This window comes from Nuphar pumila, chromosome 6 (assembly GCF_984573655.1).
Source record: "Nuphar pumila chromosome 6, dmNupPumi1.hap1.1, whole genome shotgun sequence".
Classification (NCBI taxonomy): Eukaryota; Viridiplantae; Streptophyta; class Magnoliopsida; order Nymphaeales; family Nymphaeaceae; genus Nuphar; species Nuphar pumila.
In genome coordinates this window covers 119193392-119337570 of record NC_143254.1, presented here as the reverse complement: position 1 = coordinate 119337570, position 144179 = coordinate 119193392, and the positions used below count along the sequence as shown (strand labels likewise).

General features: G+C 37.2%; 2 protein-coding genes, 2 non-coding genes and 1 pseudogene across 7 annotated transcripts; 1 reads left to right on the top strand and 4 right to left on the bottom strand.

Moving 5' to 3' along the window:
- Positions 1-34177: 34177 nt before the first annotated feature.
- LOC149835917 (protein SMALL AUXIN UP-REGULATED RNA 51 pseudogene) lies at positions 34178-35014 on the bottom strand (annotated as a pseudogene).
- Positions 35015-68062: 33048 nt separating this feature from the next.
- On the bottom strand, positions 68063-92077 carry LOC149835916 (DNA-directed RNA polymerase). Of its 3 annotated transcripts, XR_016432378.1 has the most exons (7): positions 91664-92077; positions 90187-90341; positions 75255-75367; positions 75069-75151; positions 72000-72086; positions 71711-71910; positions 68063-68484 (listed from the first exon to the last, which is right to left on the bottom strand). XR_016432378.1 is itself a non-coding variant. In XM_090008849.1 (6 exons), the coding sequence occupies exons 1-6, from the start codon at positions 91771-91773 to the stop codon at positions 71781-71783; spliced, it is 678 nt and encodes a 225-aa protein (XP_089864975.1). In that variant the 5' UTR covers positions 91774-92077; the 3' UTR covers positions 71462-71780. The 3 variants fall into 3 exon arrangements, 2 of the variants coding, with proteins under 2 accessions (XP_089864975.1, XP_089864976.1); XM_090008849.1 differs by lacking the exon at positions 68063-68484 and having other exon boundaries at positions 71462-71910; XM_090008850.1 differs by lacking the exons at positions 68063-68484; positions 72000-72086 and having other exon boundaries at positions 71462-71910.
- An 18340-nt stretch (positions 92078-110417) lies between these two features.
- LOC149835915 (putative ribosome-binding factor A, chloroplastic) lies at positions 110418-129867 on the top strand. Of its 2 annotated transcripts, XM_090010710.1 has the most exons (4): positions 110418-110808; positions 110929-111102; positions 129128-129341; positions 129496-129867. In XM_090010710.1, the coding sequence occupies exons 1-3, from the start codon at positions 110452-110454 to the stop codon at positions 129278-129280; spliced, it is 684 nt and encodes a 227-aa protein (XP_089866836.1). In that variant the 5' UTR covers positions 110418-110451; the 3' UTR covers positions 129281-129341; positions 129496-129867. The 2 variants fall into 2 exon arrangements, with proteins under 2 accessions (XP_089866836.1, XP_089866835.1); XM_090010709.1 differs by lacking the exons at positions 129128-129341; positions 129496-129867 and having other exon boundaries at positions 110929-113561.
- Positions 129868-141850: 11983 nt separating this feature from the next.
- On the bottom strand, positions 141851-141941 carry LOC149835914 (small nucleolar RNA snoR1). Its single transcript, XR_016432901.1, has one exon. It is a non-coding gene; the product is annotated as a small nucleolar RNA snoR1 (small nucleolar RNA).
- A 110-nt stretch (positions 141942-142051) lies between these two features.
- Positions 142052-142146, bottom strand: LOC149835913 (small nucleolar RNA snoR1). Its single transcript, XR_016432902.1, has one exon. It is a non-coding gene; the product is annotated as a small nucleolar RNA snoR1 (small nucleolar RNA).
- Between the last annotated feature and the right edge of the window lie 2033 nt (positions 142147-144179).

Below are 144179 nucleotides of genomic sequence, written 5' to 3'. Positions count from 1 at the left end.
ATGCCTCAACATGATTTTGACGGAAATGCATCATTGAAAATGATTAGAAAAAACAAAGAAAGGGATTTGACAAAGGTTTCTTTAGACTTGTCAACAAAGATAACATGCTCTTATAACAAAGATGATAGTTGGGACCCTGTGAGAAGAAAATATTTTTGATATTTTTTTGGTTATTTAGTTTTTTGAATTTTTTTTATTTTTTTTTAAATTTTTCAAAAAAGATTATATACAAAGTGAAGGTTTTGAAGGCTTACCTGGGAATGTGCAATGATGACCCATTCAGAAGGTCCAAATTATATAATGCTAAATAAATAAATAAACACCAAGTCTACCTAGAGTATCTACCTATAAGGCAAGAAAAATAAAAACAAAAACACTATGGTCTTTTTTTGCAAGAAAAACAATTTTCATAAAAAATTAAATTCCTAATTAGATCATATATGAATCCAAAAGAAGCCTTCACCCAAAAGATTTCTCAGAATCCACACATAGCACACAAACAAACAAAACTAGAAATGGACAATGGGTAATGGAATCATGAGATTTTGGGACTCGAAAATGCAAATATGATTCAAAACTTGAGTTTTTGCCAGAATTTTCTAAAATCCAATATTTGGGCCTAACTTTTTCACAGATTTTGAGCCTCGAAAATAGAAGATTACAAAATAACTTAAAAAAGAACAGAGAAACTAGACAAAAGACCTTTCTAATGATGTCTGATTTGCTAGAAAATGATAAACACTAAAATACATCCCCAACAACATTCCTAAAACAAGAGAAAAAATAGGCATTATAGAACCTATTTTGACTATTTGTTGCTATTTTTTGGCCACGTATGCTAGAAATATAGAAAAACAACAAAAATATCATAAACAGATTGGGAAGTTAGATTTCTAACTCCACCATTATCACCCCCATCTGATGAAGGGTTAGAGAAAAATGACCTCTGAAAGATAGATAATTCGATTGTCATTATCTACAGAATAGATTTTTTTTTGATGTTTGAAATCCATAAACGAGCATGTTAAAGGGGTTTTTGGTTCTGACACAAAACAAGAAACTTTTAGGTTCGTGTCTCAACTTTCCAACTAATATAAAAAACATGATTTTCGATGTCATAGTGCCAAGACACGACCCAAAAAACAAAGATTGTTCTGCAGAAAACAGTTAGAAGAATAATTGTTTTCTCTGTTCCCTTGCATTTTTGGAGACTTTAGAATCAGAATCCAAACTCGCGCGAATACGAGAACGATAGATCTGAACATTTTTTTTTAATAAGTCCTAGAATGCAAAAATATGACCTGCGAACAAGGAGATATAACTCTTTTAACATGATAAAAAACAAGATTTTGGATATGAGGTTTATCCAATATCCAGAAACTAAATGAAATATTAACCTTGCATCACTAATTTTCTAAAAGCATCGATTTTAGAGTCTAGATAAATGATCCCACTATGATTTTCATTCTGTGGAACCCAATTTTTTTAAAACAAAAAAGAAAGGTTTTCACAAGAAAATATTTAGAAAAGGTATTAAAAAATCGGATCTGAATTTGAGAGTTGTAGGGTCCATTATGCAAGATTGCATGCCTTTCATTCTCTATTGAGTAGAGATCAACCACACTAGGATCTTGAAATCTTCATTTGTGAGTCTTCAACTTGCGAGTGTACGTACCTCGTACATGGATCCTAAAAAAGGACAAGTTTGATGGTGTAAGCCACTAAGGTTCGAAAAAAAGAAACAAAACACGATATACCACAGTTATACAATTCCAACTTATAAGAATAAAATAAATTAACGAAATAAACAATAAATTGCACTAAATCTCACTTCAGACTTAGGTAAACTTTCTACATTGCTAAGGAGAGGGAGCATGGACAACACTTCGGTTAGGCGCAGACTTTGAAAAAGGGATGAGATAAGGGATTTGAGACCTATGCTAGGCTAGGTAAGCTCAACTAGGCTAGGTGGGCTAAGTCTAGTTATGTAAAGATTTCAACAAGGTAAGGGTGTAGCCAGAACTTTAATTCCAAATGTTGGAGTAGGAAGTGACTCTTTATTTATAGTTTTTTCTGGCAGATGTAGACACATTTTTTGAATGTCTAGGATCTACATTTTTGTATCCATCCAAAGTTGACATGCAAGGCTCCTATTGGTTGGTTCTTTTGATAGCTCAGTGTGATTGGTTCGAGTGACTCTAAGGGTGAGATTAGTCAAGTGATTTAGGGCTTGAGAATATTCCTATCTCAATTTGAAAATGGATGAAGATAAACATTTGGGTGGTTTATCCAATTGGTACACTTCTTGAGATTGGCGGCAAGTACTGACAATAAATATTGTTGACGACAAACACTGAGTGTTGTTAGAAGAAGAAACTGATGATACTTTATGTGGTTGGCAAGCTCTTGATGGCAAATCATGTAATATCGTGTATTTTCACACTTAGTCAAATTGGAGATTTTCAAAATTTGGCTAAGTATAAAAAAAAAATTGGTAGATTCTCAATTTTAGGCTGATGCTTTTGAGTCTGGGCTTGGCCCAGGTCTCATCAGCAAGGCCTAAATGAGCCACTTAAAATGTGAGAAAAAGTTTTATTTTCAACATTTAAATTTTAGCAAAATTCAGGTTATTTTTTGGATGAATTTTTTAGACAAAATTCAAGTTATATATTGTTGGAAGCGTCTCAAAATTTTCAACGTAACGGTATTTTACTTTTTCAAATTCAGGCTACGGTTGGCCCAAAAATCATGTTTTTCCAAAAAAGGACCGCCTCGATGGGCTGGGTCCGAATTTGGTTCAGATTAAATCCAATGGATTTGATCCAAAATAATATGGATTTGGACTCTATCCAAGACCCATATTAATCTGGATTTGATCCAGCCCTAGACCCATTTGGATTTTCGGAGATGGATTTGGATATTAGATACGGTTCCAGATCCAAATCCATGTCCAATGAACTTTAAATTCAGTAGATACCTTTAAATTGAAGTTAATTAGTGTTAAGAAGTCTCCCAAGTTAATATGGCAACCTTTGGAAGCTTATGTATATTTATTTATTATTTAATGTTTAATAATTAATTAATTAATTTTATTTAATTCTGAAATTTTATTTTGGTATTTGTTTAGGACTCTTAGTAGAGTCCTTAAACACATATAGAAGAGCTAAGAAGGTTTTAGAAAGTCTATTTAAAATGAAAACTTTGAAAAAGTAACACTTAGAGTTTGAAAATTTTTGGAAACTAGAGAAGAAAGAGTCCAATATGGGGAAAGTTCCCTCTTTCCAGCCCATCTAGAAGGGGTTGGAGAAGGGGGGGGGTCACCCCCTTATATATATATATATATATATATATATATATATATATATATATATATATATATATATATATATATATATATATATATATATCAAAGAGAGAGAGAGAGAGAGGGAAAAGGGAGAAATAAAAAGAGAAAGGGAGAAAAAGGAGGAAGGGGAGAAGAAGGCTATCTTCTCTAGCCATCCATGTTTTTCACCATCCAACCTTATTTTTCTTTGATCAACATTCATGGTACGGGTTGAATTTCTATGCAATATTTTGATGAAAATCCATGGAAAAAGGGTAAATCAAGGGGTTTACTTTAAAATACATGGATGAGGATTTATGGATCCTCTTTCGTGGATGTATTTTTTTTTATCCATTGTTTCAAAAATAAATTTTTGTATATGCTTATTTCTATGGTAAAACAGAATTTTGATTCATAACAGAAGTGCTTATTTCGAGCTTGTCCTTTGATGAATATCGATTTTTCATGGATGGTCCATGATATGGACTGTTAGATGCATGTAAGCATGTGAAAGAATATTTTGTGCATGCATCTTTGTAACTGATCAGTCTGGTACATGCATTATCTAATTAAAAATATGCATGCATGTCATCATTGGGTTAGGAATAGATGCAAATCTTAAACATGTTTATATTCTTGAGAGTGATTATGCATATGAATGCATACGTAAAGTATGAATCTATAAATGCATGCAAAACTGAGCAAAACCATGTATCTGTGTGCATATTTGAACAATGCAATTTCTCATGCATGTAGCCTAAATTTGAATATGCATGTGTAGGCATCACTGAACCTGAATATGTCTATCTTTACATGTTAAATACCTATTATGTTTTTTTGTTCTTTTTTCAAAACCTATATATATATAACAAGGGGCTTTTGGGGCTGGTCTGGTCGGCTGACCAGTCGAGCTCTGCTCGGCTGGCTAGACTTGGCCACGGCTGACAGGTCTGGTCTGCCAGGTCTGCCGAGCCCAGTCGAGCGGGCTCGGCTGGGTCGATTTAAAAAAATAATAATAATAATATATAAATTTTTTGTTTAGGCTTGCTAGGCTGACTAGCAGCCCAGCCGAGTGGCATTCGATTGGCTGCCAGGTCCTGGCAGGGTGCCCACAGGCCGGTCAGGGCCTGTGTAGCAACTGCCAGGCCCAGCCGACTGAGTCGACTGGGATGGAGCCGAGCCCTAGCTGATTGGGTCGGCTGGGTGTTGATTTTATAAAAAAATAAAAAAGAATTTATAAAAAAAGGGGAGTTGGAGAGTTTGAAATCTGGAAATTTTTAAGTATGAATGTTAGTTCATGATCATGCATGTCCTTATAATGCTTCAAGATAGATAGTGACTTACACCATGTATAATGTTCATGCTTACACATAGTTTGACATGGTGTATTGTATGTTTAACTAAGCATGCACTAAATTTCTTGAATTATGCCTATTTGCTATGACATGCTTAATTAATATCTTGTTACAAAGTTTGTTGCAAGTGCATGTGCATATATGAGATAGATGTGTTTTGCATATAAGTAATTGCATGAGTGTTCACATGTTTGATTAAAATGATTCATGAATGAAAGTATGCATTTGACATAAATATATGTATTGAATGAAAGCATGCATTTAACATAAATGTGTGAACTCATGCACATGCATACGAATATTGTTGTTTCATACACATATCTAAACTGACATATATAAATGTGCATTGAGAAGCATTTGAAAGGAATGCATAGTGGCATGCTATTCATGATTTTTGTATAAGAATGCATCGATGATCAAAATGGATCATCGTAGGTCGTGTGAACCTTGAGCATGCATTGCTCTTTATTTTAGTTGTTCTATGCATTGCAAAATATCAATTGTGATATTATTGTTCTTATTGCATTGTTATATGTTGTCACGGACTGTGGTCCCGTGAAGAGCTTTGTATGTTGATTTGCGAGCTTGTGTTATTAATTCTGCATATTGAATTACAAATTAAAGAAGATGAATTAATAACAATATAAAAGAAATTAAAGAACAGTGTAATCTACGTTTCCTTGATGTCCCTTCTATAGTATGAGAATCTTAGACATTGCAGTTTTGGAGAACCGTGAGGATACTAAAACTCCATATGCGTTGTTGTTGCCCCTGAACCCGATATTGAGGTTCTTCTCCTAGCCACAGTTTTATGAAGAGTTCGCTACTTTACCTGAGGGTAGTGTGTAGACACAATTATTGTTTTGGTATACTAAGAGAGTGAGACTTGTGGATTTGGATGTCCCTTGTGTCCCGACATTTGATTTGGATGTCTAATATTTCGAAAGATGTTTTGGTCGAGTCCTAAGTTTGAAACCAGTAATAAAATACAAATTGTGTATTAAGTTACAACTGAGAACCTAACTTAACCTTAGAAAATTTTTCCCGTTTGGAGTATCCATCAGAATTATTTTGAAGAGTAATAAAAAAATTGATGGTTTCCTAAATCACCTATTTTAGTGCTACAAGTGCATGGCAATATTGTTATATCAACTTCAAAAAAAAACTTGGGTGCCAGAAATTTTTGACAGCTGATGTTCTGTCATTATATATCTCAACTCCAATGCTAGTCATGCCAAAATATTCTACTGACCATAGATTAAGTAGTCGGCATCTATTGCTACATGGTATGAGTTTTGTCACTCTTGTTGTAACTGAAAACATTCTCTGCATGCAACTTTGTACTTCATATAGGTGATCATTCATGAAAGTAGGCCAATGTTTCATGATTTTTGAGCATTATTCCTACCACTTGATGCTTTATAGAACCAAGATGATATTGGCTCTCAGTTAATAGTTGCTATTGGCTGATATTGTGTATAACGTCAGTGTTTTTAACACCCTTTCATGGTCAATCACACAAGTTAGCTGTCAAAATGTTCAACTCTATGTAGATTAGTTCAAAAGAGGCCAATACTAGCATGGAATTTTTCATGCACTTGACTTGTTTCAGAACTGTTTATTATGACTACTTTCCATAAACTGCCATGTTATCCAAGGTCTTTTATCATGCTAAGTTATGACAGGCTTACCTTCCGCTTTCTAGTAGGTTGTGCCTGGAGATGATGATGGATATTCCAACTTCCCTTCATGGTTTTCATTTATTACTCTTCATGCCACCCTGTCAGGGAAACTGACATGTGGGATGTATCTTAGCATAGGTCTGCACATGAGCAAGCTCGAACTTAGCATGGACTGGGGACTGTCCCAGCCGACTGTGTCAGTTGGGTCACATGTTAAAAAAAAAAATTGATGCTTAAGTAATATGTTATTTCAAGTGTGTTTCAAGTGCATGTGCATGCATAAAGTGAATGTGTTTAGTTATGTAATTGATTTCCAGATTTGTTATTCAATTTGGGCTTGGCTTTATGTATGAAAAAAAGAACGATTTTTTTTTTGTGATTGCACATTAGTATGTCATGCTTAATCGGAGTGTTAATACACAATTGTTCTTATGTGCACGTGCATTCATGAAATCGATGTGTTTTGCATGTAAGTAATTGCATGAATGTTTACATATTTTAATTGAAAAGATTCATGAATGAAAACACACATTTGACATAAAACATGTGAACTGAATGGAAGCGTACACTTGGCGTGGTTGTGTAAGCTCATGCACATGCATATGAATATTATTATTTCATGCACATCTTTAAATTGGCATAAATAAATATGCATTGAGAAGCATTTAAAAAGGAATGCATAGTGGCATGATATTGATGATTTTTGCATATGAATGCATTGTCAATCAAATGGATCATCCTGGGCTATGTGAGCTTCAAGAATGTGTTGCTCTTGTTTTAGTTGTTCTATGCATTAAAAAAATCGAATGTAACATTATAGTTTTTATTGAACTATTCCATGATGCCACGGGCTGTGGTCCCGTGAAGAGCTTGTCATGTTGATTTGCAAGCTTATGTTATTAATTCTGTATGTTGATTTACAAATGTAAAAGAGATGAATTAATAACAAGATAAAAGAAAGTAAAGAACAGTAAAATTTATGTTTCTTTGATGTCTCTTCTTTAGTGTGGAAATCTTGAATATTACGGTTTTGAGAAAACCGTGAGGATACTAAAACTCTGTGTGCGTTGTTGTTGTCTCTAAACCCGATATTGAGGTTATTCTCCTGACCACGGTTTTAGGGAGAGTCTGTCACTTTGCCTGAGGGTGGTGTGTAGACACAGTTGTTGTTTTGGTATACCAAAAAAGTGGCGCCAGTGGATACTGATTTCCATGGTGTCCCTGACATTAGATGTTGATTTCTAATGTTTCGATGGATGGTGTTGTTTCCTGATATCGATCGAGGGCTAAGTTTGAAACCCAGTAATAAAATACAAATTATGTGCTAAGTTACTCTTGGAACCTAACATGACCTCAGAGATTTTACCCGTTTTGAGTATCCGTGGGCAATGGTAATAAAAAGTGGAACTTAAATGTGTGTGTTTCCTAATAGGGACATGCATATGAAAGAAAACTTGATTAAAAGTAATAAATTATGCATGCATTGCATTGAAATTATGCATATTCTTGCTATGCATTAGATCATGCATATTTTACTTATTTTCTTAATTGTGATATATTGATGAATGCATGATAGTGTTCCTTAATGCATGTTAAATGTCTTTAATGCTTAAATTGTAATGTTTGTTGTTATTAAATGTTTCCTCATGCTTAATAAATGTTCCATATTGCATGAATAATTATTTGAATTATAAATGTGTTATATTTATGTCCCTCTAAAATATTGCATGAATCTTATTTATGTTCTTTTTACTTATTTGATTCATTAGGGGGATCTGTACGCAGAATTCTTCGGATTCTGACACTCTACTTTTTATGCTTTTCGCAGCCTTAAATGCCTAGTAGGGTGACCTGCTTCTGAGAAGAGTCATGAGGGGACCACACGACTACATGGTAGATTCTTTGGACGGCGTGACTCTTTCCTTTTGATTTCTTTACTTTTAATTAATTATGTTTCAGACTCTTTACAGTTGAATAAATGAAGTCTGGTTTGATTTTGGTTTGGTATGAAAGATGAGTATAAGATCTCTTGTGGTGGTAGTTGTGTTTAGTTGTAAAGGCTCCGGGTCTCTGGGATTGTTTCCGCACTTGTTAAAAAAAATCCACACTTTTTAAAGGGTATGAGTTGGGGTCGTTACATAAAAACAATATAGATGTTTTTTTATAAAATACTATCTAAGAACCATAAAGATCTACATATATATATATATATATATGATCACACTAAACAAGAGATTTTTCTCGTAATGTAACATTCTTCGATAAGCATGATGTAGAATATCTATACGCAATAGAGAAATCACAAAAGATAAACTCATTTTTTATACAACACCAAGTCATGCTTATGTCATTCAATAAAGTCTTCTTTAGGCATATACCAAAAAGAAATCTTAATACAACACGTGTCATTTAAAAATAATCTTTACTTAATAGAGTAATATTGCTCAATATATATAAAATTACATATTAAAAAATAGATCACGATAAAAGATCATTCATGATCATATCATAATATATTAAAAATTCTAAAGATAGTCCATACATATGTTAAGAAATATGAATTTTAGTATTTTGCAAAGACACATAATATTTTAAGAAGCCACATATTCAACTCGAGTGAATAACTACAAAGGTGTTTTCTAAGGAACACACTCACAATACCCATAAAGGAATCCAAAAAGAGGTGTTCTAAAAGAACACAATCACAAATCCCACAAAGGAGATACACAATAAGACATAAAACAAAAATATTTTTTTATTCAAATGAAATGAGTTGTGTAAAAACATATATATCTTTGCAAAATATAGTTTTCCACTATACATATCCGTAATCTAAGACATATCAAAACACAACAATTTTGACATACTTCAAAAAAAAATTTATTTTTAACGTAACTCCTTTTAAAACTTACCATACATATAAAACACAAGAAGCCAAACATACACACCAGATTGTGAAATCCTTTCCAAGACCCTGATGCCTCGCTCTGATACCATGTCACGAAACAGTGCGGATTCCAATACACTCCATAATAATCTCCAAGACTCAAAACATTATACATTTGAACAACAAACTTGATAATTAAAGGATATACATCAAAAATGTAAATAAATAACTTTATTCATAATGGACATGAAAAGAAATACAAAATAAAATTATATTCAGGCCTCACTACAATACTTAAAGAATAATAATACACAACCCTAATACTACCCATCACTCTCACAACCTTACACATACACACACCCTTTATTTATAGAGAAGAAAGGAAGGAAGAAGTAATAGAGATGAGGAGAGGAAATTCTCTCAATAGCCAAAAAGGAGAAGCCTCTCAATGGCTAGAGTTCTAGCCGTTGGGAGATAGTCAAACAAGTTTGACTAGGTCCCAATGGCTAGAATTTCTAGCCGTTGGGACTAAGTCAACTTGTTTGACTTAGTCCTCAATATATATGTGAACATATACGTATATACTATATTATATACATAAGCATGTATACATACAAATAACAATATACATATATTCGTATATATATACAAAAGGATAATTTAATCTTAAGAGGCAGGCCACCCAGAAGTTTGAGTTGCAACACTTAATAATGCTCAACTAATACATACATATATATATATATATATAAAGGCGCATAACTGTTGAGCTAGAAATCATAAGTTGAAGCTTTATCAACTCAATCTGATATATGTGTTCAGCATGGTTTGTTCGCTAAGGATCAAACTTTTGATCATGTTATTCTAATCTAAAAATACAATTTTTTGAGTAATAAAATTTTAGTGCATTGTAGTCCATTGAGTTTTGAAGCCCTTAAAAAGACCTGCTTACATGTCACAATCACATGATTAAAAACTTATTTTCTACTAAACAAACTTCATAGATCACATTCATAAGGTCCGATGTACAAAAAAGATCTAAAAAGTACGAAAAAAGGTGATTTATACTCAACAGTTGTGTGCCTTCAAAAGCACCAAATACTAACAGGCCCCCTCAACACACACACACACACACAGTGAGAAAGAGAATATTTGATCTTAATAAAGGCATGGAACTGATGAGTACAAAATACCATTTTTTTATATTGTTTTGATCTTTTCGTAGACCAAACACTACATATGTAATCTACATGGTTTGTTTAGTAGGAAATGGGTTTTGAATCATATGACCGTGGCATGTAAGCAGCATTTTTAAGGGCTTCAAAATTAACAGCCTACAATGTACTAAAATTTTATGACAAAGAATTGTACTCTTACATCAAGAAAACATGATCAGAGGTTTGATTCTTAGTTAAAAAGCTACCTTGAACACATCCGTGTGGTTAGACTTGGTTGATATGGCTCACACCTATGATTTCTTGTCAATAGTTATGTACCTTCACATATATATATATATATATATATATATATCAGTTTGTATGATAACCATTTAAATCATACAATGAAAAAGGAGCAACTCTCCAATTCAATCATGTTAAGTGTTACAAATTAAAGTACAGAGACGAGGGAACAGACCCAGGTTTTCACACAACGTTCTGCTGCCTGCTTTGCCCATTTAGGACCTTGTGTGGATATCAGTTCAATTACAAGACAAGGAAAAGTTATGCAATTTCTTCGAACAACCCGTTTCTATAGCACACCTTCCAGTCTGAATCCTCAACTCCTAGATCTTCTTGTGGTTCATTCAATAATTCAAAAGACCCGAATCCACCACTGAGTTGAAGGAATTTCTCATCATGCAACACTGGGCTGCCTAAATTTGTATCGGGATCAAAATCAAATACTGGAGTGGATTGGCAACGTTCTTCTTGGTAATGAACCTTGTCTTCTGCTTTTAGCTTCCAGTCACTTATATCAAGATCATCCATTTCAAACATTCTGCTAACTAGACCATCTCTCCATGAGATCCTCATCTGCGAAATGTTATCAAATGTGGGACTCAACAATTCATTCCCTTGTTTGTGCAACCCCTTCAATCTCATTGCATCAAAATCAGATAATGGGTCCCAAAAGTCTGTGCCATTAGCAGAATTATAAGGTGTGGCAGGACAGTAGAACTGAAAATCAAATCCTGGCAAAGGTAAAAATGCAGATCGATCGTGGGTCTCCCGCAAGGTCTGAAGAACTTCATCCATCGAATTAAGCTCAAAGGAACAATGGTTTGAATCTGAAGAGGGTGTGCACATAACATTCGGATTGTGCAAAGATCCATTTGAAACTGGAGAACTTGCCAGTGAAGGTTCAGAAATATTCAGGCAGGAAAGAAGCTTCTTAGGTTCAGAAGCCGGTGTTTCTGGCACAACAAAGCTTCCTTCTTTGCAGTTTCTTGCATCAAGTTTAGTGAACATGTTTCTAGTGGGGCTGCGATTTTGATGACCACCTGATTTTGATATATCCAGGCAGAGAAAATCCCTAGATTCACAAGATGGTGTTTCTTGTGTGACTAACAATGCTTCTCTGCTGTGTCCCACATCAAATATAGTGTAGCCGCTAATTGTGACACCGTGATTGTGATGATCAGTGTTGCCAGCTGATTCTGATCTCTCCAGGGAGTTAAGAAGCTTCTTAGATTCAGAAATTGATGTCCCCTGCGACGTTGGTGATGCTTCTTCATAGTGTTTACCCTCAAATTTAAGGCAACCATTTCGAGTATCGACATGATTTTGATGTTCTTTGCTACCATTTGACTCTGATCCACTTCCACATGAATCGGGCAGTGCAAATCTCAATGAGGATGAGACTTTTGAACTAGACTGAAAATGGTAACGAGCATATGCTGATTCATCATCACAGTCATGCCCATGTGAAGCTTCTGATTGTGACTGACTCGATTTAATCTCGGAACAATTGGTTGAAACTTCATATCGATCAGATTGAGCACTAGTCTGGGAACTCAATTCCCAATCCAAAATCCCATCTTTCACCCTAAAACAAGATGAAGAGCTACCCCATTTATGCTGGAACCCAAGTTCAACTTCATCACTTGGGGAATAGCCCAACCCTGCAAAAGCAAAAGACCCACATTTGGGGCTCCCGGAATTGCAACAATGGTTGCAAGTAGCACCTTGGCATGTGAAATCTCCACCATGACTACAATTTCCCTCTCTAAACTGTAAACTTTCCCCTGTTGTTAGTCCATCCCTATGAAAAGCAAAAGATGAATTTTTAGGTGTTCCATCAAAATAATTATCTGTTTTACAACTGTGTGCAGTACCTCCGTCATCACATTTATTCTCGAACCCCACTTTAATTTCGTCCCCAGGAGCATCATGCAAACCATTTTTAGCGATTTCTTCAGCTTCACAACCAGAGTTGTGACAGTGGACAACTTCATTCTGACCACACAAGCTGCTATCCTTGTCTTCAAAGCCTATTCTTGTGTCATTCCTAGGAGAAGCTGATGACCCATTTCTTGAATCTGCATCAACTTCGTTATAGTGGTCATCAACACTTTGACCACCCAATCCCCACCCAAATTTCCCGAACCTACCATCAAATCCTAGCTCAAATCCTTCCCTAGATGAACAGTTTGCAGATGTAAATAACCCATTTTGGGCGTCTCCTTTTGCTTCACCAGGGGATGCCAGCCACTGGACCGACGCCTCGGCCGGCATGGGAACAAAAGCAGATGCGCTGGCCTTGCAATCAATCTCCAGCCCTAGGTTCACATCTCTCTCCCCTGCAGTGAGGATCCCTCTGGGCCTACACTTCCTCCTATCATTGACACTCGAGATGACGTGCCCGGCGGCAAAGCAAGTTGTTCCATCCTTCACGATCTCAGATCCACAATGTATCTCTGGTGAAATAGATGCCTGAACAGGAGGAGTCCCCTGTTCATCGACTCTACCAGGCGACGAAACAGCACAATTCCGATTGGAAGAACTCGAAGGGCAAGGATGCGTACCGGTTTCTGAAGGCCTTAATGGAATCCCTGCGCTCTTTGTCTCCCGCAAGGATTGGTTATTCCTACCATTTCGAAACTGCGGAGCTCGGGATTTGTATCGGGAGCGAGATGACGAGGACGACGACTGGTGGTGGGGTTTGGGAGTCTTTTTGGGTATGCTCGTGGAGGCAGAATTGGAGAGGAGGAAGCGGAAGCATCCCTTCTGGGCTGGCGGGGCGTCGGACGATGTGGAGGCGGAGTTGCGATCGGAGAGAGGTTTCCTCCTGGTGGGCTTCGCGGCTGTCTTGGGCAGAGTGTGGGGTGAGCTTCTGGTTTGCTTTGGCCCTCTGTTCATGCTTCTTCTTCTTCTTCTTTCTACCTCTCTGAGTCTAATAAGAGAGAGGTGAGTGAGAGTCTTCTTCTTCTTCTCTGTGAGCTGCGGATATGCTTTGGCTCTCGATTTTCCCTTTCATTTTAAAACAACAGAAGAGGGAAGATTTGAACTCGGATACAATTACAAAAATGCACCTACAATATCCGTCAAAAGACAAAAAAGTGTGTTTTCTTTTCTTTTCTTTTCTTTTCTTTTCTTATTAAAAGCATAGTTTTTTTTTTTTAAAGCAAGCTGAGGTTAAGCAGACCCCACCAGTTACTATTCAACGTACCATTGGGTTTTGAACCTGTAACCTCTCACCACAAGGAGACGTGCACTGACAACTCCTACCAACCACGTGAAACCCCGTTGGTCAAGCTAGGGGCATAGTTATCAATCCTTGAAATGGAAAAAAATTATTAAATATTGAATACCTTATTTGAAAGATTTCACATTTTTACCAATAGTGCATGTCACCTTGTCGTGGGACATAGTAGGTTCAAAACCCAATGGTGTAGTTGTATAACTGGTAAGGATCTACCTAACCCCAGCTTGCCTTTCAAAAAAAAAAAAGTTTCACATTCCTAAAAGCAGCTGAAAAAGAGGGGATAAAAAATGAATCTAAAAAAATCAGCAAACAATGCATACAGGTTTAATTTTATAAAACAGGGTAAAAACTGAACATATACATGAGAACTTTCCTACGAAAAACAAGTTAGGATATAGGAACAGTGAGACTCAAATTCAAGAATCATTATGATCTGAACCCAAGATCTGACCCAATTGGATGGGTAATTGAGTTTTTTCTAGAAAATATTTTGTTTAAATATAAATTTTTGTGTTCCAAACGCTTCACTCAAAAGAACACATTTTTTTTTGCCAATCTTTTTGTAAAAGATGGAGTTTTACTAGGTTTTTTCATTTTCAAAGTTTTATTGAAAGGAACGTGTTCTAAACGGATATTTTCTAACTATGGCTAGGGTGATTCAAACTCAAATCCCATGATTGAAATAGTGCAAACTGCAATCTTATTTGGCCTGTCACTTGAGTTATCAGAACCTTATTACAAATGAATTGAATTCCTGCTAATTCCTTTCTTTTCTAAAAAAACACTTCGTTTCTTGGTGTCAAAAAATGGGATGGTACAAAGGTTGAGAATCTATTCCCTTTTTCTCCCCCAACTGGCCTTGGAGATTTGTAATGCTTACTCTCAAACTGTTTGTTTATACGGTGGTGATATTCTTTGTTTCGCTCTGTAAACGGGTCACATTCTGTTCAAATGTGGGGTTGAACTTGATCTGATCAGATTTGGAGTCAAACTCAAATGCAGATGGGAAAAATGAACACCAAATCAGATCCAATTAGCTTAAATAGCTAACTGGATACAGCTTTTACAAGTATTTGGATTTGGATTTAGATGTAATACTTAATCAGAATTTGAATATTAAACAGATATTGTTTATTCTATCGAATCCGACTCAACGGATTTGGATTTGGTTAGATATCTGACCTGAATACGAACGGCTGACACCCCTACACCAAGTATTAGGGATGGTAAACAAACTGAACAGAGGGTCTTCAATCTCAGCTCATCTCTTGTATGAGTGGAGCCAAGCTTGAGCTCATGAAGAGCCTGACCTTAACGAGTTGATCACGCGCTATATATAGAGAGAGAAAGCAAGAGAGAGAGTTAAAAATAATAGAATTTGGACTATAAACCTACTAAGCCAAGCTTGACCCGGTGCATTTATAAAATAAATAATTGTTTCAAACTTTGTAAGCAATAGCATTTGATCTCTACACACTTATTATTTGCAAGCCACACTTCAACAATCTACAATCTATGATAATATATATATATATATATATATATATATATATATATATATATATATATATATATATATATATATATATATATATATATATATATATATATATATATATATATATATATATATATATATATATATATATATATATTTATTTATTTATTTTAAATTAACGAGCCTATTTCATTAGTTCTAACGAGTTCTTCACAAAACGAACATGAGCCGAGTGTTGACTGGCCCATCTCGTCTCCCAGCCCTGCCAACTACATCACACTTTTAGAATTTCTAAAATCTTGAAGGTAATAAAGTCATTTTATGGCCCCACGATTAGAACTTTAGATAATTGCTCTCTCTCTCTCTCGCATTTTTTTTTTATTTTGGATTTAATCCTGCTGAAACTTTCCAACTTGTATTGCTTGATTTTATCTTTTTTGGCTACTTCTAATTAGTCAATTAGTTATAGAATGTATTTTGGTCTTTGCAATATTCATTTGGGTAGCAATAGTGAACCCTAAATCTCCAATTTCCATCTCTCCAAAGCCATGAATCACCTTTCATCTTATGGAGATTGGGAACAAGAATCCCACATTTTTGTTTCAAGTGTACAAAGAAGAAATTCAGTCACTTGATTCTTTCCGTCCATGTTGGTTTGGTCCCTAGGGATGGCAGTGGACCGGGGGGGGAAATGGGGCTTCGCCCCATTTGGACCGAGGATGGAGTACATGAAACGGGGATGGAGGCGGGGATGAAGGTTTAAATCAAAACGCGTGCAGGGATGGACTTAGGCTTTCCCCTGCCCCGCCCCGTCCCTGTCCCAATTCCCTCCCCGCCCCACCCTGTTCCTGTCCCGATTCCCAACCCACCCCACCCTGTCCCCAATCTGCCCCGTCCCCAATCCTTCTAAGGAATGACAATGCACTGAGGGGAAACGGGGCCCCACCCCGCCTCGCCCCGTTTGGACCGGGGATGGAAGACATGAGACGGAGATAGAGGCGGGGATGGAGGTTAAAATCCAAACCCATGCTCGGATGGAGGTCTGGATTTTGAGACGGGGCATGAGTGGAGACCTTGTTCCCCGTCCCCGCGATATTTTGCTGTTTTTAACTTTTGTCACTGTGGTGACAAGTAGCTAAAATACAGCTGCTCTTAGGGTTGGTTCATTTTCATTGCTTCCTCGACTCAAAGTGGTTATAGAGTATGGAGCCTTTTGGTGGCCAGTCTCTAAGCATCATTAATTTTAATGGTTGTTTCATATTTAATCATTTATAGTTGCACTGCATTGATTTCTGTTGAGATCGCTCTCTTTTACAAGTTGATGAAATTTGCATATCAGCTGGTTCTCTAGAGGAAGTATGGATGGCTCCACACATTAGGAAGGATGGATCATGTAGAAGATACTAACATTGCAGCTTGTTGTTTTCATTATTTTGCATTATCGATGAGTCTATCTTGAATTATATTCTTCATTCTGCACTGTATAAAAATAGCAAATCAAGGTACCACTCTCATGACCAAAGCCTCAACGAGACAAGCATTAGTACGTAAAAATGCAAAGCATAACTAGAAAAACGCCCAAGAGATTGTAATTTGTGATCAACAAAAGATTGCAAACAACAAAATCATTTAACTAAATCATCGCAAGCGTGTATAAATGGTGTTAATATACTTAATATCAACTAGCTGAGTGCACCCAATTCCATCCCCCATGCATAGTGACAAACGTTTTTTTTTTGGCAAAATCTCATTTTTCAAAAACTCCAAGAAATTGAAATTTTTTCATATATCTTGTGTTTTTTGGCAAAATCTTGGCAATAAAAAAATTAATTAAAAAATACTTTTTATAAGAAAATATTAATAAAACTTATTTTAAAATAAAAATACATGGTTTTTTTCACGATAAATAGCCGTTTAAAACTTAAATATCGCTTTTAAATCATGGTATTTATGATTTTTCATAAAATCTCACAATATTTTGAAAATCTCTTGAGAAATTGCTATTTTAAACTTTCAGGCAATTTCTCGCAAAATTCTCATAAATCTCGCGATATTTGTCACTATGCCCCCATGTTCTCCTTATGCCTTTCCTCCTTCACCAATGCCACCATTGTCTTTCTCTTATTCTTTTCCTTCCTCCACCACATCTTTCCCACCTTCTTCCGCCCTTCCAACTCAATCTTTCCCCCATAAATCTAGCAGCACAAGGCTCCGCCGCCGGCCATAACATGATTGGTCACTGGACGTTGATCAAGGATGGCTGACAGGAGCCTGGTCGCTGCCTCTCTCCTCACTTTCCTTCTTCATCGTCCATTCTTTCTTCTTACTTCCCTTCTCCACTGGCCGGCGGCAACCCCGTCAGCTGGTAACCACCGGATACCCACGACTAGCCGCAGGTGGTTCCTGAAGTTGGGTAGTGGAGGGTGGGTATCAAAACCCTAACCTCCACCACCACACTCACCCTCATCCCAATGTGAGTGGGAATGGGTGTGAGCAAACCGGTTCGTCTCATTTAACCCTCCTTTCGCACACTATTTAGTAGGGATGGCAGTGGGGCGGGGCGGGGCGGTGGATAAGGTATCCACCCCCGCCCCGCCTCAAGATTTTATCCTCCATCCCCGTTTCATGTCCGAGGCGGGGCGGGGCAGGGATATTGCGGGGAAAAGTGGTTGGGGCGGGGATGAGGCGGGGACGGGGCAGGGAAAAGTGGACATCCATCCCCGCCTCCACCCCCGGACGGGGATGGATTTTAACCTTCGTCCCCGGTCCAAACGGGGCGAAGCGGGGCAGGGCCCCGCTTTCCCCGGTCCACTGCCATCCCTACTATTTAGGGATGGCACTGGATCGGGGCGGGGTACAAGGTCTCCACCCCCGGCCTGTCTCAAAATACTACCCACCATCCCCGCCTTCATCCCCACACGGGTTTTAATTTTAACCTCCATCTCCAATCCAAACAGGGCGAGGTGGGGCGGGGCCGTTTCCCCTTGGTCCACTGTCATTTCTAAAGAAGGACCAGGGACAGGACAGGTCAAGGCAGGGCAGGGGCAAGGCAGGGATCGAGGATGGGGCAGGTCTGGGGAAAGTGTAAGTCCATTTTCGCCTCCATCCCTGCACGGGTTTTGATTTTAACCTCCATCCCTGTTTCATGTCCTCCATCCCCGGTTCAAATGGGACAAGGCAGGGCGGGGCTCCGTTTCCTCCCAGTCCACTGCCATCCCTAACACTATTACCTTCATGAACACCTTCTGGAGACCCGGTTCCTAGCCCCTTCTTACTCTTTTACCTCTAGGTTAGACTCAAATCCGACCTTAAACACTGTTTTGCATCCAAATCAACCCCAAAACCTACCTACACATATCCAATATGCCTCAAGTCCACAATAACCCAAATCCTTATCAAAACCAATCAGATCGTATTCCCACCCATTCTTATGCCATCAATTTGGGTTTTCCGGAGTTCACAGGAAAATCTGATGTAAATACCTTGTTTGGTTGGATCCAAAAATTGAAAAACATATTTGAGCAACATCTTATCTCCAACCATCGTCAAGTCATTATGAAGGTGAAGCACAAGCAAGAATTTGAACATGGGATGTGTTCAATGAAGAACAAGTTTGTTGATGATGCATTTATGCTCATATTTCCAAGCTTATCCCAATCAAATTAGATGTGTACCTTGCAAAAATCTAACCCAAGAATACCTCATTTGGAACCTTTACCAAATCCTATTAGATGCCAAAATCCAAATGAAACAGATTTGGATGCCAAACCACACTTGAACCTCAAAATAGACCCCATTTAAACCAAAAACCCACTCAAGCCTTGTGGATTCTCAATTCTAAAACCTGAACCAGTTGGACCTCTATTAACAGTATTGTGAGAGGCGTACGCCTCAGTACTTGAAGCGTACGCCTCACAGGTGAGGCGCACGCTCAAGGTACTGAGGCGCACCCTCAGTACCTGAAGCGTTCTGGAATTGCTTTGAATACATAATTATCTAAAATAATTTCAAATATAACACTGTTTGGATTGCCCTCACTATGATTTCAGCTAAATGTTTGATGCAAGTTTCAATAGCATTAATAGCTCCCGATTAATTGCGTGGTGGTAAACCACTAAAAATCTTGCATTAGTATAACTAACTTAAATTTACATATACCTGTATATAAGTAAAAGATGTGAGTAAAAGTGCATTGCTGAAAAACTATAGTTTCATGATAGTTCTATTGCATGTATGCATTTGATATGTCCAAGAAAAAAATATTTATATGCATCACTAAATTTTTTTTTGTTTAGGCCGTTTTTGATGGAAACAAATTCAAGGTTATAATTTAAAAAAATTGGGAGCTATTTACTTTTCAAGTCCTTCAAAAACCTTATATTTACTAAATCAACCATCAAACAAACTCATATATGTATATAACAAACTCATATATGTATATTTATATTAAAAAACCATTTACCAGTGCTATTTTATTAATATTATATATTTTATTATTTTGATCATGAAGCTTACGCTTCCACGCCTCGAGGCTTACGCATCGCTTCATAACATGCTCAACGCCTCGCTTCGCCTCATCGCATTTAACAACCTTGTCTATTAAAACCTATCCCAAAACCAATCCTATACCTAAACCCAAAAGAACATGTAGACCCAAATGAACTTTTCTAGTTTGACCCAAATCTTAGCTGAAGATCCATTTGCCACCATCTTAAATCAACCACCAATGGATAGGTCCTACTCTTCAAACTTGTGGCTACTATGGATAAAATCTCACCACTAGCGGGTCCTCCAGATTTACACTTGGTGGGTCCACATGTGCGTGAAATTGCATGCACTAGATCAGTGGTTTGTAACAGTTGCACATTACTGGAAGAAGCAAAAACGAGCCAAACTCGAGGAGAGTCTTATCCAACTTAGAGACAATGATGCAGGGTTGAAGCAGGGTGCACCCGGGTTCAGGATCCATTTATGGGTCCATTTTGTGTTTGGATTCTTGTTTTAGGACCAAGAATAAAGTTATGGCGATCTATTTTGGATACATACTAGATTAGGGTTTTTTTTAGTTTCCTATAAATATTCATTGTAGAGGGTTTTATTTTCAAAGAGATGAATGAATGAGTTTGAGTATTTTCTCTAATTTCTGATTATTTTCTATTAGATTTCTAGTTTCTCATAGCCTAGTGTAGCAGTAGTTTGTAGGCCATAGATTTTCTTGCCAATTCGACAACTTATTTGCTTCAATCTAAGAGTTAATGCACACATTTAGTAATTATTTTGTTTGTCATATACTTCTTACAGACAAAAACAAGAGGGTATCGGTGCATCTTTTCAGATAACCTATGGTAAATTTCTTAAAGGTTGCTTTCCCCCCTCTGCTATATGAATTTAGTACACTGAATCCTTTTTATGAAGCATGCATCATGATATTTAAGATATTGTCTAATAGCCGAGTGATGTGCAAAAATTGGCTATGTCAACTTGAATTACAGGTCATGCACACCATTACAGAGAATCCGACCGTAAGACCCAAACCAAGAAGTCAGTCGTGACTTTCGGCATAGGATTACATCATTTTAGGGTAGCATTTCCATATATTTCTTTAACTTGACAAAGAGTGGTGTAGTCGTAGAAGACCTCTTCTTTTTCCATGTTTCATGGCTATGGAGAGAGTTTGCTTTAGGGTTATTTTCAGAGGGATACCTAAAGTATGACAAGTGTGTGTTGAGCCACCGCAATTTTCAATATAATCCCCTACTTCTTAAAGAAGGTACTTAGATAATCACCTTAGTTTTTTTTTTCTTTCCTCGGAGAAACCGCTTAATGCACAGAGACCTAGCCGCGTTGTTTGAGTCTGCGGTACTACGGTCTCTGTTCATGTCAGCGTAAAACTCCAAAGGCTACGTCAACTTGAATTACAAGTCATGCACACCATTACAGAGAATCCGACCGTAGGACCCAAACCAAGAAGTCAGTCATGACTTTTGGCATAGGATTACATCATTTTAGGGTAGTATTTCCATTAGGGGTGGCAATTTCTGACACGACCTGCCAACCCGCCTCTTAGGCGGGTTCGGGTTGGGCTTAAGCCAACCCGTTTAATAAACGGGTCGACCTGTGTAACCCGTTTATTAAACAGGTTGGGTTCGGGTTGGGGGTATGCCAACCCGCCAACCCGGCTGACCCGTTTAATAAACGGGTTAGGCGGGTGGGTCAACCCGCCAACCCGCCAACCCGCCAACCCGTCAACCCGCCAACCTGCCTACCTGCCAACCCGATCCGTCAACCCGCCAACCCGACCCGCCAACCTGAAAACCCGTTTACCCGACCCAACCCATTTAGTAAATGGGTTGGCGGGTCGTGTCGGGTTACCCGTTTATTAAACGGGTCGGGTTCGTGTTTGCCACAACCGACCCGTTTAATAAACGGGTCGGGTTCGGGTTGAGGTATGCTGACACGCCAACCCGCCAACCCGACCCGATTGCCACCCCTAATTTCCATATATTCCTTTAACTTGACAAAGAGTCGTCGTAGAAGACATCTTCTTTTTCCATGTTTCATGGCTACAGAGAGAGTTTCTTTAAAGTTATTTTAAGAGGGATGCCTAAAGTATGACAAGTGAGTGTTGAGCCACCTCAATTTTCAATATAATCCCCTACTTCTTAAAGAAGGTACTTAGATAATCACCTTAGTTTTTTTTTTCCTCAGAGAAACTGCTTCATGCACAGAGACCTAGCCGCACTGTTTGAGTCTGCAGTACTGCGGTCTCTGTTCATGTCGGCGTAAAACTCCAAAGGCTATGTCAACTTGAATTACAAGTCACGCACACCATTACAGAGAATCCGACCGTAGGACCCAAACCAAGAAGTCAGTCATGACTTTTGGCATAGGATTACATCATTTTAGGGTAGCATTTCCATATATTCCTTTACCTTGACAAAGAGTCATCGTAGAAGACCTCTTCTTTTTCCATGTTTCATGGCTACGGAGAGAGTTTGCTTTAAAGTTATTTTAAGAGGGATGCCTAAAGTATGACAAGTGAGTGTTGAGCCACCTCAATTTTCAATATAATCCCCTAATTAAAGAAGGTACTTAGATAATCACCTTAGTTTTTTTTTTCTTTCCTCGGAGAAACCTCTTCATGCACAGAGACCTAGTCGTGTTGTTTGAGTCTGCGGTACTACGGTCTCTGTTCATGTCGGCATAAAACTCCAAAGGCTACGTCAACTTGAATTACAAGTCATGCACACCATTACAGAGAATCCGATCGTAGGACCCAAACCAAGAAGTCAGTCATGACTTTTGGCATAGGATTACATCATTTTAGGGTAGTATTTACATATATTCCTTTAACTTGACAAAGAGTCGTCGTAAAAGACCTCTTCTTTTTTCCATGTTTCATGGCTACGGAGAGAGTTTGCTTTAGGGTTATTTTCAGAGGGATGCCTAAAGTATGACAAGTGTGTGTTGAGCCACCTGAAATTTCAATATAATCCCCTACTTCTTAAAGAAGGTACTTAGATAATCACCTTAGTTTTTTTTTTTCCTCGGAGAAACCGCTTCATGCACAGACACCCAGCCGCATTGTTTGAGTCTGCGGTACTGCGGTCTCTGTTCATGTCGGTGTAAAACTCCAAAGGCTATGTCAACTTGAATTACAAGTCATGCACACCATTACAGAGAATCCGACCGTAGGACCCAAACCAAGAAGTCAGTCATGAATTTTGGCATAGGATTACATCATTTTAGGGTAGTATTTCCATATATTCATTTACCTTGACAAAGAGTCGGCGTAGAAGACCTCTTCTTTTTCTATGTTTCATGGCTATGGAGAGAGTTTGCTTTAGGGCTATTTTAAGAGGGATGCCTAAAGTATGACAAGTGAGTGTTGAGCCACCTCAATTTTCAATATAATCCCCTACTTAAAGAAGGTACTTAGATAATCACCTTAGTTTTCTTTTTCTTTCCTCAGAGAAACCGCTTCATGCATAGAGACCTAGTCGCGTTGTTTGAGTCTGTGGTACTACGGTCTCTGTTCATGTCGGCATAAAACTCCAAAGGCTATGTCAACTTGAATTACAAGTCATGCACACCATTACAGAGAATCTGACTGTAGGACCCAAACCAAGAAGTCAGTCATGACTTTTGGCATAGGATTACATCATTTTACGGTAGTATTTCCATATATTCCTTTAACTTGACAAAGAGTCGTCGTAGAAGACCTCTTCTTTTTCCATGTTTCATGGCTATGGAGAGAGTTTGCTTTAGGGTTATTTTCAGAGGGATGCCTAAAGTATGACAAGTGTGTGTTGAGCCACCTCAATTTTCAATATAATCCCCTACTTCTTAAAGAAGGTACTTAGATAATCACCTTAGTTTTTTTTTTCCTCGGAGAAACCGCTTCATGCACAGAGACCTAGCCGCACTGTTTGAGTCTGTGGTACTGCGGTCTCTGTTCATGTCAGCGTAAAACTCCAAAGGCTACGTCAACTTGAATTACAAGTCATGCACACCATTACAGAGAATCCGATCGTAGGACCCAAACCAAGAAGTCAGTCATGAATTTTGGCATAAGATTACATCATTTTAGGGTAGTATTTCCATATATTCCTTTAACTTGACAAAGAGTCGTCGTAGAAGACCTCTTTTTTTTCCATGTTTCATGGCTATGAGGAGAGCTTGCTTTAGGGTTATTTTCAGAGGGATGCCTAAAGTATGACAAGTGTGTGTTGAGCCACCTCAATTTTCAATATAATCCCCTACTTCTTAAAGAAGGTACTTAGATAATCACCTTAGTTTTTTTTTCCTCGGAGAAACCGCTTCATGCACAGAGACCTAGCCGCGTTGTTTGAGTCTGCGGTACTACGGTCTCTGTTCATGTGAGTGTAAAACTCCAAAGGCTATGTCAACTTGAATTACAAGTCATGCACACCATTACAGAGAATTTGACAGTAGGACCCAAACCAAGAAGTCAGTCATGACTTTTGGGATAGGATTACATCATTTTAGGGTAGTATTTTCATATATTCCTTTAACTTGACAAAGAGTCGTCGTAGAAGACCTCTTCTTTTTCCATGTTTCATGGCTATGGAGAGAGTTTGCTTTAGGGTTATTTTCAGAGGGATGCCTAAAGTATGACAAGTGTATGTTGAGCCACCGCAATTTTCAATATAATCCCCTACTTCTTAAAGAAGGTACTTAGATAATCACCTTAGTTTTTTTTTTCTTTCCTCGGAGAAACCGCTTAATGCACAGAGACCTAGCCGCGTTGTTTGAGTCTGCGGTACTACGGTCTCTGTTCATGTCAGCGTAAAACTCCAAAGGCTACGTCAACTTGAATTACAAGTCATGCACACCATTACAGAGAATCCGACCGCAAGACCCAAACCAAGAAGTCAGTCATGACTTTTGGCATAGGATTACATCATTTTAGGGTAGTATTTTCATATATTCCTTTAACTTGACAAAGAGTCGTCGTAGAAGACCTCTTCTTTTTCCATGTTTCATGGCTATGGAGAGTTTGCTTTAGGGTTATTTTCAGAGGGATGCCTAAAGTTTGACAAGTGTGTGTTGAGCCACCTCAATTTTCAATATAATCCCCTACTTCTTAAAGAAGGTACTTAGATAATCACCTTAGTTTTTTTTTTCTTTCCTCGGAGAAACCGCTTAATGCACAGAGACCTAGCCGCGCTGTTTGAGTCTGCGGTACTATGGTCTTTGTTCATGTCAGTGTAAAACTCCAAAGGCTTATCCCTCAACCCTAAAGAGTCGCCAAGCTTCGTCTTAATCAGAGAGTGACACCGGCCCATGGGATTTGAACCTAGACTGCCCGCCAAACTGTCTAGGTCCCATCCCACTACACCACACCCCTTGGGTCTAATCACGTTAGTTACTTTTTATATCACCTACCTAAGCGCTTTTTTTTCTCAAAAAGTAGGCATTTATCATAAATATTTGAAAATCGAGGAGGCTGATTGTCTTGAATATTTGAAATTTTGAGGCAGCAAGACGTAAACTCAACATACATAAAGCACCTATATGTAAATTACCCAATGAAACATTATTCCATGGAAGTCTTCTGTCTCATATCACTGTCATCCCATGCTGTTATTCTACCCTGTTTATCACATCTTCCAAAGCTTCACAAACCTCCAAGTGGCTGACCTGTGAGTCCTATGTAAGGCCAAAACTATGATGGACAGACAGCCCAAGACAAGTATTTTCAATAAGAGTGGCTTTGAACCACAATCACTCATATTGTGTATCAAGGCCAAATAATGGGATAACAGTCAATATGTATTGGTTACAATGTCCTACATAAGAATCTTGGCAAGTCTATTGGAAAATTCTTTCTGTCACAACACTATTAGGTTGGAAGACTAAAAGGTTGTACCCAGTATTCTTAAGAGGTACAATGGGGACATGGACACTATAGGTAAGCCTCTAGAATATTCAAATTATGAACGTATATCTAAAATAATAAAATTTTCTCCTGAATATGGATCTTGAATTGAATCCAAATATCAAAACATACAACAACGTATATAAAATAACTACGCAACAACTTTTTTGATATGCCGATGTATGAATATTTGTCTAAATTTTTTTCTCTAAATATAGATGTCAAATTGAATCCAAATACCAAAACATGCAAAAACTCATGTAAAACAACAACGCATGATCAACTTCATACAAAAACTTATGCAAAACCTTAAAAAATATCAGATTGAACAAACCCTTACCCTGAAATCAGATTATGGTTGAAACAATCAGATTGAACAAACCGAGAGAGAGAGAGAGAGAGAGATTTCACACTCGCAGAAGATTAATGGAGAGGGCAGAGAGAGTGTCGTCAGAGGTCCTTCGCTCATCAAGGGGCATCGATCGCAATAGACAATCGTAACAGGGGATCAGTTACAGGGTGGAGGTGAGAGAGGCAGCAAGAGAGGGGTGTCCCTCGTCATAGGATGGCAAGGGGAGCACCAAGGTCGGGATGAGAGAGGCAGAGTTTGTTTTTTTTTTTTTTTTTGTTCACTCCATCTCCGTTCTCACCATAAAATTACACTGAAATTTGAATGCAGCGGATGGCATTTTGCACGTCCGCCACATCCATTATTTGTTACAAAATGTGTAACAAATGTTCATTCATCCTACACGATGCTTGGGACGAGCCATCAATTGTGCCCTAGGAGTGCAAAAGGATTGGATTTGGGTTCGATCTTACCAGATCTAAATTTAAACAGCTGATCCAATTGACAAATCATATCACAATGAATTAAGGTCTAATCTGAATCCAAAAAGCATATGGAAATACCAGATCCAGGACAAAAATTTATTTACATGTAAAAAAATATTCTATAGGATTAGATTTTGATAGAGATAAGACTTAAAGTACCCATCTGAATCTAAAAGGTAGTCAAATTTTACAAAGCCCAATCTAATCCTAAAGCCATAAATCACTACAAGAAAAATGCTAATTTGCGACGGATATTTGCGACGGATTTTTTTCGTCGCAAAGTTGCGACGGATTAGCGGGAGAAAAATATTTGTCGCTAACATTCGAAATATTTGCAAAAGTAGCGACGAAAATATTTCTCTCGCTAAATCCGTTGCTACGTAGCGATGAATTAGCAACAAAAATTTTCCGTCGCCGAAACACTACAAAAATACTAATTAGCGACAGAATTAGCGAGAAAATTTTTCCGTTGCTAATCCGTCGCTATTTAGCGAAGGATTAGCAACGGAAAAAATCCCTCGCTAATTCCGTCGCTAATTTTTTATTTAAACCATCCCGCCTGAGGCGCGAAATTTTCCCTCCCTTCGTCCTCCCCCCCCCCCCCGTTTGATTTATACCGCCCTTCCTCTGACCACGCGTAGCGGCCCTCTGAGCGTCCTCCTCCTCCCGCTACCTCTCCCCTGCACCGTCCTCTTCCTCCCGGTGGTGCCCCTCGCCGGTCTCCACCGCCCGTCCTACCTCTCCCTCGCCTGAGGCTCTCCGAGCGTGACTGGCGTCGGCCCCCGGACCGTCCTCCTCCTCCCGCTACCTCTCCTCTGCGTGCCATCCTCCTCCTCCCGGCGGTGCCCCTCGTCGGTCGCCACCGCCCGTCTTGCCTCTCCCTCACCTGAGGCCCCCAGACTCTCCTCCTCCTCCCGCTACCTCTCCCCTGCGTCGTCCTCTTCCTATCGGTGGTGCCCCTCGCCGGTCTCCTCCTCCTCACGCTACCTCTCCCCTGCGCCATCCTCCTCCTCCCGGCGGTGTCCCTCGCCGGTCTCCACCGCCCGTCCTGCTTCTTCTTCGCCTGAGGTCGTCCGCCGTGATTGGCTCGCTGCAGGAGAGCATCTCGACGCCGGAACCCGCCTGTGCAAAAAAATTTGCTTCCTGCCGAAAAACGCGCTGGCAGAGAGCAATTTTTTTTATTTTTTTTTAAATTTAACGACGGATTAGCGACGGATATTATCCATCGCTAATTTAAAATAGCGAAGGACTCGCGATGGATCATGTCCGTCGCTAATCCGTCGCAAATTAGCGACGACAATAGCGACGGATAAGTTCTGTCACTACTTAGCGTCGAAAAATTCGCGATGAAAGTTATTCATCGCTAATCCGACGCTAATCTGTTGCTAAACCGTTTAGCGATGGATTAGCATCGGATTAGCGACGGATTTAGGTCGTCGCTAATCCACAGGTTTCTTGTAGTGAATAACATGTCGAACTGAGTTTTGATTCATTTTAAAAATATCAGTTATGTTTGTAACTATGGCCGTGACAGTTGGTTACCCTCTCTTATTTAGCATGTACCCATTATTCTCTTTTTATATATATAAATGAAATATGCTAAACTTGATTTTGCATGGATCAGCTCTTGAAGTGTTCAATTCTGACACATGGGTGAGCTTTTATAAGGTTAAAAAACCAACCGTCCAAAGTCTTTGTAAAATTTCAAGACTCCAAATATCATTTTTTTTATCGAAAATACATGATCCTGGTGTGGATTCCTCATAAATCGACCATGCCCAACACATTTATTGAGTCAAAACTGCGAAAAAAATATCAAAGAGCAGAAAAACTCATTTAGCACATATCATTTAGCATATTTCATTTATCACATACCCATTTCTCTCTCTCTCTCTCTCTCTCTCTCTCTCTCTCTCTCTCTCTATATATATATATATATATATATATATATATATATATATATATAGATGCTTAAGGTTTTTGTGTCTACTGCATGCCTACCGAGTTTTGGAAAGATTGTTTCTATTTTTTTCTAAAATCTGACCATATAAGTGTGATCTACATGCTTGATTTTGTAAGAATCTACCACTACAAGAAAAATGTTAATTAGCGACGGAAATTTGCGACGGATTTTTTCTGTCGCAAATTAGCGACAGATTAGCTAGAGAAAACTTTTTGAATGAATCTGTCGCTAATTAGCGACGGATTAGCGATGAAAGTTGTTTCATCGCTATTCCGTCGCTAATTAGCGACGAATTAACGACAACAATTATTTCGTCGCTAATTCTCAATACAAGAAAAACATTTTAGCGAGGGAATTTTTTCGTCGCTAATTAGCGACGGAATTTTTCCGTCGCTAATTTTCGATTTAAACCGAGCGCGAAATTTTCCCTCTCTCTCCGTTCGAAATTTAAATCGATCGCGCTCGATTTAAACCGAGCGACGTCGGAGAACGCGTTGGAGAGCATGTACATGAGAGTGGAGGACGGCGACGTCGGAGGACAGTCGGCGATCGCTGGAGGACATCGGCGCCGATTCACGAAGGACGACAACGCTGATTCACGGAGGACGGCGACGTCGGAGGACAGCGACGCCGGAGGACGGTCGACAATCGCTGGATGATGTCGGCGCCGGTTCACGGAGGACAACAACATCGGTTCACGGAGGACGGTGACGGCGGAGGACGGTCGACGATCGCTGGAGGACGTCGGCGCCGGTTCACGGAGGACGATGACGCTGGTCCACGGAGGATGACGGCGACGCCGGTTCACGAAAGATGACGGTGTCAGTTCATGGAGGACGGCGACGTCGGAGAGCACCGGTTCATGGAGGACGGCGACACCGGTTCGCGATGAGGCAGAGCGATCGTTCTGTGCATGCAATGCCTGTCGGGTGCGGTATAAGTCCGGCTTAGTGCTGCCGGAATACCGCCCGACAAGGATCAATTTTTTTTTTATTTTTTTTTTAAATTTAGCGACAGATTAGCGACGGATAATATCCGTCGCTAATCTGTCACAAATTAGCGACAGAATTAACGACAGATAATTTTTTCCGCTAATTAGCGAGCAAAAATTCGCGATGGCCTCTATTCATCGCTAATCCGTCGCTAAACAGTTTAGCGACGACTTAGCGATGGATAGAGGCCATCGTTAATCCACGGTTTTCTTGTAGTGTACTTTTGGATAGTTTGGTTTTTATAAGATTCAAAAATCAGTGGTCTATAATTTTAAAAAATCATCTTTTTCCTCAAAAAAATATAATCCAAGTGTGATTTCTTAGCAAATCAATCATATAGTATTTGTAGAGTTAGATTTTTGAAAAACAACCTGAAATCCCCTATCCAAGCTCAGTAGAAACGCAGTAAGCATAAAAAGGACTATATGACTCTTTTTAGGTCATCAAGACTTTTGAACTCTTTCACACATTTTTAAAGTCTAATAGGCTGATAGCTAAGTTGGAGTTGGCCCCTTGATCAATATTCTTCCTTCTGTTGTATGTTTAACCCCATTTGGTCAAAAACATGTTAGCATACTTAGGCTTCAACATGATTGGCAACTATTCTATCCAAGGTTGTAAGTATTGTATCGTTCCCCATATTGATCAGGATTAAAATAAGATACATATATTGTATTGTATCATAAAAGAACATAACTTTTTAATAAAAAATTAAAAAATTAACAAAAAATTAAAAAAATCATAACACATGAAACAACCATGCAACTAATAACTGACAATGTAAATAAAAAGCAACTAAGTCATACTAAAATGTCTTAAGTTATAATTAAACTATTGAGAGTTTATGACAACTAAAAAGTAAAAGCATCTTATCTGCTAATCTTTATTTTTTAAGTTTAAATTATAAAGATCCTATTTTTTATAAGCTAAGAATTAGGATAAAAAATTCTCATTGTTTCATCTAATTATCGTACCACCACTTCTACAGAATCTAGAACAATGGTTGGAAGTCCTTTTGCATTTTTGCAACCTTTTTCTTCTTTTAAATGCTTCTAGTTTAACTATAACATCAACATGAAAAGTATTATGAATAGATTAAGAATCACATGAACTTATTTTTTGACAAAAATATGCAATATGTTGCTTAAATCTATGTATCTCACTTTTAATAATAGCACCACAAAATACACATCTCAATGATGATCTTGGTCATTATACATCATGTATGTATGCTTATATAATATCACTATGCGGGATCATTTTTGAGACATGAATACGAAGATGACATCGAAAGATCTAAAATAAAACATAACCAATTAACCACTAAATAAAACTATAGTCATACATATAAATATTCAACAACAGGTTTACATACACATAACAAGCTTAAGTCTTAGCAATACGAATGTTGACAACTGCGACATTCGCCTTCTCAACTAAATGTTAAAAAGTCATAACATAAATGTCGGGTTGCTCTTCAAGAACTGTCTTAAGAGGAAAAAAGCTCCTAATAGAGTTTCTAACTCTATCTCTCTCAAAAAGCTCCATCATCTTCCTCTTCTTTTTGTGATGGCAACATCACTACTATTAGTACTAGCCACATTTTCTCAAAAAAAAAACTCAATAAGATGCAAATAATAAAGATTTTTTACATTAACCCACTTCCTTGGATGAAAAAAGGGTGAAAATGCACTTTTACTTAAAAAAATCGCAAAACCTCTCTTCCTTACGCACTGATTGGATCTCACGGCTCCTAGGATGCATGGGTTCCCCTCTAACGACCTTTACACAAACAAGGAATCGACCCTTAAGAGGACTTTAAAACTCAAAACTATAAAATGATGATTCAAACCCTTTTTAAGTGTACTGAGCCTGTATCATATGATACAAGTCGTATCATATCTTATTGTATGATATAGGCCTATGTCGAATGATATAGATAACACACTTGTATCACAATACGAGTGTGCATCGTATTGTTTTTCTTCATAATAATGATACAAGTCGCATTGTATCATACCATATTGTGCTGCATCATATGATATGATACTATAAGAATAACCTTGATTCTATCCAACTCATGAGGTCATTAAAGAGCCGATTCTTAGCACACTAACCTAAGAATTCTGTCACAAATATCTGCGTTATTTTGAAAATATCATGCAATAAAAATCATATTTAAAAAAAATTCTGTGTTTTTATCATGATACTTATGTGGTAGATCATTTTATATATATATTTATTATTATACTGTTCTTTAAAGTTCTGCATATGGTTTTAATATTTTCAATTTTTATATACTGACTATTTTCCAAGAATTAGATTTGTGACTTTGCCTAAGAATGCTTCATGAGGGCAAAGAACAAAATGGGCAAAGGAGAAAATGTTGGAGTGGTCAAATGAGATCGCTGAATGGTTAGGTTACGCATCATAACCGAGAGGTCTAAGGTTCAAATCCCAAGGGGTTATCTCCCATCTTGCCTATTTATAAGAAAAGAAAACATGCACATTATTGGATCTTAGAGTTGGATCTGGATACAGAAATGTTTCATCAGACCCTTATCCAATTCAGCCAATCACCCTTATCCAATATTGTTCTACATATAGTCATGTATGGGATGGTAATTAGATTCATATAAGAAAAATCCTAAATTTCATTTCTAGAGACATAAATTTCAATAAGAACTACATGTACCAGACCCGGACCATACCCTATAAAACTATATTTTTTATCATTTTTACATTGAAAATTTATGGGTCTTAATCGGAACAGGTCGGATTGGGTCTGGTATAAAATTTCACAAACTATTGGGTTCATGTATTAATCGGACCTTCGGGTCTGGACCCGGGTCTTAATCTACTTTTCTTATTTATCACTATACCCGAACCCTATAGGGTTTAGTTCGGGTCCGGTCTGGGTAAACTACCCGTTGACACCCTTATTCAGGATACACAGCCCGGTTGAGCCCCACATTTTCCCACCCACCATGGGGTTTTTGTGTGAAATTTTATTCACAGCTCCCCTTGGGGAAGATTTTTTTTTCTAGGGAAAAGGAGTTCGGTGGATTCTCGTGGGGCGTGCCTTTCACGCAAAAGGCACTTTCTGAACAGGCCCTTAGAAGAAGAAAAAAATCACGAGTGAAACAGAACAGATATTTGATTAAAATGACCACGATGCCCCTCATGCATGTGACATGCCGTTAAACTAGCTTGATTCTCACGGCATTCCATGTGAAGACTGAAGGAATCACAAGATTAGAAGCACGGCATGTGGAAATTTCAGACTTTTTTCTTGTTTTTTTTTTTTTCATCTTCTTCTGTGGTTTCATGCAGTCTTTGAACCCCATTTTTTTGGCCTTTTAAATGGGAAACCCTTTTTTCAACATTTTTAATCAAATACAGTGTTATCCTTCCAAATTCAGACCCTGATTGGGCTTTACTACATCAGATTTAGTTTGGATCCCAATTTGGATTGAGATTAGCTGCACAATTTTCAATTTCTCACTTCAGTCTACCATGATTCAGCATTTATTTATCAACGATATTTTGCAAAATATAGCAATCTTATTGTGACATTTTGCAGATCCAGGAGTTTGCTTAAAGGGGGGCCAAAAAAATTTATAATAAAACTAAAATATATCTAAATTTTTTCTTAAAGGAGAGCAAAAAAATTTTATAATAAAATAAAATATAAAGGGGGCATATAAATTTTTATAATAAAATAATACAAATTTTCAAGACCTTAAAAGGGGTACAAAAAATTATAATAAAAAAATATATAAAACTAATATATATCCAAGATTTTGCTTAAAGGGAGGCAAAAAAAATTATAATAAAATAAAATATAAAACTAAAATATAAAAGGGCCAATATAAATTTTTATAATAAAATAATGAAAATTTTCAAAACTTTAGACGGGGCTCGAGCCCCTCCTCGCCCCTCTGGATCCGTCCTTGATCATCATCAAATATTTTCTCGACTATATGGAATCAGCTTTGCGAATCCTACTTCTCCACTCTTTCTTAGTTAGAGCTGCAAGGAAATGTCTTAAACATCGATGCAAGTTTGAAAATATCGTGATATTTTCAAAATGATGCTCATCTTCAAAATATCACAATATTAACCCCACATTTGCGAGATACAAATAGCCTTGTTTTATGCTTTCATACTTTGATATTTTCTCAATATATAAAAAAGTATGAAGCTTGAAATTTATAGCGAGAATTTCCCTCTTGCGAGAAAACCCCAATACCGATGTGTGACATTGGTTCCAACTTCCGCGTAGATCATGAGAACGAAGCTTCTTATAAGACAATTGAACAATGGTAAAATAACAATTTAGGGTACCGGAAAAAATCCTCTATTAATACGAAATTTGGAGTGATTATGAGGTCATTTTCTCTCGGTTAATACATCAATACAATTAAGCAGAAATTATATATAAAAAAAAAGAAAATAAATCAACGGGATGGGAGGTCGAAATCCCGTCATCCAAATACATGACCATCAACACCATCACCATCCTCGTTATCATAACCAAAATAACCCTAATGACTCACTCTGATGTTCGAGCCCTCCGTACGGACGAACACAGCCAGCCCCGTTCTGGACTCTTTATTCCCAAACTACCCTTCCGGTTCACAGGAAACGAAGTCCCGACCTCCGTGCTGAGCATCCTCCGGCGAGAAAACTCCTGCGCCTGAGATGGTGGAATTCTGCAGGAAAGGAAGGGAGATTCTCGTCATTTTCTGTGGAAGGCTGGAGCGTCTCCGTACTCGAGTAGGAAGGGCCGAAACGGATCCGGATCCGGACCCGTCCCACTAGACGACGGATCTCTCGGCGACGCCGTTGAGGAGAGGCCGCGACTCCGCCCAGAACCTCGAGTCGGAGCAGCGGCGCTGCAGCTCGTCTGTGGCGCAGATGGCGGAGGGGCGGTGGCGAGAGCCGCACGCCCAGGCGGAGGCGTCGCCGATGAGGCGGAGGATCTCCACGAAAATGAGCTCGTCGCAGGGGATGGCGATCGGGCCGGCGTGGTCGTAGCCGTACTCCTCCTCGGCCTGGACTAGGAGCGGCCGGAACGCTGGCGAGTTGAGGTAGCTCGCCCGGACGATGAACCTCCGTCGGCTCTTCCCGACGTACACCGCCAGATGGCCCGCGGGAACGTCGGCCGGAACGCCGCCGCCGGTGGCGCGGGAGAGGCGCGCGGCGGCCGCTGCCTTCTTCCGCCACTTCTGCAGCATCTGCCGGATCCGCACTATGTGCCGGATCAAGTTGGCATTGTTCACGCCGGACATTATTTTTCCGGTCGCCGGAGAACTAAGAGGACGTGGAGAGATCGGAAAAAGAAGGCGGAGAGCTTGAAGGTTTTTAGTTTCGACTGTGTGGAAAAGGCGGTAAGGGTTTATTATATAAAGGGACGGATAGTAAAACGCCACTAGATTCGTTGTAAATTACGTGTATACTATTACTGTTTGTCCGGTCTTGGAATGTGTTCTACGTTGGGGAAGGGAACGCGAAGTTTTAGTTTGGCGAAAATACCCTTATAAATTGTCGAAAGTCCGAGTTGAATTTGACGAAAAATACCCTTAACAATTATATATTGACAACATTGAGAATGGACCCAGATGACTGCATGGTTCCTGCCCTTTGGTCCTGGTCCGTGGTAACACTCGGACCGAGTTTTGTAGTACCTTGTTTGGTTTAGCAAGTCGGGGTTGGCTCCGTCAGCACTCTCTGGCGGGATCCATCGATCATTCAATCTTTATCCAATTGCCCTACTACACTGGTTTTATTTAGGGCATGTTTGGAAGCAAAGAAAATTTTCTGTAGAAAAAGAAAATTTTGCCTATTAGAAGCTTTGATATGATAACTTTTTCAAATGAGTAGCATGAGAAAAATGTTGTAGACAAATGTGAGAAAAATGAGAGAGAAAGAGTAAGATCTCAAAATGGTGGTCTTGGGACTAAGATGAAGATTGAGGAAGTTCTTCAAACAGCACATAAAATGAGATGTGTTGTGGGTGAATAGTCGCCCTTATGCAAAATGAATTTTTGATAGGAAAAATCCCTGATCCCCCCTCTAGGTGGAGGAATTTTTTTTTCAAAAATTAATATTTTTATAAAAACTTTCTTTCAAAAATTTTCTCCTTTTTGAAATCGTAGAAAAAGTTATAATTTTTTTCTTTTCTACTTTTATTTTTTCTACCATTTTCTTACTTCCAAATAGTCATTGAGAGAGAGAGAGGGAAATGTAGATAGTTTTTTTACCTATCCTTCAGTTTTCTTTTATTGGTAATTTTTTTTGACATAAGAACAAAAAACCATAATTTTGATTAAAAAAATGGTCAAAATTTGTTTATAATCACATGATAGAAAAAAATGGTCAAACCGAGTTTTTACTTTCAGAACCTTTTGGGGGTCCACCAGGGGGCCAAGGTGTGGACAAGGCTAAAGACATGACTTTTCTAATGGTTGACAAGTCAAAAATCTAAAATGTCTGTTAAGAGCAAGAGAAGTCGGGCATATGTCAAGACAGAAAGACATGATAATTAAGATTGGGATCCACCTAGGGGGGCTATGATGCTCGAGAGTCCTAGGGGACGTCTCCTATTTCTAGAAGATTAATTAAAATTAATTAGATTTAATTAAGTTACCTAATTTGTGTGACCCTTCTTAAAATTGCATGAAAAAAATGAGCCATTTTTTTTTCTTTTAAATAGATAAGCATATAGTGAAAAATCAAATATTTATTTATTTTTAATATTTTCTCAACTATTTTTGTAAATGTTTTCCGGTACTACTAAGGACGACCAAATATTTTTACAAAAAAATTCATTACATTCATGTATTCATCACTGATTACAAAATTCAGGGGGTGGATCCAACCTATGCTCGTATACTCGGCCCTCTAACCCTCTGAAATTCAATTTCTAGACTTGTAATCAGACTCTAAGTTGCATTTGTTTATTTTTCATAACCTTAAAACAAAATCTGCAATTACATGATTAACTTGAAAAGTCTTGTTTTCACTCTTTGACATTCTTAGTCTTCCAATGCCCTACTTTATTGTTCTATGACCTAGAATAGTCTATCATAATCCAAACACATGTTCTTAGGTAACCAACAAGTTTTTGGCTCAGGTACTCGGCCCTTTAACCCTTTGGTATTCATTTTTTAAACATGTAACCAGACCTTAGATTGCATTTGTTTGTTTTTCTATAACCTTAGAACAAAATCTGCAACAAACTAATTAACTTGAAATGCCTTGTTTTCACTGTTTGACCTTCTTAGCCTTTCAATAACCTATTTTATTATTCTATGACCTATAACATCCCATCATAATCCTGCCACATATCCTTAAGTGATCAACAAGCTATTAATTCAAGCCATATAAGATCTAAATTGAAACCCTCTCCTGATTGGCCTTTGAGTCTATTTTTAGCCTATCTGATTTACTCAAGTTCAATCATCTCGTTTCTATCAAACTCATATTAGAGTACATATTTGTTGTTATCCTAGGACTCCCTATCTAAGATATGAACCTTCAAAACTAGGTCTTAAGGAGGGTCTAACATCACTTCTATAAAAATAGATTTATATAAAAAAATAAAAAAAAATTATAACAAAAAAAAGGAGCAATGCATGACACATCCTTCCGGAATTAAAATTAGTATAGACACAATCAAAACCAAAACCGACTACTCAATTAATTGAATTAATTAAGCGGTGATATGAAAGCCATGCAATGATAACCTTTAGCGGTGGTTTGAATCGCTACTAAAAAAATTTTCCTTTTTCTTTTTATTGTTTTTTTTAAGATTTGATGTTGTACATTGCCCTGCAAAAATTTATACATGAATGTAACAAGATCCATTTTGCATTAACCGATTCTTTAATTCAGATTGAAAATGCAATGGTATTCAATCAATTATCAAATTGACTGCATTTGGTTTATGAGTACTCGCCATGATCATGGTTTAAATAGTTCGATTTTTATGACCTCATGAAAAATGTAGGTTTTAGTTTACTAGTGAAACACTTAATTACATCAATGTAACCATTTAATCATTTCCATTAACGATCACAAACTTGTCATGCCAAACATGATTTGTATTCCCAAACGATAACAAGAATTATGAAAATTTCATCCTCAATGTGATTGGTATGGCATCTAGAAAGAATAGTAAAATATCATAAATTTTCTCATTTAATATTTTCTTCTTTAAGGACAAATTAACACACACACACACACACACACACACACACATATATATATATATATATATATATATATATATATATATATATTGAGAGAGAGAGAGAAAGAGGCATTTATGAAACGTTTGTGAAATAGTTCAAGAAAGTGCCATCTCATTTCCTTAATTCTTCTTCCTTTGTCATTATTCACTTATATATATATATAGGGAGAGAGAGAGAGAGAACATATTAGGCCTCATTTCTCGTTTTGCCCTATTCTGCCCCATGTTTTTAAAGTGTTTTATGATAGATTTGAACGGTTAGATGTGTTTATCATGCTCAATTTAGTGAGAATCAACTCTTGGATCATGGTTTTTTTTTTCAAAAAAATGTGTTTTTATGAGAAAAAAACTAGTACCTTCATAGCCATTCATTTTGGATCACCAGAAAAACCTGTACAGATTTCAGTGATCCAAAAGTCGGCTTCCACTAAAAACAACTATAGATCACATCTATGGTATTAGATGTGAGAAAAAATACCAAAAAACAGATTTTGAGAGGGCAAAATGGGGTAAAACTAATGGGCAGGTACAAAACTAATGAATAGAAATCACTCTTTTCTTTAAAAAAATTCGATTTTTTTTGTAGATCAAAATGTTATAGATGCAATCTACATGGTTTATTAAAACTATTGAAAACTTGATCCTTAGCAAACAAACCATGTTGAACCCATATGTGTGGTTAGATTGAGCCCATATAACTTTCAAGTATGATTTCTAGCTCATTAGTTTATCGGACCTTTGTTAGTAGTCAATATATATATATATATATATAAAGTTAATGTTAGGTACCCTCACGGGGTAATTAAGGAACCTCTTAGTAAAAAGCTAAAATATTTTTATTTTATTTATTTTTTTGCACATCCTCTAGACATGATCTAGATGTTTGGGTTATTAGAAATCTATGTCCAAATCATGTTATTAGTATAAAAAGATTTTGTAAGAGTTGGAAAAATAACCCGTACAATGTACCAAATCTTTATAGTCATCATAAAATTTTATTTTTACGTTAAAAAAATACTTTCCAAGAGTCGTTTTCTACTATTTTGACTATGTTAACATGTTCATAGGACTACAACTGATCAAAACAGCCTCCCGCTGTGAGTTCTTATTAAGGGATTCTTTATCATGAAGGTTACCAAATACTATAAGAGAGAGAGAGAGGGGGGTTGTTGAGAGATGCTTCTAATAAATAAATATTATTTGTTATTTGTTTGTTTACGAAATAAAGATAAAGAAAATTTTTGTAGGTGGAAAAGAGAATAGTAAGAATCATTTAATGTGATTACGAACCCATGTGCTTTCTGTACTTGAGATGGCTTTGTTTATTATATTTACTTTTGGCATTTATCTTACCTCCATTAAGTAAGTCATGTGGGTCAATGACCAACCATTCTTCATGACGCAACTGCCCCCCTCCTCTTCCTTGAAACCGGGTCGGATCTTATGCTCAGGTTGGGATCCATTTTATATCCTGTGCAAGATCTCATATCTAACCAAAGCCATAAACACCCTGTTTATGGTAATCATTATTTATTCCATGTATAGTTTGTTGAGAATATTTGCCTCTGATATGTAAATACAGTTGGAAAATGACAAATTGCTCGTGGTTCATACTCTTAAAGAGCTTGTTCGAATTAACAAAGTGCTTGGCTAGGCTCATATAGGCTCGTTAACTTAATAAACATGTTTTACATATATTTTATGAAATAACATATAAATGGTTAATGAAGTGTTTGACTTACAAGCAATGAGCATAGAATTCAAATCCTATTGCTTAATGTCTTGAAATTTTGTAAATGAGTCCCTTCGAGCTTGGCTCAGTAGGTTTAGCATCCAGATTCTAATATTTTCAACTTTGAAAATTGTAATTTTTTTGTAAACAAGCCAACTCGAACTCAGCTCGTTCAGATCATGCTCGTCATGAGCTCGGCTTAAATGCCCTCTTTTCTTCTAGCAGATGCAAATTGAGTTGCATATGAGACTAATTTAAACCTAAACCAAATTATAATAATCTGCATATGAACCATATTCGCATCGAGATATGGTCTCGTACTGCTTGATTAACACAATGCAGATTTTTTTTCTTTTTTTTTTCTTTTTCTTTTTCTTTTTATGACGAGCAACCCTCGCCGAAGGAAGAAAAACTCCAGGTCCACCCTGCCTTACGTGGCTCACCTCTCAAAGCTATTGACACACCCATGCACCAGTGAGGTTTGATCAGGTACCTTCATCTCAGCACCCTCACAGCCACAATGCAGATTAGCAACACAGATTCCAATGAGATGAGTTGCATATGCTAATTATATAATCTGCATTCAACAGCACTAACTTCAATAATCTACTGCAATTAAATATATAAATTGAAGTAAAAGTTAATCTAATTTGAACAAAGAGCAGAGTTATACTGAATATATTAAGGTTTCAGACTGTAACTCTAGAATATCTGCAAATCAGGTGCTGGTTGGGAATCGGTTTATTTTTTTTACTTTTTGCTTAAGTGGCAGCTTTCAAGATTGAAATAGCATGAGAAAATGAACCAAATGGGATTGTATTTTGTCATTACATGAGATATGTGTGCGTGTGAGTATATATTTATAGAGAACCGAACATATTAGGCTTTACTTTTGGTTCTGCCCCATAGTTTTGAAGTGTTTTATGATAGATATGAACCATTAGATGTGTTTAGCATGCTCTATTTAGTAGGAATTGACTCTTGGATAGGGATGGCAGTGAGGCTGGGCGGGGCGGGGGACAAGGTCTCTACCACCGCGGGGATGGATTTTATCCTCTACCCCCTCCTTCATCCCCGTTTCATGTCCTCCATCCCCGGTTCAAACGGGGATGAGGCGAGGCGGGGCGGGGATATTGTGGTGAAAAGTGGTCAGGGTGGGGTTGGGGTGGGGATAAGGCGGGGATCGTGGTGGGGACGGGGCGGGCGGGGAAAAGTGCACGTCCATCCCCGCCTCCACCCCCGGACGGGAATGGATTTTAACCTTCGTCCCCGCCTCCATCCCCGTTTCATACCCTTCATCCCCGGTCCAAACGGGGCGAGGGGGGGCGGGGCCCCGCTTTCCCCCGGTCCACTGCCATCCCTACTCTTGGATCATGTTTTTTAGATGAAAAAACATGATTTTATGAGACAGGTCATAACCTGTATACAAGTCAGATTTCAGTGATTCAAAAGACGGTTCCAAGTAAACAAAACCAATAGATCACATTATGAAGTTAGATGTGAGAAAAAAAAAAACTAAAAAAAGACCTTTTTGAGCGGGCAAAACTAGAAGAGAGCCCATTACTTATATCCATAGGAAGTGCATAGGTCACATCTGTAATGTTAGAATTTCAAAAAAAAAAAACCAAAAATCTGATAATATTTTTTATTGGGTAGGTTTTCATTCTTTTATATATATATATAGTGGTTCTTACCATGGTACGTACTCTTTCACAAATGATAGATCTAGCAGTATAAATATGTTTAGTTTGGCTTATTATTTACTGTGTTAAAAGGATTTTATCATGTCAAATACAGTACAAGATTCATTTTTGAGATGGTGAAAAATAAAGAGCTCACAATTCATGAAAGTAAGGATGGTTTAGAAATGACATATAACATAGTAATTGAGCAGCTTTAACACATGAAAATAGTAATTAGAACATGTTAAACATCATTCAAAGGTTAGATTTTTGCTTTTGGACCCCCTATCTATATAAATAAAGTGTGTACCTATATCTCAGGGAGTAGGCTAAAATGGTCCCGTGTCACGCATGGCATTAGCAGACACGAGATCTGACACAGTTATGGCCACGGCACAAGGCTGATGCATGGTTGACCAGGTCGGACTCGGTCAACCACGTGTCGGAGCTTCGAGGGTCAATTTTGATCATTTTTTAGGGTGGGAGGGAATTAAAAAAAGAATAGAAAATGGGGCTTTCAACTGAAAACCCCATTGGTGGAGTCCCGATCTGGTGCAATATGATTGCACAAATATTTGTGCATTAAGCACCTGATTAACCTCCATTAGGCCTTTGGGGTCCACAACTGATAGGTCCTGTCTCAAGATGGAGGGTAATCAGGTGCTTAATGCACAAATATTTGTACAATCATATTGTCTCTTGACCTCTCCTCTGCTTTCGACCTCTCTGCAGCCCTCCGGCCAGCACCACGGCATCCTGATAATATAGGTGCACAATTCGGCCATTAGCAGCTGTACTGCAGGTTCCTCTCTCTCTTGGGATGACTGGTTGCTCCAAGCATTAGGTTAGAATAGTCTTTCTCAATCTCACTAACTCTCTCTTATCAGGATTGAAAAATGGGAGGAGGTTGGTTCGTTTAAAAAAAAAAAACTTAGTTTTCTATGTTTTGATGGGGATTTTTGGGGGGTTTTAGTTGTTTAGTTTAGAAGCTTAATGAAGGATTCTGATATGCTTCATATCATGGGTTTGTTTGAAGCATTATGATATTTTTACTTGTTAGTCGCTGCCAATTGATGATTAAGAAGAAAAATTTAGAATCTTTGGCATAGTTTGTAAACTTTATACACCCATGTCTTGTTTTGGAATTTTTTTCTCGAATCCGTGTCGCATATCCATATCCTCTCCAGTGTCTTTGTGACATAGGTGTGTGTGCCATCATAAGTCATAGTGGTAAGTTGGTAACTACCACCATTGGAAATCAAAAAGAAAAAATGTACCACCATAGAAGCACCCGTTGTACTTGTATATGTCATCATTGAAATATATTAAAACTACGAGTGAGGAAAACTTAGAGAACAGGTGAATATAAACTTTTGCGTTTTGAAATCACCACCGTCCGTAACGTTTATCACCACCGTTCATTGTGAAACTTAGTGGGACCCATCAAAAGTGCTGATATCATTATTACAAAAAAAAATGAAGGCCATGGACGGTGGTGATTTCAAACACAAAAAGTTTATATTTTGCCAACTAATTGAACCTCCGAGAACTTTATATATATATATATATAGAGAGAGAGAGAGAGAGAGATGACCAAATAAGAAAATTTGCATCATCTAAATGCTGACTTTTTTATTTTTAATCTAATCATGCGAATGTGATCAATAGGGTTGTTTTGTGAGAACCAGCTTGGGGATAACTCTACATTTGGGCAAGTTTTTTAAGGACTTCAAACAGTTTGCGATGTTTCAAGTCAATTGTAAATCACATTCATAAGGTCCAATCCACAAAAATAATAATAATAAATATAAAAAGAAGGTGATTTATAATCAGTTGTTTGGTGATTGATATAGCACCAAATATTAACCTATATATATTATGTCATTAACTACAAAATGCCTCTCTTTTTATTTTTTTATTTTTTGGTTTACTAACTTTACAGATGTTATACGGGTTTGAATGCAAAACGTAATTCCAAACCTGGATCCATTTATTAATCGGACTTAGATTTGGCAAACAAATTAACCCACTTAATGGACTCCGGATTCAGGGCAGGCATCAGGTTGCACTGAAATATGAGGAATAAAATATAAGAACCAGAAATATGGGCATTTCCAGCACTTTTTGCAAATCCAACCATGTGGATGTGCTTGGCATGGTGAATTTGCTAGGAATCAACCATTGTATTATTATGTATTTTCGATGAAAAATGTGATTTTTGAATGCTTGAATATTTATGAAGATTATGAACTATTGATTTTAAAACCTTAAAAAAACATGTTTATGCATCAAAATCGGATGATTCAAGAGTGGGTTCTTATAAATCCAAGCATGTAGATCACATTTGTGCTGTTAGATCTAAGAGAAAAAGACAAAAAAATCATGAAAATAGCTGTTCACAATTACTTCTCATATTTTCAGTTCTAATATTCTAATGATTATATATATATAAAGTGGTGGGTGCTTCAACATTAGGTATTTGACACTAGGGGTGGCAATTTCTGACACGACCCGCCAACCCGCCTCTTAGGTGGGTTCGGGTTGGGCTTAAGCCAACCCGTTTAATAAACGGGTCGACCCGCGTAACCCGTTTATTAAACAGGTCGGGTTCGGGTTGGGGGTATGCCAACCCGGCTGACCCGTTTAATAAACGGGTTAGGCGGGTGGGTCAACCCGCCAACTCGCCAACCCGTCTGCCCGACCCGTCAACCCGCCAACCCGACCCGTCAACCCGCCTACCTGCCAACCCGATCCGTCAACCGCCAACCCGACCCGCCAATCTGACCCGCGAACCTGAAAACCCGTTTACCCGACCCAACCCAACCCATTTATTAAATGGGTTGGCGGGTCGTGTCGGGTTACCCGTTTATTAAACAGGTCAGGTTCGTGTTTGCCACAGCTGACCCGTTTAATAAACGGGTCGGGTTCGGGTTGAGGTATGCTGACACGCCAACCCGCCAACCCGACCCGATTGCCACCCCTATTTGACACATACATGAACATGTTGTTCGTCCTTCGCGCGTTTGATGAACGGCCAGCATAAAAAAACATCAAAATTGAGTTTTTTCGCCCAAACAAGTAATAACAGTGACAAAAATCATCGCTATTGACCTTTAGCAATGATTTTTGTCGCCACTATTGACCTTTAACAGTGATTTTTGTCGCCACTATTAATTTTTAGCGATGACTTTTTTCACCGTTATTGCTCATTTGGCAGAAAAACTTATTTTTGATGTTGATCCTCCATCAAGCACAATGAACGGCCAACATGTTCAAGTATTTATCAAGACCTAATGTTCAAGCACTTGCGCACTACTCGTACCTACTCCCACCTAATAGAAGCTTTAGATTGCAAACTTTTTTAGTTGACAGGACCCATAGATATGATCTATAAACAATATTCAATAGAAAACAAGTTTTGGATCATGTGAATATAGCATATATGTATATTTCAATGTATCAAAATTTCATGACTTAAAAAATAATCTTACTTTTTATTTCAAAAAACATGATTCCTATCAAATAAACTATGTTGATTACATAAGGTTTAATTGAAAAGATACAACCTCCAACCATGAACCATGACTTTTGTGAAAGTATGTACTCCCAAAGCACCGTAGCATTACTCTGTGTATAGTGAAGTGGCACACTTAGAGTGAGAACATGCCTTCAACCTTTACCCTTACTAGGGCATAATTGAGTCCCCATATCTAAACCCCACTCCTCATCAGTAGTCACCTCATGAGAGTAGACTGCATCAATAGCACATTTTCAAGCCCACACCCTCTCTTGTAACAATGATTTCTGAGCACATGATCTGATGTTAGTTGATTATTATATGAAAAATAATTGAGGCTTATGATGTCAAACTGTGGCCTAAGCGTATTATTGGTCTATTCGGATATGAGAAATCCCAAAGTTCAAGTATTTTATTCCGGATTGAATAACCGTACTTGACTAATCTTGATGTTCATTAAAAAGAAATATGTATATCACTTCATCATCATACTAACAACCATCGATGGCATTTCGAAAATTTAGTGATTTTATGGCTATATTTTTTTCTTATCAACGTGATATGAACAGATTTTTTATTTTCTTATTATATTTTTTATTTTCTTATTATATTTTTTACTTATAAATTCTCCAATATTTTCCCAAGAAAAACAAAATTTCTTTGAAAATATTGTGAGACTTAGATTTGTGACTATATATGGGCTTTCTCTCCCATGTGCGAATTGACAAGATTTATTGGAAGGCTAAAACTCTAAAGAAAGAATAAAAGTGAAACTGGGGAAAAAATAAATAAATAAAAAATAAACCTAGGGAAAGGTACTGACTGGGCTCACAAGTTGGTCTCATTTTTTTTATACTAATAAATAATTGAGCAAGTGGGAGTGTCTGCAAGAAAACTGCCAAAATTTCAACACCTCCGGACGGTTTTGTGGTACTGAGGATATTCTTGCTTGTTCATTTGTTTATGTATGTTTGCAATCATCAAGCCTCAACCGTCCAAAATCATAATTTTAAAAAATTTTAAAAAAAATGTGTGGATCATGTTTCAACGAATAAATATATGTATGAAAACAACAGATGAAGATTCTCATCCTTTTCTATGTACCAAAAATAGATACAACAACAACTACTACAACTGCGCCTTCATCCCAAAACAATTAGAGTCGGCGATATGAACCAACAAAGAAAATCATTCTGGGTCTTCCACATGAATCCTTCTCCTCCATTCATTTCTATCCAATGCCATGTCCTCGGTGAGGTTCAAAGCATTCATATCCTTGCCTATCACCTCCATCCATGTCTTCCTAGGCCTACCCCGACCTCTTTTAACTAATATATTTTCCCATTTTTTCATCCTTCTAACTGGAGCATCATTAGGCCTGCGTCGAATATGTACCAAAAATAGATAAGAAATTAAAATGTTGGCCTTGGTTGTAAAGAGTTACCCAATCAATAAAAGCCTATGAAAAACTTTTCTAGGAAAGATTTTCATCATCACCCTTTCTCCAATTTGCTCAAAGCCTAGAAGAAATTGACGTGGGCTGCATGTGGGTGTTTTTACTTGTCCCAATATATGATTCACTCTGATATCATTTTTACTTGTCCCAATATATGATCCATATCCCATGACCCGAACCCGGTAACAGAAACTGTCAGGGGTGGCACTCAGCCATTTTTCAGAAAACTAGAAGCCTTCTTACACGCCCCACAATTGAAAATAGTTGCATCTTTCCATGTGAGGTTGGCAAAGGAAGAGTCAACAGAAGTAGAACGTGGGTGTCTTTATGATAAAGGTAGGAATCCAGATGGATCGGATATTTACGATTCTGCCATCCAATTTTTTTTTATTATTATTATTATTATTATTATTATTTTATTCGTGGCGTGACCAACTGCAACTGCACCAAGTCTTCACTTATTATTTGCAGTAAGAACACCGCATGAATAAATAAAAATGAGAATAAAATAAAGGAAAACAATCATTGGATCGTTGGTGAGGGGGGGGGGGTCCATATCTTCGGTGATTTTTTTTTTTTCTTCTCTTTTGGTGATCCTTGCATTAAAGGCGTTTGATGTAGTTTGTTTAGTCATGGAAAACCAATCCTCACCGCATCGTTAACAGAGATAAGGAGTAAGTCACATGGATATGAATCTGGATACGGATATACCGTGGATATGTAACATAGACTCAAAGGTTTTGGGATATCAGGACGAAAGTCGCAGTGTATCCTGTTTGGAAACTAGTCTCACAAACCATGAACCGAAGTACCAAATGTTTAAGAAATTCATCTCAATTACTTGGGAAACATGTACCCTCTTATATAGAAACACATTTTTATTACATTACAAATGAGCATCAAGTTTGTTTCTATCAGTATTTTTGCATGACCCCCATCAGTTAAAAAGTCGTACGGTTGCGTTTTGAACTTGTATCGTCTCAACACAAGGTGTTTTGAACTAACTGTTCCTACCAGATGTGAGGAAACCCTCCCTCCCCCAGGTTGGTCAAGGTTTTTTTTTTAATAAATATTCAAAAACAATAAAAAAAAAAACATCTCCATTGGGGGCGGTCCAATGAGATAGCTGAATGATTAGGCCACACTGTTATAACCGAGAGTTCCTACGTTCGAATCCCATTGGAGAAGTCAAATGAGATAGCTCTCCCCAGCTCGCCTATCAAAACACAAAAAAAAACTCATATATTAGTTGAGGCCATGAAATTAACACCTGGCATTGAATGATGCACATATCATTCCTCTTTTTTTTTGCCTTTTTAGTTTTTGAGATGCACAAGAGCATCAAATTAATTATTTATTGCATTGGAAAAGTTGCGTCGAATTAGGGGTGGCAATTGGGTCGGGTTGACGGGTCAAAATACCTCAACACAAATACGACCCATTTATTAAACAGGTCGGATGCAGCAAACACGAACACGACTCATTTATTAAACAGGTTGGATGCGGCAAACACGCACACGACTCATTTATTAAACGGGTAACCTGACCCGACACGGTTAACCCGTTTAATAAATGAGTCGGGTCGACACAACACGATTACATGACATGACGACCCGTTTATTAAACGGGTCGACCCGATAACATAGACATGATAACCGACCCGAGTAACCCGCAACCTGATAACATAGACAAGAACTTGTTTATTAAACGGGTTGCGGGTTGATGGGTTCATGTAAACGGGTTGACCCGTCAGCCTAACCCGTTTATTAAACAGGTCAAACGGGTTGGCATACCCCTAACACGAACATGACCCGTTTAATAAACGGGTTAGGCGGGTCGACCCGTTTACGACACTAACCCATTTAAGCCAAACCCTAACCCGGCTAAGAAGCGGGTTGGCGGGTCGGGTCAGATTTTGCCACCCCTACCTCGAATGCACATGTTCGCAGTTATTTTAAAAGTTCATTGGAATGAACGATAGCATCAAGCCATCCATACTGGATGAGCCCTTTTTTTTATTTTGAATCGCTTTAAGTTAAAACCCTAAAATCCCTGCTCTCTAATGTTAACAATTGTGCCTCGAAACCTGATCCTTGATTAAGATAGTGCAACCCAACTGATCCATCTATCATGTGCTACCCCTAGTTTTTTTGCCTATTCCAGCATAAACTATCAATAGTAACCCACAGCTTTCTTTTTGAGTTTCTTTTTGTTTTTGTCCTCCCTATTTTGTCTCATAAGCTCATTTAATTTTCACATAATTATCCTTTTTTTTCCATAATTATATATGACTTTGGAATTTGGTAAGAAAGGATTTTTCATTCCAATATTCAATGGAAAGATGAATCTAAGAAACGGTTCTTTATGCTTCTCCATTTTAGGTTGTGGCACATTATTTGATACACTGTACAAGTAGAGTTAGCCCTCAACCTGACTATCCAGTAGAAAGGAAAAGTCTGTGACTTTTGTTTCACCCCGAAACGCGGGAAAGAGGCTCACGTTCATAAGAAACAGGGCCTCTTTCCCATGGAGTGTGAGACTAATGACCCCATGGGTTGCCTACATATGTTTTTGATACAAAACACTGTTTCATATGAAAATGGGCTAGAAACCAAACGGTGTTTCTCGAGACTTAGCTTTCCTGCTATGGGCAAGCACAAGCTTTTAAAGATTTGAAAGTCAGGAGTTCGAAATCTTGTGCTTGCCTGGTAGGGCAGAAAAGAGTAGGACGTTGGAATTGTATCTCAAAATTATGCATTAATTGAGATTACTCTTGATGTTTGACTTGTCTTTGACCAGGCCACCTATGGTCATGCTTGATTTGACTTTGACTTTTTAAATTAGTTGGAGGTATTGATTAATGACTGTTAGGGTCTTGGCACTTAATTGAGTTGGTTGTAAGCCACTAGCTATTATGACATGATTGTTGAACATTTATTCACCTAAGTTTATATATACTCAGAATCCTTTGTGATTTAGATATTTTTATCATTCTCTTGTATCTCATCCCTCATTTTTCCTATCTAAATCATACTGTGGTGCCTTCATAATGCAAGTTGGGGTCGTGTTTAACGCGAGAAGACGTGGCTTAGTTGTAAGTTGCAGTCAAGTTTATTGCACCGAGAATTTGATCATAGAAGAGCAATTGTTGCTTTAAAGTGAGAGCTCATATGTGTGCCTCCAAGCAATTTCTCTATTTCTTATTTGATTGATTATATGTTTTAGCTAATTTTTCTAACATAGGATAATAGCTAGATCATGTTGATCCAAACCAAGATCAAATATTTGGAGTGGGAATGAGCCTAGATCTGATGGAGTAGAGCTAAATCTAAAGCCTAAAATTTATATTATAATACTTAATCCAATAAGAAGAAAGACGAAAATAAGGGTTTACATGTACATAGTATAATGTCCAAGGTTTTAAAACTCAGTGACTCATCACTCGGCTCATCCTTGAGTGACTCGTGACTCCAATGGATCATGTTAAATTTATATTTTATATAAAATATATACATATATGTATATATTATGATTATTATTTATATTTTATAGTATTTTACCAATATATTATATATAATATACATTATATAATATTTTTTATAATATATTTACAAATATAACCATATTTATATATATATATATATAGTATACATAATATTTATATTATATTTTATATAATATATGTAATTATATATATATATATGCATGACTCGCCAATGACTCGAAAGAGTTTTGTTAAAGCCAAGTTCAACCTAGTTTTTGACCTGGTGACTTGGTGACCTGGACCGAGTCACCAGGTCAACCCGACGAGTTTTAAAACTATGATAATGTCATATATTCAATCTAGATCCAAACATAGATCCAAGAAAATTATTGATCTCAATCTAGACTTGTACAATAAATACCGATCACCAAATGAAAAACTTAGATCAAGAAAATAAATCAGTTAAATTGAAATAAAATAAATGCACTGAACCATTTTGACAGAGCTAACAAGGGCCTCCATTGCCATCTAACCAGTCATTGCTCTCTTTTTTTTTTTGGATAATCCAAGTGAAAGTCCCCCTCACCAGCCACACATTGGTTGGCGTCTGTTTGGTAAAATAAAACCCTTGTGAGTACACCCAGCTTGACCTTGTGGCAAGGGATGCCACCTGTGGGTTTCGAACGTGTGAAAAGATTGCTTGTTAATTCTTTACAACAATGAAGCCCTTAATTTGGAGCAACATCATCCTATCAAATATCATTTATCACAAAGCAAGTTACAACATTCTTTTCTTCCTAGTAGGACCGAGCCCTGCCGGACCTGAGACACATTAAGGCTCAACAAGCCTGACCCAGGCCCAGCCTTTGACTAGTTCGAGCTGGGTTTAGGTCAGGTCAGGTTAGATTCAGCTCATTAAGACCTAAAGATTATCGGACTATATATATCACAGGGATAGTCCGGTTTAGTCCCAGATTGTATCCCCTTCTACACTATTATTAGTGAGAAACTTCACAAAAATGGTGTGTCACGTGTCCTTTTAGGTGTGCCCATGTGACAGTAATCAGGTCAAACTAGGACGAGCCTTACCTAGAGCTCTGTCATTTACCAATCGGGCCGGGTTAAACTAGAGACCTATCAGACTTTGTCAGACTTGAGAACTATTGGGCTTCGGGCTGCAGACGGCGTCGGGTACCAACCTCATATCCATCCTTAAGGTACCGTGTGAATAGGGGTGTCAACCCGCCTGGTTTACCCGGACCCGACCCGAACCAAACCCTATAGGGTCCGGGTATGGTGATAAATAAGATCTGGGTTTGGACCCAAAGGTCCGATTAATATATGAACCCGGGTATAGTCTGTGAAATTTTATACCAGACCCGAATCCAACACGAGTTTTGATTAAGACCCACAAATTTTCAATGTAAAAAAATAATAAAAAAGATTGTTTTACCGGGTTCGGTTCATGTAGTTTTTATCGGGTCCGGGTATGGTTTTTCTTATAGTGGATCCGATTAGACCTGGGTCGGGACTAGATACCATACCTGAAAATCTGGTCCAAGTCTGGTTCCACCTGAGTCCGAACCAAGTACCCGACCCGTTGACACCCCTATGTGTGAATGACACCCAAAACTAGGAAAACTTGGTTTTGGGTGTCAAACCAGGTTTATGCCACAAAACTTGGTTTTGTAGCTGTCACCAAAGCAGGTTTTGGGTCAACCTAGTTTGGGCAAAACTAGGTTTTCAACCCAGCTTTACCAAACAAGTCCTCTACCTTCACGTGTCCGGTCATTTCCTGTTGGGATTTTGAGAACCCAAATAACGCAGGAAAAAGTGGCATGACAAACAAGGAACACGAGAAAAAGGTGTGAGGCTAGAGAAATAAACAGTCAATACAAACCACTCGTACACATCTATTGCACGCACTCACTCTTCACTCTCATCGAATTTCACTTCATTGCTTGATGGTTGAAAGGAAATACACGAGGGGTATATGCAGTGCCAAAGGGGCTGGGATGATAAGTACGTCCCAAGCTAATTTTGGAATAAGCACAATAACCTAAGAGACCCCTAATGAGAACCCAAAAGCACCTCACTATTTTTTGGCATATGGATAAATACACGAGCGGCCCATTATTGTTTACTTCTCTAACAATAGAAAATAGGGCTACCGACTTGCATGAAAATGAAAAAATTACTTATGTTGGGTTTTTGTTCCTTATAAATTATCCATTTTATAACATCCCCCTCAATTTGTAATTCTCAAAAATGCATCTGAAATTCTCAAACTTGTCTGCGAGCAATGGTTTGGTGAACATATATGCTGCTTTGTTTATTGCATGGAATGAACTCTAGCAAAATTTCTTCTTTCTCGATCAATTCTCTGATAAAATGATGTCGAATCTCAATGTGCTTCGATCGACTTTGAAAGGTTGGATTCTTTGTCATTACAATAACAAACTTGTCGCAATTAATAATGGTTGGTCCTTCGAGCTTTTGTTGCAATCCCAAAAGAATTCTCCTTAGCCATATTGTTTCACTTGTGGTGGTAGTGGCTGTGATATACTCTGCTTTGGCAGAAGACAATGCAACAATATTCTGCTTCTTTGATGATCAAGAGATTACTTTCGTTCTCAGGCAAAAAAACATATCCTAAGGTACTTTTTCGATCATCGATAGATCTTACCCAATCACTATTGATATAGCCAAACAATTTTAAATTGTTCTCGACAATAAAATTGATTTCAAAACTTTTTGTGCCCTACAAATATTTTAAAATTCTTTTTGTTGTTGTAAGGTGGAGTTTGCTTGGTTCACTCATGAACCTGAAAACTAGGCTCACTACATTTACGATATCAGGTCTTGTATTGGTGAGATAATTAAAGACCAGGCCAAGCTTCGATACATCAAAGCGTTTACCTTTTTGGTCTCATCATTTTTTGATAGCTTCTCATTTACAGCTATTGGTGTGCTCATTGGTTAGCAATTCACCATACTGAATCTTTTCAACAGATCTTCAAGATATTTTTGTTGAGAAATGAAAACTTTTCCTTCCTTTTGCTTTACTTGAATTCTGAGAAAATGTTTTATAATCCCTAAATCTGTCATCTCATATTCTTTCATCATAGTTTCTTTGAACTTAACAACCATTTTCACATTTGATCCAACATAGATCAAATAATCCACATATAAGCACAGAATAAAAAAATCTTCATCTTTTTTAACATAGAGAGAGGGGTTGCTTGGACTTCTTTGAAAACTGTTCTTTTGAAAATATTGATTTATTTTCATGTTTCAAGCTCGAGGTGCTTGTTTTAGGTCATACAAAGCCTTTTTTAACTTTTAAACTTTTTCTTCACTTTCTTTCTGCTCAAATCCAAAAAGTTATTCAACATAAACGTCTTCTTTGAAGTCTTTGTTCAAGAAAGGAGATTTCATATCTTGTTGGTACATTAAAATTTTTAATTCAACAACAATGGCTAGCATAGCTCAAATTATCTCCATTCTCATAATTGGAGCAAAGGTTTCATTGAAGTCTACTCTAAATTTTTTAGAGTAGGCCTTTGCTACAATCCGAGCTATGTGCTTTTGAATTGAGCCATCTTCATTATATTTTGTTTTAAAATTTTATTTTAGGCTAATGATATATTTTCTTTTTAGCCTATCCACCAATTCCCATGTATGATTTTTCTCTATTGCAGGGATTTTGTCATTCATGGTAGTTTTCTAAATTTCATCTTGGACAACTTATTCATAATTTTGTGGCTCACAAGAAAATAATGTAAAATCACTTGAATCAAAGATGTCTGCAAGAGGTCTGACCTTTCATGGAGATGACTCAGACTCTAAATCGCTTGAGTCAACATCTTCTTTTGTTGTTAGTGCACTGAGCTTATTTTCCAACTCCATTCACTTTCTTCATCAAATATTATGTCTCTTGAGATTATCAATTTCTTCAAATTTGGATTAAAGAGACTATAGGCTTTAGAAGTAACACTATATCCAATAAATATAAACTTTTCTCTTTTTTCATCAAATTTTTCTCTCTCTTGAGAAAGAATTTTACTGTAAGCAATACAACCAAAGACTTTGAAATAGCTTACATTTGGTTTGTGCTTATATCAAGCCCCATATGAAGTTTTGTTGTGAATGAATTTTTTGAGAGCTCTATTCAAAATATGCATGTCACTGTTCATAGGTTCGGCCCAAAAACTATTGGGGAGAATCTTTCCTTTTAGCATGCTTCTTGCCATTTTCACAATAGTTATGTTTTGGTGCTCCACCACATCATTTTACTCTAGTGTCACAGTTAGCTGCCTCTTGATGTCATGCTTTTTGCAGAAGTCCCAAAACTCATTGGATGTGAACTCTCCTCCGTGATCCGTCCTCAATATCTTTATATTGTAAGCGCTTTTTTTTTTACATAAGCTTTGAATTCTTAGAAAACAAAAAATGATTCCAACTTTTGTTAGAGGAAATAGACCAACAACATACTATTGTAATCATCCACAAGGAGCAAAAAATATCTCTTTCCACTATAAGACTCGGTTTGCATTGGCCCACAAATGTTTGCATGGACCAATTCGAGTGGACACTTTGCCTTTTAGGATGATCTTGAGAATTACAATCTATAGAATTTGGCATAGATACATTCTTCACATATTTTCTTTTCTTAATTGATATAGGAGAGGCCAACCACCATATTTTTCTGTATTAACAATTTTTGGCTTTGATAATTTAAATGACCAAATTTTAAGTGCCAAAGATTTGACTCATCTAAACTTTTAGTTTTCAAGGCTTGTCCTTCACATGGGGTCATAGTCAAAGGAAAAACTTTATTTATAGTTATTTTCACTTTGACTATCACTTGTTGACTCTTCTTGTCAACTATAGTGCATTTGTCATTATTAAAATTTATTGAGTAGCTTTCTTACATAAGTTGACCAACACTTAATAAATTTTGAGCTAAACCAAGGACATAAAAGACATCATGGATAAATTTAGTCTGACCTAATTTAGTTTTAACAGCTATAACTCCCTTGCCTTCAACATTTTAAGATTTGTCATCTCCCATCTTTACTTTAGAGGTGGCAATTTCATCAAGGTTTATGAAACACTTTAGAGAAGGTTTTTGATAGTCTGTTAAACTATCAAAGGGGTGCCTCAGAGGTTGTCTAAGGATTGGAAAGTACTGATAATGTGCAGTTGTTGTATTCAAAGGTAGGGAGGACATTAAATCATTGCTAGTTCTTTCTATGCACATGGCATATTAAGCATAAATATGTCACCTAATTATGTCTAAAATTGATATTGTTTAGTTTCCTATCTGACACCTGAAGTCACTTTAATGTCTCACTTAATTAGTAGATTAGTACTTTGTCATGTTTCCAAACATAGTGCAATATGGAATCATGAGATTTTCTGAATTTTGGGGCAATTATTTCCTCTTCTTCTAAACCAGAATTCCACTTTCAATTTATTTATTTTTTATGACAAGGAACCTTCACCCCACCGAGAACTAGGCTTTGCAAGGTAAACACCAAGTAGGGTCGGTGACCACCTTGGTTTACATGCCCCAACCATCAAAAAGTTGCAAATGCACTCGCATGCCAACGGGGTCGATCGGGCATCTTCAACTCAATTTTCAACTTATTCATGATGGATGGAACTCACCATCAAGGTTGTACTTGAGCTCTGTCACACCATTTGGCAATTGGATTCTAAACCCTGAAGTTGTTTCTCTTAGTATAAATTGCTCTAATTGTCCTAAAGATATAGTACAATGCATGTCCATTTTTAAGTTATCATACAACATAAACTCAAAACACAACCAACATCTAGCTGAAGATGCGCTTAAGTTTTTTTGGTCCCTAAACAAGATGAGGCCTTCTTGTTTCCTATTTATTGTGATAATCAAGCATATTTTGTGATGTTTGCAGGTTATTTCATGCATCCCAAATCAAATAAAAATGCCACAGAAGGAGAATCCTGGGTTGCATCCTTATTTAGAGACTCTTGGCTTCCCAAATGTGACACCATGTTAAGTAATATATGAATGCTAAAAATCAACTGGGACATGAAATCATATGATGACTCAACAATTACTATACTAACAAGGGGAGCCATTTTCCTTCAAAGAAAATATGGGGGTCCCAATTTGGTTCTTACTAATGTTAAGGAATTATATGCATAAGGCATTACATTTGTATGTTTGTATTTATATTGCTTGATGAATATATATTTGTCTTTCAAGTTAAAACCCTCTTATGCAATGACATTATTGTAACTTTTTACATGATTTTAATATAAAAGAAGAGACACCCCAACCCTAATCTTTATGTTAGGACATTTATTTAACTCTGAGGCACTTCACATTGGCGTCTTCTTATTGCATGAACTTTGAGGCACTTTACATGGTATCAGAGCTCCACAAAAGGTAAGTCCCACTAAGATCTTTGATTGCTAATCCATCCTCTCTCTTCTATTGTTCTTTCCTTCCCTACTTTTTCTTCTATTCTTTTTTTCTTTCTTCTAGTTTTGTATTCTTGTTTTCCTCAAACCCTAGTTTATTTTCTTTTAAGATCTTATTTCTCTTTTTTAGTATTTTTTTGTTTCCCCTCAAAAAAAATATAGATTAATCAATTTCATTTCATAATTTCTTGTTGTTATCTGATATGATCTGAACATCAGATCTATTTATAGCCTTTGTAAAGTGAAAAAAAGAAATCAAATAAAAGAAAAAAGGTTTAAAAAATTAGATTACTCGACCCTATTTAGACTGACGTGATCCATGAGCTTTAGTTGTCAAAGGCGGTAGGCAGAGCCTAGGCGATGAGACCCTAAAAGGACTAGTCTTGGTACCCCAATTTAAAAAAAATAAAAATACATAAAATATGTAAATAAATTATTAAAATTAATAACAAACATGTATATAACATAAAATCAGTCAATAATAAGCATGTGTGTGTGTCATATATAATAAATATACATTATTGATATATATATATATATATGTGTGTGTGTGTGTGTGTGAACTATGAAAAAGATAAGAAAACAAATTATATATGAATCACACACGCGTGCACGCACACACACACACACACACACACACACACACACACACACACACACACACACACACACACACACACACACACATATATATATATATAACTAAAAAACATAAACCAAAAGATAGAAAAAAGGAAAAAGGAAGGAAAAACAAGAAGATGAAGAAAAAAGGGACAAAAGAAAAAAAAGAAAAGAAGAAGAAAAATAAATGGGAAAAAAGAAAAGAAAACAAAAGGAGGAGGGTGAAAATTCAAAGGAAGAAGAAGAGAAGAAGAAAAAAAAGAAAAAAGAAAGGTAGAAGAAAAAAAGGAAGAAAAAATTTGAAATAGAGAGAGACGAAGATAGCAAAGGGAGAAAGAGAGAGAGAGAGAGACCTTCCCCTTTTACCTTGTCTTTGGCACTGTCAACAATGATTAAAAAACAAAAAAAAGGGAACATATCTGTCTCACGCCTAGTCGGTAAGGGCCTAGGTGAGTTAGGTGCTTATAAAAGGCCCCACCGCCCAAATCCAAAAGCCCAAACAATGGGTTTGCACTTAGGTCACCTAGGCTCCGCCTTTGACAACTAAGACCCTTAAAGATCAAGTGTATTCTTCATAGGTGGTTTGAGCAAATCTTGACACCCCAAAATTTATCATTTGAAGACAAAATTCACTAAAGTAAGAAGGGGTAATTCCATTGAGATGGCTCAACGGAGTGAAGCAAATAACAAACCAGTTGGTTGCAATAGGTGCTCCTCTATTTGATAAGAATTTCTACATAAAAACTATTAGAGGATTAGGTAGCAAATACAATATATTTGCTACCTGCACCCGATTGATGTTTGGTCACTATGTTGCTGGAGCATGAAACAATGTTTAACATTGCCACACCAGGTCAAAAAATTCAGGAAAATCATGATGTTCTCATCGCTATAACTTCTCAAAATTCTTCCCAGGGCAGTTCTTAATATAAAGGTCACACAAAATTTAATTCAAAAGAGCGAGGCATAGTCTTGTTAGCAACTCTTGATGGTAGAGGGGTTGATGTTCAGTGCTAGATATGTGAGAAGAAGAAACATACGAGTTCAAATTGTTATTGGAGATATGTCTCACTTTTTATCCTCCTACGATTCATATTCCAACACGTTTTTGAGCTCTAGCTAGTGTTCCTACTACTACATGGACTTCTTGTGGGAATAAATCTTCATTATGTCCTCAGTTGCAGGCTCCTCAGTTTCATCCTAGTTTGTATGCTTCTTCTATCGCAAGTGGCGATACAGACTATTAGGCACTCAATGTATCTTCTAGAGACATCAACCTCCAACATGAGACTATTGTTGATCCTTGGTGCCTAATGTAAGAGGTCAATTCAACAACATGTTGCAACTAGGAAATATGAAACAATATTCCTCTTCCTCAAATATTTGGTATTTGGACTCGAGAGCAGCACACCATTTTACTGGAGAGCTAGGTAAGTTGTCTCATGTTGAATCATACCGTGGAATTGGAAAGATGGCCGCATGTAATGGTAAACATCACTCTATCGCACACATAGGCACTACTATTGTCCTTACTATTCATGGTCCTCTTCATTTGCATAATACTTTTCTTGTTCCTAACATGCTAAAAAACTTTATTTTTATTTCTCAACTCGCTCCTGATACTAATTCATGTATCTTCTTTTATCCTTATCTTATTTTTGTGAAGAATATTCACATAAATTATAGAGGTATAGAAATCTTTACATCCTGAACAAAGCTCTATCATCTTCATCTTTGTCTTTTTTGTTGTTCATGTCCAGCATGCAACAAGTCTACAAAGGAGATGTTATATTAGATTTCTTAGTGTTCTTTGTAATAAACAACTTATCAATGTTAATGATAAGTATCATTCGTCTTTGTGTTCCAGTTGCAGAGTTTACAAGTCATGAACTACCATTTGGTAGATCGAATAAAAGAGCTTCATTTCATTTTGAACTTATCCATTATGATGTTTAAGGACCATTTTTTGTTATGACTTTGTCTAAATCTCGATATTATGTGATCTATGTGGATGATTATAGTTGTTATACTTGGATGTTCTTTCTTAAGTCCAATGATCAAGTTTTCTCTACATTCAAGAAATTTAAATCTTATGTAGAAACTTGGTTTTCTGTAAAATTCTTGCCTTGCAAAGTGATAGAGGTGGTGAATACCTTTCACACAAGTTTATTAATTTCCTACACGATAATGATATCATATGTGAGATATCATGTCCTCAAAATAGTGTGGTTGAACACAAATATCGACACATTATTGAGACTGCGATCACCATGATGTATGATGTAAACTTGAGATATAATTTATAGACATAGGCATTTCACATAATCATACAACTTATTAACATGATGCCTCTTAACTCCTTCAATGGAGGAATTCTACATCAGGTGGTGTTTGGGGAATATCCTGATTATGCTCATTTACGTGCCTTTGGATGTTAGTGTTTTGTGCAAATTGATTATACCCTCAAAAACAAGTTGTCACCAAGTGTCAAAGTGTGTTAGTTTGTTAGGTATGACGACAAATATAAGTGATATAGATGCCTTGATTTGGTTGCTAATAAACTTTTGATTTCTTGACGTGATGTGTGCGAGAATGAGACTGATTTGAGACCAAACATAAATTACTGAGCTTTCTAGCCTACTTTAGGTGTCATAGTGGTGCAAATCTTCCTGAACAGGTACAGAATGAGTGTGGAAAGAGAAGTTGCCAATTCAACACCTTCTATAGATGTCATTCAATCCCTTTTCAGTTCTTTCGACATGTATACTCAAGGAGGCAGTGTGCAACTAATTATGAGAACACCTTAGAACAATCCTCTCTCTTGCAATTGATGTGAATGAGTGGCGAAGAACACGTCTATGTTGCCAACTAGCAGTGGTGATACCAATATCCATAGTTTGGATGAAAATCCATGTGATGATTGGTCCCAAAATGCTCTTGTTGAGTAAGAACAACAGGTGAAACTTCATAGATCAAGTTGTGTTAAGCATCTACCATAAACGAAGAGATCTCAATTCTTCATAAATGTGATACATAGGATGTTAAGAGACTGAAAGGAAAGGATATCATGGGATGTCATTGGGTCTATAAAATTAAAAAAAAATCCAATGAAAGTATGGAACTGTATAAAGCATGACCGGTGGTGAAGGGATATACACAAGAATATGGTCTCTATTTTGATGATACCTTCAGCCCTGTTATTTGAATGGGCACAATCTGAGTGATATTGTCATTGGCGGCAACTTTTGGTTGACAACTCTTTCAGCTAGACATGAGGAATGCATTCCTTCACGATGATCTTAGTGAGGAGGTCTACATGAAGCACTTTTCTGGCTATGTAGAGGGAGACACTCAAACCACAATTCTTAAACTAAACAAAGCTATCTATGTGCTTAAACAAGCAACTTTTAGTAATATGGTAAGAAGCCTTGAGTTTCAAATGAGTCACTTACTCCTTATTCATCCACCATGACATGTATGATGATATAATCAGCATGGGATGCAATATCTCAAAAATAGCTTAGCTGAAAAAAATTCTCCATAAAAGGTTTCACATGAAAGACTTAAGGCCTCTCAGATTTTTTCTTGAGATATAGGTGGATTAGCAAAATGATTCTTTTATTTTGACCCAAGAAAAATATGCCTTGGATTTGTTGAAACTGTTAGAATATGATATGAGTGCTCCTTTGTGTGTATATATATATATATATAGGTATTTTTTTGTGATTGTAATTTGTTATACCCTTTAGGGGTATTTTGGTCTTTTTATCCTTGGAGGCTAAGTTGTTTTTTTTATTTTATTTGTTCTTTGTTATATTGTCAAGGACATTATTGTCATTGATAATATAACTGTTGAAGGCTTCCCAATGGTTAGAATTTAGCTGTTGGGAGCTCCCAACAACTATATTGGGATTTCCTCACTCCCCATTTTGTGTATAAATATGAGACTTTAAGTCCCTTGTATTCTATGCATCTTGCATGCCTTTTATAAATAAGAACATATATTTTTATGTTGTTGACTTGATCCTTAGTGGTCTTTTGTGTATTTGAACTCATATTTGGGTTGTGTGAGTGAACATTTTGTTCCTTGCTTGAAGCTTATTGGATATAAATTGTGAGAGTGCTCTCATTTCATTACATGGTATCAGAGCCATTGGTATTGACAATCATGTAAAGCTTGTTCGTGTGGACATGAGATCATGGATTGTATGATTGTGAGCTCATTGTGTCCTAAAGAACTTTGCTTCTATTATTATTTTTCTCTTTCTCTCTATCGCCCTCTCTCTCTCTCCTATTGTATCAATGGATGATGAACAAGAAGTCATCGTCTCGATTTTTATAAGACTCAATGACACTAACTATATGATGTGGACATCCATAGTAAACCATAACATTTGAAAAATGAGTCTATGGGATTTGGTGGATGGCTCGAAGAAAGAACCAAAACTTGTTCTCTCAAAAAATGAAAATGGCAAAGAGGTGGCATTTCAAAGAGAAAAAATGAATAAAGTCGTTGCCGATTATGAAAGAAGATGAAAAGAGTAAACAATTAGTTATTCCAAAATCATGGGATGACTCAGTAATAGCGTTGACATCAAGAAATCTTTTAGTTTGACAAAATTTGATTTTGCTAGTGATGCATGGAAGTGTCTCCAAGATATGTATTGTCTTAAAGATATGACCCATGTATGTAACCTCTAAAATAAAGTAAGAACCATGACCCAAAGAGACATGAACATAAGAGAATATTATAATGTTCTTTCTCTTCATTGGGATGAATTGGCTTTTTTAGAGCCTATGTGACCCCCATGACATAGAGCTATGTGAAAGGCAAATCAAAATGAATTATTTCTATTAATTTGTTAATAAACTTATACTCGAGTTTGAGGGGACCAAATCGGCTCTCCTCCATAGAGGGAGTGGGGTGTTCCTAGCATAGTTGAAAGTCTAGAAGAATTAAATATAGAAGAAAATAGATTAAAAAAACATATTCCTCCAAAGATGAAGAATCCATGTTTGCTATGTCAAGGCCTGAAAATCATGCAAGGATATACAAACCTCACATTTTGATAAGAATTCAAATGACTGATTTCAAAAAAAAAATGTCACTTTTATAATGAACTAAGACACATTAAGCCGTCTTGCACTAAAAGGAAAAGAGAAGATAGAAGAGAAGACAAAAGAGTGGCCTATATGGGGTCATCATTTGAGAGGGGTGGTGTTGATCATAGCTTCAAAAATCTTAGAGAAATGTCTTTGCTCAACTTATGGAGGCTCTAACACCGCTACTCAAGAGCCAACTGTCTTCCTTTTTCATTGCGGCCATCTCTACTTGTGTGGATCCTGATAAGACTTATTGGATTCTTGATTCTGATGCTTCATTCCATATGATTTCTATTGAGTCTACACTATCTAAATGTCAATAATCCTAAAGATTCTTAAGCCTCTTTAAAAATAAGAAGTTTTGGTACTTTGAAAAATGACTAAATTTTTTTTGTTTCAAACACTAGAGCTATACCAAAACTAAATTTAATTGTCCTATCCATTTCTCAAATTATTGACCATGGATGTAGAATTACTTTTTCATCTAATGGTTGCTTGATGCAAGATCTCATGTCCGAGAAGCCAATTGGGCGCAACCATAGAAGAGGTGATCTACATGGATAAATTAAAATTATCAAATCAAATATTTTGTAATTTTGTTAAAAAGAATCATATTGAAATTGACATAAGAGATTAGGACATCCAAATATGTCAAAATTGTATTTGTTTTTTATTTCTTAAAAATTATAATAAAAAAGAATTGGTTTGCGAAGATTGTATTTTTAGCAAAATAAAATCACTACCTTTTGGACCTAGTCATTTTATTTCTAAAGAACCTTTTGAATTGATACATTCGGATGTATAGAGACCGATACCAATCATGTCTAAAGGAGGTGTATCCTACTATGTGATATTTCTGGATGACTTTACTAGACACATATGGATTTATTTTTTTAGAATCAAATATATATAATGACATTATTTTCAATAGAACGATTTAAATGAGATACAATGCTCTCATTCATGCTCTTTTTCTTTGTCTCTCTTCCCCTTTCATGTTTTATAAATGGATTCATGGGCATGAATGCATGATGGAATGGATGCATGGAAGCATGGCATGAATGTATGATGCATAATGGAATGGATGCATTCTCTCTCTCAATAATTGACATTAATGCACAAGTTGATAACTATGAGAGGGAGAGGGAGAGAATTAATAAGTCAACCACGTTTTTTATTTATAACTTTGAAATCTGCCAACACCACCACTCACCCCTAGGGGTGGGCATCGGGCCGGACTGCTAACGGGCCGGGTTTTGACCCAATTTTTAATAGGCTTGGGTTCGAAGAGAAACCCATTGCCCCAACAGGCCAATGTGAAGCGGGCTAGGTCCGGCCCGGCCCAAACCCATTTATAAGATACTTTTTAATAAAATCAATACATTAATTCTTAAAATATAAAAAATAAATTAAATGAAAAAACATAAAATTTAAAATAACACAAAACATTTAAACGCCTTTTTGTATCATGCTATGATATTTCCAAAATGAGAGATATACAGCATGAAATAGATTCAACCGTGGATTTTATGCTATAGATGCAAAATCCACATCTACCCATGTTATTATGATGCCCAAAATTTTCTGCAAAGGATAGAACACCATGCATTGCGTTATGATATGATGCTATACCATATACTAAAGGTAAATAGTAATAATTAACAAATAACAAATTTTAATGCAACTAATAGGTAAATAGTAATAATTAACAAATAACAAGTTCCCGTGCAACTAATTAGGTAAATAGTAATAGTTATTCAAGTTACTATGTAATAGTTAATTTTTAAAAAAAATATATTACTAAAAAAAATAATAAATAACTCAAGTCCTTCGGGCCGGGCCGGTAGCCCGTGGGCTGGCCCATGTATATAACGGGCAGGTTTCGGCCTGGTACCTAATTCACCCGGGCCTAAAATCATGGCCCAAACCCAGACCATGGCAGGCCGGGTCGGCTTGGCCCCATGGGACCGCCCAGCCCGTTGCCCACCCCTACTCATCCTCCCTTCATTTAGTTTTTAGAAGGTATTAATAAAGTAAAATAATTGAAATTAATGCCTCCACCCACTCTTTCATTTACTTTTTAAAAGCCATTAAAGATGAAAAAGCTATACAAATTTCAAACTCATGTTTTTCATTGGCTGTGTTAATATGAGACTCCTCATTTCTCTTGGTAGCCAAGTTAAGCATGTGACTTTCTCATGTTTTTTGCAGCGCTATACCCAGAAACTAATAACCTAAAGACGTAAGGGGTTTGTCCTAGTGGGTTGGGGCCTAGACCGTTTGACGGGCAGTCTAGGTTCAAATCCCATGAATATCACCTCGAAGCTTGGAGACTCCCTGGGGTCAAGGGGTCCGCCCTCCGAGTTTTATGCCGACATGGACAGAGACCGCAAGTACGTCAGGCTGAGCCAGCACCGCTAGGTCTCCGCACCTGAGGCAGTTTCTACAAGTAAAAAAAAAAAGAACCTAAACAAGGAGTGAAATGATGAATCTCCCCTAACTAGGGGTGGCAATTTCTGACACGACCCGCCAACCCGCCTCTTAGGCGGGTTTGGGTTGGGCTTAAGCCAACCCGTTTAATAAACGGGTCGACCCGCGTAACCCGTTTATTAAACAGGTCGGGTTCGGGTTGGGGGTATTATGCCAACCCGCCAACCCGGCTGACCCGTTTAATAAACAGGTTAGGCGGGTGGGTCAACCCGCCAACCCATCTGCCCGACCCGTCAACCCGCCAACCTGCCTACCTGCCAACCCGATCCGTCAACCCGCCAACCCGACCCGCGAACCTGAAAACCCGTTTACCCAACCCAACCCATTTATTAAATGGGTTGGCGGGTCGTGTCGGGTTACCCGTTTATTAAACGGGTCGGGTTCGTGTTTGTCACAGCCGACCCGTTTAATAAACGGGTCGGGTTCGGGTTGAGGTATGCTGACACGCCAACCCCCCAACCCGACCCGATTGCCACCCCTACCCCTAACCACAGCCAAGTGAGCCATGTGCTCTTCAGGTTGTGGCACATGAACATGTGATCAAGTTCATGATATGCAGCAGCTGCTGTTGAGCACATATACTGGGTGTGCGTCAGTTTCTAGAAATGCCTGATACAACAGGTGAAATTGCCTCTTATAATAAGAGTTTTAATTAAATTGTGAGCAAGAGGACTGTTTTTTTTTTTTTGTTGAACTCATATACGAGGCATTTCACCTGCTGTATCAGGCATTTCTAGAAACTGACGCGCACCCATTATGTGCACAACAGCAGCTGTTGCATATCATGAACTTGATCACATGTTCATCTGACCCTTTATATAGTACAAATATAGATATATAGATTAATAAGAGTAAATACAAAAGCTGCACTGTCTTTCAGCTGTTTACAAAAACAAGCCCACCTTTCTTAGAAATTATATTTAAGCGCCTGTATGTTTTCATTTTTGTTTCAAACACATGCTTGATTTGCTGGTCCTAAGATCGCTCAGTTAACTATTGTTTAGTCAAATTAAAAGCTGGGGACCCCTCAGTCGGTTAGGGTGATATGGTGGAATCAAACCTACAGACTAGGGATGCAAATGGATTAGATCCGGATCAGCTAAATACATTATCTGCACCACTGTTATCTTCTCTATATTGTTGGGATAGGAACCTTCTTGTTGCTTCTGAATATTTTTAGATTTTATGCAAGTGATGCCCACTTTTTTGGTTCGAGGGCTAATGATCGATAACATGCAATGTCTTTTTTCTGATGAAAGATTCATGCCTTGCATGTGATTCTGGTTATTTTATAGAGGTAGGTGAGTGTACCAACACCCCTCTTGTCAGTTCTCACTTGCATGATTGCATCATTTACTATACTTTGAGACAGAGAGCACATTTGTTTTGTCATAGTAGAGATTCTCAGCTGTGATTCCTCACCCTGTGATCGTTGGTCACAGCTTCACACTTGCATCCGACTTTCACAAGGGTTTCAACTTTCACATTCAAGAATTTATAATCATAGGCTACACCTTTTCATGTTTGTCCAGCTTATTATTCTTTAGTGTTTGTGATTAAGGTTCATAGATGGCTGAGAAAATTCCACAATCACAGGGAAAAGCAAGTTTCGTTACTTTAGGCCATGTTTGGATTGACAGGGACCAAAACCTGTTTTTTGGCAAACCAGGTTTTGGCTCAAACTGGGTTTTTTGGCAAACCCCAAAAACCAACATGAACAGGGCTGTTTGGGTGGCCAAAAATTTGGTTTTCAGGTTTTTGCTTCCAAAAGAAAAAACAGAAAAAAGGCCTGCCATTTTCCAGCCAGTCACCGGCTGGGAAATGTTCATGCCCAAAAATGAAACTAAAAAAAAAACTATGGCTGGCCATTTTCTGGCCAGCCATCGGCTGGGAAATGGCCATGACCAAAAATGAAACTAAAAAAAAGAAAACTATGGCTGGCCATTTTCCAGCCAGCCATTGGCTGGGAAATGGCAAGGCTAGTGTCCCTTGGTGTAGGCAATACTGACCTCAGCCATTTCCCGACCAATGGCTGGTTAACACGTTTAAAAAAATGTTAAAAAAATATTATGCGGCCATTTCCCAGCCAGTGGCTGGCCTGCCATTCCTTTTCTTTTAAAAAATGTAAAAAAAGAAAAAAGAAACCAACTTTTTCTGGCCGGTCACCAATAAGAAATGTCCAGACTAGTACCGCCCGATGAGAGCAGAGCAGTACCAGTCCGGCCATTTTATGGCCAATGGCTGGTCAGAAATGTTTAAATGAGTAATTTGTAAGGAACAAAATCCTAAGTGATTTTTTCATTTTCATGCAAGTTGGTAGCCCCATTTTTTATTATTAGAGAAATCAGCAATAATGGGCCTCTAGCGTGTTTATCTATATGCGAAAAATAGTGAAGTACTTTTGGGTTCCCTAAGTTATTTGCATATTCTAAAATTAGCTTGGAACCTACTTATCATCCCAGCCGCTTTGGCACTATATATACCTCACATGTATTTTCTTTCAAGCATCAAGCAATGAAATAAAATTTCTTTTGAGTGACTAAGTGAGAGTGAGTGTGTGCAATAGGTGTGTGAGTAATTTGTGGTGAGTGTTTGTTTCCCTAGCCTCACACTTCCTTCTCTCGTGTTCTTTGTTGATCATACCACTTTTCGCTGCGTTATTTGGGTTCTCAAAATCCCAACAAGTGATATCAAAACTTTGCCGAAAGAGATCACACCTGCACCAAAACTATGGCAACTCAAGCAACTCCATCATCAATCACTCCCAACTCCAAGTGCCCGTATTTGATGGTGCATGATGATTTTTGAATTCTTAAAATGAAGACTATATTCACCTCATAAGAACTTTGGGATCTCATCCAATTTGGATTCGAAAAACCAACTGATGATGCAACTCTTACTTCAGCAAAATAAAAAGAGTTTAAGAACAAGGACATGAAGATGCTTTTATGCATCCAACTTGGGGTAAACAATTAGATATTTTCTCAAATTATGAATGCATGTATATTAAAAAGAGCCTGAAATATTCTAAAAGTTGAATTTCAAAGCAACGAAAAAATCATCTCTATCAAACTTCAAGCATTATGGAGAGATTTTGATACACTGTCAACGAAAGACAGTGAATCCATTAAAAAATTCTCTTTAAGTTGCTGGAATCATAAATCAAATTAGAAGCTATGACGATAAAATTGAGGAGAAAAAATTTGTTGAAAAAATTCTAAAAAGCTTGCCGATGAAATATGACTATGTTGTAGCTACCATAGAAGAATTGAAAGACCTAGCAACCTTGTCATTACAAGAGTTGATGGGTTCTCTCGAGGCACACGAGAAATGGATCTCAAGGTTCAAATCTCAAAATATTGAGCATGCACTCCAATCAAAGCTCAATATCGATGAAGAAAAAGAAAGCGTTAATAAAAAATGTCATTTTGCAAGAGAAAAAAATCAAGATTTAGAGGTCATGGTCAAGAAAAAAGCTATTCTAATCAACCTAGAAACCACAAACAATCCAAAAAGAATTGCTGTGTGTAAAAAACCTGATCGTGAATCAAAAGATCGTCGATTCAAATGCACAAGATGCCGAGTGCCAAACCACTCCCAGAAAGACTGATGGTTTCAAGAAAAGGATGAAGTCAACTTTACAAAAAATAAAGATGACAAAGGCCAAATGTTCTTCTCTTGCATGAATGTATTAACCCTACCCACAGGCTTAACCTTCTTATCCTTTGATTTGCATTGCTTACTAGCATCAACCCCCTTCCCCATCAGAACCTCTTCCTTAACAGCCTCACTATCCATAATATCCTATGTAGCCTCCTCTATTTCTAATGACGCAAATTGATTGAATCGATTTACTTTAGCTTTTTCTGTAGGAAAATTTCTGTGACGTCGAGCAATCTTCACCTCATGCCATTCGTCCCCATCTTCAGCAGAACCTTCTCTCACCTGACTTCTCAAAGAGCAATGTGGTCCAGAATAGTACATAGAATTGCAGAGAGAGTAAAAATGAATTCGACCTTCATATTCCAACTCCTGCAGCACCAATCTCCCATGCTCAATTTCAATTTCTACAGAAGGAATAGTCTTAAAAGAAAGCAGCAACTCTACCCTAATCTGTTACCCTAAAAAAAATCTGACTCTAAAATTCAGCTGATAGATCCAAGAGACGAATCTGTTAAAATATTGTATTATATATATATATATATATATATATATATATATATATATATATATATATATATATATATATATATATATATATATATATATACATACATACGTGTATTGTATATGTATGTATATACCTATTTTTGAGTAGCATGTATGTAAGACCAAAATGTAATTTTCCTTTTATTTATTTTCTTTGTTTACTGTTTTTTATTTTTTGAATCAGCTAGGATTTACTAGCCGTTAGACTAGTGTAACGACTAATCTTTTGTCCCCTTTGTCTATAATAAGATCTCCCCATTCTTATTGTAAGGCATTCTTCTTGATGCTTTTTCATATTAACTAAATTATTATTTTAATATTGTGAGTGCTTATCGTGTGCTTGTGTGCTCATTGTGAGTGTTTTGTTGCACTTGTGTTCTTGCCCATAAGTAGCATCTGAGATCTTCTCCATTGGATATCATTTCATTATATGGTATAAGAGCCTCATAGGCTCTTGATCCTTGTGGTGGACCATTGTGGTGCTCGTGTGATCGTCCATGCCTTGGTTCCTGTGATCATGGTGCTTGAAAAGCTCGGGTGTTCGTGGTGATTGTGTGATTCGTGCTCATCTCCTTCTTACACTCTTCCCCTCTTCCTTTTTCTCCCAAGACAATGGATGACAAGGAACTCATCAACTTTCTTCTCTACAAACTCAACTCTTCCAATCATGTGGTGTCGTCTAACTCTATGAAGCACTGTATATATGAAAAAGGTTTGTAGGGATTGGTTGATGGTTCCTAAAAGAAACCTAACTAATTCTCACAAAAATAGATAATGACAAGGCCGTGTAACTACAACGGGATGAAAATAACAAGGCTTTTGTAGAATACGAGAAAAAATAAAGGAATGAAGGATGGGGCATTTAAAGGTTATAACATAGCTCATCAATAATGTGAGTCTCCGTATGCTCAAATCTTGCTAAATTTGATTATGTTAATCAAGCATGGGACTTTCTCAAAAGAATGTTCTCCCTAAAAGATATGAAACATATATATCACCTTCAAAATAAGGTGTGGATCATGCAACAAGGGGAGATGATAAGTGAGAGAGTACTATGGCACCTTCTCCCAACATTTGGATGAGCTTTCGACGTTGGAGCCTCAATGGCATTGCTCTCTTGATATCAAACTCCGCCAAAAACAAATAAGGGTAGAGCAATTTTTTCAATTAATCGATAGTCTCCGATAGAAATTTGAACAAGTGAAGGCGTTATTGTTGCATAGAGGTGGCAATTCATCCATCGATGAGACATTGGAATTAACTATGAAAGAAAATAGGTTGAAAAACTATAGTCAACCAAAGAGTGAAGAAAATTCCGTTTTAGTCGTACCGGGCTCTAACACCAAAAAATTTCGTTTGTGTAAGGCTTTGTATGGTTTAAAACAGGCATCTAAAGCCTGGTATGATAGATTTAGTGGCTTAATGTTAAAGCTTGGACTTAGATCATGTTTTACTAACACTAAAGTTGTTTGTTAAGAACTCCAATGCATGTAATATCATTTTGTTGTTATACTTGGATGATATAATCATCATCGGAGAAGATAAGAGAGTAAATAATATTAAATTAATTCTTAAGAATAATTTTGAAATAACTGACTTAGATTATTTGAGTTATTTTTTAGGCATTGAGGTTGCTTTCTCCCCACGCAGATATTTGTTACCTCAAACCAAGTTTATTGGGGATATCCTTGCAAGGTCTGGGATAAGTGAAAACAAAGTAATAGAAACTCCATGGATGATAAATGTTGAGACGAGTGATGATGGGGAACTATTGGAGAACCCTACTCCTCAATGGCAGTTAGTCACTTGACATTGGACATGCAGTTCATACCGAAAGTCAGTTTCAACATGCACCCACTTTTGTTCGTATGGGTGGTGTGTTGTGTATAGTAAGATATATCAAGAACTCCATCAACAAAAGATTTTTCTTATACTCTACCTCTTCTTTAAATTTAATCGCATATACTGATTTTGATTGGGGTGGTGACCTAAATAATTATCACATGTTGTGATTTTGTAGGTGACTCCTTGGTTGCATGAAAGTGTAAAAAGTAACAAAAGGTGTCTCTGTCATGACAATGACAATGAAAACTTGGTATTTGAGGAAACAGATCCCCTTCATAACTCCCTCCTATAGCTTTAAAAATATCAAGAAAAATTTAGCTAGCCAATGTGTTCAACCTATCACAGTTTTACAGCTTTCATATTCATTATTATTATGTCAAAAAATTAAGAATTCAATAGAAAAAATTCCTAGTATAATAGTATAATCGGATGGTAATACAACTTACACTTTAATCTTAACCTTTGTATCAAACAGCTGAGAACTTCCATGTCTCGAAAAAATAAATTTAAAGAAAAAAAGGGGATTCTTCCTACAAACTCTCTCAAGCTAGCACATGCCACACGTGCCAAAAGAACTGATTCTGGATTTTGTAAGATGTCAAAGCCCAAGATGCCCCTTCATTACTTGAAAAACACAAGTGAGAATGCTATTTAGATTGATCATTTTTCTCCTGGTAAAAAGAAATTCAAGAGAAACAGTAAATCTTGATGAGGCTGCCGCTGCCCTCAATGGAAACAGCATGTTTGACATGACATCATGAGCAACCAATAAGCATAGTGCTCAAAACAGCACTTGGTTTCACAATGGCCTTCATCCCTTAGAATTTACACATCAAAAGTCATATAATGCTTATTTGTTCAAACAAGAAAATATATACATAATTAATTCAATTTTACTATTTGCAGATTTGTTGCAAATTGCTCTGATGGACAATGGCTTTTGCTACACTTTGAATGAAAGAAAACATGATAATATCAACATGCAACTTTAGCTTGTACACAGAAAGAGATTGATGGATGGCACATTATGAACTCATTTTGCCATCGTAACTCAAATCATTCAAAGAACTTAATACAACTTCTCAAGTTTCAAAAAGATATTGGAAGGAAAATCATGAAAAATAATGGTCCAATGCATAACAATTTACATAATAAATAAAAGTTGTTTCATTAAAAGTGCAAAAATGGGTGACAATGGACATACCCCTGAGTGTGTTTGAAAAAGAATGCACGCACATATTTTGGCAACAGCACCTCAGTTAGTTTTGCAAGTTTCATGACTTTGAAGCCCCATCAATCCTTCTCCTCTTGGATTTGTGTTTTCCGCTGGCACTCGTGTCATCCTTCAGTTGCAAATCTTGATCTTGTGATTCCTGTTTCCTGTCCGTCAGTTTCTCATGATTCCTGAAAATCAATTGTGGCCAAGAATCAGTCTAACAGAAATTTACAATGAATGCCAACTTCAGACATCACTGTCAATATGAAAGCTATACCTTGCTCTGTGTGAATACAACCAACGGATGCATCCCGTACCACGAGGCATCAGTGATCCCAATATATCACCAGTCATGTTCTCAACACTGTATCAGCATTGGAAATTGCTCAAGGATAAAAATATAGCTCACGTGGGAACATTTTACAATTACATATATTTTTATAGTATGTGACATGAGGTATGTTTGATATATGTGCCTTATGTTTTGTATCTTTTCTTGTAATACGTAAGCATGTATTGGTATTATCAAACATATGTATGTGCTAAAGGTGAAAGTGTAAATTGATCAAACCCTGATCAAGCTCAATATCATATTGAAAGAATGTCCAACGTGAGACAGTTCTGGAACCTCTTCCTAGTAGTTGTGAGACTCCTTTTTTCTCTTGCTCTCTGAATCAATGGTTTCCATGAAAATTTATAAAACTGTCACAAACTCAACCTAAAAGAGTTATTTGTATCACAATCTTGATATACTTCACTACTTTCTTGACAAAGGTAGGTAGCTTATCTAGAAAAGGAGATAACAATGTCGCAAAGAATACTTGGTTGCGGAAGTGCTTAAAGAAATTGTGTTAATTCTGATACAATAGATACTCTTATTAACCAAAACTGTAGGCTTGGATGTTAGGGTGATGATCCTTATGAAAACAATGAAATATCAAAATCCTATGTCACAGGTATACCCCACTTTACTCTCGTTTTGTGTCCTCTTATATGTTGTTCCTAATGAAAATTTACACAAGAATGGCATCTGATCTCCTTTTCCTCGTTTCCTTGTGACAAAGACAAAATATTGTTAATGAACTAATGTAGAAACTAAGAAGATAACAGAATTGGAAGAAGTGAGAAGCATAAGAGAAGGAAAGGGAAACAATGTTTTCACTATTTACTTGCAGCTGGATAATTAACAAGGTGAAGGATAGAACATATAACAGGGAACATACTGACCTAATGATTAAAAAGCCTTAAATAATGGAAGGGGCTGCAATATCTTCAAACTAATGAACTATGCCACATGGGCACGGTTACGGGCATGAGTACGACGGGGCAATTTTAAAAAATGTGGGCACAGGGAAACAGCTACACACACATATTTATAAGAATGGTTTTCTGGGGACAATGCAAGATCCATATATGGTTTGTGGGTCCAATGTAGTTTTTAGTAAAAAAGGGAGTTGTGGGATGACATTTTGAATAAAGAGAGGGGGTGAAGGTAAAAAATGAACATTAAAAAAAACGTAAAAGAGGGAAAGAGGGGAGGGATGACACGATAAAAAGGAAAGGAGAGGGGGTTTCGTCTCATCGCCTCTCTCTCCCTCTCTCCTTTCTTTTTTTCTTTTCCTTCTTCCTCTTCTCCTCCTCTTCTTCTGGCACGACGAAGGGTGCGAAGGAGATGGAGAGTTTCGACAGACGAGAAAAGGGGCTTTGCAAACAACCAAGAAAAAAAAATAGGAGAGAGAGAGAGAGAAAGTATTGGGGTTTTGGGTCGGGTCCTAACTGGACCCGACCCGACTTAGGCTTAGCACGTACCCGTGACACACCCGGTACCCGTACCCATGTCAATACAGGTATGTGGACCATTTAGCCATGTCTATGTATCATAGCTAATGAAAGGTGCATTATAAGCAATGTTGTAAGTATCGTATTGTATTGTATGATACGATATGATATGTATCGTTATTATGGGCAACAACAATACAATACACGCTCGCATCACGATACGAGTGTGTATCGTATCTGTATCGAGTGTATTATATGACCCCCTATATCGTACGATATCGTATAATACATGGTGTATCGTACGATACATCTTAAACACACTTTAAAAATGGTCAAAACTTATTTTTTATTTTTTGGGTTTTAAAGGCTTCTTGAAGCGGACTTCCTAATTTGTGTAGAGGCCATTAGAGGGATATCCACGCACCCTAGTGTTGGAAAATGACTCAATACACTATTGATAGATCACACTATCACTAGATCGAAGAAACAAAACGAGAAGAAGAGAAAGAAATCAACCACAAAGAAAAAGGATTTTATGTAATTTGGCAAAAGTTGCCTACGTTCATGGCCGCACTGAGATACACACACCTTACAAAAGATGGATTGCCTTTTTAAATACAAAGAGTCTCGGGAAACCTATTTTAGGTAAAATTACAAAACTACCCTCTAAGAATTCTCGCCCTCGAATCCACAAAAATTAAGAATTTATATCAAGGTAGAAATCAAGCTCCACACTCCAACACCTAGGAGTTGTGAGAGCAATTCGAGGGTCGATCCGTGCACAAGGGACAGGGCTTTTGCGGCTTTCTCAAGTAAGTCATCATTTTTTCACTCAAGGAAGTGGGTTAAGGTAAAAAAAAACACATTATTTGCTTCTTATTGAGTTTTTGGGGGGGAAGACTATAACATAGCAATGGGGCACTCAAGTAATGGTTCAAACCCAATTAAAAATCGAGTGCAAATATTGCCATAATATTTATTTTTATGGGTGATATATCATAGTTGAAGCATCATTTAGCCGGGACACATCTCAATGTTACGGCCTGCATGTCAAGGAATTTGTTGGATGTCGTGAAATGACAATGTCAGCAATCACTCACTAGTCTAAGAGAAAAAACAAAAAAATAAGATAAGTGAGGCAAAAATGGGATACGCGCAACCCGGAGAGGATCTGTATGATGAAAATGAGACATAAATACTTCATATGTAATTTTATGGTTGTATTTTGTGCAATTCATCATTGTTTCATGTGTTCTGATTTTTTAAAAATCTGTGTTAAATTTTTTTATTTTTTATGTGTTTTGTGAAAATTTTGAAATTTTTTTATTAAAAATTATAATTTTTTACAATACGTATCTTATTTTGAGCCCCACTGATACGGGTAACTATACGATACAACCTTGATTATAAGAAGAAGAATAAGTTGTAGAAAAGACCCCTTTAAACTCATCTTATTTTTGGGATGAAGATGCCTAGCCTTCCATACTTGTTATTTGTCTTCATTAATTTAGCCTGGCATACAAATTTGATGAAGACATAAAATGATTTTGAGACTCAAATATCTTACCTCTTGACCAAAAAACGCAGAATACTATCAACTCTAATTACATGTCGCTGGTGACGTGTGCTACGAAGCATTCGCTCATCTCCCTAAAAGAAGAAAATATCTCGGTCTAAGTTCACAATTTATCTTCTTTTAAAGATCAGAAAAAAATTTCCCCAACCAAAACACAAAATCACTAGAGGTCTGCACCTGTTCCAGGTAACTGAATTCTTCTCTGATGTCATCAAATGAAATGGTTGCAACTGAGATGCCGAGCACAATGACACGAACAAAATCCAATCCTATTGTTGTTACTTTCCCTTCTGAAATACAAGAACATTACATAAATACATAATCTAATATAAAAGTTGGTAGGAGAGAGAGAGAGAGAGAGTCCACAAAATACATCCAAAGTTCACCTTGTCAAAACACTGCAGAAGAGGTCTCATGCTGATAATTTTCAAATGTGCCAATCTATCTACAGTGGATGAATTAAAAGCAACTCAAGCTAATACAAAATTATTGGTTGGAGGATAATAGGAAAATAGTATAGTCACATCTTTTAGCTAAAACAGTTAAACAATCATTCACATGTAAATTAGACATGCTCCTTATTGAACTCTAGGGAAAGTACGGCTCAATTTGTACCGAATGTTGTGCAGGAAGCACGCAATAGGATCGACTTGGTCCCACGAAAACCACACAAAATAAAGAGATCACAAACCACAAAGAGAAGACAAATATATGTGGTTTATCACATTATACGACTACATCCGCAGGAACACTGGCAAATATTATCTTTTATTAAGTGTCAAGGCATGCTCAATACAAAGAGGTATATATGTAGGGTCTGGTTCACAAAAAAGATACCTTATCAATGGAGTCTGATGTGTAAAAAACAAACCTGTTCACAAATTCCCTAAACCTGTTTTAAAGAAGACAAAGAGTACTTTGATAATTCTTTCAGCAAAGCCTTCAAAGGAGAACTCTCTCTCCCTTTTCCTTTACTCTCCAAAAGAGGGTACAGTGGTGATTCCTCTTCTAAGTTTCTAACACACGAGCCACAAAAAAAACCAAGAAACTAATAGAACTCAAAAAAGGGAAACTTATAGAAAATTCTAAAGGACACTCCGCACAAGAATATAACCCAATCCACCATCTTATATTTCCAAAAGTGAGGAAAACTCATCATACCCAAAATGCCCTTAAGGCCACTACACAAAATGCAGGTGTACCTATGTCACAGGGATTCGGCCAACCAGGTGCCGCACCCGCGTCGACGCGACGTGACGGGGGTGCACGTGTGGGTGCGGCACCCAGTGCGGTCAACCTGACCTTGGGTGCGGTCAACGCACCCAAGGTCATATTCATCCAAATTTTAGACTTTAAAATATATATATATTGCCCGATAAGGGATTGAGGATTAGGGCAAAACTGTTTGCCCTCCTTCGAGTTTCCTCTGTCTTCTTCCGACTCTGTTGAGCTGCAACACCCCGACGCCGGCGACGCGGGTGAACTGCTACCACCCGACGAGCGCCAGCCTTCCTCTTCATCTCCAAGGTACGTTATTCTCTCTCATTCTCTCCAATCTCTCTCTCCACTCGTCTCTTAATCTCTCTCTCTATTTTTTCCCCCATTTTCATATTGTGTGCCTCTCAACTAAATCTCTTTCCCCCTTACTGTGTACCTTTGTCTCTCTCAATCTCGGCTAAATAAGCCCACTTTTGAAAAAAAAATACCCATTTTAGGGAAAACTGAGTTCGGTTGGCTCGTTTTCTTAAAAATCTATCTATTACATAGTTTTTACATGTAAAAACTATGTAATATAAACATTATACTGTTTATACATAGATATATTATATTAATATGACGTTGCAAGTTTGAATCCTAATCGTATAGCCCAAATCCTAATGTAATATAAACATTATACTGTTTATACATACATATATATATATATAATTTTTTATATTTTTGCCCTCCCGCACCCAAGTTTTTTTAAAGTGCCGCATCCCCGCACCCGCACCCATGTGACATAGAGGTGTACATTTTCTAGTGCATAAAAAACGTCATACCCCCACAAAAAGCACTCCAAAAAGGAAAAACCTCACTAACACAAAAAGGCAAAGGGGAGAACAGCATATTCAGCACATTCCTTCTCACATCAGATATTCCTTCTTCCTCTTCAACCCTTTTTATCTACATATTACCAAACAGAAGAATTTATTCATCTCCATTACATGGATAATAAATGTAATTCCCTTATGAGATAGATAATGAAAAGGGCCAAATTCATTCCCTATCACATAGTCAAGGTATTTTCAAGGCGAGGGTTTTTCTCCAAGAGATTTTCAAAAGTTGGTTTTTCTCAAAAAAAAAAAACTCGAGAGTTTAAAACATTAAAAAAATACCAAAAAATAAGAAAAAAGATAAGAAAATAATAGTCTTGCATGATTTTTCTGGAAAAATATAAAGAAACAAGTTTTAAAAGGTTTTAAAACATAAAATAAAAAAATTAAAATGTATGCTTAAAATATAAAAAAATAGTCTTCCCCCAAAATATCATGATATTATTTTGAAAATATCTCAGTATATTGCCAATAATATTGACTTACTTGATATCGCCAATATTATCACGATATTTTCAAAATATCAATGGCATTGATGACACTGGCCTGTCAGAACCCGATTAAAGGTGACCAGATTGTGGCTGCTCATATAACTTTATAACACGATAGATGTAATATCGTGTGTTTTCAATGGTTTTTAAATTTGAAAAATATAAAATTTTGACTAAGTATCGCAATGAATATGATAAACATCATGGAAAATATCCTTAAATATAGGTGACGTCAGCTGGGTCTCGACGTGGCCCAAGGCCCACTGACAAGACCAAGATGAGAAGGTTAATAATTGTGAAAATTTTTGTTTTTAACCTTTAAAATCAAGCAAAAATAAAGTGAAATTCAGGTTAAATACAGGCAAAATTCAAAGGCGAATATCAGATAAGTATACCGTTAGCTGCATCTCATAATTCTAAGAACATTGGTGCTTCGTTTTTCTGAAATCGGGTTACGGTCGGCCCAAAAATTGCGTTTTTTTTTCAAAAATGACTCGCCTCTATTTTTATCTTTTTTGGATTGGATCGGACTGGATCCGATCCATTTAATCCAAGATGATATGAATCTAGACCCATATTAACTAGGATCTGGTCCAGGTTGAATCCATATGGATTTTGGATATAGATTTGGATCTTGGATTTGAATATGAATCTAAATCTGAAATCCAAATATGACTAATTTAAAACTCTAAAATTAAATTAAAGGTTAAATTGAGTAGAAGTCTACTACGGGAGGACTTCCAAAGGGGGACGACACCCTCTTAAATATTCTTAGAATAAATTATTTAATAATTAATAAAATAAAATAATTAAATATTTTTTGAATTTATTTAATAGATAGGTGGAGTTCTACATGAAGTAGAACTCTACCTAATTGGGTTCTCTAGAGGGGGTGTTACCCTCTAGATAAACCTTTAATATAAATAAATAAAATATATAAGAGGATAAAGGAGAGCAGAGTTACTGGAAGCTTCTTAGACAGGTGGGAAGCTCGCTTCCTGGAAACTCACTTCAGAAGCGCGATACTCCTCGCTTCTGAAACTTGATGAGAACCTCGATTCCCCACGCTTCTCCTATGCTTTCCACACGCTTCATTTCTTCTTATTATATGTTCTCTTACTCAACTTTTCATGCTTTTTATGTGTTTTCTCTGACTCTTCTCACTCACTTCCATGTGCTTTTGCTAAATTGGTAGTCATCATTTTTAGATTTTGTTAAAAATTTAATTCTTACACTAAAAAATCATGAAATTTAATATTAGTCACTTTTATTTTAGTTTTTATTTGTGTTTTTTTTTATTCTCATTCAATTCTTATATTTCTTTTTTTTTTATTCCTCGCTTCCCACTTCCTATATATTTTAAAATGCATCGCTTCTCGCTTTTGCTTCCCGTATCGTTTTCCGCTTCCGCTTCCTAGTCTGACAACCTTGAAGGAGAGTATTTAGAGAGGTAGAGTTCTACCTTTGGTAGAACTCTACCCTCCATGTAAGAGAGTCCTCTAGCGGGGACGTCACCCTCTAGAGGAGTCCTCTAGATAAGAAGTTAGTGATCAAACCAAAAAAAGGATAATAATAAGAAAAATAAAATTTCTAGAAACCATATAATAGGGGCTGGATTCCCCTCTCTCTAGAATCATGGTTCCAGAGAGAGAGGGAGCCCAACTTGTGAGAGAGAAAAAAAAAAGAAAAAAAAAAGGAAGGAAAGAGAGGCAAGAAGAAGAAGAGGAAGAAGAAAGAAGGAAGATCCGTCATTTTCACCCAACATTCGTCATTTTTTTGCTCTTTTTTTTCACTTCCAATATAAGGTACGAGTTTCTCTCTAAGGCTTACGAGAAGAAAAGGTCATAAATTTGATTTGATGTATACATATTAGAGGAAAAAGTAAAAATCTAAAATTTAATACAAAAATACACCTATATGTATATATAATATCGATTATATACATATATATATATATAGGTTTAGTTCTTGTGACAATCGATTTTCCTGTTTGTGTACAAATCTGGAAATACAGGTAAACATATTTTCAGATTTGTCGATACTTATGATTTTATTTTTACATGAGAAAAAGTAAAGGGAGCACGTAGATAGATTTTTCGATATTTTGTTCATGCTCATGAGAATATGCATGTAATCACTAGTTACCGAGTGTATTCTCTGATGAATATGGTGCCCTGTCAATTTTTGGGATCAGACTGTATTGGCTGACTATCATTAAAACTATGTCATACTAGTATGCTTACCAGATTTGAATCATGTGATAGATGTAAACATCTTTGGATGTTATGCATATCAAAATTGTTATTGAACTCATTTTATTTTCTGGCCGAGTGTCATTAAATCTGTTTCGTGCTATTATGTTGATCAGATTTGAATCATGTGATAGATGTAAACATGTTTGGATGTTATACAAACAAACAACAACAAGAACTACGCCTTCATCCTAAAACAATTGGGGTCGGCGATATGAACCAAAAAAGAAAATCATTCTGGGTCTTCCACATGAATCCTTCTCCTCCAATCATTTTTATCCAATGCCATGTCCTCGGTGAGGTTCAAAGCATTCATATCCTTTCCTATCATCTCTATCCAAGTCTTCTTAGGCCAACCCCGACCTCTTTTAACTAATATATTTTCTCATTTATCCATCCTTCTAACTGGAGCATCATTAGGCCTTCGCCAAATATGTCCAAACCACCGTAAACGATTCTCTCTCATCTTATTTTCAATGGATGATAACATGTTTGGATGTTATGCATATCAAAATTGTTATTGCACTTATTTATTTCTAGCCAATTGTCATTAATATATGTGACTGTCATCAGTTTGATTTCACTACATAAAATCTGTTTTGACACTACCATATGAACTGTTATCAGCCATGATTTCACGTTTTCAAAACTGAGTTTATGATGGCTGTTAGCAGGCTGAGTGGGCATGGGCTTATTCGTTTTGTTACTGTTTTATGATTAACTTCATAAATGTGTCGCTGCAAATCTGTTTTGCAGCTTTGATGTTGTTATCAAACTGTTTTGATGCTGTCAAAATAGGTTTGATGTTGTTATGTTGACTACTGTCAACACTATATTTTTTTTAAATTGTTCGTATGTTGTTATGCTGACGATCATCGAACCTAAATTTTCTTTGATGCAAACTGCTCGTAAATCTGTTTTATGCTGTTACGATTGACTGTCAATAATTCTGATTCTATGTTGTATGTCGATTGTCATCAAATTTGATATAGATGCGGCCTATTATTGGCTGCATATAGGTTGGTTTGTGTGAGCTGTTATGGGCAGCAGTGTTGCACCTTTGTGCAGCCATTATGCACTGTTCACAGCACATTACTGTGCACTGTTGGCGGCAACAACATATGGATGGCAGCATGCCGCTGCTTGCTTTAATCCAACACTCGCATGCTATTGAGAGCATGTCATGATGCAAGATGATATATATATATATATAAGTTTTTGGCCACTCTTTGCAGGTGCACAAGCTGCCCAGATTTGTGCCATGTTTGTGCCAGATGCAACTTGATCAGATTTGACACAGATCGCAAATGTGTAATCCAATCAAATTTGTTGAATGGTAAGTTTTGTTCAATCCGATCAGATTACCATGGTTTTTGGCATGTGGATTTTGATCAGATTGGCAGTGTTGGTATGTTATTTTTCTGAACAGTGTAGCTATGTTCGGATTTGAATCATATGGACTGCAGGGTGCCATATACATGTTTTGGATTTAATTGTACATGTTATTCATTTAATTATTATGTTGCAAATGTGCATTAGGCATGGAAATTCTGAATTAATTTTGAAGTTTTCATAAATATGATCATGTGCATGTCTGGGAGTTTATGCATGAATTAGATCATGATAATGTGTCTTGCAAGCATATCTTCGCATGCGTATGCAAATTGATTTTATATGCATTCTTGTTATGTGATTGGATGTGCATTATGGACATGTTTTAAAACAAGTGCGTTGCATGTTCACTAAAATTTTGCATAAGATGCATAAATCACTTTGAGATGCTTTTGTTGTCAGATGTTCAAGTCATGTGGGCTAGGAGCATGTGTTGCTCCAATGTTGTTGATTTAAATTTATACATTTGCAAAATTTGTTTTTGGAATTATTGGTTTTCTAAAATTAATTGCACTGTTATATTGTCTGGGCCAGGGCTCGAAATTTGGTTTTGCATGCAAAACGGTTCGTGTGTAAAAAACTTAAAATTGTTTAAAAAAAAGTAAAAGAGACCAAACAATATAATTAATTTATTCATGGATGTTCCTTGCACATTGCTACTGGAGTGCTGTGCGATCGTAGTATGCCATTGCGGTTGAAGGGAAAGTTTTATAGGACGACTATTAGACCCGCTTTACTATATGGTACGGAATGTTGGGCTGCCAAGAGACATCATATTCAAAAAATGAGTGTAGCTGAGATGCGGATGCTTAGATGGATGTGTGGAAATACAATAAAAGATAAGATTCGGAACGAAGAGATACGTAAGAAGGTAGGTGTTGCACCCATTGAAAATAAGATGCGAGAGAATCGTTTACGGTGGTTTGGACATATTCGGCGAAGGCCTAATGATGCTCCAGTTAGAAGGTTGGAGAAATGGGAAAATATATTAGTTAAAAGAGGTCGGGGTAGGCCTAGGAAGACTTGGATGGAGATGATAGGAAAGGATATGAATGCTTTGAACATCACCGAGGACATGGCGTTGGATAGAAATGATTGGAGGAAAAGGATTCATGTGGAAGACCCAAAATGAATTTCTTTTTTGGTTCATATCGCTGACCCCAATTGTTTTGGGATGAAGGCGTAGTTGTTGTTGTTGTTGTTGTATGGATGTTCCTTGCACAGTGTGGGAATCTTGGATGGTGGTTTTGGGAAAACCGTAAGGATACTAAAACTCGGTGTGTGATTGTGCCCCTAAACCTGATGTGTGGTGGTTCACCTCTCAACCACGGTTTTAGGAAAATTCAGCAACTTTGCCTGAGGGTGGTGTTTTTTACTCAACTGTAGTTATTGGTAATGAGTGGAGGAAGAGTACTTTGGTGCCTTTATATAAGAATAAGGGTGATATACAAGATTGCACAAACTATCGTGGTATAAAACTCATGAGTCATACTATGAAACTTTGGGAGAGGGTGATTGAGTCTAGGTTGAGGAAGGTTGTCATGATATCGGAGAATCAATTTGGTTTTATGCCTGGAAGATCAACTACGGAAGCTATACATCTTCTTAGACAACTTATTGAAAGATATAGAGAGAGGAACAAAGATTTGCATATGGTTTTTATTGATTTAGAGAAGGCATACGATAGAGTACCTAGGGACGTTCTCTGGTGAACAATGATGAAGAAAGGTGTTTCTTTCAAGTACATTAGTATAATTAAAAATATGTATGAAGGAGTAGTAACCAATGTCCGCACTTGTGGAGGGGTGACAACCAATTTTCCGATAACGGTTGGGTTACATCAAGGATCTGCTTTAAGCCCTTTCCTATTTGCGATAGTGATGGATGAGCTTACGAGATCAATTCAAAAAAATGTACCGTAGTGTATGTTGTTTGCTGATGATATTGTTTTGATTGATGAGTCTAGAGCTGGGGTTAATGCTAAGTTAGAATTATGGAGACAGACATTGGAAGCTAGAGGTTTTAAGTTGAGTAAGAGTAAGACTGAATATATGGAATGTCGGTTTAGTAAGCAACGAAGTAGTGATGGGAGTGTAGTGAAGCTTGGTGAGCAAGAAATACCGATGAATGATTATTTCAAATATTTGGGACCCATCATTCAAAAGTATGGAGAAATTGATGGAGATGTAAATCATAGGATAAAGGTTGGGTGGATGAAATGGAAAAGTGCAACTGGAGTGTTGTGCGATCGTAGAATGCCATTGCGGTTGAAGGGAAAGTTTTATAGGACGACTATTAGACCCGCTTTACTATATGGTACAGAATGTTGGGCTGCCAAGAGACATCATATTAAAAAAATGAGTGTAGCTGAGATGCGGATGCTTAGATGGATGTGTGGAAATACAATAAAAGATAAGATTCGGAACGAGGAGATACGTAAGAAGGTAGGTGTTGCACCCATTGAAAATAAGATGCGAGAGAATCGTTTACGGTGGTTTGGACATATTCGGCGAAGGCCTAATGATGCTCCAGTTAGAAGGTTGGAGAAATGGGAAAATATATTAGTTAAAAGAGGTCGGGGTAGGCCTAGAAAGACTTGGATGGAGATGATAGAAAAGGATATGAATGCTTTGAACCTCACCGAGGACATGGCATTGGATAGAAATGATTGGAGGAAAAGGATTCATGTGGAAGACCCAAAATGAATTTCTTTTTTGGTTCATATCGCTGACCCCAATTGTTTTGGGATGAAGGCGTAGTTGTTGTTGTGGTTGTTGTTGTTGTAGTTATTGGTATACCAAGAAAGTAGCGTCAATGGTTGAAGATTTTCATTTATGTCCCGGCATTAGGTAAGGATTCCTAATGTTCTGATGAAAGGTGAGAAATACTGATATCGGTCGATGAACAAATATAGAACCCAATAATAAAATACAAATTGTATTTTAAACTACAACTGGGAACCTAACTTGGACTTCGGGATTGTTATGCCCGTTTTGAGTATCTGCGGGTTTAAGAAAAAGTGAAAACTAAAATTGTGCATTTAATAAAGTCATGCATACAAAAGCAACTCTGATAACTAACTGATGCAGAGCAGGCCCAAAACCATGATGCAGAGCACACCCCGATCCAGCAACACTCAGAAGCCATCTCGGGTCCGAGACCAGACCCGAGACCCGGATCCAACTTCAGCCAAACCCTTTTAAATAGACCCTCTTAGGGTTGCGTGTGAGGAGAAGAATTTTTCAGAATTGCAGCAGCCGTCTTTTTCCTTTTTCAACAAAGTTTTACCCTTTTGGATATTCTTTTTTTTCTTGCATTTAGCCGGACTCCTTTACTGTTTCCTTTTGTCATTTAGTGTTTGATTTATTCTATCAGTCTGAATACCCCATCATTGCTCTATCAGTCATTGTTTTTTTTTTGTTTCATTCCCTGTTAGTAAAACACAATCTGTAGGCATCGTTGGTTGATTTTTTTTATTTAAATCCATGGTGGTCGAACCCTTTTGTTCTGAGGTACTCCTTTTATTGGCTTCACGTGTTTCTGCGTAACTTTACACTGCACGACTGTGCGTCGCAAAGAGAGCAACCAGTGGTCGTCTGTATCTGGGGCGATACCGAGTCCATCACGACATCAGTGACCGTCAACGTGTTGTTTCATCGTGGTCATGTGATTCGAGCCATTCCATTGTTCCTTCGCTTGTTGGGTAACATTTGTTGCACAGTCAACAACCCCTTTGCTGCACCGAAAGCGTGTCCGGTGCCCATTACGTGAAGGTTGACCTCGGATTTTCCCTTCCGTTGCATCAAATTCCGCTGCATCAAATGGTATCAGAGCTCAGCCCCTCCTTCGTCAACGGCATGACGCAAGAAGCAAGGAACGGTCCTACGAGCGGAAAGATGCGAGAGAATATCATGAAGCAGATGCTCGACATGTTGACGAAAATGCAGGAAGATATGCTATGCCTAGAAAATGAGGTAGTTGGTCTGTCAAAGCGCATGGATGGGGTCGAAGCACGATTGGGTGCGCTTGAATCCAAGGTGAATGTGCACGCAGTGCCGTTGAATCAGTTAGGCGCGCGCACGATCCACCCTGTTGATACTATCGTCGTCAATCCAGCCCGGGTGACGCTCCAACAAACATCGCAACGTGAAGCTGTTGAAGAAACTCTGCACAGGGATGCAGGTTGCGACAGTTCTCCCCATCTGGTACCCCCCCCCCTTCAACTCGAATCAGCAGCGACCTGCGTGAACCCTCTCATCGCGAAAGCAGTCCAGTCGGTGCACCGTCAGCCCATCTGTGCCACCACCTCGCCCTCGGGCCCTACAGTAGCTTATGTTAATGGAGATGGGAGGACAGACATTGTGGTTCCAACAGTATAAGGGACCATCTTTGTTCTTAGGGGAAAAGATGGGTCTCAAGTTCGTCTGTTTCCTTATCGTACTCATGGCAGAGTTATGAATCAGGTTCTTTTAGTTGATCTTAATGTTGCTATTGGTGAAACCTCATTCAGCATGGTTCTGGCAGATAATGTTGATGGTGAAGATGACCTTGACCTTGTTGTTACAACCATGAACGACAATGTCTTTTGCTTTTCTACTTCATCTCCTCACTATCCTTTGAAAGCTTGGACCTCCATCAATCAAGAGAGGAATAATGTCGCCTCACGGTATAATCATGAAGGAATTTACATCAAGCCATCATCAAGAACTTTCTGGGATGAAGAAGGTAGCAACTTCTGGGTTGAGGTGGTCATTGGTACGCTTGCAGAGTCAGGAGCAGATCACAACTTCAAATGGAAGCGCCTATCTTCGGTGTGTCTGATCTATATGCTTACTGAGGGGAAGATCAGTCGTCGGAGCCGACTTCTTCCCAACCCGGGGAGAATGATGCAGAGCAGGACCAAAACCATGATGCAGAGAACACCCCGATCCAGCAACACTCAGAAGCCATCTCGGGTCCGAGACCGGACACGGGACCCGGATCCAACTTCAGCCAAACCCTTTTAAATAGACCCTCTTAGGATTGCGTGTGAGGAGAAGAATTTTTCTGAATTGCAGCAGTCGTCTTTTTCCTTTTTCAGCAAAGTTTTACCCTTTTGGATATTCTTTTTTTTCTTGCATTCAGCCGGACTCCTTTACAGTTTCCTTTTGTCATTTAGTGTTTGATTTATTCTATCAGTCTGAATACCCCATCATTGCTCTATCAGTCATTGTTTTTTTTTCTGTTTCATTCCTTGTTAGTAAAACACAATCTGTGGGCATCGTTGGTTGATTTTTTTTATTTAAATCCATGGTGGTCGAACCCTTTTGTTCCGACGTTCTCCTTTTATTGGCTTCACGTGTTTCTGTGTAACTTTACACTGCACGACTGTGCGTCGCAAAGAGAGCAACCAGTGGTCGTCCATATCTGGGGCGATACCGAGTCCATCACGACATCAGTGACCATCAGCGTGTTGTTTCATCGTGGTCATGTGATTCGAGCCATTCCATTGTTCCTTCGCTTGTTGGGTAACATTTGTTGCACAGTCAACGACCCCTTTGTTGCACCGAAAGCGTGTCTGGTGCCCATTACGTGAAGGTTGACCTCGAATTTTCCCTTCCGCTGCATCAAATGGTATCAGAGCTCAGCCCCTCCTCCTTCGTCGACGGCATGACGCAAGAAGCAAGGAACGGTCCTACGAGCGGAAAGATACGAGAGAATATCATGAAGCAAATGCTCGACATGTTGACAGAAATGCAGGAAGATATGCTATGCCTAGAAAAGGAGGTAGTCGGTCTGTCAAAGCGCATGGATGGGTTCGAAGCACGATTGGGTGCGCTTGAATCCAAGGTGAATGTGCACGCAGTGCCGTTGAATCAGTTAGGCGCGCGCACGCAGTGCCGTTGAATCAGTTAGGCGCGCGCACGCAGTGCCGTTGAATCAGTTAGGCGCGCGCACGATCCACCCTGTTGATACTATCGTCGTCAATCCAGCCCGGGTGACGCTCCAACAAACATCGCGACGTGAAGCTGTTGAAGAAACTCTGCACAGGGATGCAGGTTGCGACAGTTCTCCCCATCTGGTACCCCCCCCCCCTTCAACTCGAATCAGCAGCGACCTGTGTGAACCCTCTCATCGCGAAAGCAGTCCAGTCGGTGGACCGTCAGCCCATCTGTGCCACCACCTCGCCCTCGGGCCCTACAGTAGCTGATGTTAATGGAGATGGGAGGACAGACATTGTGGTTCCAACAGTATCAGGGACCATCTTTGTTCTTAGGGGAAAAGATGGGTCTCAAGTTCGTATGTTTCCTTATCGTACTCATGGCAGAGTTATGAATCAGGTTCTTTTAGTTGATCTTAATGTTGCTATTGGTGAAACCTCATTCAGCATGGTTCTAGCAGATAATGTTGATGGTGAAGATGACCTTGACCTTGTTGTTACAACCATGAACGACAATGTCTTTTGCTTTTCTACTTTATCTCCTCACTATCCTTTGAAATCTTGGACCTCCATCAATCAGGAGAGGAATAATGTCGCCTCACGGTATAATCATGAAGGAATTTACATCAAGCCATCATCAAGAACTTTCTGGGATGAGGAAGGCAACAACTTCTGAGTTGAGGTGGTCATTGGTACGCTTGCAGAGTCAGGAGCAGATCACAACTTTAAATGGAAGCGCCTATCTTCGATGTGTCTGATCTATATGCTTACTGAGGGGAAGATCAGTCGTCGGAGCCGACTTCTTCCCAACCCGGGGAGAATGATGCAGCGTAGGCCCAAAACCATGATGCAGAGCACACCCCGATCCAGCAACACTCAGAAGCCATCTCGGGTCTGAGACCAAACCCGGGACCCGGATCCAACTTCAGCCAAACCCTTTTAAATAGACCCTCTTAGGGTTGCGTGTGAGGAGAAGAATTTTTCTAAATTGCAGCAGCCGTCTTTTTCCTTTTTCAGCAAAGTTTTACCCTTTTGGATATTCTTTTTTTTCTTGCATTCAGCCGGACTCCTTTACTGTTTCCTTTTGTCATTTAGTGTTTGATTTATTCTATCAGTCTGAATACCCCATCATTGCTCTATCAGTCATTGTTTTTTTTTCTGTTTCATTCCCTGTTAGTAAAACACAATCTGTGGGCATCGTTGGTTGATTTTTTTTTTATTTAAATCCATGGTGGTCGAACCCTTTTGTTCTGAGGTTCTCCTTTTATTGGCTTCACGTGCTTCTGCGTAACTTTACAATGCACGATTGTGCGTCGCAAAGAGAGCAACCAATGGTCGTCCGTATCTGGGGCGATACCGAGTCCATCACGACATCAGTGACCGTCAGCGTGTTGTTTCATCGTGGTCATGTGATTCGACCCATTCCATTGTTCCTTCGCTTGTTGGGTAACATTTGTTGCACAGTCAACGACCCCTTTGCTGCATCGAAAGCGTGTCTGGTGCCCATTACGTGAAGGTCGACCTCGGATTTTCCCTTCCGCTGCATCAATAACTTAATGTGTTATTCATGCATGTGCATTAAATCAAGCATTTTTACTGTTCTGCATTAGTTCATGCATTCATACATATTTTATCTCGTATGATATTTATTATTGCATGATACTTGTTTCAATACTTGAATGGTAAGTTGATTATGAAAATTGTTGGTGTTATATTCCTCTGAAATTATGCATGAATTTATTTTATACTCTTTCCTTTCTTTTTGGATTTTTAGAGGAATTCGTAGAAAGGACTTTGGTTCTTACCTCGTCTTTCAAAATTGTCTTTTAGGACCGGGAGCTCAGTGATGAGGTGACTTGCTTTATAGAGCCTGTGAGTTTTGCGTGACATGTTCTGAGTTCTTGATAGAGTGGCTCCTTGTGATAAATTATTTTATTATTTATGCTTATAACATTTATTTATTTGATTAATAAAGTTGATTATTTCTCCGTTGATTCAATACACTATATCTTGTGGTTTGGTATGTATTAAATTTGTGAGACTCCGGATCCTTGGGTTTTGTTTTCACAATTGTTTTAAAATAAATCACTTTTTACGAAGATAAGTTGGGGTCGTTACAACAAAACTTCTCTAAGTATCTATCAACTGTTTGGCAAGGCAACCTGTATATCTTTAGGCGAGGGTTCACTCCTTGGATATACCACCTGACGTGGCTTTCACTGCTTAGTCAAAGTTCATCTACAACTATTCATACCTTGATTACGTTTAAGTTATAGCCAATCAGTTACCTCTCATAACCGCCATATTTCATTATTCAAGCCTTTCTCAACTTGGCTATAGAGTACAATATATTTGTAGGCATGGTAAACACCCAAGTCCTGATTCTAGAATCATGACTCCATGCATTACAATGCTTGTGAAGCCTGGAACACAAGACAAGAAGTTCAACATATCCACTAGCCACAATATGATAAATACTTCAGAGTCTTCTATGGGCATGATCAAGGACAATCACCTTTTAGTGGAAGGGGTTGAGGTGGTTAAATCTTTGTCTTATAACTGGCACCCCCTCTTCGAATACATCAATGTCTACCGTTCTGATAAAATCAGATTTGTGTACGCATGAAGAAGACTCTTTCGAATACATCATTTTGAAGGCAGATTCTTCCAGTTTCTCATACTGACCAGGAAGCACAGGTATTCCATCTATTTGAATAGAGATTACAAAGAATACAAAGTGACATTATTTAATAACAAAGAAATTCTAGCCGCAACATTTTTGCAAAATTTGGATACTTAACATGTACATTATCACTCTTGAATTCATGATTCTGGGGCAAACGCAAATAAGTTTGATTAATCTCATAACATGATAAGATTTCAAGACATGACTAATGGTGATGGGTAACACTGCCATACAGAACTAATTTGAGAGATGAGGTGCAGTGTGGTGGAAAATACCTAGAAGCATCCCCGGTTTTGGGGAAAAAAGCAGTAATTTTGTTCTCAATCGCACGCCAAAATAGGGTGATAAAGAATTCAGTATTTTGGCTGAACTATCTTGGATCTTTGTGTCATAATGAGCCAGCACTACTCCATCAAAGTGATCATCAAATCTGCAACAGACACACAAAAATGAACCCAAACTTGTAAGATAGAATTTATAATTAGACTGGTAAACAAGCATAATCCTTCAGGGAAAAGGACTTACAAAAATCATTCACATAACATCAATGATTATAAACCATTCAGCATTGTGATTAATGATTATAAACCATTATTCATCTCATCGCATAGAATTAAATTTTCTTAACGATGTTTATTGCGTGACTAAGATCATAGTCAAAGTAAATATTGTGGTTTTAATTAAACTAGTGAAAGAACCATGGATACATGTTCCAAAGAAAGTTTTCGCATCAATACTCATTGATGGTAATAACTTCAGACAGCCACAAATTGATGATACTAAAATTTACAAGCAATGCTTTATTTTTTGGGCGATGACCCCACTTATTCCAAGTAATAAAATTGAAACTCGACTTGCACATATTCATGTCAGTCATTGCTTCAAATGCATTCTGTTAATTGCAAAGATGTTCGACCTGACAACAATATTCAAATATGAAATTGGGATATGTTGCTAAATGTCCTGGCACACTGTTGCATCCCAAGGGTGCCAAATACCTTGATTTAACAGCATAAACCAACCAAAAGATGCAGTTTTACAAAAAGAAAAGAAAAAACAGATTGAATGAGGCGAAATACCAGCCCAAAAGAAAAGTACAAGCACAATCAACTGACAATGAATGTAACATAATCATGAGATTTTCTACATGAACTATTTATCAACTGACCTTATGCAGATGTTAGAAAGCAATATAAGCAAGTACATAACCTGTAAATTGTATAAAACCATCTTAGATATAGAGCAAAAAAAGTTGCTCTTGAAAATATCAAATACGATTCTAAAACAAATGAAGGCCGTTCGGAAGGGCTCGGCCGAATGCAGCCAAAACCTAAAAATACTCATCGTTTCTTTAGGGAGAAAAATAATAATGAGCCTGAAGAGCAGACTAAAAAGCATGGAATCGGCTCCCTGGAGGCAACGGGTGCGCCCACGGAGTTTTACGCTACCGGGACGGCTACCGTAAGTGCAGCAGATTAAGTCCAGCGCGACTAGGTCTCTGGTCCAGGGGGCGGTTTCTCCGTGTCGTTAAAAAAAATGGAATCGGTCAATTATGTGTGAAAAGATAAATTTTCCCAGGGAAAACTCGCTTCTACGATCATACCATCACTTCCCCTTTCATCGATTAGTAAGGTGCTGAATCATACGCATTTCCTAAAGCATTTTCACCGCAAACTGAAAGAAGAATCACTATCTTCGATTTTGAGAAAAATGAAACAAACGATCGAGTGGGCGAAAACGCAAAGCGCTTACTTTAGGATCAAAGAGCTCAGTTGTCGACGGAGCGCTTGCGGGACGTTGCCAGACGCTGCAGGATGCAAGTAAACGCATAGCTCCGCTTCCGAAACCCTAAGCGCATTCATCAAAACAGCTTCTCTTCCGCTTCCCTCCCTTGGAATCCTATGAACTCAAAACCCTACGGCTCTCCCCGCGGGGAGCGCTCCTCTTCGATGAGATTGCCGATCGGTAGAGGCGAAACCGAGCGATGATTCGGTGACGATGCGAAAAAAAAAGGACGGGAAGATTTCCGAACGGGCGTCTCTCTCAGGCGAGGGCTTCCGGATGGTAATCGGCCGGAGGGGCGGGGAGGTCCGGCGGCGGAGCTTCGGCGGGGGATTTGTGAGGGTTTCTTGCTGGCGCTTAGAAATTTTGGCTCCCACCTGATAGAGCGAGGGAGCGCGCGTTCTGGAGGGTTAGAACATAGAAGGCTCCCTTCGGCCTCCGTAGGGATGACAACGGGTCGGGTATAATCCGATATCTGACCCGAATCCGAATCCATTTTATCGGATTCGGTACTAATTTTTCTTTGAAATCTAAATCCAAATCCGATTAAGTGTAAATATTGGGTTTTGGACTTGTTGGATCTCGATGCAGTTTTATCCTTTTTCATCTGAATCTGAATTCCATTAGGTCAGTTCCCATTAAGTCAAACCTAGATCCGACCCGTTGACGTCCCTACTTCCATTTCATTGTTTTATTACCGTAGGAATAAGTCAATGCATGCGGCCGTTTGCAAAGCAAGAAGCGAGAATCTAAGAATGTGCGTGAAGCGTGAAACATTTAAGAAAAGTAATGGAAATTCTGTAGGGATAGAAAATAAATGTAAGAAATGCATAAAATGCAGTTAAAGCCTTTTTTATTTTAAATTATTTTAAAACTTTTAAAAAAAAAATTCATTGTATGCATAAACTTAATGTAAAAAACATACGATTAAAATACGAAAGTACAATTCTTTTGGCATGAAAGACACATTTTCGACATCAGGAGAATCCATTTTCATATTAGGAAAACAATATTTTTTACTTTTTAAGAAGCTTGCTTTGAATGAAGTTTTGAAAGTGTGATATGCTCAATTTCCTCTTATAAAGTGAGTTTATTAAAATTTATATACAATTAACAATAAATTCACTTGTACTAAAAATGGATATAAATTAACATATTTCATTGCAATTCAGCATAGAGGTTTCCTATTTTTCATATTTTGTGATAAGTATGATCATCCCAATTTATGCACTTTGGACCAAAGTATATTCAAATGCCAAGCGATAGAATTTCACCAAAAATAAGTGGTGACCCTTGATTCTACTCATATTTCAAGGTACAGCAAACAAAATTTTTGTGTAAAGTATAATAATTATAAGTCTAAAGTAATATTATTGTCCTGCAGGATTGAATTGGTGTCATTGACGGGACTTATGCATGTGCTTCAAGAAACTAACAAGCACTAATTTACAATCGAAAGAAATGGTGAAAGTATCATTGTGAATCAGCTTGAATTGATTGATTCATTTCATATCGATAGAAAACTGATATGAAACTGACTTGAGCCAGCTAATTTTTAAATAAAACTTAAAAAGGTTAAATTAGTTTTATAATATTTTTAAATAATTGTTAATATTATTTTAATGTTTTTTACACGTCTTTCTATGGTTGAAAGTTGGCTGGTTTAAAACGATTCAACCCTGAATCTAAATCACCTAATTCTCTTAATCGATTAGAAAATCAATTCAGGGTCCAAAATGATTCGTACAACATTGATTGTTGCAATAAACTTTGATCTAAAGTTCCACTATGTATTGATTGGTTGGGAGAACAGGTTTGGAAGTTGGAAGGTAGTAGGAAAAGTGAAAGTGGGAAAAATAAATTTATAAGGTTTATATCCTTCCCAAACGAGAGAAGTTTTTTGAAAGCAAGAATCTGACTTTTTGATATGAAAATTTCTTCCACCTAGGGGACTGGAGGAACTTTTCATATAAAAACTTTCTTTTTCATCAGGGCAGAATGTCCCTCACACTCTTCCAACGTGCAACTCATTCTATCAACTGCTTTCCTCCTCATTTGTTTTTCTACTGGGCAACTCATTCCATCAGCTGCCTTCCTCCATCTTCGTCTTCTTACCGTTCAATGTCATTTCAAGCTCTCTCTCTCTCTCTCTCTCTCTCTCTCTCTCTCTCTCTCTCTCTCTCTCTCTCTCTCTCTCTATATATATATATATATATATATATATATATATATATATATATATATATATATATATATTTTTTTTTTATTTATTTATTTATTTATTTATTTATTTATTTTAGACTAGACTATGTATGTCATAGATGTTATTTGATAGTTACAAGAAATGATCCTTGGGTTTTCTTGTATTGTCATAACAACTAGTTGGTCATCCAACTATATAAGATCGTAAAAAAATGAGATGTTTTTTTTTTTGAAAGGCAAGCTGGGGTTAGGCAGAGACCCCTACCAGTTATGCAACTATACCATTGGATTTTGAACCTGCAACGTCCCGGCACAAGGTGATGTGTACTAGCTGCTCCTTCCACACAAGCGGAGTCGGTTGGTAAATGAGACATATAGTTGCTTTCATCATAAGGTTGTGTGTCTTTGATTGTTAGTTGATGATTCTGTAATAGATGAAGTTAATTGCAAATAATAGCTACCATTGTTGAATCTGGGTACAAGATTATATACACAAAGACATCTGGTTCCTTTGGCTTGTGCTTTTGAACCCCTTTCACTCTAGCATCCTTAAAGAAAGGCTCACGTGCTCCATGTTCTTGCTAGTTAGGAAAGGTCTCATTTTCCCTTGGGTCAATTCTTCCAAAGTTTGAAATATGTTCCAAGGAAATGCTTTTATTGCTATGCAGTTCAATGTTTGGATACATTACACTAGGCATATGGTACCTTTGTTTTATTGTTGTAATTGAGCATGTAGCTTCAAGAGAAGACTAGATATTGTAAACCACCGAGGCGGTATCCCATGTTGTAAGCGGGGTCCTGTGCCCTGAAGGCCCAGGTTCGAATCCCTCTGCCACATAGGGCTTAAGAGATATCTGGTAGGAGTCTGCCTAAACCCAGCTTGCCGATAAAAAAAAAGACTAGATATTATAATCAGAAGATAATTGTCTTGTCGTTGCAAAATAGTATGCTTCCCAAAATACTTAACAATTTAACAAAATCTCTCACATATCTAAAATCACCCATTTTTTACTTTTTTAAGACATTTTTCTCCTTTGCACATGTATTCCTGTTGAGGCTTGCATATTATATAGGTACATTGTAGGAAGTTCCCAATCCTTCAATAAAAAAGAGATTGCCTTTGGAGCTTCGCAAATATAGTACGACCTTCACTGATACAACATGTGAACCTCACTTAAGTAAAGACTCCTCAAAGAGCTCCGCAAATGTGTGTGACATTCACAAATACCAATTGGATTATTTTGTATTTTGCAAGGACAATATGGTCATTTTTTGTAGAATCAATTATTGCATCGCCATTAAAAGGAACAAAGGGTGATTTAATTTTTTGAATGATGGGGGCAATTTGATGGTACAGGAAGAGATGTAGGTTGACAATCATTACATGGAACACAATTTATGTCATCTCTTTTTATTGAATTTTAATCAACCTCTTATTTTTATTGAAAATGTACTTGTGAACTAATTGCATTTGAAATATAGAGCTTAGCATCACATGGCATACTATCTGGTTTTTTTATTGAAAATGTGCCTATCAACTGTAAATGTGAAAATATGAATGATTGAAGATGCATATGACATTGATGAAGACATACCTAAGACACAAAAAGAGTCTCAAGAACATTGCATAAAGCAAAGTGCATGATAATGTTTTTATTCAAGTAATGAAAAATCAAGTAGCTAATGGAAGGAAGACATCTAATGAATAAAATGTGAAGGATAAATTAATATGGAGAACCAATGGATAACGATTTTTGGTCATCTGTGCAACAACGATAGCATAAGGAATAGGCTAAGGACTTTGAAGGGCAAACACAAGAGTATGCATAAGACTGAATTTGAGTGGTGTGAGTAGGGTTGGGAAACAAGCCGAAGGAACCAAACGGTGCATGTTCAGGCTCAGCTTGCCAAACTCATACTTGTGTTTGTGGCTCGTCTCGTATAGATGACAGCCTAGCTCAATTCATCTTGCCACAAACATTAGTTGTTTGGGCTCTTATCACGAACAACTCGTGTGATCATGACAAGCCGAGTTTCAACTCGGGTGGAGCTCGAGTTGCCAACTCTTGAGCATTGCCTAGCTCGCAATTTTGTATAAGCTCTGCTAAACTTCAAATATGATCATCTCGTTTAAACTCATGAGCCTTATTTAGCTCACAAATTCATGAGCTCAATTGGAGCAGCCCGTTTTGCTCACAAGATCTGCATGACCAGAGAACAGACTGAACATCTCTCTCTCTCTCTCTCTCTCTCTCTCTCTCTCTCTCTCTCTCTCTCTCTCTCTCTCTCTCTCTCTCGCGCCTCCTTGGAAGTCGTAGTAGATAGGAATTAGAAAGGAATGTATTGCCTACTCATAATCTTTTTCCAAATAGAGAATCATTGACAAGGCTGACTTCCCTCCAATTTCCTCTGCTTGGTGGAGGAACACGTTCTACAAGGTTATGCTGAACATATCATGAAACAAATTCTCCATCATCTTGGACACCAATTGAATACTACAAACAGTTTCTGTCCTCATTGTCTCATCGACACTTGGACCAATTGCAATATTGTTTATTGTCGAATGTTGGATAACTCTTTCCTTGTCAATGATAAAGAGCCCTCTCATGGCAATACCCTGGCAAAAACGAAAAAAGGAGTTATCCACTGATCTATGTAAACCATGATAGGGTGATGAAAGAGACAACGGTGGGAGCAAATGAGCATCTATACTAGCTTTGGAATCAAAACACTAGACTCTAAAATTGATTTTGTCACATAAGAAATCAAAGGATACTTCAAATCACCTAGCCCCACCTGACTTTTTGTCAGTATGAACCCATGCAAGGTAGGAAAACTACATCTAGATAAAGTTAAATGGGATCAGGTTACACTTTAAAGAGAATGTGCTTAATATTGTAGGAAAAAAGTGTTGCAGACAGTCCGAAAATTCAAGTTAGAAAGATAAGAACAATGTTCCAGCACACATGCCTAAAAATATAAGCAAAGAAATCTAGAGAGGGAATGGGAAGAAGAGAAATCATGACACTTGTTTTTTAATTTGTTCATAACTTTACACCTCTAGCTGCTTCAAAAATATAAATAAAACTTCAAGTCAACAGGGCAACAACATCATGGCTCATGCTGAAAATGAAAGATTAGGAATTTACCACACTATCAATTGAAACTCCTAGTATTTTTGTGTTCAACTTCTCAAATTTAGAGTATCTATCATTGAAGGCAGTTATCTCTGAAAAGGGGAAGCTAGTGCATCAGTGTGGTTACACCCGCCTAACGTTTTGCCAAACAAAAAATCATACTAAAAGCATAATAATTGAAAATTAGGCTGTCAATTCACCTCTGGGATGACTGAAAGTAAAATCCAGTGGATAGAAGAATGACAAACTTCTTCAGTTCTTCCCAATATAATTAGAAACTTCACCTGAAAATAGTAACAAGCAACTAATCAGGATTCACCTAAAATAAAGAAGATAACAATTTGAAATTCAATATGATAACGAATGCAATGCAATCATGGATCCATTTTCTTCAAAAATTATGAATATTTAAAGAAATGGATGGAAGACCAGATAGCCGACAAACTAAGTTCAGATTTCAGAGAGTAAGAAGGCACCAAATCATAAATGCTCTATGCTAAACTATAACTCTTATTTTCTCAATTTGAGATTTAAATTCACATAAGAGACTCCCAATGCTCCCATTCCAATTAAAAACAATGAGGAAATATGCACAAACAAAATGAAGACAATAACCTATTAAACTTAAGAATCCATGAATGTCTGAACTTAGAGTAAAATCTAACATAGGACCCACACAGTCTAGTCTCTGGGTATATATCGACTGAGAGATAGAGGTATCTGACATACCGTTGCCTTGTTCGCATAGAGTAACACCATTGCATGTCTATACAACTTGATAACTAATTTGAAATGGAAATATAATACGAGAAACTCATGACAAATCACATATAACTGATTTGACATATAAATATCAAGAGAAAATAGGGACAAACCAATCAAATTAATCCTTCAAATTTCAAACTACAACCAAAATTCCAACTTCCAAACAGTCAAGCACACATACCATCACATATCTGATGGTTCTGAGTAAATGTTTCAACCATAGATATATACAAAAGTATCCAAATTGTTTCATTATGAAGAACCCATCTTCACATTACAACCAAAGTTCGAATCAATAAAGCATCCATATCACTACATATATCATGGTTATGGGTACAAGTTTCAGTCACAAATATATACAAAACTATGAATATGATTTCATCAAGATATATACAAAAAACAACTTGATGTTTTCTTCAAATTACATCTGTCTCTACTTCATATAAAATGTGAAGGTCTCAACTCCACATCTATAAGTATATAACCAAAACTCCAAGCAATTAAGCACCCATATCACCATATATGTGATGATTATGGCAAAAAGCATCCAGCACAAAAAATATACAAAAGTATCAAGTTTAACATAGTTTTTTCTCAAAATATGGGCAAAATGAATATCTTGACTGTTTCGCCCTCAACTCCAAAACTTTATATCTCCAATCTCTACCTGTCATTTCAAAGAATGCAATGTTATAAACATGTTTAAAATAATGTACACATATAAATGATAAAAACCATTCATAAAATTAGGGAAATAAAAAGACTCGTGAAATTCATGGAGCCTCATCACCACATCTGGCTAAGGTATTGTCTCCACACAGTCCTCCTCGTCATGCTACAAATAAGAAATCAAATAAATATGTTCTAATTGAATATCAAAGGTAAATAATTAAAATCAATGCACATTGTAAACAATGTATACCTCACTTGTCTTTGGTATATGTTTTTCATAGCCAATCGCCCACACAAATCAATACTTCAACATTCTTTGGGTTCAACGGACTGCGATCATCAAAGTCTAGACTTTGACCCACTAACTACCCTTCTTCAATATAAATATCCAAATCGGATTTCATAGACATAAGGTGGTGATTGCTATCTTTCACAAAGACTGTAAACCCCGACCAAGATCTAAGGGTATCCAGACTAGGACATGAAGAAGTCATATTCCTCCAACTTGAACTTGCAATAGACTGACCAACTGATTGGCTAGAAAAGCTAATTTCAGCATGGTTAGACTCATGTTGAATGCAAAAATTATCATAAAGTTCTTGTATGGCGCACCACACCAACTGAAACTGCTCTATAGCCTCTGCAGCTGAATACATTATACCAAAGACATATTCAATAAATGCCAACTTGCATCAAGGATCAAGCACCGTAGACAGCCCAAACACTAAACTACATTCTCCTTTCAAATTTTACATTCATACGAACAACCATATCTTGTATATGATCAGCTCCTCCAATTTTCTTCACCAAAAGTTTTTTAAGAGGAAGAATTTCTCTAAGAAACATATTCGATGTGAGATAACATGAGCCAAAAAAATATTGGTTAAGTCATAAAGAATCTCCAAAAATGAACAAATGTCATCAATCATCTGCCATTCATAGTTAGAAGGATGACAAACATTTTTATCATCTTCATCAAAGATAGCAAAAACATTCTTATATCTAAGGTTTGCAATTAACATCAAGTATGTCAAGTTCCACCTTGTTGGAACATCCAATACAAGTCCCCTACGCTCTCTTAGGCCCAATTGCTCGACACATTTAGAAAAAGCTTCCAAACTTTTTTGTGATGTTCAAAAATACTTGATTGTATCTTTGGTTTTTCCAATCAAAGGCTTGATTTCATGCAAATCGTCTTGAACCAATAAATTCAGCACATGCACATCTTATGTGAAGAAGCCTACCACCAAAAAACAAAGCATCTCTCAAAGAAAAAAAATATGCTTAGATATCTAACATCAACATCATTTGGGGATGCATTATAAGGGTGAAGGTACGAATCTTCTGTTCTATGCCCCAATCCACAAGAGATTCTCTTATCAGCTATGACTTCCCCAGTATGGGGTGATTCAAGATCACGAAAAGCTATAATTGTTTTTTTTGTAATACCCAAAGCATCATCAATAAAATGTGTTGTAAACTTGTAATACACATATAACCAAGATTGTGGTTGGAGGTCCATGTATCTGAAGTTAGAGAAATCCTCCCACTACACCTTAATACCTCCCTCAACTTTTTTTCATCATTAAACACCTTAATGCATTCATTTTTTATAGTCCCACGTGAGATCTTTTTATATTTTGAATTCAAAGCCAGACATAAATGATTAAACCATTGATGGCCAACCCTACTAAATGGGTATTCATGAATGGAAATAATTTTAGCAAGAATATCTCTTATGAATCCTTTACCATATTTGTCAGTAGTGAGGTTACCTTTATGTGAACCATCACCAAGAATAGTGCAGGTGAGTGTAGATTGCTTATTCTTAGCTGCTGCACGTTTGGAACACTTTTTTGTATGCCTTTGAAACTGAGTAGTAGGTCCTCCTTTTCCATGAATGAAAACTTTCTCACAATACTTGCATATTACTCTTTTGTTTCACAATTTTAGCATCCACTTTGTTTTTTGCACTTCTAATTTCAAAATCTTCCCAAATTGCCAATCTTAGGGTACTAGTCTTTGGTGGAGGACCACCATCACTCATCTGCTCAGCCTCACGATCAACTTCTTCTCTAAACAATACATTATGTTGTGGTGCAAACCTCCTTGCCTTAGTTCATTGTGCAATAGGAGCGCTACCTCTACTTATTTTCTCATCTATTGGAACAACCTCTTCTACCATATCTGCATTAAAGGCGTGCTGCTGTAAATATTATGATGTTTGAAGGTTAACTTGCTGAAAAGATCTAAAGATTTGTTAACCATCAAATTGTCATATATCTACAAGAAAAATAATACAATAGAATGAAAACATGCTATATTAAAAGCATACCAAAAAATAAATAATACTGTCAAGTCTCAACACACATAACATTAGCACATGACACATAAATAATCTCATAATTCAATCACTCCATGTTCACAAATTAAATAAAAAAAACTAAACTATATATAAGAATATATAAGATTCCACATGCACACACACACAAAAGATGGACACATATGATAGGCCAAATTCACACGCACCCACACACTATATACACACATGGCACACATATGTAAACCCAAGTTTACACTTCTATTGCTATACTAAAAGCATACCAAAACTGAACCATACTGCTAATTATATATTATATCACACATACATATGAAACCCTAATATAGTTAGCTTGTTTTAATGTAAAACAGAAATTGACCTCAAATTTTTTCCCGAAAAGAAATGCAAAAATTTCTACAAAGATATTGCTACATCAATGAAAAACAAATATTGATCTTATAGAAGTAAAATTTAAAGGAATGTAGAATGATTAAAAAGCAATAAATTGTTTTCAATAACAATGAAAGCCTAGTAAAAGTGTTCTCAAAATATATGCTATTCAATGCCCAAAACTATTTAAGAACCATATCAAACACTAGACCCTATGGCATACAACTATAAAATAGAACAAAAAACATGTCACTCCAAAAGCATGCTAAATATAAATCATAGTGCCAAGTTTTCCCCTTCTCCCCTCACACACACACACACACACACACACACACACACACACACACACACACACATATATATATATATATATATATATATATATATATATATATATAGAGAGAGAGAGAGAGAGAGAGAATGTGGTAGCTGCCTACCACTTTTCTAGCCTACTGTCAGCTTACAAAGCTTTTGAAGGGTTTTCCATGTTTTCCTTCAATCTGACAATATAGATGTCTTCTACATGCTTGATTTGATAGGAGTTGACTTTTGGAGCGTCCAATAGCCACATGCAGGTGGGTTTTTATAAGGTTTTAAAAATTAATTTTCATTATTCAAGGCTTGAAAAATCATGTTTTTTTTGTAAAAAAATATGATCTAAATGTCTTTTACTAGCAAATAGAAATGCCGAACACATCTGTAGGATCAGATTTGTGAAAAACACCTGTTTGCTCATGGTAGGCTGGCAGTAGGGCTAGAAAAGTGGTAGGCAGCTATATATATATATATATATATATATATATATATATATATATATATATATATATATATATATATATATATAGAGAGAGAGAGAGAGAGAGAGAGAGAGAGAGAGAGAGAGAGAGAGCAGACACAATATGAAGGACCTACTTTATCATACAAATTCGTATGGGCACACATAGATATGATGAGAGCTCAAGTTCACAATAACGGTGTCTAAATCATGGGACACGGAGGCACACATGGACACATCACAAGAACTGTTGTGTCACGTTCCATGTGTGCTACAAATTTCTAAGCTAGAGAAGACACATAAAAGGAATAAGCAAGCGATTACAACAAGATTAATCCGTAGTTTCTAAAAAACAATAAATAAATTGAAAATAGAGGAATCCCTAGAAGGTAGAATCACATGCACATAATGAGATTGAGAAATAAAAAATAAGAATAATAAGAAAAAAATGCAGAGGAAGAATGGGAAGAAGAAATAGAAGAAGCAAAGGAAATGAAGACGCGAACAAAAGAGGAGGAAAGGGAACCTTGGCCCTTGGTCCGAAGAGGTGGTTGTTGCTCGAAGCCTACAAAAATAAAGAAACTAAGAAGATTAGAAGAATGGGAAGCAGAGGAAGAATGAGAAGAAACAGAGGAAGAAATTGAAGAAGAAAATTAGAGAAGTAGAGAAAGAATGTGAAGCAAAAGAATAATAATAATAATAATAATAATAAGAGAGAGAGAGAGAGAGAAGCTGGGGACTCCACTGGTTAGATGTGCTTGTCCACTATTACCTAGAGAAGGCCTCGCTGCAAGCTTGAACCTTTTTTTTTTTTCTTTCTTTTTCGTCTCTACTTTTTTTTTCTCAGGCAAGATGGGGTTAGGCAGACCCCACCAGTTATACAACGTAACTTTTTGAACTTCCAACGTTCCAACACAAGGTGACGTGCACTAACGGCTCCTGCCCAACAAGCCGAGATCCTGGGTGTAAAACTCTGTGTTACCCCTTGCCCCAATGGAGTCACCACGGGATGGGACTTGCGCAAGGGTAACGCCTTTGAGAAAATCATTAGAAAGGTCAGCAGTAGAAGCCGAGGAAGAATGAGGAGGACGCATAGAAATAAGAGGCATAAAGATGAAGGAACAAAAAAATAACAGAAGGAAGGAGAACGAGGAGAAGCAGTAGAACAAGAGAGAGACCTTGGCTTGTAAAAGGAAAAAAGAAAAGAATAAGAGAACGAGCAAAAAGCAAGGTGGAGGAAGAATGAGAAAAGGCATGGAGAAAAAAGAAGGAATGGAAAGAAGGCAGGAGAGGAACTAGATCCAATCCAATTTCAAATGGATTGGATCCACACTATGGAGGAGTCCCTCTTCACTAGGAAGTCCCTCTCCACTAGGCTCGGTCTAGTCCGGGTTTGGGGCCAGACTTGGCTCGGCTATCGGGTTGAAGGCAGCAGCGGCCGAATGACTGCTGCTCCCTCTCTCTTCTCGGTGTGCTTTTTGGCAGGCCGGAAGTGGGCAGTAACCCCTCCCCTGTTGCATCCCTCTCAGTCAAGCTAAGCTCGACTCGGTCTTCTTAAACCGAGCCCAACTCGGTCAAGAGGTATCATTGGGCAGTCTCTTACTTGGCTCAGCCGAGTTGAGTTCGGCTCAATCCATCTTTTTGGTACCGAGATCGACTCCAACTAGGTTCAGGTTTAACTCCTGCAACGCAAATATTGCTTACTTTGTTAAATTAAAATTGTTATATCGTTTCTTTTACATCACAATAAAATATCATTTAATGCACCCTATCAGCGCAATAGATATAGCATGCGCACCAAGGCACGAGTCTTTGAAAACTTATGCTCATAATCGTCCGCGAGTTCAACCATCTTCGAGGTAGAAAAAAGTTGCATACCAGGACAAATGACATAATACTTCTAACTTATATATATGTATATATATATGCTTTTAAACTCAATGATGCAGATTTGCATATTCTTGTCCATTTAAATTTTATATCATTTACTTTGTCATCACGTTGTTATGTGCACAGAAAATTACTTACACAATTTATTTAGCTGATGTACAGTTTCATACATCGTGCTTCGCTTATACAGTTATTTAGCTCGATGTGTGGTTTTGCACATCGAGTTTAGTTTTATGTCATTTACCTTATCGCCGTGTTGTTATGTACACAGGCTACTGCTTACGCAATTTACTTAACCGATGTATGGTTTTGTATATCGTACACTGCTTACATAATTTATTTAACGAATGTACGGTTTTGTACATCATGCATAGCTTACATAATTTATTTAGCTCAATATGTGGTTTCACACATCGAGTCAGGCTTTATGTCATTTACATTATCGTCGCACTCTAATATGCACAGATTTATACTTTATATATATGTATTATATATATATATATATGTATTATATATATATATATATATATTCATAAAGTATGCAGTTTTACGTACTCCTGCCTACTTTGTATTACGCTTGCATTTAAAAGCGCAGATTTGCGCATACTCGCAAAAGTCTTTAAAGAAAGGGGATTTCACATGCAAGATTTCAAAGCACATAATATTCATTGTTTCGAAAAGCAAAAAAGAATACTTGGTGTTTTCATATTTGCAACCAAGTCTTTTCCTCAACCCTGCGTAACGAAAGGGCTTCGACTGCGTAGCCTTAAGTGGTATGTACGGTCCTTTGTTTTGATATCTGAGATAGCTCGAATATCCATAGCTTAAAGCATGGGTCTTTGAGATTTTTAAATGATGTTGGATTCTTTCATGAGAAATTGGTATCTCAGTTATCGCAGTGGTACTATTAGACATGCACGACATGTTAGTACTATGATAATTGAATGACACTATAAAAGACATGTTGATTAGCGATGACCTAGATCTGTTGTTAATCCGTCGCTAAACAGCTTAGCAACAGATTAGTGTCAGATTAGAGACGGATAGCTTCCATCGCGAATTTTTCATCGCTAAGTAGCGACAAAACTTATTTGTCGCTACTTTCGTCGCTAATTTACGATGGCTTAGCGACAAAAATGATCTGTCGCGAGTCTGTCACTATTTTAAATTAGCGACGGATAGTATCTATCACTAATCCGTTGCTAAATTTAAAAAAAAATGCTCTCTGTCGGGCGGTATTCCGGCAGCAATAGGCCGGACTTGAACTGATTCGCCGGCGGCGACGACGGAGGAAGACGACCCACCACCGAATGCCAACAAGTCGTACTCCTTCGGCCCCAAGATCTTTAATTGAGACTCATAGAGGTCAGAATGGATCTCCCGCCACCCGCATTTTCCCAAATTCGTCTCCCCCGGCAAACCTCGGGTCCTCCTTGTCACTGGCTCGTCGCTGAAGGCATGCGAAAACCCGATGGACGACCATTACCTTTTAAAATTGATCAAGAACAAAATTGATTATTGCCGCCTCCACGGCATTGAGATCTTCTACAACATGGCCCTCCTCGACGCCGAGATGGCCGACTTCTGGGTGAAGCTCCTGTTGATTCGGAAGCTCCTCCTCTCGCACCTGAAGGTCGAATTCCTCTGGTGGATGGACAACGATGCCATGTTTACTGACATGGTCTTCGAGCTCCCTTGGGATCGCTACAAGGACTCCAATTTGGTGATGCATGGGTGGAACGAGATGATCTACGATCAGAAGAATTGGATCGGATTAAACACCTGTAGCTTCCTCTTGCGGAATTACTAGTGGTCGCTTGACCTCCTCGACGCTTGGGCTTCGATGGGGCCGAAGGGGAAGATCAGGATGGAGGCAGGGAAATTACTCACAAGAATGCTCGTTTGGGAATGATTTAAATCTCACATCAGTTTAAATTTTGAACAGGGGAGAGAGAGAAAATTTTGCGCCTTAGGTGGGACAGTTTAAATCGAAAAGTAGCACCAGAATTAGCGAGGGAAAAATTCTTACTAATTTCGTCGCTAATTAGCATTTTTTTTGTAGTGTCAGTGACGGATTTGGCGACGGTCTACTTTCATCGCAACTCTGTCACAAATTTACATGACCAGTTAGCGATGAAATATTTCCGTCGCTACGTAGCGACGGAAAAAACTCTGTTGCTGAATGACGCGGGTATTGCGAAAAAAAAAACTTTTTGTCATTAAGCCGTCATTAATTAGCGATGGATTTGGCGACAGAAGATCGCATCATTATTTTTGTGAATATTACGGATTTTAGTGACAGATTTGTTTCTCTCGTTAATTCGTCGCAAACTTCCGACGCTAATGGCCATTTTTCTTGTAGCGTGAGAGGTTTATGGTAACCTCGTAGCGTGCAAATGCATAATGATAAAAAGAAAATCACATAAATTATAATAATCAGAACTTTGAGATTTCTAAATGATATTGAAGTTTCTTTATGAGAAACCAATATCCCTCTCATCATAGTAGTATTATCAGACATGCACAACATGTTAGAACTACGATGATTGAACGAGGGGTTTATGGTAACCTCGTAGTGTGCAAATGCATAATGATAAAAAAAAATCACATAAATGATGATAATTGAGTTTTTGAGTTTTTTAAATAATGTTGGGGTTTCTTTATGAGAAACCGATACTCCACTTATTGTAACGATACTATCAAACATGAATGACATGTTAGTATTACGATGATTTAGTATTACAATGATTGGATGAGAGATTTATGATAACCTCATAGCGTGTAAATGCACAATGATAAAAGGAAAATCACATAAATGGCGATAATCGCCTTCACAAACAATATACTCGAGTTGGTTTGAAAGACTAAAACATGTAGAATAGATCGTTAGTTGAAATAGAACCTGACATGCCCATTCGTTTATTTGATTCCGTCAAGGGAGAGGATGAGATTATACAAAAGTTTTGAAGGTTGTTAACAACTATGCTCCTCGTGTAGCAATTGAACTCGATGTCCCCGATCATTGGAGTTAAGGGACTGGGCTACCAAAAATTATCTTAGGTGGTAGGTCTCAATGACTTATGTAAAAGTATGGATGCATCTCCTTGAACAATTGACCTCTAGAGAATTCTCTCTTGGTTATTGGTCGTCTTCTTAGGAGCGAACTATGTTAGTTGTCCGGGGTATCAAAATACATAAAATAACAAACTTTTGTACAATCTCAGTTGTTACTACATTTCTTCTGTGCGTACCCTCAGGATAATTAATATCAAAATAAGGTTATCATGTTCATTTTCTTATTCTGAATTTCACATCACGAAAGGAACAACATATATGCTAGTTTTGTTCTGGATTTTGATATCTATGCACCTACTAGATTTTTATAAGTCTGACTCATTTCATTGGTACATGTGATAATTAGGTCGGTACGGCAAACAATTGCACGATGACATAAAGATATTAAGATGATACTCTTTTCCTGACATTTCTCTCATGAGAACATTTTTTATAATTTGATATAAGGGTTTTTTTGAAATTTTACTTTTCGTATAAACTTTAAAACCTCGTTTTGAATCTATTTGATTTCAATGAATATATGGAGTTACAAATCCGTTGTGTAAATGAAGGTTCACCTGTAATGCAACCAAGGTCTGTTGACTTGTCATTTCAAACACAATTTTTTGTTAAATTGCTATTTTAAACTCTGGCAAATAAATAATCACAAAGCGTTCAAATTTTTTCTAAAAAGTTACAAGTTCGGGATTATGGGGGCGTTACAACCACACCTCATTGTTGGCCACCAATAAGGGCACAAGGGAAGCAATGCTGGAGCATGGGTACAAGAAGTACCAACAAAAGAGAGAGTGGTGGTAGAGAAGCTCCTCCACCACCACCCTCCTCTCAATCATTTTTTATAGATTTTCTCACTTTGTTTTTCTTAAGCTACACAAACAATTGATTTTTTTTTTTTTAAAAACTTCTCATATCAAAACTTTTCCTATAAAAAATTTTTTCACTTCCAAACATATCCTAAAAGAAATAGTTTTTCCATAAGGTTGGACCTAGGTGCAGTAGGATTGAACACAACCTTGCTTATAAGATACAACAAAACTTGCACCTTACATGCAATACTAGTCACTCCTAGCACTTAATAGACTGACCACCATGACATGACTACCTTGAACAACTTTAATGAAAATAGATAGAGAGAGAAAGAGCACGAAGTAGAGAGAGTGAAAAGGACTAAGCTCACAAATGTTTTGACTTAAAGCAGCTGGGGTTTATATAGACCCCAATAGAACCGTCTAGAGGACTGTTTGCATGGGTCTATAAAAGCTAAACAGGTGACACACACCCATTTAAGACTCAAACGAGTAGCATACACCCATTAAGGCCCAAACAATCATCCACAACGAGTTCCATGTGTCCAGTAACATCCCAACGTGTTCAAGGATGTTGAGGCTAGGTGTCACTCTTAAATTAGGTCACAAATGACCTTTGACTACCTTGATCAACCACCAAAACCTTTTGAAAAATAAAAGTGTTTTAAAAAGATTTTATGAGGTACAAAATTATTCAAAATGAAGTGATAAAAAGATTTGTCAAAGTTAAACCAAGACTAGGCCAAACTAGGCTAAATCTAAGTCAAAAGTTCAAATTTTAATTGAATCCAATATGTTTATAAAAAAATGTTTAATGTGGAACTAAAAGATATTTCATAGAGTAGACTTTCTCTCCAAAACCCATCTCCCGATAACCAAGGAAAAAAGAAAGTTATTTGGCCAAAGAGCTTGGTGCAAAAACCTATAAATTTTAAAACAAACACTTACAAAAGTTTTCTTATGAGAACAAATAAAATTAATGCATTCATAAAAAATATATGCATGTATATAAGCGTAAAACAATTTTTTTAAATATGTATATGAAAAATAAACACCTACAATTTTTTTAAATATGTATATGGTACAGAATGTTGGGCTGCCAAGAGACATCATATTCAAAAAATGAGTGTAGCTAAGATGCGAATGCTTAGATGGATGTGTGGAAATACAATAAAAGATAAGATTCGGAACGAGGAGATACATAAGAAGGCAAACGTTGCACCCATTGAAAATAAGATGAGAGAGAATCGTTTACGGTGGTTTGGACATATTCGGCAAAGGCCTAATGATGCTCAAGTTAGAAGGATGAAGAAATGAGAAAATCTATTAGTTAAAAGAGGTCGGGGTAGGCCTAAGAAGACTTGGATGGAGATGATAGGAAATGATATGAATGCTTTGAACCTCAACGAGGACATGACATTGGATAGAAATGATGAGGAAAAGGATTCATGTGGAACACCCAAAATGAATTTATTTTTTGGTTCATATCGTCGACCCCAATTGTTTTGGGATGAAGTTGTAGTTGTAGTTGTTGTTGTATGTATATGAAAAATAAAGCAAACAGCTGCCTATTTATACTAGTGTTTGAGAAAGTAAATCTCAAGTGTTTTACCGTGTTCCCACGAGTGTTCAAGACAGGATTTTCCTTTGGCTTAGACAGAAAAAAAAATGTTCATGAAAAGTGTCATATTTTTAGTATAGGAGAATAAAAGGTGTCAAATTATTTCACGTAATCTAAATGTAAACCAAAACATGAAATTTCATTTTCTCAAAACAGAAAAAAATACAGTTGCGATTTCGTGTTGAATATGGACAAGAAATGCAAGCTTGGCCTGTCAGCGGGGTCCTGATCTTTAAGCTGCTTTACAAAGTCTGTCCTTACCTTGCAGGAGTCAAGCGGAAGCTTGGCTGGGTCAGGCCAGTCTGAAACTTCCAAGTCCCATTCAGAAGTTCATATGCAGTAACTGCGTCGATTTTCTAAAGCAGTGGACAGAGACTTGAACTTGGCTTGGAAGATAGACAACTAGAAACAACTCTAAATCGACCAATGAAGAAGCTGCTCTGATCTGAACTTCTACAGAGTTTTAAGCTAAAGAAAAAGCTTAATTTCTGTCTTCGATCACCACACAGAAGCTTTGCAAATTTTCAATCACACGAATTGGATATTACCAACACCTTTGAATATAGCAGCAAACAACTTTCTTTATGTTACATATCCACATAAAGGAAAAAGATGGCCCCAGCTTGCTAATATTACAAAAAAAAAAAAAAAACAAGAGAGATAAAGACCACTGCATCAGCAACTTTATTGCCATTAATTACATAAGACCACTAAATCCCATCAGACTACCAAGGAAGCCAAAACTTCAACATGAGAGATTTAGGATTATATAAGATTTAGGAAATGACAAAATTTTTTATTTTTTTACTAAAAACATGTTTTTTCATGGGAAACATAATTCAAGTGCCATTCTCTACTAAATCAAGCATGCTAAACGCATTTATCAGGTTAGATTGTGCTTACATTCGACTGTATTAAACGTGCACCCTCTCTCTACACGTACATCTTACACATTATGTCCAGCGTTTCACTGAAGCAATATTTTTACAAAAACGAGTAGAAAGATAGAGAGGGAGAGTTTCTCCCTCAGCATCTCCACCGTAGAGAGAGAGAGAGAGAGAGAGAGAGAGAGAGAGAGAGAGAGAGAGAGAGAGAGAGAGAGAGAATGGCTTCCCTGCTGCACCCTCCAGTTTCGATCCCACGACCACAGCGACCGAAAATCCCACCGCCCTTATCTTCTTCACCTTCTTCTTCTTCCTCTTCCTTCGTCCCCAGCCCTTCCCCGAGGAGGAATCGCACCGGCTTGACGGCCAGAAGGGCCGCGGCAGCCGGCGTCGTGTGCATGGCGAAGCCGAGGAGGGTGAAGATGGTGGCCAAGCAGATCCAGCGGGAGCTCTCCCATATGCTCCTCACCGACAAGGTCCTCCAGTACGCCGTCCTCCCGGAGTCCGCCCTCGGCGCGGACCGCTACCTCTCCTCCCTCACCACCATCAGCGACGTTGAGGTCTCCGGCGACCTCCAGGCATCTCCTCTAACCCCTTGTCGATTCGAACCTATCTCTCCATTTACCCTCTTTTTCTCGATTCCCTGAGAAACCCCATCGCCAATTTGCTCAGTTTCTGTTCGAATTACGGCACTACAGGTCGTCAAGGTGTACGTCTCAGTTTTCGGCGACGAAAGGGGGAGGGAGGTGGCGATCACGGGGCTGAAATCGAAGGCGAAGTACGTGCGGAGCGAGCTCGGGAGGCGCATGAAGCTGCGGGTCACCCCCGAGATTCGGTTCATCGAGGACGAGTCGATGGAACGAGGGAGCAGGGTAACAAATCGATTTGCAGTGTTCTTATTGATTATGAGTCTGTCGTGTTCGATTTCAGACAATTTCTTACATCTTCTTTTTCATTGGTTCCATTTATGTGGACGTATATTTGCATTCAGTAGAATGTGCAAGATGGTTATTCTCATTCTCTCGAGTATGCATAATCGATAGTGAAAGAAGCTTTCTCTTTTACATGACTTTATGTTTTTCCCGCCCTCGACTATGGTAGCGTACACAGCTAGTGCTAGGTCTAGTATGTTTCATTCATGGAGGTGTCTCTTGAGTGAGGATTGCTTCCGAATTCGTTGCATTAGTAGCTTCACCGGAAAGTAAGTTACATGAATCTCTAACTTGAGATGCTTGGAGCACCCAATTGATCATGGTATACTCAGATTACTGGTCATAACATCCTTCTATCTAGCAGTGAGCAGTGAAAAGCTTAGTCACAATGTTCTTTAGTTAGGAATTCCATAAAAGGTTAGTCAAAATGTTCTGTAGTTAGGAATTCCATCTTGATCTCGTTTAGTGGCTTCATCTGATAACAAGTTAGTTGAATCACTAGCTTGAGATTCTTGGAGCACCCTATGATAGCAAAGAAGGAAGCTAAAAAAGTAGTTCGAAATGCGAGGGATAAGGCATATAAGGAGGTTTATGACAAGTTGGATACCAAAGAGAGCGAAAAGGATATTTATAGGCTTGCAAAGATGAGAGAAAGTAAATCGAGGGATCTGACTATGGTTAGATGTATCAAAGATGAAACACAAAGGGTTTTAGTCAAAGATGAGAAGATTAAGGAGAGATAGAAAGATTATTTTGATAAGCTATTTAATGAAAATCATGCTCAGGATCTTCGAGACTTCTCTATTCCTTTTCATGAGATGAATCGTGACTTTATGCGTAAGATTCAAAAGAAAGAAATTGCAGAGGCTTTGAAGAAAAGGAAATCAAGAAGGGCAGTTGGCCTAGATGGTATACCTATCGAGGCTTGAAAATGCTTAGGAGAGAAAGGTTTAGAATGATTGAAAACTAATTTGACATCCTCGTTCCACCATGATGTATCCTTACCAAGCGGTGCACCGCCTTATGACTCACCCAATACCTCCTTAGCCACCTTTCTCATGCCACCTGCTATCTTATTCCACATTGATTCTGAATCCTCTTCGAGACACCAATCAGCTTCCTTAACTACCTGCTCTACAAACATTCCTTGTTTAGCTATTTTTAGTGCCCACCACTTAATTCTAGGATCTATCTTATGTCTATTTCTTTTGCGGTATTGTCTAATTTTAAGATCTAAAATTAAGACTCTATGTTGTGTAGCTACACTTTCTCCCGATATAACCTTATAATCGATGCAACAACCCCTATCTCTCTTTCTAAGTAAGAAAAAATCTATCTGACTCGTATTAACCCCACTTTTAAATGTTACTAGGTGAGACTCTCTCTTCCTAAACCAAGTGTTTGCTAAGATCATATCATAGGACAAACCAAAATCTAAAATCCTTTCTCCACTTTCGTTTTTTTCTCCTATACCATAGCTTCCATGGATACTCTCAAATCCATCCCTACTAATGCCTACATGTCCATTAAGGTCACCGCCGATGAAAAACTTTTCTCCATAAGATATCCCTTGTACTACTCCATCTAAATCTTCTCAAAATTGACGCTTAATGGAATCATCTAAACCTACTTGAGGTGCATAAACACTAATAATATTAATAATATCCGTACCTAATACTAATTTAATAAGTAAAATCCTATCACCCTTCCTACGGACTTCAACTACATTATCTATAAACTCACGACTAATAACAATCCCTACTCCATTCCTATTTCTATTTATTCCTGTATACCAAATCTTATATCCCCAAGGTTCTATCACTTTTGCTTTCTCACCTACTCATTTGGTCTCTTGTAGACATAAAATATCAATCTTTCTCTTACACATAACATCTACTAACTCTACCAACTTACCAGTTAATGACCCTATGTTCCAAGTGGCTAACCTAATTTTATGGTCTTGGACTAACTTCTTTACCCCGACCCGTCCAACAAAGTGAGGGAACCCTTGCCTATTTGACACCACACCCAGGCGTCGGTGTGACGCGCCGCTTCTGGGCGACGACCTAACAACCCTTGCCCATTTATCATTGCCTCCGGGCCTATAGAGTACAACGTGTCGCTTAGTAAGGAACGACCCAACGAAATTTTCATATTGGTTCATATTCATAGGGTATGACTAAGTTTTATGTTGGCTGTCACTGGCCTACTGCAACCCTCCTTTATCCGGGCTTGGGATCGACTGTGTATAACTAAACAGTTATACACAGGCAAAGTTAAAAAATTAAAAAAATCTAAATAATAAAAAACCTAAGAAAATAATAAGTTTTGTATTATTTTTCTTTAAAAAATATAAAAAAATATTTTTTAATGGTTTTAAAATCTAAAAGAAACAAAAAAATGGGAAATGCAAACTTAATTAAAAAAAGCTCAAAAAATACCGCGATATTTTCACGATATTATCGGCAACCTTGAAATTGCCCACAATATCAAGATATTTTCAAAATATTGGCGATATTGGTTACTATTGTGTGAACGTGTGCTATATCCGGTCTAGTAATCGAAAGATAAGAGTGCTTCAATAAGCTGTCTATAGGATGTTGGATGTTCAAGAGGTTCCCTATCATCGATTCTCATTTTAACATTCATAACCTCGAGAGTATTATCTCTTTTATCATATGTGATTCTAGACCTGAAAACAATATCATTAGCAAATTTAGTCTGAGATAATAAATACTCTATTGGGGAATAAGCAACTTCTATCCCTAAAAAGAATATTAAAAACCCAAATCAATCATTTCAAAATTATTTTTTAGATTTTTTATGTTTTCAACTCTCTCTTTGTCTCCTCCCATGATACTCATATCATCCACGTAACGACCCCAACTCATACCCATGGAAAAAGTGGATTTTTTTTAAAACAATTGCGGAACAATTCCTAGAGACCCAGGGTCTTATAGTCCAAACCACATCCACAACCACAAGAGTTCTTACACTACCATCAATGAAATCAACTCAACTTTATTCAATTAAAACCATAATGCCTAAAAACAATGAATATGAACAATAATTAAAATAATAAGCCTAAAAATGGAGCCCCTCTGTCCAAATTGAAAATTGTCAAGCAGTCGTGTAACCCTCGTAGCTTCTCGAAGCAGCAAGTCTCATCACTCGGTCTCAGAGGCTGTAAAAAACATAAAAAGTAGGGTGTCAAAATCATAGATCCTGCGTATAAGTCTCTCTAATAATTCAAATAAGTAAAAAGAACATAAATTAAATTCAAACAATATTTAGAGGGATGCAACTAAAACAAAATTCATAATTCGATTAGCCAATTATGCATCAGGGGACAATCATCATGCAATCATTAATATACCACAAGTAAGAAAGCATGATTTAGTGCATAACAAGAATATGCATGAGTAAATTATTATCCTTTGTCAAAGTTTTCTTTTGTATCCATGACTCTATTAAAATTCTTACAATTTTAATTTCACTTTCATTAAAACCCGTGGATACTAAAAAATAGGCACATCAATTCTCGATGTTAAGTTAGGTTTTCAGTTGTAGCTTAATACACAAGTTGTATTTTATTGTTGGGTTCTACACTTGGCCCTCGACCGATATCAGAAATCAACACCGTCCATCGGAACATTAGAAATCAATAGGATATTAGAGAAATCAACATCCACTAATGTCACTTTCTTGGTATACCACCCCCCCAAGACAAAGTGACAGAATCTCCTTAAAACAGTGGCCGGGAGGTGAACCACCTAGTTGAGTTCAGGGGCACAAACGCATGCAGAGTTTTAGTATTCTCACGGTTCCCTAAAACTGCAGTCCAGGATTTCTACACTAAAAATGGGACATCCAGGAAAACATTACAACAACAACAACAACTACGCCTTCATCCCAAAATATATGGGGTCGGCGATATGAACAAAAAAAAAAAATCATTATGGGTCTTCCACATGAATCCTTCTCCTCCAATCATTTCTATCCAATGCCATGTCCTCGATGAGGTTCAAAGCATTCATATCCTTTCCTATCACCTCCATCCATGTCTTCCTAGGCCTACCCCGACCTCTTTTAACTAATATATTTTCCCATTTCTCCATCCTTCTAACTGGAGCATCATTAGGTCTTCGCCGAATATGTCAAAACCACCGTAAACGATTCTCTCTCATCTTATTTTCAATGGGTGCAACGCCTACCTTCTTACGTATCTCCTTGTTCCGAATCTTATCTTTTATTGTATTTCCACACATCCATATCAGCTACATCCAGGAAAACATTAATTACACTATTTTCTTCTTTTTATCTTTTCATTTAAAAGAATGATTTATTTCAATTTTTTGTTTTGCAAATCAACATGCAAAACCGAACAACATTCGTTTCGCAAATCAACATGCGAAACTCATCACGGGACCACAGTCTGTTATAACATGAAATAATGCAATTAGTTCAATAAACATTAAGTTGATTTTTGCATTGTATAAGGAAAAACTAAACATGGAGCATCACCTGCTCAAGGCCCACATGGCCTACGATGGCCCACTTTGGACCACTGATGCATTTAGTGCAAAAACCTACTTATGAAATCATTTAACATGCTCTTAAATGCACATTCATACATACTAAACAAGAATGTGCTTGAATAACAAATTTCACATGCATATCATCACATGATCTCATAGATACACTTTCTTTTCATGATTCTTCTCATAATCAATATACGAACATTCATGCGATTATGCAAGTGCAGAACAATATCAAATTTTAAGGATTTGCAAGTACCCACCACATGCATATATAAGTAAACATTGCATTAAATATGTTGACCATGCATAATCAACTTGTCATAAGCATGCAAAAACTAAACTTTTGACATGCATGAAGTCTAAACATTCCTTATAAGTAAATCTGGAAATAAATACACCAGACAAAATTTTAATCAAGCTCAAATCTGTACATTTAATGTGCAGAATCTAAATATTTGTCATGTACAAATTTGAATATCAAATATACACAATTTGAACATTTGATCATGCATAGACCTAAGCATTGGACATGTAAAAATCTGCACCGTAACATGCATAAAGAAATCCGATGCATCATATAAAAATCTAAATGTTTAGCATGCAAGAATCAACATATGTAACATGTATATACTTGAACGTTTATCATATGCGAAATTCTGGATGCTTAACGAGTAAACCCCGCTACCCCCCCCCCCCCCATAGTGGATGGGCTAGGCCCAGCATGACTATATATATATATTTATTTTACACCTTATCTTCAATTTTTTTTTCAAGTTTTCAGACACCTGGTCGGTTGGGCCTGTGTCCTACTGAACATCGCCGAACCAACACAGTCGACTGGATCACACCTCTGCCCAGCCGAACCAGTCGGCTGGGGTCTAGGCTTAAGCGACTGCCGAACCGAACCAGTGGCTCGGCTGGGCCTGTCAAAAAAAATATATATTATATTTTTTTTGTTCTGATTTTGATAGGCACTCAGCCCCAGCCGACTGACTGGACAGCATGTTGTTCTGTCCCAGCTGACTGTGTCAGCTGGGACCAGACAACACTGTCCTGTCCCAAAAAAATAAATTATATATATATATATATATATTTGTTCATAGTTCTATTCATTTTCGTGTATATAAAAAAATCCCTCTTTAAATCTGTCCAGATCGGGCAACACGCATAATGGGTCAGATTTGTCTAGATCTGCCCATCGTTGCGATGATCAGATCTGTTCGTTCATCTTATGGTCTATCCAAATATATATACACATATATCCTACATGTATATATATATATATATATATATATATATATATATATATATATATATACATCTAAATGCATATGTATGTGCAATTGTGCATAGGAATAAAAAATACGCATCCCAACCATGCACATATCGATTTCCATGGATCGAAGCATGTGAAACTGTAATAAAATACATGGTTTCCTTCAAAATATTGCCTAAATCCGATTTAGGCTCTTTTTCTCATCTGAACCAAAAGAGAAAACCCGTACATTTTTTTGTTCGAAAAGAAAAGATGGATGAAACGTCGGAAGATAAAAAAAAGGATGGACTGTTCCTCTTCTTCTTCTCTTTTCCTTTTCCTCCTTCTTTCTTCTCTCTTTCTCTAATACACGCTTTTTTTCTTTTTGTTTAAATAGAGAGAGCCCCTAGAGGTGACACCCCTCCAGGGTTTCTCATGTGGGGGGGGGGCACTCTACCTCATATCCCCCCTTTTCCTACCTTTTCTCTAACTTCCCTTTTTCTTTTTTGTTAACTTTTTCAAACTCTTGCCTTTCTTTGAATTTTTCTTACCTTTTTACTCTCTTTACCTCATGTCCATATTGGACTCTTCTAGAGGCTTACCATTAAGTAAATACTAAAATTCAGAATTAATTACTATTTAATACTAATTTAATTAATTATTAATAAATAATTATTCAAAAACTTCTAGAGGGTACCTTATCCCTTTGTGAGTCTTTTTAACTTTAAAATTATTTTAATTTAACTTGTATAATGAATATAAAGTTGTATTTTAATTGGATCTAGATTTTGGATCTGAATCCAATATCAGAATCCATATCCAAAATCCATTTTGATCCTAAGCTGGATCAATTTCTAATTAATATGGGTATTGGACTGAGTCCAAAACATATCCATATTAATTTGGATCATATGTATTGGATCCAGTCTGACCCAAATCCAGACCCAACCCTTTGAGATGGGCCTTTTTTAAAAATTGTGGTTTTCGGGCCAACCTTAGCCCGAATTCAAAAAAGTAAAATACCGTTGGACTCAGAATTTCGAGGTTCACCCAACGGTATACACTTTGAATTTCGCCTTCGAAACTCACCTAAATTTCACTCGAATTTCACCTAAATTTAAAGGTTAAAAATAAAACTTTTTTATTACCCTTCAACTGGCTCATTTTGGTCTTTCCAATGAGACCTGTGCCAAGCCTAGACTCAATTAGCATATTCCTAATATCGAAGGTTTATCGATTTTCCTCCAACACTTTGACAAATTTTCAGAAATCTCAAATTTGACTAAGTATGAAAATATACGGTATTACAATGATACTTGTATAAATAATCTTAACAAACAAAGTTGTGTCTGTCAAACAAGTTCTAAAACCAATATCAATCATAACTTTACTAAATCTGTCAAACCAAGCTTTTGGTGTTTGTTTAAGACCATAGAGTGTTTTATTTAATCAAAGAGTTTTTTCTTTAGGAACATTCATACTAGGTGGTGTCTTCATATATACTTCTTCCTCTAAGTTTCCATTAAGAAAGACATTTTTGACATCAATTTGGTATATAGGCAAATTTTTAACTGAGGCTATAACTACTAAGGTCCTAACAATAGTCATCCTAACAACGTGATCCAAGGTTTCTTCATAATATATCTCATATTCTTGAGAATATCCTTTGGCAACTAATCTAACTTTATACCTCTCATGAGTCTCATCACTTTTGGTTTTCACCTTATCCAATTGGTTTTTTGCCTTGTGGAATGTCTTGAAGTGTCCCAAGTGTTGGCATTTTCTAAAGCTTCTAATTCTACCCTCAAGGCTTCAACCCACTCTCAGTGTTCTTTGGCTTGAACATAGGTTGAAGGTTCTACATAGGAATGAATTAATGCAATATAAGCCTTGTATTGGGTGAGAAAGATTCAAAACATACAAACTTTTCAAGTGGTTTTGTTGTTCTAGATGACATTCTTGTTTGCTCCTCAGGTTGGCCACTATATTTTTGTAGTGCGCATGGATGCTTAGGACCCACGCTTAGAGTATTGTAAATAGTTTTTGTCACTATGAAATTGCTCTTGATTAACTATATCATTATGAGTTTGTTCGTTGCTAGATATATTATTTCCAAACTCAGTGTCATTGTTAGGATCACATTTACAATCACAATCATCAATATCAAAATTTGAAATTAAATCCAACAAAAAAGGAATACTCAGTTATTTCTTTAGATTTTTCAAAGAAACTTTCATTTTCTAAGAAGGATACATTTCTTGAAACATATAATTTGCCACTTTTAAAATCAAAGCACCTGCAACCTTTTTGGTTATCTGCATAACCTAGAAAGACACAAGGAATAACACAATGAGAGAGTTTGTCATTTTTGTTAGTAAAAACAAAACATTTGTATAAAAAAACTTTCAATCTAGAATAGTCAGAAATTGATTTAAAGAGTTTTTCAACAGGAGTTATATTTTGCAAGGTAGAAGATGACATTATGTTAATAAGGTATACAACAGAGTTACCAGAAGCTTCTTAGGTAGGTGGGAAGCTCGCTTCTCGAAAACTCGCTTCGGAAGCGCGATACTCCTCGCTTCCAAAACTTCATGGGAATCTCGATTCCCCCACACTTCTTTTATGCTTCCCACACACATGGTCTATGCTTCCTATATGCTTTTCTCGCGTTTCTTTTCAAGTTTTTTATGTATTTTTTCTCACGCTTTCATTCACTTTCCATGTACTTTCTTTAAATTAGTAACCATCGTTGTTAGATTTTAACAAAAAATTAACTCTTTTACTGAAAAATCATGAAATATAAGAATGTTCAATTTTATTTTAGTTTTTATTTGTTTCTTGTTCGATTCCTATTCAATTACCATATTGCTTCATTTTTTTAATATTTCGCTTTTAAATTGATACTTCGCTTTCCGCTTCCTATAAATTTTATTATGCCTTGCTTCTCGCTTCCGCTTCTCGTATCGTTTCCTGCTTCCGCTTTCTAGTTTGGCAACCTTGGTATACAACAATCAAAGCAACTTTAGCCCAAAAATCTTTTGGTACTTAGTTTACTATAAGTAAGGTCCTTGTGGTTTCCATAATGTACCTATGTTTTCTTTTAGCCAAACCATTTTGCTATGGTGTGTAAGGGCAAGATCTTTGATATGTGATGCCATGTAAATTTAGGTAATTTTTAAATTCTTTTGATAACAATTCTCCCCCTGAATAAGTATGAAAGATAAAAATATTATTTTCAACTTTATTTTCAACCAAATTGTGAAATATTTGAAAATACAAGAAAACTTCAGTCTTCAGATTATGTTTAAGAAAATAAATCCAAGTATACCTAAAAAAATTATCCACAAAAATTCTATAATATGCATATCTACCCTTTGATATAACTAGCGTTAGACCCCAAACATCCGGATGTACTAACTCAAGTAGTCTAGAAGAAATAAATATTTGTTTTTTGAAATGATAATCTCTTCGTTTTACTAAGAATACAATCTTCACAAGTAAAATTTTCATATTTATATATTTGTTGATTTGAAAAATATTGAATTTTGGATATATTAGGGTGACCAAGTCTTTTGAGCCACACGTCCAAATTCAATTTCTGAACATTACAGCAAAAAATACTCTTAGGTATTTTCAAAAAGTCCATATAATAGAGGTCCCCTTCTCTATAGCCTTCCCCAGTCAGCTTCTCTGACCGCCGATCCTGCACCTAACAATTATCAAATGAGAAGGAGAAATTATATCCTTGATCGAAAATTTGAGAAATGAACAAAAGGTTTAAATTTAATTTAAAAATATATCTAATTTTTAGAATAGAAAATATTTTGAAGTTTTGCAAATCTCTTTCGAAGTTTTGTATTCCTTTTATCTCAAGAGATGTACAATTAACAGTGAAAACATTTGAGTTAGTATGACATTCAGTTAAAATATCAATATTAGGGGTCATATGAAAAGATGCACGAGAGTCACGAAGCTATAGAGACTTACCAAGATCAAAGAAGGATGAGATCGTGACTCCAGTGAAAGTGATGCTCCTTTTAGAAGAGATTGAAGTGTCTCCATCAATTGAGCCAAAGACAAGTGACCAATCGAAGTGCCTTGTGGGTTCCCAACGTCATTGGTCTCTTGAGTTGAGGCATTCCAACCGAAGCCACTTTATTTTCTTCCCTTCTTTTAAGTTTTGGACATTGAGGTTTGATGTGTCCTGATTTATGGCAATAATGACATAATTTTTCGCTTATCATAGTCGTTGTCTTGTCTCTCGAAGTGTGGTGGTTTGTATCCACGAGTGTAATTCTCCGGTCTTACAACAACAAGAACCAAATCATCTTCATTCTTTGTAACATGCCTCTTAAGCCTATTCTCCTTCATACTTAACTCCTCGATAGCATCAATAATAGAGGGATTTTTTCCTATATGAAGGAGGGCAAATTTGGTAGTCTTAAATTCATATCTCGAACCATTAATAAATTGATAAAAGTGCTCTGCATCTACTTGTTTTTGTTGAAACTCAATATCTTCGAGACAATGCCACTTAGGTTCGAGGAGAGCCAACTCTTCCCAAAGTTCAGACAACTCATTGTATTATTCCCTAATGCTTTTGTCGCCTTTGGTCATGGTATAAACTTTATCTTGCAAGTTACACACATATGCAATATCCTTAAGGGAATACATATTTGTAAGATATTTGTAAGTCTTATTAGCATGCTCGAACTTAGCAAGCCTAAAACATTTTTTGATATCTACACTATTAATAAGCAAGACATAATCTTGATGTGTTCATTCTTGACTCTTTCTATTTTTTTTCGTAATTAGTTATAACTTTAGTTCTCTCTTCGTCCGGAAGAGATACTTCTCATTTTCTACCTTAGTGGGGATTAGTTTTGGTTTCGGATAAAATCCATCTACTAATCCCCACAACCCTTTTTCTCAAATATGATGCTTCATAATAGAAGACTACATTACATAGTTTGTATCATTAAGTTTGATGGGCACGATGGTGACACTTTTTGTCACCCATTCTTACAAGAGAGATAGAGGAAGAAAAGATATAAAGATAAGTTGAGAAAATAAATAGATGTAGAGAGAGAGAAAAATGTGAGCACTCCACTACAAACTTGGAGTAGAAGCACCACCAATGAACCACACGATAACCTGAATGTAAATCTTCAAATGCATGAACACAATCATACGAACACTTGAAAGTGGATCACCAAAAGAGCTTAATACCACCATGCTTTGATACCATGTAATGAATTCAAGAGCCTAAAGTTGACTATGACTTCTAACGGTTAATGAATTCAAGAACCACATTATCAGCTACTATACATTTCATGAGCATACCAAGCATATCGAGATGGATTGTCACGTCTAAGAGGAGTACCTACAAGGCACTATTGATCTGCCCTATGTTACATCCAAGTACTAGTTGATAGACTTTTTCACCAAACCTCTCACAACTCCTACAATTTACTTATAGGCAAACTTTCGGTTATTTTACCGTAAGTTTGAGAGGAGTGTTAAAATATGTAAATATTCTACATATTTATATATATTTCTGTATATATGATATATTATATGTATATATGTATGTACATATACGTATATATATATATGTATATGTATTATACATAATATATTTTTTATTCTTTTTTTTGTTTAATTTATTTTCTAGTTAACCTAAAGTTGACTATGACTAATCGTTAGAAGCTAGTCTAACGGCTAGTCATTCTAGCCATTGGACTAGGTCCAACGGCTAGTCAAACTAGCTGTTGGATCTAGTCCAACGGCAAGAGAGGTCTTCCTCTCTTCTCTCTTTACACTCTCTTTCTCCTCTCCCCTTCATGTATATAAATAGGGGTAAACCCCTTTGTTGAATTATGCTTCTTGCATACTTTGAAGATCATTAATAAAATATTATTTTTATATTGTGGGCCTTTCTTGTGATTGCCCATTGTGGGTTTTGTGACTGTGCCCTTAGAGGCCACATTTGTGCTTGTCCATTTTGTCTCTTGGTGAATACTTTGTTCATGATTAGAGGCTCTTGAATTCATTAAATATATATAAATATGTACAATGTTTACTTATTTTAACAATCCTCACATAATTTTGGTACTACCCAACTTCTGTTTCTTGTATCTTTTTGTAGTCAAACTACCATGATTCACTAGAAGCAAACTAAAATATAGGCAGCAATCATTTTGACTAAAAGCACCAATGGAGAAAAGGTGGATTTTGATTTGGCCAATTAAGACAGTTATTATTACACCTAGAAGTGAGGGTGGAATTTGAAAAGAGATGAAATGGCCTTGGACCTTAAATGGCTGTGGAGCTAGTCCACGAAAAAGATAAGCCTTGAGACTGTTTATTTAGAGCCAAGGAAAGTATGCTTGTCAAGAGATATAGTGTGTGTTTGGATACCCAAGGTGAGAAATTCTCCTTGTTGAGAGAACTCTTGCCAGACGACATTTTCTGTATTTGCATTTGCGTCACATATGTACGAACCAGTATGAAGGGTACAACACAATCTGGAAATCTGTGGATTTTACAGAATTTGTTGGGTCTCTTCCCTTCAGCATTGGAGGATAGGAATTGCAGGCAATCTTAGAATTCCAGCTTGGATTAGAATCTCCATTACCTCTTCATAGAACTGTGAGATTGGAGCAAATTTCTTGTCTCTGGGTGATTGGGATTCATACTACTTTTTCTGCTCAAAAGCTGACTTTCTCTGTTTAGGGGCTCTTTGCACTAGCGGCTTTTTCTGGACTTGGTTCTGTGCCTGATTTTCCTTCTCATATTTGGGCTTCCAATTTTTGTTGCCATTTCTATAGTTATTGCTATTGTCTTTTACAACATTTTATGCTACATTTTACATAAGTCTCTGCATAACATGTCTAAACATGTCAAGTATATTTAGTTAACTAAATTAATCATCTGCAAGTATAAAGCTAACATTGGACACTTTACCACATATTGATTGGATCATAAATTGATAAAATGTGTCAGTTCAAGGTCCAAAGGGCCCCAATTGATTTGTATCCAAGAGTACCCAGCTGTACCCTTACCTAAGTAATGCTAGCATGGTGAGCTTTATGGTTCGTATCCTACCATCCATGATGTTTTATACTTGTTTCCTTTACTTTTCAAAAAAAAAAGGCATGGTGAGCTTTAAGAGATAGGTGTGATTTGATTTAGGAATTCGTGTAGTTGCACCAAGGTAACTGAGTTGGTTGACGAATCGAATCCAACGACCCTTTTCTCACAAAAGGGGCTGTCAACTGAGGAGTCATCAACTAATGATGCCAACTTCTAAAATGATGATTGGAAGATTAATATTATTTTTTTCCAAGGTCAGTTCAAAATTTTTATTCCTGTATTGATGAATCCAAGGAATGTTTGTAGAGCAGGTCGTTAAGGAAGCTGATTGGTGTCTCGAGGAGGATTCAGAATCAATGTGTAATAAGATAGCGGGTGGCATGAGAAAAGTGGCTAATAAGGTATTGGTGAGTCTAAAGGCGGTGCACCATTAGGTAAGGATACATCATGGTGGAACGAGGATGTCAAATTAGCTATTAAGGTTAAAAGAGAGTGTTATAGAAATCTAAGTAAGAGTCGTGATAATGAGAATTTGGAGAAGTATATGATAGCAAAGAAGGAAGCTAAAAAAGTAGTTCGAAACGCGAGGGCTAAGGTATATAAAGTGGTTTATGACAAGTTGGATACCAAAGAAGGCGAGAAGGATATTTATAGGCTTGCAAAGATGAGAGATAGGAAATCGAGGGATTTGGGTATGGTTAGATGTGTCAAAGATGAAACGCAAAGGGTTTTAGTCAAAGATGAGGAGATTAAGGAGAGATGGAAAGATTATTTTGATAAGCTATTTAATGAAAGTCATGCTCAAGATCTTGGAGACTTCTCCATTCCTTTTTATGAGATAAATCGTGACTTCATGCGCAAGATTCAAAAGAAAGAAATTGCGGAGGCTTTGAAGAAAATGAAATCAAGAAGGGCACTTGGCCCAGATGGTATACCTATCGAGGCTTGGAAATGCTTGGGAGAGAAAGGTTTAGAATGGTTGTCAAATCTTTTTAACAAGATTTGGCGGACAAATAAGATGCTTAATGAGTGGAGTAAGAGTACTTTGGTGCCTCTATATAAGAATAAAGGTGATATACAAGATTGCACAAACTATCGTGGTATAAAACTCATGAGTCATACTATGAAACTTTGGGAGAGGGTGATTGAGTCTAGGTTGAGGAAGGTTGTCATGATATCGGAGAATCAATTTGGTTTTATGCCTGGAAGATCAACTATGAAAGCTATACATCTTCTTAGACAACTTATTGAAAGATATAGAGAGAGGAACAAAGATTTGCATATGGTTTTTATTGATTTAGAGAAGGCATACGATAGAGTACCTAGGGACGTTCTGTAACGCCCCAAAATTTCGACTTGTGATTTCAAAAATATTATCGAAAAACCTTTCAAAGATTTAAAGTTTTAACTTTTAAAAATGACAGCGGAAGACACTTAGAAAGGAGCACAAGTCAACAATCCTGAGTACGTTAGCTGAAAAACCATCATTTACATGAACAACAACTTAAAGTAATTGAGGAAATAAGGCAATAGATTAAAAATCTACAGTTTATTAAAAAATGAGCATTTTCCCAAAGTTCAATAATCTAAAGAAAAACTCAAAAAAACTCAGAGCCAAGCCGTCAGCAGAAAGAAGGTAAATCTTGAGTCATATTGCACCACGCCATCGGCCGCCTGTGAAGTCCTACTCCTCACATGCCCATGAAATGGGTCAGTTTCATAACAAACCAGTAGGTGCACGAATAAATAAGTAGAATAAAAATAAAGCAGGACATTCATGAGATAAACAATTATTATATTAAAACAACCAATAGTAATCTATTCTAGCAAGTGTAACATGTGCAGAGAGCTATTGTTTGAAACATTTCAAGCAGTGTAAGTCTCAATTATCTACAACTATTTGAAAAGATATTCTTTAAGTTCTGATATTAACTGGCCTGTGGGTACGCACAGACGCGAAACGTAGAAACAGCCGAGACCGATCCGGGGGTTTATTATGTCAGGTGTTTTCATTAACCCGGATGACTGACTGAGTCCGCTCCTAAGGAGACGGTCAGTGACCAAGAGAGTAAATCCCCAAAGGCATTCGTGGCCCATGGATGCATTCAACTTCTGCAGAAGTACCTGGGAGTTACCACCTAGGATAATTTATGGTAATCCCAATTCTCTTAACTCCGATGACTGGGGAAACCGAGTCTTTTGCCCGTGGGGTGGTTGTTAACAACCTGGCCATCAGAGTTTTTGTACCATTCATTCTCTCCCTTGATGAACCGTGAAGGTCGAATGGGTACGACGGGGGTTTCTTAACCGCCACCCCATCCTACATGCTCTGGTCTATTAGACCCACTCGAGCATCTTGCCTGTGAAGGCGAGTTGTCACCATTTATGTGATCTCAGCATTGTGCTAATTGCACGCATCGAGGTTGCTACAACCTTCTCCTCCAACCATCGTAACCCACATGGGACGTACTTGTCTAAAAAGTACGATTGTACCTCCCTAGAGGTACGACTACGATGAGCGGGTAACAATTTAATGTTTTATAATTCTTTTGGTTCATACATGACACGTATTGCTCTTTGAGCAATTGGCCTGTGGAGGCCGACATTATCTCATCTATATCAATAAAGTGTTGATTTCCCACTTCAAGGTGCTTCATGACCTCTCATCAAATTTATACCATACCTGCCTTAAGGTTTGGTTATAATAGTAATTGCAGTGGGTTTCTCTCCAGAAATGAGTCTATTCACAAAGTTTACATTAAGTATGCAATTTCAAAAGGATAAGCATGCAGATCAGACAATCACAAGTCAAGAAATCCTACCGGTAAATAGGTATACCAATTAAACTACTCGATTCTCTCTAGAATGAGTCTACCCATAGAGTTTACTCTAAGCATGTAGTTTCAATAGAATCAGAACGAGTAAAACACTGACTAGCAATTCATAAATTAAATACTTCTTCAGCTAAGCAGGTATGTAAAACAACTATTCTATCTCAGGAGTCTTATTTTATTCATCCCAAATCCTCGTGCGACTTTCTCCTACCTCGGGATGTCGTGCAGCTGTGCGCGTCTACGAGTGTAGATGATACGAGGGTCGGGCCGCGGTGCGCGAATGAGACCCGTTGCGTAAATCTGCAAGAGTGTGAAACATTTAATTATGTTAATCTAATTAATGGTGCGACGAGGGCAGGGGTAGGTTTAGGCGACAGGGCCGAGCCACTGCCGAAAACAACAAGGCGGCAGGGGCCCGCGGCTCCTTTCGACAGATCAATAAAATAGCAGGGGCTTCGGCCCCTGCCTGCCAAAACCCACGGTTCACATCCCTCGCTGCAATGCCAGGGATCAATGCTGCAATATTGCACTGCACACGAGAGCTTCACTCATCTGGCTAGGGGTTGGCTCATAATGTCACCAAGTTGAGGGATGTCACAAGTTCAAAACCCACGGTTCACATCCCTCGCTGCAATGCCAAAGTTGGGTGTACTCCTTGGTGGCCAAGGGGGACCTAGGGCTTTGTGCTGGTGGACGTTCCAAACAAGACACATGTCAACTAGTTGTACTTCCAACAAACAGAAAATTAGTGGTTTTTCCTTGGCTATCCAAAAAAAATAATACGACATTTCACCCATATCCACAAATGACACTCTATTTCTAAAAGTTATATTTTCTTGCCTATAAAAATGTTCTAATTTCTTTACTATATTTCCTTTTACAGCTCCTGGAATTAAGACTTTCTTTTGAATTAGGTTTAGGGGTATTTTAACTTTTCTTTGTTTCTTGCAATCTTTTCCAACATGCCCAAATTTATTACATCCCCCAAAATTTTTTGTACCCTTTTGAGTTGGACCAAGAGTAACCATTCAATGTTCTTTTATCTTTCTCATGTTACCTGTGTACTTGCAGATAATTCTTGATTAAACGCTACACTTAGATTCGTTTGTAGGAGACACAGATATAGTGAAATTAAAGTTAAAAGTTGTACTATTAAAAGACCTACTCAGTACATAACATTAATAATGCATAGAACAAAGTAACCCTGGTTGCTTTTTTTGTCTTTGTAAAAAGTTCACCTCTCATTTTTAAGTCATAAAATTGAAGAGGTGGATTGAGTTATAACATTGACACATGATTGAGTCATACGAGCAAGCATAGTGTTGTTACAGATCTCAAAACAAAACAGTATAAATGTTTTTTATTTTTAATCTAACCTTAAGGTCGCAAATTTCTTGATCAACTCCTTAGATTTATGCAAGTGATTTTAGAATGAACTATCCTTACTCATTTTCAAACGATAGTGTTACTGATAAAAAATTCTTTTAGGGAGAGTTTTAACTTGACATATGTTGGTTAACTTCTCCTATTAGCCCTTTGTCGGTTATGCTAATGTGACACTAAACTAATTAATTAATCCAAGGACAGAATATTATTTTCCATGGCCTACTAATCTTCTCTTGAAAACTCTCAAGACATCTTGGTTAATTTGCTGTTTTTGTCCTTCAAAGCTACCATGCCACCATCAAACTTGGAGATTTCAAAGTTGGAAACATGGTCTAGAGTCATTCTTGAAGATCAGCCTATTGCTACTAGTACATTGCTGAATGATGATCTCAGAACCTTAGGGCTTTGATGCCAATTGCAAAATGCACACAATCACCAATATCCTAATCTTGACTGCACAAGAAAAGGAAAGAAAAAACATGAAGAGCACAATATTTAAATGATTCAGCAAAAGTCTACATCCATGGGATAGCCATTATAAAAAAGGTATTTTCAAGATAGTACTTAAAAAAGCTTAAGGATTTTTAAGCCCTATCGCAAACCCCTGAGAAAACGCTAGGCTCTCTCACTCTCTCTTCCCTTTTTCTTCATGATTTAGGTTCTTTTACTGCTTTCTCATTTTTTTTTTCTCCTAATCATGTGCATGGACAACTTAACATGCATTATATATTTTAGAATAGGCATCACTGTGGAACTGAATGTTAGAATTGGCAAAAGGCGATTCTCATTAATCTACTCTCGGATGGTCTTCAGCAAATCTTTAGAATATTTACAAGTTCATATTTTCTTTTCAGGTTATTGCAATATTAGACAGATTAAAGGAGGAAAGGGGAAAGAACATGTTTTCCGATGAGGAGCAGAACTCTGACAAAGAGACCTCGCAAGATGAACTGGATGACAAAGATTTGGATGAAAATGATACAGATGGACTCATATACGTGAAATAGTTACTGCAGTTTTTTCAGATGCCATCTTTGTTTGGCTACAGCCCCTCAATTTGCTCAAAAAGTGATACCTTAACCTTGATAAATGAACTAGTTCTAGCTCTTTATGCAAATGACTTATTCTATCATTTTTTTTTGCTTTTTGCTGATTAAAAAAAACTATACATATTTATGTTTCTCCTTCCTGATTCTTCTTGCTGCAATGTTTATGCTTCCAGGATTATATGAAGTGCTTGGAGGCATGTTTCTGCCATGGATGAGGACCATGACCATATCATGGTTATGAAGGATAAGTCGTTTGATCTTGCATTCTTGATTTCAGATTGCAAGTGTGCTTCTGGCCAGATCACCCAGTAATCATGGTAGACTGATGAATTTATTGCCATGTAATGGTGGCTATGGAGGCTCCTCTGTAATTTTCCCACTGTCTCTGATTTATTAACAAGAACTCATGCATAAAGTCCCTTATCGAAAGCTGTTCTATCTGTATTCTGTAAGTTAGATTTTGTCGTCACATGTATTTAGTACTCATTGTTGGAAAGTCTGCTTCCCATAATTTGAAGGTAAGCATTTCAGTGCTTTGAATTTTATCATATTAAACTCTGCAATGTATCTTTCATGTCTCAACCCAAGTTGAAAACTCAACAAGATCCACCACATGGGGTAAGACAAGGAACAAGAGCCGATAAATTATGGATGCTTTTCCTTTTTCTTGGGAGAAGCCTGATATTTGAGGCCTGTTCCAAGAGCAGTGTTCCAAAACCTTATGGGATGTGTGAACCACTGTAATGGCCCAATTGGATTGTTGGTCCATTGGCAACACCTGCAGGTGAAACCCAATTGAGAACTTGCACTTAACAGGCCAATTGCCATTCATGAAGTCATTTAACAGGCTTTATGCGTTTTTTCAAAAAGTTAATATAGCTTGTGAGATTCGTGTGTTTGAACCTATGTCACACGGACACTCTATTTTGCCCTCTGTACCCATGTCTTCACGCTTTGACACCTGGACACACCATTTTACCGTTCATACTAACTTTTATTCAATTTATAATTTATAATTATATTTTCAGTTTATAACTTTATATTTTTAGTATATAATAGATATTTTAGATATAGTATATATATTTAGATTATATTCAGTTTATTTTGTATTTTTGTGATATTTAATATATATATATATATATATATATATATATATACATATTATAGCCATGTTACCTAGGTGACATAGGTTTGAACTTTGAACCAGTCACCAATATCACCAACATTTTGAAAATATCGTAATGTTAACATGTTTTTGCAATAGCTGAAAAAAACTTGAACATATCTTGATATTTAAAAATATCATGCTATTTTGTGAGATTTTTGAAAAATCTTTATTCTTATAAACATCTCTTTTTCATATTTTAACAGCTTTTTTACCTTTTTTATGTTTTTATAAGTAAAGTACTATAAAATCTATTACTTTTTATTCTTTATTATTTTTAATTTTTTTCTCAAGAAAAACACTTTTTGAAAGAAAACACCTTTGAGAAAAACTTTGCCAATAAATTGCTAAGAACGATATTGATGACCATGTTTTGAAGCAATTCATGATTATGGGTGTGAAATTTGATATTGCTTTAACCACTAAGGATCCTTGTGATTTATATGTATGTGGCATAATCGTTGTCATCATCATCATCATCATCATGCCTTGTCCTGTGTACATGGGGTTGCCACACAAGTGACAAGCATGGGTGCTCTGTCAGCTGCTACTGTGCATGCTTTTGGCTATGTGATTAAGGGGATGCGGATGAAATTGGAGGCATACATGCTTTTCTCTTTATACATGTGTGGTCCATGCTTTGGAGTGGCACTTTGTTGCATGTTCAGCAACTTTATCTGCTATGGTTCATTTAATATTATGCCATACAATATACTTTTTTTTTCTACAGTAAAGATTTGATAATGATGCATTTCATTCCAACAATCTATTGTATGATTCAGCCTTTAAAAGTGTTGGAACTTTATGGACATTATAATTATTAGAGATGAGCATTAGGCCTGTATATTGCTTTCATTGTATGGTACAATGATGTGAACTTATGCAAATTGCAATTATTAGAGATGAACACTAGGCCTGTATATATAGGGTTGGGCCTGTAATTCATAGTGCTGGTCCTAGAGGGCAATTGTTCCTGTAATAGGCAAGTGGCTCCCATATGGCCCACTATGACTACATAGAGATAATAGTAGATGCCTTTTCTCATCCTAATGATTTGTTGGTTTGGAGTTAATGTTTAACTGAACATGTTTGACTGTGCTGGAATGTGTGTGTTCTAGAATCTGGAGTCTAGACTCTAGACAAGCAGATGTCGATATGAAAAACTGTTGAGAGTTAAGCTTAGAGACACAAGTTTAAAACAGCAAGATAACAGATTGAAAATTTTCATTTTTCTCGTGTTTTTATTGGTAACAATACAACAACAAAACAACAACAACTACGCCTTCATCCTAAAATAATTGGGGTCGGCGATATGAACCAAAAAAGAAAATCATTCTGGGTCTTCCACATGAATCCTTCTCCTCCAATCATTTCTATCCAATGCCATATCCTCGATAAGGTTCAAAGCATTCATATCCTTTTCTATCATCTCCATCCAAGTCTTCTTAGGCCTACCCGGACCTCTTTTAACTAATATATTTTTTCATTTCTCCATCCTTCTAACTGGAGCATCATTAGGCCTTCGCCGAATATGTCCAAACCACCGTAAACGATTTTCTTTCAATGGATGCAACACCTACCTTCTTACGTATCTCCTTGTTTTGAATATTCTCTTTTATTGTATTTTCACACATCCATCTAAGCATACACATCTCAGCTACAAACATTTTTTGAATATGATGCCCCTTGGCAGCTCAACATTCTGTACCATATAGTAAAGCGGGCCTAATTGTCGTCCTATAAAACTTTCCCTTCAACCACAATGTCATTCTACGATCGCACAACACTCCAGTTGCACTTTTCTATTTCATCCACCCAACCTTTATCCTATGATTTACATCTCCATCAATTTCTTCATACTTTTGAATGATAGATCCCAAATATTTGAAACAGTCATCCACCGATATTTCTTACTCACCAAGCTTCACTACACTTCCATCACTATTTTGTTGCTTACTAAACCGACATTCCATATATTCTGTCTTACTCTTACTCAACTTAAAACCTTTTGCTTCCAATGTCTGTCTTTATAATTCTAACTTAGCATTAACCCCAACTCTAGACTCATCAATCAAAACAATATTATCAGCAAACAACATACACTATGCTACATTTTCTTGAATTGATCTCGTAAGTTCATCCATCACTATAGCAAATAGGAAAGGGCTTAATGCAGATCCTTGATGTAACCCAACCGTTATAGGAAAATTGGTTGTCACTCCTCCACAATTGCGGACATTGGTTACTACTCTTTCGTACATATCTTTAATTATACTAATGTACTTGAGAGAAACACCTTTCTTCATCATTGTCCACCAGAGAACATCCCTAAGTACTATATCGTATGTCTTCTCCAAATCAATAAAAACCATATGCAAATCTTTGTTCATCTCTCTATATCTCTCAATAAGTTGTCTAAGAAGATGTATAGCTTTCATAGTTGATCTTCCAGGCATAAAACCAAATTGATTCTCCGATATTATGACAACTTTCCTCAACCTATACTCAGTCACCCTCTCCTAAAGTTTCATAGTATGACTCATGAGTTTTATACCACGATAATTTGTGCAATCTTGTATATCACCCTTATTCTTATATAGAGACACCAAAGTACTCTTCCTCCACTCATTAGGCATCTTATTTGTTTGCCAAATCTTGTTAAAAATATTTGTCAACTATTCTAAACCTTTCTCTCCCAAGCATTTCCAAGCCTCGATAGGTATACCATCTAGGCCAACTGCCCTTCTTGATTTCATTTTCTTCAAAGCCTGTGTAATTTCTTTTCTTTTGAATCCTGCTTATGAAGTCATGATTCATCTCATGAAAATGAATGGATAAGTCTCCAAGATATTGAGCATGACTTCCATTAAATAACTTATCAAAATAGTCTTTCCATCTCGCCTTAATCTTCTCATCTTTGACTAAAACCTTTTGTGTTTCATCTTTGAGACATCTAACCATACCCAGATCCCTCGATTTTCTATCTCTCTTCTTTGCAAGCCTATAAATATCCTTCTCGCTCTCTTTGGTATCAAACTTCTCATAAACCTCCTTATATACCTTATCTCTCGCGTTTCGAACTACTTTTTTAGCTTCCTTCTTTGCTATCATATACTTCTTCAAATTTTCATTATCACGACTCTTACCTAGATTTCTATAACACTCTCTTTTAACCTTAATAGCTAATTTGACATTCTCATTCCACCATGATATATCCTTACCTAGCGGTGCACCGCCTTTTGACTCATCCAATACCTCCTTAGTCACATTTCTCATGCCACCCGCTATCTTATTCCACATTGATTCTAAATCCTCCTCGAGACACCAATCAACTTTCTTAACTACATGCTCTACAAACATTCATTGTTTAGCTTGTTTCAGTGCCCACAACTTAATTCTAGGATCTATCCTATGTCTATCTCTTTTGCAGCATTTTCTAATTCTAAGATCTAAAATTAAGACTCTATGTTGTGTAGCTACACTTTCTTCCGGTATAACCTTACAAATCGATGCAACAACCCCTATCTCTCTTTCTAAGTAGGAAAAAATCTATCTGACTCGTATTAACCTCACTTTTAAATGCTACTAGGTGAGACTCTCTCTTCCTAAACCAAGCGTTTGCTAAAATCATATCATAAGACAAACCAAAATCTAAAATCCTTTCTCCATTTTTGTTTCTTTCTCGTATACCATAGCCTCTATGGATACTCTCAAATCCATCCCTACTAATGCCTACATGTCCATTAAGGTCACCGCCGATGAAAAGCTTTTCTCCATAAGATATCCCTTGTACTACTCCATCTAAATCTTCCCAAAATTGACGCTTAATGAAATCATCTAAACCTACTTGAGGTGCATAAATGCTAATAATATTAATAATATCCGTACCTAATACTAATTTAATAAGTAAAATCCTATCACCCTTCCTATGGACTTCAACTACATTATCTATAAACTCACGACTAATAACAATCCCTACTCCATTCCTATTCATATTTATTCCTGTATATCAAATCTTATATCCCCAAGGTTCTATCACCTTTGCTTTCTCACCTACCAATTTTGTCTCTTGTAGACATAAAATATCCATCTTTCTCCTACACATAACATCTACTAACTCTACCAACTTACCACTTAAAGACCCTATATTCCAAGTGGCTAACCTAATTTTATGGTCTTAAACTATCTTCTTTACCCCCACCCGTCCAACAAATTGAGGGAACCCTTGCCTATTTGACATCACACTCGGGCGTCGGTATGACGCGTCGCTTCTGGGCGACGACCTAGCAACCCTTGCCCATTTATCATTGCCTCCGGGCCTATAGAGTACAACGCGTCGCTTAGTAGAAAACGCTCAAACGAAATTCTCATATTGGTTCATATTCATAAAGTGTAGCTAAGTTTTTATGCTGGCTGTTACTGGCCTACCGCAACTCTCCTCCTTTATTCGGGCTTGGTACCGGCAGTGTGTAACTAAACAATTATTGGTAACAATATATAAATAAAAATAAAATAATATATTTGTAAGAGAAAATAAAAATATAAAAAGTAAAAATTGCCCATTTTTAAACACTAAATATTGGAACAAAATATGACATAAATGATAATATTGTGATATTTAGAAAAGATCACAATATTTTGGCCATTTAAGATGCGATCAAAATACTGGCGTGCAGTGGCTCTTGGACACGTTGAGAGATGGAGAGATGGCATGTCTCAGGGAAGAGAGAGAGTGTAGCAGCTGTTAAGGTTGAATGGATTTAGGCAAGGTGCGATACATTTCATATATATATATATATATATATATATAGAGAGAGAGAGAGAGAGAGAGAGAGAGAGCACGTTGGACACGTTGAGAGATGGCATGTGTAGGGGAAGAGAGAGAATGTAGCAGATGTTATGGTTGAATGGATGGAGGTGAGGTGTGACACGTTTGAGAGAGAGAGTAATAGCAGATTTGAAGGTGACTCGTAGTTGGTATTTAAATAGAACTCAGAGGTTGTCGACATTCTCTTTGTACATCAGTTTTAGTTGGCACGCAGAAATGCTCGTGTTGTTGCAATGTTGGTGGCCTTGTAGCAGGTGCTTCTCATAGTGGGTATAAATGAGGCGAAGCAGCATGTGAACGACAGTGTGTTTATCACATTCAGACAGCAGAAGAAAATAGCAGATCGGAGCAGCTTCTTTGGTATGAAAAGCTGCTGTTGCTTTTACACTGCCGTCCATCATGTTGATTAGCCCAATTATGTAGCATGTCTAAGATCCATGGTTCCTGGCAGATTTTTCTCTGTTCTACAGTTTGTTGAAATTGTCATTAGATCACTGGTGGTTGCTGTTGATCTGAAACTGGTGCTTTATAATGGAGCTAATGGAAAGATGTACATGTCGACGCCACTGACTGATAAAGCTTTCAACATAACCCGTTATGGATCCAAATTTTTAATCTACACTGCAACCCTCAGCCTTCAGAATGGTCATTCTGATGGAATAGCACTGGTTTCTTGCAGTGATGACGGAAACTATGAAGTCATTGCAAACATGTTGGATGCTGGCTCATGCATCGAAGCAGGTTATATGTTCCCCCCCCCGAACAGGGCAATTAGCTACATCTCATGATCGGGGGTCCCAAAGAGCACCACGTATGTAAGCATGTGCGTCTCGTATCCCCATGTTTGTCACCATTAATTAGCGTTGGAGTTTGATGCGATTGCAAAGACTTAAGTACCCTCTCCTCCATTGGTGCAAAAAAAATGACGGTTCTTGAAAAGGAGTGGTTGTAAAGACTTAAGTGCCCCGAAGACGATTATTTAAGACCCAGTCTCTGCACTGCAGGATTATCCGAGAAAGAAATCTCCCCTGGAGGAGGCCATGAACATCAACCCTCTTACTCTCTCTCTCTCCCTTCTATTTCTGCTTCTGTGCACATCCATTAGAAGATCATACATTGCTCCATCAAGCACCGACTGACCTGCACATTGACTGTTGTGGAGCCTGATTCAAAGTTTTTACCCTTACAGGAGGAGGGTTTGGGGGCTCATCCCAGCATGGGTAGCATCATTCAACTCTCTCTCTCTCTCTCCCTTTTATTTCTGCTTCTGTGCACATCCATTAGAAGATCATAAATTGCTCCATCAAGCACCGACTGACCTGCATATTTACTGTTATGGAGCCTGATTCAAAGTTTTTACCCTTACAGGAGGAGGGTCTGGGGGCTCCTCCCAGCGTGGGTAGCATCATTCAACTTGAAGAGTTGTGGAGTCTGATTTAGAGTTTTTACCCTTACAGAAAGGGGGGTCTGAGAGCTCCTCCCAGTGTGGGTAGCATCATTCAACTTGAAGAGTTATGGAGTCTGATTCAGAGCTTTTACCCTTACAGAAGGGGGGTCTGAGGGCTCCTCCCAGCGTGTTCATGGCCTTTTGCCCTTACAGAAGGGGGGATTTACATTTCGTAGAACACCCATCACCGGAACGAGATGAACACCCGTCACCGGAACGACGGCTCCGCTGAGACCTCCTCGCTAGGGAGAGGAAGACGGCGTGGTGGAGCTTCTGCTGGCCATCCTCAGCGCGACTGCACCGACTGGGTTGCTGTCGAGGAGGAGGGCGAGAACGGTGACTCTTAGCTTGGGCAATCTTTCTTTTGATGATTGTGGTTGTAATGTATCGTTGAAGTTAAAATGGAGAATGAAATGACAATAGAAATTGCTGAAAATTTACAGAAATAAACTAGACTCAATAATGAAGACACTACTTTTTACGGATTTGGAATATGACCTCCGGTTAGGGAGATATGACTCTGACAAGTTGGTCCTAATTTGCGGAAGACACTACAAATCGCTATAGCGATTTGTGAATCGCTATAGCGATTTGCGGAAGACACTACAAATCGCTATAGCGATTTGCGAATTGCTATAGCGATTTGCATAAGACACTACAAATCGCTATAGCGATTTACGGAAGACACTACAAATCGCTATAGCGTTTCGCGATTTACGGAAGACACTACAAATACTACAAATTATTGTAGGAAAGCCCGATAATACTACAAATCATTGTTGGAAGGCCCAAAAAAAATTTGGTCCGGAGGGCGCTGCCCCCCGAGCCCCCCCGCCAGGGGCGACCCCCCCTGGACCCCCGCCCGCTGACCGCGCAGCGGGATCCGCGCCGGGGGGAGCCCCCGGACCCCCTCCTGTAAGGGCAAAAACTCTAAATCAGGCACATAAGTAGAGAGAGAAGGGAGAGAGAGTGAGAGGGTTGATGTTCATGGCCTTCTCCAGGAGGAACCCTTTACCTCCCTTGATTTCTTCTCTATAGAGAGAGAGGGTTTTACAGTGTTTTACGAAGAAGGAAGAAGAAGAAGATGACGATGGAGCAATGTAAGATCGTCTGTTGGATGTGCACAGAAGTAGAGAGAGAAGGGAGAGAGAGTGAGAGGGTTGATGTTCATGGCCTTCTCCAGGAAGAACTCTTTGTTTCCCTTGATTTCTTCTCTAGAGAGAGAAAGGGTTTTACAGTGCTTTACGGAGAAAGAAGAAGAAGACATGTTTGTCCTTTTTTTGAACAGAAAAAGAAGAAGACTTTGAAGAGTCAACATCATCCTTGACTTTCTGGATGGAGGACATGTTTGTCCTTTTTTTGAACTATTTGTTTTTCTTTTTTGAATGAAGGGCATTTTTGTCATTTTTTCAAACCATCACTTTATGAGAAGAATAGCAATAAAGGGTACTTAAGTCTTTACAACAACACCAGAGTCCGATGCAAAGTTATGTCAACATACACGGGAATACGAGCCCCATGTGCATGAATACGTGGCGCTCATTCGATCCCCCGAACACGGACGTGGGATTCAGTGAATCATCGGGGGCGAACATACACAACCCTCCCCTCATGCATGACCATGCATTATACTTGTAGAAAAATTACAAATGACTAGCTCGAATGCAAGGTTTACTCTAGGAATTGTTTTATTATTTATAAGTTTATTACATACTATTGTATATTTTTACGAAGGACATGGAGTTCTGAAAATGATCATATTCTACGGCAAAAATGATATTACAATTTTCAAAAATCTGTCAAATGTTCAAAATTGCAAATGCCTGGCTTTAAAATAGCCATTTTAATCTTCGCATTAGTGAACCTTCTATGGTTGGTGCGATTGGTCGACTATAAAAAACACTCACTTAAATGTAAATTCACATTTTTTGTGGACCTCACTAAGTTCACCTAACCAAATTTGTTAACCCTTTGTTAAACTGAAATATAGTACTAAATTTGCATATATAACATGAGATTCGTGAGATATAGTGCGAACCTCATGTTGATATATCATAATTTTTCAAATATTTCACTAAATTCACATACATTGTATGAAGTTCACATAACCATATATGTGAACTTATTTGTCGAAACATCACAAACTTACTTCGCATATATAGTACGAAGTTCACATAAAAATATGCAGATTTCAATTAATCAACTCAGGCAGATCTACAAATAAGATGTTATGTTTTTTTGGCATGCAAGTTTTCTTACATTCACATGTTTGTTGAATCATATATATAAATTTATTTTTGTTCATTTTTTTTATCTTTTGTTTCTAGAATAACCTTAACCATTTTTCCTCTAGAACTTTCATCAAGTTTTCTCTCCCTTTGTGGTAATTCTCATAAAAAATTTTTGTTGCATTCCGATGAAGTTTCATTATCCTTCACGCTAACTTTTCAAGTTAGTTATGCAAATTTAGTACTATATATGCAAGTTGGTTTTATGCCTGGAAGATCAACTATGGAAGCTATACATCTTCTTAGACAACTTATTGAAAGATATAGAGAGAGGAACAAAGATTTGCATATGGTTTTTATTGATTTGTAGAAGGCATATGATAGAGTACTTAGGGATGTTCTCTGGTGGACAATGATGAAGAAAGGTGTTTCTCTCAAGTACATTAGTATAATTAAAGATATGTATGAAGGAGTAGTAACCAATGTCCGCACTTGTGGAGGGGTGACAACCAATTTTCCTATAACAGTTGGGTTACATCAAGGATCTGCATTAAGCCCTTTCTTATTTGCTATAGTTATGGATGAGCTTACAAGATCAATTCAAGAAAATGTGTTGTGGTGTATGTTGTTTGTTGATGATATTGTTTTGATTGATGAGTCTAGAGCTGGGGTTTATGCTAACACTACAACAAAGCAATAGATTAGCGACGACCACATTCCGTCGCTAATCCATGGCTAACATGGTTAGCGACGGATTAGCGACAACGAGGCGACAGTATGCTTACATCGCGAATATTTCGACGCTAACTGGCGACAGAATTATTCCGTCGTCAGGTCCGTCGCTAATTGCGACGGAATAACGAGTGCTATATTCCGTCGCCAATCCGCCGGTACTAAACGGCGACCACGGCTTGGCGACGGATTTACTTCCGTCGCTAGATTAATATGAATAGCGACGGATGGTTCCGTCGCAAACACGAAAAAAAATTTAAAAAAAATTATTTGAAAATTAAATACCGAGAACTGTACAATTTCTATTTCCTGTAAATAAAAACTAAACCACACAAAAAAATTCATATAACAAGAATCTACAACAATTAATCGTTCCACCTTAAAATTAAGAAGTTTAATTATTTACAATTCAACAATTACAATTAGGAAAAATAAAAAAAAAACAGAACTTCTTCAACACAGTCCTCTAATCATCGCCAAGATTTTGTGCGTCTTCTTGTTCATTGTCTTTATCTGTCCCTTCAGCTCCACTACCCTGATTATCGCTAGGAGCCTACACAAGAAAAGAACAGTCAGTATTGATAAACAAAATATAATAAAATAAATTAGACACTATATGTGATTCTATCATGTGCTCATGTGTGATCTAAGGCAATAAAAAAACTCTATATGTGATTCTATCATACTCATATGTGCTCTAAGGCAGACAAAAAGTTATATATATATATATATATATATATATATATATATATATATATATATATATATATATATATATATGTGATTCTATCATGCTCATATGTGTGCTAAGGCAGTCAAAAAATTGAATATGTGATTATAGCATGTTCATATGTGTTCTAAGGCATCTAAAAAAACTCTATATGTGATTCTACCATGCTCAAATGTGCTTTACATTTGAGCATATGTCATACAATACATTCAAATAATTCACATCAAGTATTATAATGCATTCAAGTCATTCACATCAAGCATTGCAATGCATTCAAATAATTCAAATCATTGACATCAAGTATTGCACTAATTCAAATCAAACAAATGTCAAACATGTACCTGCAGCAAACACACTTCAATATCCCACTAACTACTACCATGCATAGCATGGACTCCGTACTCCAAAAATAAGAACACTTCCATATTCATACATTAAAATCATGCTCAGCATGATCTCCGAACTCCAACAAAGCAGTCCTAGATATCAACAACTAAGTGAGTGTGTGAACAATAAAGTGTTACATTCAATAAATTAAATAACATGTGATGCGCTTGCATCACTTACTCACCATGGGTATTTACCCGATTTGCATTGTTTTTGTCACTTACTTACCACGGGTGGCGGGGCACAAGCGAGTTCCGTTGAGAAATCTGCAAAAAACACTGTATTAAAATGAATATTGAAGCTAATTAGGGAAACACAAACACTTATGCAATGCAAAAAACAACTAAACTGTTGATGATATATCTAATGATGAAATGCGATGAAATAAAGTGTGCAAGTAATATACTGCAATGAATATTGAAGCTAATTAGGGAAACACAAACACTTATGCAAAGGAAGCAAAAAGACTAAACAAAGAAAAATAGAACAAAGAAAAAATAGGAAATGGATCATAAATTGTTTATCTTTGCTCAACGGACGATCTATAGAAGATCATTCTTATACAAGAGGTGACAAAACAAAAATTTCATAAACCAGTACAGAGAAATACTAAACAACCACTTGCCTAACAGATTATAAAAAAGAGAGACACACTAAGAAACCATTTGCAAAATATACAATAAACTAAACCACAACCAATTAAAAATGGGATAATGATATACTCTCTTTAGGATTTCTCTGTTCCCATTTTCTCAATCAAAATCTTTTAAAACTCATATTTTTCTATCATGCCCTTTGTTTCCCCAATCATTAAAAGAAATAAAGGGAAAGGAAAATTAAATTGAATAGAAGGAAAATAATGACAAAAATCCTTTTCTTAACACAAACATGGCACAAGATGTTACATCTTCCCATCCAACAAACATTAGCCCAAACAAATATTCCAAATAATAACACTTGAAAAACAAACTGGTAATTCGGTTAAAACCTCAAAAAGATTATAGAAAATAGGTCAGATAGTCGCTTGCATGTGCTCAAGGAACAACTTCAAGAGATAGTTTTCATACAAGAGGTGTCAGAAGAAGAAATAATCATCATGGACATAACATAAATAAATAAAAAAATATAAAAAAATAGCGGGAGATAATGTAAGAAAGATGTCACATGAAAACCATAAAACAAAATGCAAAAAATAACAGAAATGGAGGAAATCGCTCAGAACAGTTTGCTTATCTCTGCTCAAAGAACAAGCTTTGAAAGTTGTTCTCGTACAAGAGGTGTCAGAAGAAGCATTGAACATCATGGAAAAAATGAAAAAGAAGACATAATCATAAAAAGATAGTTTCGGAGGAAGCAAAAATGCAGATGAGGAATCGGAGGAGGAGGAAGAAGAAGAAGAAGAAGAAGAAGAAAATGCAGATGCAAATGATTACCTGCGCGTCGCCGGGCGGTGGCGGGAGGCTGACGGGGAGCGGCAGCTGGCGAGCGGTGGACGGCTGGCGAGCGGCGGCTGGCGAGCTGCGGCGGCCGGGCGGTGGCGAGAGCCGACGGGCGGCGGGAGGGAGAGGGCGGCGGGCGGGAGCAAGACAGCGAAACATGAAAAAGAGAAAGAGGGATGGGATTAGAGATTTACGCGACATTTAGCGACGGCTTAGCGACGGAATAATTCCGTCGCTAAGCCGTCGTAAATCAAAATACCAAAAAAGCGACGAAATATATTCTGTCGCTACGCCATCGCTAATTAGCGACGGATTAGCGACGACAGAGTTCCCTCTCTAAATCCATCGCTAAAATGGTGTTCTTGTAATAAGAATTAGCGACAAAAAATTGCAGTCGCTAATCCGTCGCTAAGTAGCGACAGATTAGCGATAAAAGTTGTTTCCTCGCTAATCCGTCGTGAATTAGCGACAGATTGTATCTCTAGCTAATCTGTCGCTAATTAGCGACGGAAAAAATCCGTCGCTAATTAACAATTTTCTTGTAGTGTAAGTTAGAATTATGGAGACAGACATTGAAAGCAAGAGGTTTTAAGTTGAGTAAGAGTAAGATAGAATATATGAAATGTCGGTTTAGTAAGCAACGAAGTAGTGATGGCAGTGTAGTGAAGCTTGGTGAGCAAGAAATACCGGTGGATGACTGTTTCAAATATTTGGGATCTATCATTCAAAAGTATGGAGAAATTGATGGAGATGTAAATCATAGGATAAAGGTTGGGTGAATGAAATGAAAAAGTGCAACTTGAGTGTTATGTGATTGTAGAATGCCATTGTGATTGAAGGGAAAGTTTTATAGGACGACTATTAGGCCCGCTTTACTATATGGTACGAAATGTTGGGTTGCCAAGAGACATCATATTCAAAAAATGAGTGTAGCTGAGATGCAGATGCTTAGATGGATGTGTGAAAATACAATAAAAGATAATATTCGGAACGAGGAGATACATAAGAAGGTAGGCATTGCACCCATTGAAAATAAGATGAGAGAGAATCGTTTACGATGATTTGGACATATTCGGCGAAGGCCTCATGATGCTCCAGTTAGAAGGATGGAGAAATGGGAAAATATATTAGTTAAAAGAGGTCGGGGTAGGCCTAGGAAGACTTGGATGAAGATGATAGGAAAGGATATGAATGCTTTGAACCTCACCGAGGACATGACATTGGATAGAAATGATTGGAGGAGAAGGATTCATGTGGAAGACCCAAAATGAATTTCTTTTTTGATTCATATCGCCAACCCAATTGTTTTGGGATGAAGGCGTAGTAGTTGTTGTTGTTGTATATGCAAAATTAGTAAGAATATTTACAAAGTTTTCATGTTTCAGTTACAAGATGTTTACAAATTTGGTTATGTGAATTCATATTATGTGTGTGAAGTTTTGAGAAGTTCAATTACAAAAAGTTTGCATATATATTCATGCAAACTTCATACAATTTATGTGAATTTAGTGCTATATTTGCGAAATTTTGATAAGTTTGAATTTCAAAAAGTTCATAAATATAGTTATGCAAACTTTTTGATGTCAGCAAAAAAATCATGCAAATCTATCTTTTAGTGAGAGGGTGCAATACTCAATGAGTGAACCAATATATCGCACGAACCTCATAAGGTCTGCTATGCGAAGGTTAAAATGGTTTTTTTAAAGGTGGACATTTTCGATTTTGGATATTAGACAAAATTTTAAAAATTATAAGGTTTTTAAAAATACATCATTTTTGTTGTACAGCATATTCATTTTTTGTATGGAGTTTATCTTTCAAATGGAGCTCCTTTGCTAGACTTTCATGGTCACCTGCCTCTATCACTCCTCAAGTTCAGCGTAGATGGTCTTGATCTTTGC

Coding starts and splice junctions, on each gene's coding strand:
- LOC149835915 (XM_090010709.1), top strand. CDS start 110,452: ATGGCTTCCCTGCTGCACCCTCCAGTTTCGATCCCACGACCACAGCGA. Junction 110,809..110,928: donor AGGTCTCCGGCGACCTCCAG/GCATCTCCTCTA, acceptor ACGGCACTACAG/GTCGTCAAGGTGTACGTCTC.
- LOC149835916 (XM_090008849.1), bottom strand. CDS start 91,773: ATGAATGCGCTTAGGGTTTCGGAAGCGGAGCTATGCGTTTACTTGCAT. Junction 90,342..91,663: donor CTGAGCTCTTTGATCCTAAA/GTAAGCGCTTTG, acceptor TGTCTGTTGCAG/ATTTGATGATCACTTTGATG. Junction 75,368..90,186: donor AAAACCGGGGATGCTTCTAG/GTATTTTCCACC, acceptor CTTGTATTTCAG/AAGGGAAAGTAACAACAATA.